The 141,665-nt window shown below is 43.0% G+C and overlaps 6 protein-coding genes across 56 annotated transcripts; 2 read left to right on the forward strand and 4 right to left on the reverse strand.

The window, feature by feature from the left end:
- Positions 1-8,383: 8,383 nt before the first annotated feature.
- On the reverse strand, positions 8,384-49,065 carry LOC102134704 (adenylate cyclase type 10-like). Of its 25 annotated transcripts, none has more exons than XM_074038106.1 (33): positions 48,928-49,065; positions 46,945-47,693; positions 46,012-46,116; positions 42,997-43,035; positions 42,115-42,258; positions 39,677-39,882; positions 39,327-39,417; positions 39,149-39,237; positions 38,334-38,525; positions 37,234-37,355; positions 31,240-31,316; positions 30,957-31,146; positions 30,425-30,480; positions 29,503-29,656; positions 29,151-29,340; positions 27,885-27,971; positions 26,072-26,343; positions 25,404-25,537; positions 24,590-24,718; positions 22,815-23,087; positions 21,527-21,862; positions 18,783-18,846; positions 16,725-16,944; positions 16,240-16,365; positions 14,503-14,675; positions 13,874-14,030; positions 11,675-11,879; positions 11,489-11,585; positions 10,882-11,000; positions 10,498-10,615; positions 9,886-10,084; positions 9,145-9,358; positions 8,384-8,614 (listed from the first exon to the last, which is right to left on the reverse strand). In XM_074038106.1, the coding sequence occupies exons 2-32, from the start codon at positions 47,648-47,650 to the stop codon at positions 9,167-9,169; spliced, it is 5,262 nt and encodes a 1,753-aa protein (XP_073894207.1). In that variant the 5' UTR covers positions 47,651-47,693; positions 48,928-49,065; the 3' UTR covers positions 8,384-8,614; positions 9,145-9,166. The 25 variants fall into 25 exon arrangements, with proteins under 25 accessions (XP_073894207.1, XP_073894222.1, XP_073894209.1 ...); XM_074038121.1 differs by lacking the exon at positions 48,928-49,065 and adding an exon at positions 40,358-40,477 and having other exon boundaries at positions 46,945-47,120; XM_074038108.1 differs by lacking the exon at positions 42,115-42,258.
- NFYA (nuclear transcription factor Y subunit alpha) lies at positions 48,135-74,880 on the reverse strand. 19 transcript variants are annotated; one of them, XM_074038136.1, is made up of 10 exons: positions 74,770-74,880; positions 68,715-68,850; positions 66,979-67,059; positions 64,008-64,154; positions 58,489-58,620; positions 57,895-58,000; positions 56,505-56,653; positions 55,124-55,297; positions 53,710-53,811; positions 48,135-50,746 (listed from the first exon to the last, which is right to left on the reverse strand). In XM_074038136.1, exons 2-10 carry the CDS (start codon positions 68,787-68,789, stop codon positions 50,693-50,695), a joined length of 1,020 nt encoding a protein of 339 aa, XP_073894237.1. In that variant the 5' UTR covers positions 68,790-68,850; positions 74,770-74,880; the 3' UTR covers positions 48,135-50,692. The 19 variants fall into 19 exon arrangements, 17 of the variants coding, with proteins under 17 accessions (XP_073894237.1, XP_015304926.1, XP_073894234.1 ...); XM_015449440.4 differs by having other exon boundaries at positions 56,505-56,671; XM_074038133.1 differs by having other exon boundaries at positions 66,976-67,059.
- Positions 74,881-75,362: 482 nt separating this feature from the next.
- On the forward strand, positions 75,363-80,987 carry OARD1 (O-acyl-ADP-ribose deacylase 1). 6 transcript variants are annotated; one of them, XM_045390825.3, is made up of 6 exons: positions 75,363-75,622; positions 76,174-76,257; positions 76,573-76,717; positions 77,717-77,775; positions 78,840-78,952; positions 80,346-80,987. In XM_045390825.3, exons 2-6 carry the CDS (start codon positions 76,231-76,233, stop codon positions 80,446-80,448), a joined length of 447 nt encoding a protein of 148 aa, XP_045246760.1. In that variant the 5' UTR covers positions 75,363-75,622; positions 76,174-76,230; the 3' UTR covers positions 80,449-80,987. The 6 variants fall into 6 exon arrangements, with proteins under 6 accessions (XP_045246760.1, XP_005553136.1, XP_015304929.1 ...); XM_005553079.5 differs by having other exon boundaries at positions 76,174-76,253; XM_015449443.3 differs by having other exon boundaries at positions 75,363-75,537.
- Positions 80,988-82,882: 1,895 nt separating this feature from the next.
- APOBEC2 (apolipoprotein B mRNA editing enzyme catalytic subunit 2) lies at positions 82,883-94,504 on the reverse strand. Its single transcript, XM_005553081.5, has 3 exons — positions 94,348-94,504; positions 86,069-86,633; positions 82,883-83,673 (listed from the first exon to the last, which is right to left on the reverse strand). The coding sequence occupies exons 1-2, from the start codon at positions 94,476-94,478 to the stop codon at positions 86,090-86,092; spliced, it is 675 nt and encodes a 224-aa protein (XP_005553138.1). The 5' UTR covers positions 94,479-94,504; the 3' UTR covers positions 82,883-83,673; positions 86,069-86,089.
- A 9,352-nt stretch (positions 94,505-103,856) lies between these two features.
- On the reverse strand, positions 103,857-108,487 carry TSPO2 (translocator protein 2). Of its 2 annotated transcripts, XM_015449444.4 has the most exons (5): positions 108,295-108,487; positions 107,935-107,962; positions 105,022-105,214; positions 104,492-104,633; positions 103,857-104,250 (listed from the first exon to the last, which is right to left on the reverse strand). In XM_015449444.4, exons 3-5 carry the CDS (start codon positions 105,192-105,194, stop codon positions 104,053-104,055), a joined length of 513 nt encoding a protein of 170 aa, XP_015304930.2. In that variant the 5' UTR covers positions 105,195-105,214; positions 107,935-107,962; positions 108,295-108,487; the 3' UTR covers positions 103,857-104,052. The 2 variants fall into 2 exon arrangements, with proteins under 2 accessions (XP_015304930.2, XP_005553141.2); XM_005553084.5 differs by lacking the exons at positions 107,935-107,962; positions 108,295-108,487 and adding an exon at positions 106,629-106,670.
- Positions 108,488-109,196: 709 nt separating this feature from the next.
- UNC5CL (unc-5 family C-terminal like) lies at positions 109,197-121,569 on the forward strand. Of its 3 annotated transcripts, none has more exons than XR_012433820.1 (9): positions 109,197-109,259; positions 113,324-113,769; positions 114,279-114,579; positions 115,312-115,574; positions 115,862-115,956; positions 116,317-116,418; positions 116,706-116,773; positions 117,702-117,802; positions 117,956-118,069. XR_012433820.1 is itself a non-coding variant. In XM_005553082.5 (9 exons), the coding sequence occupies exons 2-9, from the start codon at positions 113,385-113,387 to the stop codon at positions 120,082-120,084; spliced, it is 1,557 nt and encodes a 518-aa protein (XP_005553139.1). In that variant the 5' UTR covers positions 109,197-109,259; positions 113,324-113,384; the 3' UTR covers positions 120,085-121,569. The 3 variants fall into 3 exon arrangements, 2 of the variants coding, with proteins under 2 accessions (XP_005553139.1, XP_005553140.1); XM_005553082.5 differs by lacking the exon at positions 115,862-115,956 and adding an exon at positions 119,862-121,569; XM_005553083.5 differs by lacking the exon at positions 115,862-115,956 and adding an exon at positions 119,862-121,569 and having other exon boundaries at positions 109,197-109,254.
- Positions 121,570-141,665: the final 20,096 nt, after the last annotated feature.

A 141,665-nucleotide genomic window follows, 5' to 3' on the forward strand; every position in this document is an offset into this window, starting at 1 on the left:
CCTTGGCAGGACACAGGATTTTCAAGCACTAGAAGACCTTTACAGACATCAGTCTTACCAGAGCTGGCTGTCTCTTAACTAGGTGGTCATCTAGCAACACTGTTTCCCTTGGTCTAAACTCTGGAGCCTGGGAAGGGCCCCATGGAGAAATGAACTGAGGGGAGGGAAAAGGGAATGGTAAAGGAATGGCCATGGTCAAGTGTGAATGAAAGCTAGTTCAGGCTAGGGGTGAAAGAGCCTTTAAGGACTTGCCAGAATTTCTTCTGAAACTGTTCAATTTGAAAATATAGTCATCCCTCCATATCCATGGGTTCTGTATCCACAGATTTAAGTGTGGATCAAAAATACTGAAAAAAAAAATTAGATATTTCTTTAAATATTAGAAAAAAATGGTTATGTCTGTACTTAACATGTACAGACTTTTTCCTTGTCATTATTCCCTATACAATACAGTATAACAACTATTTACATAATATTTATATTGTATTAGGTATTTTAAGTAATCTAGAGATGATTTAAAGTATATGAGGAGATGTGTGGTTATATGCAAATACTACACCATTTTATATAAGGGACTGGAGCATCCACGGATTTTGGTATCTACAGGGGTCCTAGAACTAATCCCCCCCAGATACTGAGGGGTGTATGTATTTGCCCATATTGGGATGAAATGCTCAGTAACCCAGTCTTGTTACAATCACAAATAGCTAGGCATAAAGAGGTTTTTGCCATCTGGAGGGGCCCTAAGCTTGGCCTAAGCACCTCAGGAAGAAAGACAAGTGGTGTGCCCTGGGCTCCAATTTGCCCACCAATCAACTAATGACTAGGGACTGCCTGCTGGGGAGTGGACAGGTGGCAGAAAAAAGGGCAGAATAAAGACTAAAAAGAACCCTCTGGAAAAACTCACCATGGTCTGAATATATTTAGAACTTTTTAGAACATGTCAGAAGTAAAAAGTGTATTTTTACTTTTGAGTATAAAGGAAAATACTAAGAAAAATAACAATCAATTGAGTGGTAAGGAAGAGGAAATATAAAAATTCCATCATTGATCATGATAGGAAGTCTATGAATACCAACCAAAGTCATAGTTATAAAAGTAACTTCTAAGATGAAAATACTGCCATGCTAAATTTTATAAGAAGAAACACATGCAATATAAAGCAAAGCAAATGCAGGCAACATGGTGAGATGACCTCCTCATATCAGAACCTTTGGAATTCAGTTAAAGAAGTACTCAGAAGAAAATTCACACTCTTAACAATTAAGCATCTTACTCAAAAAGTTAATTTTATCTTATTTATTTATTTATTTATTTTTGACACGGAGTCTTGCTCTGTTGCCCAGGCTGGAGTGCAGTGGCCGGATCTCAGCTCACTGCAAGCTCCGCCTCCCGGGTTCACGCCATTCTCCTGCCTCAGCCTCCCGAGTAGCTGGGACTACAGGCGCCCACCACCTCGCCTGGCTCATTTTTTGTATATTTTTAGTGGAGACGGGGCTTCACCGTGTTAGCCAGGATGGTCTCGATCTCCTGACCTTGTGATCCGCCCATTTCGGCCGCCCAAAGTGCTGGGATTACAGGCTTAGGCCACCGAAGTTAATTTTAAAAGAGAAAAATGATATAACTAATACATAAAAGAACAGATTCTTTAAAATAAAATGAAAGAGACACTGTTAGGCAACTTAAGACTGAAATAAAAAATGACAAAGGAGAAATAACACAAAGACAATGAAAAATATAATGAGAGTATTTTGTGTCGAAGCTGGGAGTATTGATGGAATGGGAATGATGACAAAGGGACCTGAAATAACTTTTTTGGTTGAAATGTTCTCTATCATGATTGTGCTAGTGATTACATAGGTATATATATTTGTCAAAAACCTATCGCTAAAATGGGTACATTTTCCTAAATGTAAATACTGTTTTGATAAAATTGGCCTAAAAAATAGTTGAAAGACTGTTGAGGAATAGTTAAAATAATTTTAGAGAGAAAAGAGCCCTTTCAAGAATGAACCAAACTCAGAAGCCATAAAAGAACTCATACATTAAAACTGATACATGCCAGAGTAAGAACCTGTGAAAACTCTCTCCTCCAAAAAGCAACAAGAAGGCCAGGCGTGGTGGCTCATGCCTGTAATCCCAGCACTTTGGGAGGCTGGGACAGGTGGGTCACCTGAGGTCAGGAGCTTGAGACCAGCCTGGCCAATATGGTGAAACCCCATCTCTACTAAAAATACAAAGATTTGCCGGGTGTGGTGATACATGCCTGTAATTCCAGCTATTCAGGAGGCTGAGGCAGGAAAATTGCATGAACCTGGGCAGTGGAGGTTGCAGTGAGCTGAGATTGTGCCATTGCACTCCAGCCTGGGTGACAGAGCAAGACTCTGTCAAAAAAAACCAAAAAAACAAAACAACAACAACAAAAAAAACAGCAACAAGAAACAAGAAAACTGGCAAATATATTCAGAATCAACTTTTTCAGAACTCTGGAAATTAACCAAAGACTTGCATCAATAGAGGGAATGTTTACTTAGGAAAAATGTCTTTCTCCCTATCTATTTGATTTAAAAGAGAACTTCATAGATTAACAATTATAAAGCTAAAGTTAAAATTATCTATTTAACACAACATTTAACACAACAGAAGGCAGTTGATGAAGAGAGGCAAAAAGACATAAAACAAATAGAAAACAAACAAAATGGCAGGCATAAATCTAACTTTATAGTAATTACATTAAATGTAAATGGATTAAACATTCTAAAAGGCAGAAATTGGCAGAATGCATTAAAAATACATGATCCAACTACATGCTGCCTATAGGAGAAAAACTTTAGATTAAAAAACACAAGCTGGTTGAAAGTGAAAGAATGTAAAAACATATACCATGAAAACTAGCTAAAGAGAGCTGGAATGATTATACAAATATCAGGCAAAATATAGAGTTAAGACTTAAAATTGTTACTAGAGATAAAAAGGACATCATAATGACAAGAAGGTCAATCCATCAAGAAGATACTACAATTATAAATATATATGCACCTAACTATAGGGTTTCAAAAAATGTGAGGCAAAAACTGACAATTAAAGGAAGAAATAGAAAAGTAAAGAGTAATAGTTGGAGACTTCAATATCTCACTTTAAGAAATGGATAGAACAAGTAGACAGAAAATCAGCAAGGAAACAGTAGACATGAACAACTCTATAAATCAACTAGACCTAACAGACAGTTATAAAACACTCTACCCAACAGCAGTAGAATACATATTCCTCTCAAGTGTACACGCAGCATTCTCTAGGATACACTATATATTAGACCATAAACAAGTATCCATAAATTTAAAAGGACTGAAATTAGACAAAGTATGTTCTCTTACCATAATGGAAAAAAATTAGAAATTAGTAACAGAGGTAAATTTTGGAAATGCATAAATACGTAGAAATTAAACAACATACTTCTAAATGACAGCTGTGTTAAAGAAGAAATCACAAGGGAAATTAGAAACACTTTGAGATAAAAATATAAACACAATATACCAAAACTTATGGGATGTAGCAAAATCAGTGCTTAGAATGAAACTTATAGCTTTAATCACCTACATTAAAGAAGAAGATCTCAAAACAGCAACCTAATCTTTTACTTGAAGCAACTAGACTGAAGAGTAAGCTAAAATCAAAGCAAGCAGAAGGAAGAAAATAATAAAAATTAGAACAGAAATGAATGAAATGAAATAGAGAGCAGAAAAATAATAGAGAAAAATCAACACCACCAAGAGTTGGTTCTTTGAAAAGATCAACAAAATTGATAAACCTTTTTAAGCTACACTAGCCAAGAAAAAAAAAAAAAGACTCAAATCACTAAAATACAGAATGAAATTGGAGGGACAACTACTGGCATTAAGATATGAAAAAGGATTATAAAGGAATACTATGAGCAATTATATATCAACAAGTTAAGATAACCTAGGTGAAATGAACAAATTCCTAGGAAGACACAAATTACTGAAACTGACTCAAGAAGAAATAAAAAATTGAATAGATCTATAACAAGTAAAGAGGTTAAATTAGTAATAAAAAAAAAAAACAAAACAAACAAACAAAAAAAAAACACACACACACAACGAGACGCCCAGGCCCAGATGGCTTCACTGGTGAATGCTACTAAATATTTAAAGAATTTAAAAACCTACCCTTTACAAATTATTCTAAAAAATAAATGAGAAGGGAATTCTTCCTAACTCATTCTATGAGGCCAGTATTACCTTAATCCAAAAAACAGACAAAGAAATCACAAGAAGAAACAAAAACAAAAACACTACAGACCAACATCCTTTATCAATGGAGATGTAAAAATCTTCAACAAAATACTAGCAAATAGAATATAGTAACAGATAAAAAGCATTATACACCATGACAAAGTGGGATTTATCCCAGGAATGCAAAGTTGATTTCACATATAAAAATCAGTCAATGTGATATTATACCATATCAATAGAACAAAGGACAAAAACCACATGGTCACCTCAACAGATGCCAAAAAAACATTTGACAAAATCTGACACCATATCATGTCAAAAATACTCAACAAATAGGAATAGAAGGGAATTTCCTCAAGATGATAAAGGCCATCTATCAAAAGCATACAGCACACTTAAAGGTGAAAGACTGAAATCTTTCCCCCAAGATTGGGAACAAGACAGGAATATTCACTCTTTGCCACGTTTATTCAACATTGTACTAAAGGTTCTAAGAAAGAGAAATTAGAAAGGAAAAAGAAATAAAAGGATTCCAGACTAGAAAGAAAGAAAAGCATCTATTTTTAAATGACATGATCTTGCATATGTAAAATCCTACGGAATCTAAAAAAAAAATTTAGAGCTAGTAAGTTCAGCAAAGTTCCAGGATGCAAAATCAATACACATTATCTAACTTGTCTGAGAAAAAAAGAAAACTATATATACACAAAAATCAGTTGTATTTCTATATATACTTGCAATGAACAATTCAAACATGAAATTTAGAAAACAATTCCATTTATAATAGTATCAAGAAGAATATGATATTTAGGCATAAATGTAACAAAAGAAGTCTAACATTTATACATTAAAATGACAAAATATTATTGAAATAAATTAAAGAAGACCTAAATATATGGAAAAGATATCCCAGTTTCATGGATCAGAGGACTTAGTATTGTTAAGATGGCAATTCTTCCCAAATTAATTATAGATTTGATGCAATCCCTATCAAAATTACAGTTGTCCTTTTGGCAGAAATCGATAAGCCAATCCTAAAATTCACATGTAAACACAAAGGACCCAGAATAGCCAAAACAATTTTGCAGAAGAAGAGTACAGTTGAAGGATTCACACTTCCTGATTGTAAAACTTACTATAAAGCTACAATAATCAAGACTGTATGGTACTAGCATAAGGATAGACATATAGACCAACAGAATAAATGGAGAGGCCAGAAATAAACCCATTCACTTAAGATCAACTGATTTTCAACAAGGGCGTCAAGACAATTAAATAAGTGAAAGAATATTTTGTTTAAAAACAAATGGTGCTAGGACAACTGGATAGCCACATGCAAAAGCATGATTTTGTAACATGACCTCACATGATATACAAAAAGTATCTCAAAATAAATTGAAGACCTACATGTAAAAGCCAAAATAAAAAGTCGATTTTTCTCTCCTGGAAGAAAACATGAGTAAATCTTTGTGACCTCAGATTAGTTGATAGTTTCTTAGATATGACACTTAAAGCACAAAGATCCAAACTAAAAAATAGATACATTGACTTCATCAAAATTAAAAACTTACATTTTGCAAAATGATTTCGTCATGAAAGTGGAAAGACAACTTACAGAATTGGAGAAAATATTTGCAAGTCAAACCCAATAAGGGTCCAGTATGCAGAATATATTTTTAAAACTTGTAATATGCAGCAATAAAAGGCAAAAACTCCAATTAAAAAATGGGCATATAATTTGAATAGACATTCTCCAAGAAGATATACTAGTGTCCAGTAAGCTCATGAAAAGATGCTCAACATCATTAGTTACTAAGGAAATATAAATCAACATCATAAGATACCACTTCATACCCACTAGGATAGCTATAATAAAAAAGACAAACAAAAGCAAGTGTTGGCTAGGCTATGGAAATTGCTGGTGAAAATGTAAAATGGTACAGAGGCTTTGGAGAACAGTTTGACAGTTCCTCAAAAAGTTAAACACAGAATTTCTGTATGACCTGGAAATTCCTGGAAATGCCAAGATAGGTATATACTCAAGAGAATTGAAAGCCTATGTTCACACGAAAACTTGTACATGAATGTTTACCATAGCATTATTTATAACAATAGTTAAAAACTGGAAACAACCTAAGTGTCCACCAAATGATGAACAGATAAATAAAATGTGGCATCATGTGCCACAATGTGGTACAATGGAATGTTACCTGGCCATAAAGAGTAACCCTACACCATAAATAAACCATGAAAACATTATGCTAACTGAAAGAAAAAGCCATGTATAATAATTCCATTTATATGAAATGTCCAGAATAGGCCAATCTTTAAAGACAGAAAATATATTAGTGGTTACAAAGATTGGGGAAAGAGGAAATGGGGAGTGACTCCTAATGGGACCAGAGTTCCTTTCTGGGGTGATAAAAATGTTCTGGAATTAAGATAGTGGTGATGATTGTACAGTCTTACAAATATACTATAAAGCACTGAATTGTATACCTTAAAAGGGTGAATTTTTTCTCAATAAAAAAAGTGCCAAAAGGGAATGCCAAAAAAAAAAAAAAAAAAAAAAAAAGGATGAAGTACTGCAGGGTGTTATTACCTATCACCACCATTTGTGGGAAAGAAGGTTGCAGTAACTATATACTATTGCTTACATGTGCATAGAATAATTTTGCTAGGGTACACAAGGAAGTGGTAACACTGATTATCTCTGGGGAGGGCAACTGGTGTCTGGAAGACATAGATGGGAAAGAGTTTTTCACTGTTATACACTTGTTTCTTTTGAATTTTCTACCACATAAATGTAACATCTACTTTTAAATATAAAAGCTGAACCAATAATAATAGCTACCAGTCACTGAGTGCTTACTATATGCCAGGTGCTTTATAATCATTTAATCTTCACATTGACAGTCTTTTGTCCTATTTTTAGGACAAGAGGATATTTTATCTCCATCTACAGAAAAGGAAACTGAGGCATATAGAAGGATAAATTATATGCCCAAATGAATGCAGCTAATAAGCAGCAGAGTTAGAATTTCAACCGAGCCTATCTGGTTCCAGAGTCCTCGTCTGGATTGCTACTCTATATTACCTCCCAGAAATTTAAAGGAATGAGGGAGGAGGACAGAAAGTGGGTGAAAAGAAGAAAGGAAGGAGTAAGATGGGAGGAATGCAAGGGGGAAGATGAAGGGAATAGAGGGACAGGAAAAAGAAAGGTAGCAAGAGGGAGAAAAGTGGAAGGAGGAAATGTATAGATTAGATTGCATGATTTAAAGGGTAAGTGCAGGCCTCCCTTTCATAAACGTCTCCCTTCCTGTCCTTAAAGTTCTGATCTTGGCCATTTGAAGAGAATAGTAAAGACTGGGTACAGGAAAGCCTAGTTCCCATGAAAGCCTGCATAGCGTAGTATAATCTCTGGAATCAAATCTGAGTTAGAAGCTCAGCTCTATCATTTTGTGGCTATGTTTGTTGGGGTAAACTCTTTCTAGGCTTCCATTTCTTCATCTGTAATATGGGATAATAATAGTACTTGACTCACAGAATTGATATAGGATTTAAACAATGTATTTCAAGCACAAGTAAGTAAATAACAAATTGCAGCTATCATAACATTAGCAAATTCACTCTATGGACACTAGATGATTGAGTTACAAAGTGTAAGAAATCAATGGGAAGATCATACTCAGTGGAAGAAACACCATCAAATAGATAAAGGCCAAAGATGGCAACTCCAAAGAGAAGAAAAAGGGAGAAAGCTAAAGTTACACATACTTTTGGCAACTTCGCAGTTTTACCTGGGAATGGCCAAATCACACAGCACAAAGGAGAAATGGATTCCCACAACCCTTTGTACCTCTCAAAAGACTCCTTGACTTCTTAGGAGCCCATCACCAAATCTGTGCCAAAAGAGGGCAACACGAAGGCACTCGCACTACCAGCCCTCCTTAAGTAATGGCAATTTCTTTATTAGGGTCATAGTTTTTCATCTGCTAATGGATCTCACCTTACAAAAGATGGAATCAGTTCATCTTAAAGCCTTCCAGGCCTCCTGTCTACTCCTGGTTTTAACTTCTGGTAGAGTTGTGCTAATGACTTTTAAGAGTTAAAAAAAACTAAGCGGCACGTTTTAGAAAAAAATAGTCTTTTATTTTGATAAACATATAGATAGCAGTAACTATAAAGGCTAGTATACTTAATATGTACACTATATATTTAAAAGGAGAATCTGGGGCATTTCCTTGTGTTATATACAATAAGAGAATCATGGTCCCTTCAGCTTATTGTTCTTTTAACACATACATCTTGAGTTTCTTCTGCATCCTTGTTCTCCTTGACATCAGCCACTCTGTTAAATCCTGAAAGAAGGAACATAAAGAATGTGATAAATACAAAGAATGTCCTCAGCAATTACAAAGTTAATAGCGGCCCTGGGAAAGAAGGAGATTTGTAGGGCTCTGAGGAAAGGAACTATATTCTTTCCTCTCCTTTTCTTGCCTAATGTTATCATTCACCTTCACAGACATTACACTGTGACTTCTAAGACCTTTTTCTCTCCTTAGTGACCATCCAGTTATTCCAAGGAAACAACCCAATTGCTTTGGCTAAAAGCAAGGAAGAACTTTCTATGCCTAAGGGTTACCAATACTGAAACAAAGAGCTGAGAGAAGCTGAAGAAATTGCTGTTTAACAATAGAAGGGATTCCTATCTGTCCAGGCAGGGCCTAGCATTAGGAAGAGGATTATACTTACCTCTGGAGCAAGGACTAACTCCTTACATCTGTGTGTCCCTTTTTACTTCAGAAGTGCAGCCTTTGACTGCTCATGAGTAAGAATCTGAGACTGTCTTTATGTCTCTCACACAAGGGTTCCAGGAAGAAATGCTTACTCTGTATTCCTAAATTTCTTTTCTAAGAGTTATTTTCCTGCAGAAATTCTCCTTTTATCCAAATCCTGGTCAAGCAAGTGTCAAAAGGTCTGATGCTGTTAGTCAGGGACATGAATTCTCTCTTTTCACATCTCATTACAGAGGCCTTAAGCTCAGATACCCACTGGTGATAGACAGGGCAGGTCACACATCGAGAGAAGAACTCCTTAAAGTACTGAAAGGAAAGGAAGGTCCATTAGCTGTGGGATTAGTGCATCATTCTCCTAACATGCCACTTCATCAGAACTTACAAAGGTCCTCATTCAGCATATTCACTCATGGCTGAGGGAACAGGAGGAGTTACTGATGGCAAAATAGGCCTGGAAAACTGGTTTTGGGATACAGAGGAATTGCAATGTGTTTTAGACTCAGAAGGGCTGTAGGGAGATGTGTCAAATTACAGACTGAACCATAGAGTACAGGTCCACTGAGCAAGGCTAAATGTTAATATTTTAATGATACTGGGTAGTAGCTGGCAAAGGTGGAAAGAAACCCAGTCCAGAACTAGATACAATAATATCTGGCAGGATACATAAGGTAGGTGGAAACTTTCTAGGTGGAGAAACAAAGGATTCAAAGAGTAAAGGAAGATAGAACCAGTAAAAGGGAAAACACGGAAGAGATGCAGGTGGTAGAAAGAGCATCACAGGGTAGAACTAAGTGAATTAGGTGTTAGTTGAAGGACAGCTGAGAAACAGGTACCTCAAGGGTTTGGCTGCGAAGCTCTAGAGGAATATGCATGAAGATACCCTCTGGTATTTTCTGTAACATTAGCACATGGCACTCTAGGAATCGGACAAAGCCATGTGCACCAAATAGCGAAGCATTGGTTCTTTTCACCAACTGGCAAGCCTTGGAGAAATAGTGCTCAAACAGGCCCCACTGTGATTCCTGGGCAAACCTGGAGGAAAAGAGTAATAGCTCTCAGCAATATCTGCTGCTTACCAACCATGACTTTTGCTTAAAATCGTCACTTCTTTAAGGCTCTAAGACCTTCTGGACAGTCAGAATTGTGATGCTAGAAAGTGATCAAGGCTACTAACTCACATACAAGGAAACTTAAAAAGAGACCAATTATATTCAGCCTTGCTATGGGTTACTCTAGCAGTTAAGTGTAACCCTAATTGTAACCCTTGACCTACAGGCCAAAACCTGTTAAAGGACAAAAGCCCTTTTAATAAGATGGGAGGGTATGGGAGGTGAATGGTCTTTAAAAGTTGGTTAGAGATGTTCAACAGTCCTGTCAGGTGGGGAGAGACAGCTTAAATGACTTAAATGTCTATCCTTTTCCACAACCCTTGAGTAAGACATTACCACATGGCCAGGGAGGAGTGGACCCCCAGCATGACATTGCTCTGAGAGGTCAGAACACGGCTGTGCTCGTAGATTTGAACAAAACGCAGACACTCACTAAAGGGCCGAAACAGCAATCCTGTGGACAGAGAAGGTAACCACGCTAGTATATACTATCAGTGTAGGAACCAGGGTATAGAAGATATGTGATACGGGGAAGGAAACAAGACCCCAAAGGCAGACACCCCTGAATCACAACATGGTTCCCAGACTTTAAGGAGCCAGAGGTCAGGGGCAGAGGCCATGCCTGAGGGACAGGTTCATGACTGCCTGTATTCCAAACCTAGAGCCCCATCTGAGGTCTGAATCCCTCAGGAGTACAGCAGAGACCTGTGCAAGATTTACCTTTTCCGTAGAGCAGCAGATCTAAGCAAGCAGAGTAAAAGCAGGCCAGGCCAAGGACATCATAACCCTGAGAAATGAGCGCCCACTGACTCTCCAGTACATGGACACACAGGCCAAATCTGCCGAGAGACAGAGCCACTGGGACCAGCTAGGGAGTGAGGAGGATGGGTAGGAAAGGAAGGGGTCTTACACCTTCAAAGCAGCCTAACATCCTTTAGATCTCTTCATAGCTCTATTTATATAGAGAACATCTATGCCTGGGATCAGACCTATCTCTAGGCAAAGGAGGTGGGAGACTGCCTCTGAGGCAGTTTCCAGGGTCTTCAGCTGCTGCAATTCTCTATCTCCCTGCAGAGTTTTTTTTTTTTTTTTGAATAAAGTTTGTCCATGAGCCCCCAAGTGCTAAGGAATATATAGTAGCTCTGACTCTGCATTTCCACTCCTGATTCTTCCACACTTAAGATAATGTGGCTGGAGTGGCCAAGGGAAGGATATCCCGGGGTGTGGAAATGGAATAGCATCTCCCTCTCCACTCCAAACTTCTCTGGGAAAATATACACACCCCTCTTAGGAAACAAATACAAATGACAGAAAATGATCTTAATACTTCTTCTTCAGAAATGCAGATCTGAAGAGAACTGAGAGAACCAGATTCTCCAGAGCTGGTTTCTTGAGGTGTCTGCATATCTCACGAGCTTGAAAACCTGAGGAGGTTCAAAAGCACCGTGTGAGGTCCAGCTGTGAACATGTACTCTCTAAAAGCCCTAGACCCACCATCCCTAAGTCCCTTTACCCAGCTTGATGGAGAAGTCAAGATGGCCAAGGCAGAGCTTGGTGTAGGCCAGGGCCTGCATGAGCTGAGCTGTGGCCAACAATCCCTCCCTGGAGAACCAACATAAACTGCTTTTCTGAATGGCCATCTGCTCACAGTGCAGCCACTTGTCCTTGATGCCCATGCTCTGGGAGAACTGAGAGAGCTCCACATAGGTAGAGACAACCTGCAGGGAAACAAACACAGGGCAAAATATTCCCATTGTACATTCATGTAACATTTCCATTTTGTTCCTTTCCTATGTAAGAGCCTATTATGATGCCTTGCTGCTCACTCAGTCTAAACTCCTGGTATCCCACAACTTGCCTCCAACCCAGCTAGAAAAATATGCTCCTTCTCACCCCTACACTTCTAACTGGATCATTCTCACTGCCTGTTCTTTAAACAAACCACTTTCTCTACATGCTCCTGCTTTTCCTCTCCAATCCATGACTTTCCCTTTCAAAACACTGATTAAACTACCTCTTCTTTGTTTTCTAATTTAAGACCTCTGATATTTGCTCCATAGAGCTCTTCAAGGCTGCTGCCTAGATCTCTATGTAACTATGTGCACATCTGAAATAGTGTTCTATATAACTATGTGTGCACTTGAAATAGTGTTCTCTTCTTGGAACACTGTCTTCCCTAGCTTTCCAGCATGCCAGGCTCTGTTGGTTTTCCTCCTGTCTCCCTGGCAACTTATTCTCAGTTTCTTTTGCTGGTTTCTCCTCACCACTCTGACCTTTTAACACTGGAGCTGTTAACAAAGTCCCTGGAACTTTTCTATACTAATTCCCTTGGTGTTCTCACACAGTCCTGTGACTTTAAACAGTATTTGCACACTAATGGTTCCCATATGTCTATTTCCAGCTCAGACCTCTCCCATGAATCCCAGACTTGAATATTCACCTGGACTCATATTCACCAGACTTGTCTCCACCTCGATGTCTAATGGGCATCTCAAATAAAATATGTCTAAAGCCTAGCTCCCAAATCTTCCCCCAAATCTGTTCTTCCTGCAGACTTCCCTATCCCAATTAAGAGCATCTCTGTCCCTCTAGAAGTTCGGGTCACAACTTTTTGGATTATCCTTGACTCTTCTTTCCCTCACATCCCAGAACTGATCCATGAGTGAATCCTATTGCCTCTAAACCCCCAACCTTTTTTCCCCACAATAATCAAAGCCATCACCATCTCTTGCTTAGATTACTGCATTAGCTTCCTAACTGATCTCCCTGCTTCCTCCCTTGTCCCCTTCATGTTACTTTCAACACAGCAGACAGAATGATCTTATTAAAATATAAGTAGATACTGTCACCCCTCTTCTCAGAACCCATTAATGGCTTCCCATCTCTTTCAGAGTAAAAGCCAAAACTCCTACAGTGGCCTATCTAGGGTCTGCACCATTTGCCACCCCACCCCTTCCCGGTCCTTCTGACCTCATCTCTTGGTTCACCCTCCTCTTCTTCCCCTCCAGTCACACTGTCCTTCAAACACAGAGGATATGCCTTGAGCATTCACTGTGCTCTCTGCCTGGATACTCTACTCCCAGACAGTCTGACTTTCTCGCCTCTTTCAGATATTTACTCCAATGTCACCTGCTCAGCAAAGCTTTCTCTGACCACCTTGTTCAAAACTATACCCCACCCCTCACCTCACAGAACTCCATATCCCCTTGCCTCCACTTTATTTTGCTCCACTGCATTGATTATCACCTAACATACTGTATATTTTACTTATTATATTTCCCTGGAGTCAAGATCAGTGCCTGGCATATAATAGGTGTTCACCAAATGGTTCATTGTTGAATATGTGGATAAGACAGAGAGAAAGGTAAGACACTAAAATGAGGAAGACACATTTCCTTTTGTTTTTTTCCTAAATCAGCAGTTTTAAATCTTTTTTAGATCACAGGCTTCTTTGAGAATCTGATGAAAGCAATGACCCCCTTTTCTTCCTCCTGCCAGCCCCCAAAGGTTCTTTTGAATATACACATAAAATTCTGCATTCAGTTCTGGGAGTTCACAGATAATCTCATACCTGGAAACCCATCTATAAACTGCAAACTGAGAAACTTCACTTGAACACATGATCAGCGTTGTCTGGGTTATTGGAGAACCATGCTAAACCAGGAACTTGGTTTCTGAGTGAGGTCCAAAGGTAAAGCAAGGACCTGCTTACCTGGGCTTCATTTGCAAACTCCTCGGCTGAATTCTTCTGCATAAGAGTAGCCAGGCAGGCAAACCTGTAGCTACTGGCTGTGGCCTCCAGGTTATAGAGCTGCCAGAGTAGGGACAGGCAATGCAACTGCTGCTGCAGAACTGCCAAATTCTTCTTACTGTTGCAAGGCACAGGGTGGTTAGCACACCCTTATTCTTTACTAATGCCCAAAGTTCCCTCCCTACAAGAGCTCCAAGTCTACTCATCATGGGGCCATCTACAGATGTCCAAATTCAGAAACAGTCCTTGGTTCCCACTACTCCTAACTGCATATGCCATTTTAATTAATCCCCCTTGATCAGGAAAAGTTCAGCGAGAGGTTTCAAAAAAAGATTCATTCTTTAAATCCCTATTTGCTACATGTAATTGGCTGGGGGAGTAAGGTGGAAGAGTTAGAACTGTATGTTATATACTTATTTGTTACATGCATATATATATATATATATATATATATATATGCTGACTGTTATATATCTTGTTATCTGCTTGTCTGTTAGATGCTTGAAGATTATTTGATAGAAAAAGAGTAGTTTTAGGTCAAAAAGGCAAAGCTCAGGCTAGTTAACTACAGTCTTAGGAAGCCTTCTCACTTCTCACTAGGGTTGTTTGGAGGTTGGCTCAGGGTACAGGGATGCCAATACTTTTCCAGGAATGTCTGGAAAAGGACACCAAACCAGGTCCAAGGGAAATTCCTTTTCAGCAGCCGAAGGGCTTTCCTAGCCAATTTTTTGGCTAAAGTGATGTGTCCCATGTTGAAACAGACCTGGAGATGGGAAAACAAGAAGAATTAATGTAAATACAAGGTTTTGGATATAACACACTGGCTCTTTCATTTTGAGATGTGTAGTTGGGGTTACTGAGGTGCTAAGAGTGAGCTGAGCTAGAGCATAGCCTGGTTAGCAGTCACCCTAACAAGCACCAGTATGGCCATAAGTGAGTAAAGGGTTGAGAAAGTAGGATTATGGAGAAAGTATCCTCCTTTCTCATCTCCCACACATTTGTCAGTGGGCAGTAGAGGAAGGCTGTGATTTAAAATGTGATGCTGCTAGAGTGAGAAGGGATCGTCATTTGAGTGGAGACTCAGATGCTCTCACATCACATAGAAAGCATCTATAATATCACCAAATCCTTTATCTCTCTTCCAAAATAGGTTGACTCACAGTAGATGTGGGGTGGGAGCTGGGGAACTACCTTGAAGTTATCCTATATCTTCACATTCTAAGGCTGAATCCCTCAAGAAAGTGATAAAGTCTATGTGATTCTAGAACAAAGAACAATCTTGGGAGGACTGTACAATAACTCTCACTTATAAAGGGAAAGAATAATTATTTAACTTTGCTCTGAAGACCTCTTGGTTGAAGCATAAATAATGCAACAATGTGACAACTCTAATACTCCCTTTGGCCTTCAAGACATTATGTACCTTAAGTTTACCATCCTAACCAAATTATCTTAAGGTTTACATTAAAATTAGTTTACATATACTTCAATGAGCAAATTAGTTTATATCTACTTCAATGAACATGAATGGATAATTCACAAAAAAACACAAATGACCAATAAACCTAGAAGAATGATGTACCTTATTAATTAAGAGAAACACATTAAAACAATATAACTTTGTCTAGGAATTAGCAAGGTTAGAAAAGACTGGTAGTATCTGATGTTAGTAAGGATATGAGGAAATGGGAAAAACTTGAGTTGATACAATATTTTTGTTTGGCAATTTGGTGATGTATTTATGAATTTTAAAATTGTGTCTTAGCATTGCCACCTTTGGAAATTTCTCTTACAAAAACACTCTCACAAGGAGAGAAAGAGATACTTAAGAAGAATATTCACTGTAGCAATGTTTATAATAATCCCCAAAATAGAGATAACCTAAATGCACCTGAAGAAGGGAAGAGCTAAGCTATGATCTAGCCAATGGAGTACTTGGCAGTTGTAACTATGTGGTGGATCGGTATGCACACCAATATGTAAATAGGTTCTGTCTGTACTATTAAGAATAAAAGCAAACTGCAGGAACAAGAAAATGTAGAATATGATCCTATTAAAAAATAATGGAAAACAATGATATGGCTGTGTGTGTACAGTTGGTGGAACATGCATACAATTATTAATTATGGTGGGGGGGTGTAGGATTAGTGGGAGCTCTTTCACTTTCTACCTATTATATATTTCTATATTTTAAATGTGAATAAGCCTTTTATCACATTATCACATTTATAATCATACACAAAAAACAATGAAGAGATTTTAAAAGAAATAATAGGGTAACCCTCAAGGAGAAATAGCCAGCACTTCAAGGTCACCCCTGTCCTCACCTCTGACAGAAGACGGCAGAAAGTAGCCTCCTCAAACTGACAGATCTTCACTTTGTGTTTTTTCAAAAATGAAAATGCTGAGGGTTGGCCCAGAAGACTGCTTGCCTTCCTTAAATAAAAGAAGGCCTCCAAACAGGGCAAGGGATAAAGAAACCAGATTAGGATTAGGATGATGCTGGTGTGATTAGGGCAAAGGCTGGAGTAAGGTTATGATGAGGGTCAAGATCAGAATTTGAAACAGATTTGGACTTCAAGCTAGAAACAGGAGCTGGACTGCTTGTGCAAGAGTCAGGGGCAGTGCCAGCACGGGTTGGTGCTATTCCACTACCATATTCCCACTTCATGTTTTTTCCTAAATCCTTTCTAGCTCTTCTGTCTCTCCTACTTTCTTCCACTTTTCACTCATGGTTATGATTGTAAGAGATCTCAATCAAATTCTCAAAGTAAAAGGCTCAGCTGAAGGGCAGATTGCAGAGCCTGCTCACCATATAATTGTCTGACAGGTCCAAGGAGGCAGCCGCAGCCTCCAGCAGGTAATAAAATGCACAGGTCGTTTCTCCAATGACCAAGCAATGCTGGGTGAGGGGTGAGAGCACTAACTTCAGGATATCCTTACAGTGACAAGGCTTTGTGGTCAACAGGTCTTTCTCAGGGCTGGTCTGAGCCAGCTTCCTCTTCACTTGATCTAGGAACTCTTCCTCTGTTCTTTGTGGAAAGAAAATGAAAAACTGAGAGTGGCCACCTTTATTGGGGCATTACCAGGTCTCAAAGTCACTTTTTCCAGGAAGCTTTCCTGTATCATTCATTAATTATTTGTCTATCCTTCTCCTCAATTACTCCATAAAATTTTAAAAGTCAGGGACCAGAGCTGTAACTGCAAAGCTCTATTAGGAATTTTTAAAAGCTGAAAGCCAATCTAAATAGCTCAATCTAAATGGGGAAATACCACACTTGAATAGTTAAACAACAATCTAAATGTTAAATAAAACATAAAAAGGATACAAAGCAATAATAATACATTTTTTCTGATAGCATATTTGAATTTTCTAATACCACATTTTAATATTATTTTATATATCATCATCTAATCCTACAACTCTCTCATTCAGGCAGGCAAAAATTACCTCTTTTAGGTCATTGAGGCTCAGAGAAATTACATATAGCTTCGTACTGAGAAGTAGAACCAAAACTAGAGCTTACCACTTTGACTTCTAATCTAGTGTACTTTTCACAGGCACGCTGAGCTCAAAAGTCAGATCTCTCTAAGCTATAATGATCTAAAAAAGTGGAGACTGAGGAGGGCCTTGAAGGATGGTCAACATACTGATAGGTGGAGAGATGTGGAGGTCACTCAGCATTTAACAAGGGAGAATTGTGTGAGCAAAGACACACAGGTTAGTGTGTCTTTTTGTTTGTTTGAAAACAGAAATTTTTTTTGATTTTTTTTTGAAATTTTTGTTTCAAAACAGTTTTTTGTTTGAAAACAGTAAGAAATCAAGTTAGATAAGTGGGATGGGAAACTGTATATAGAGTGGCTGGTGCACTCCAGGTAGGGACATTGAAACTGAAAAGCATTAGAGATCCAGGAGGTACATGGTTAGGAAATGTATGTTCATTTTAATATCATCTGGGCTAAAATAATTAAGAAGACAAATCTATAGCTGGAAATAAAAATGCTACATATAAAATGCACTTAAAAGCTATTAAAAGGCTGGGTGTGGTGGTTCACGCCTGTAATCCCAGCACTTTGGGAGGCTGAAGCTGGTGGATCACCTGAGGTCAGGAGTTCAAGATCAGCCTGGCCAACATGGCGAAACGCCGTGTCTACTAAAAATACAAAAATTAGCCAGGCGTGGTGGCATGCACCTGTAACTCCAGCTACTTGGGAGGCTGAGGCAAGAGAATCGCTTGAACCTGGGAGGCAGAGGTTGCAGTGAGCCGAGATGGTGCCACTGCACTCCAGCCTGGGCGACAGAGACTCCATCTCAAAAAAAAAAAAAAGGAAAGAAAAAAGTGTTTTTAAAAAGTTTTTCTCAACCAGGCGTGGTGGATCATGCCCGTAATCCCAGCACTTTGGGAGGCTGAGGCGGGCAGATCATGAGGTCAGAAGATCGAGAGCATCCTGGCTAACATGGAGAAACCCCATCTCTACTAAAAATACAAAAATTACTAGGGTGTGGTGGCACACGCCTATAGTCTCAGCTACTCGGGAGGCTGAGGCAGGAATCACTTTGACCTGGGAGGCAGAGGTTGCAGTGAGCCAAGATCACGCCGTTGCATTCTAGCCTGGGTAACAGAGTGAGACTCTGTCTCAAAAAAAAAACAAAAAACAAAAAACAAAAACAAAAGAAAAAGAAAAAAATAATAATTTCCCTATAGAGAATCAAAAATTGCCTTTCCAAATATTCTCTGTTAACCTTAATACTGGGCTTAGTACAAGAGTCACCACTCCTCAACTGCAAGTGACATAAGTGGCTTAGTTTAATGGTCATCTTTCTGTCACTTTTGGTCCCTCCATGTTCACCCTCAGCATTTCTGTCTACCTGCAGCATTCACTTGAGAAGGCCTCCTGGGTTCTGGATGGTTTCATCTGGAATGGAAAACTATCTGTAGGGAGAAAAAAAATATGATTAATTCTCCATGTTTGGATGAACTGAGGACATTTTAAATTCTTGACTACCTTTCTTCTGCAGTTTACAACACAAAATTAGGATGGTAGTTTGTAAATTCCTTCACAACTACTTGTGATTCAAATAGTAACTCTCATCATTCCCAAACCTTCAAACTAGTTCTGATTTTGAAGGAGGCACTCAGTATTTTCAAGATGAAGGAAAAATAAAGAATGTGTCCATCCTGGTTTGCTGGCTATTTCTAGTAGTGGAAATCCCTGAATACATATGGATCAGGGTCATGACCAGATCAGAGTGAACTGTAAAGGCTAAAACCAAGTGAAGAAAATTGTGATAGTATAAGATACCACAGTTCCCTAGTCAGTGACCAAGAGACCTTTCCAGCTTTATGTAGCAGGCTTTAAATAGCCTTTATCCTACAGATTTGATTCTTCTTCTGAAGCTGCCTTCTAACAGATAACAGCAAATATTAGGAATGATGTTGAGATGTTACCCATTGCAACTCACAGCATGGATGGTGGGACTGATAAGGAGTCTAAGAGGACTGTTTTAGGGAGAACTTGGGTTAAGTAAAAGGACTGGCTTGCTGATGATAATGTTAAATCACAGCTAAGATAACTGAGGATATTGGCAGCTCTACTGCAGTACACAACTCCAAGAGGCACGCTCATATCATAGCCTCTGTAATAGTCCCCTCTGGAGTCAGGCAATGCCAGGTCTGCAATGGCAATGCACAAAGGCCTCGGGTCTGGGAAGCCTCCTCAGGGTTCTGCTGGGCTGAGAAGGTCTTGAGCCTTTTTCCTATGGATGGACCAGGCTGTCTAATCCAAAGCAAAAAAAAAAAAAAAAAAAAACTGACCTATTTATTTATTTATTTTTTGAGACAGAGTCTTGCTCTGTTGCCCAGGCTGGAGTGCAGTGGCTGGATCTCAGCTCACTGCAAACTCTGCCTCCCAGGTCCACGTCATTCTCCTGCCTCAGCCTCCTGAGTAGCTGGGACTATAGGTGCCCGCCACCAGGCCTGGCTACTTTTTTGTATTTTTAGTAGAGACAGGATTTCACTGTGTTAGCCAGGATGGTCTCGATCTCCTGACCTTGTGATCTGCCCACCTTGGCCTCCCAAAGTGCTGGGATTACAGGTGTGAGCCAACAGGCCGGGCCAAAACTGACCTCTTAAAAGCAAAAAAGTCACACAGGAAATATGAACAATAGCACAGTTTCTTCACAATACCAGACTTTGGAAAGCTACAAATGCACATAGAGCTCATCAACCAATGACTAATTGCTCCAAGTCATTGGTCCACCTTCACAGTCATGATGTTATACCTAGAAGAACTGTATCATACACCAAATCCCTCATTTTAGCCTTTTGCCGACAACTATCTACCATTTTCCACATACCATCACCCCAGCCCCAATACCAAACCAACTCCCTTTTATCAAAGTAGGGAAAGAGGATTTGGTTGGGTCTTGATAGCTATCTTCAAGTATGGAAGAGGGTATAACTATGAAAAATGGATGAAGCTACAAGGAGGCAGCTTACATCCTGATGAAATAAGAAACTTTCTGACAGCTGGAGACGATGAGTTGTTCTGTAAGGTAAGCTAACTGAAAAGGCTAAACAAAGAGCAATGACCTCATATGTTTAACAGGCTATGGTGAGTATCTATTAACCAATAAAACCTTCTTCAGGTAGCTAACTCCTACTTATCCCTCAAGACGCAATTCTGACATTATCTACTTCAAAGGAGAATCTTCACTGACATATTTCCCCAGCTGAGTTAATGGCCCCGTCTCATTTTCATTGCTTTTACCATGCCATACTAGAATTCTCTATCTATATGTGTGTAGTAACCCCCAAAACAGATAGCTTCAGAAGTGCAAAGAGCAAGGCTTATTCACACCATATTCCTTGGTATAGAATCTGACACACATAAGGACTCAATATGTGTGTACTGAGCTGAAAAATAATAGTAATAATCAAAACAATAGCTAAAGGGTATTGAGCAATCACCATATGTCTGGCACTGTTCAGAGCACACTACATATTTTAACTAATTTAATCCCCACAATGTCCCAGTAAAGTTGATATTATTATTAATTAATTTATTTATTTATTTTGAGACAGAGTCTTACTCTGTTGCCCAGGCTGGAGTGCAGTGGCATAATCTCGGCTCACTGCAACCTCCGGCTCCCGGGTTCAAGCGATTCTCCTGCCTCAGCCCCGCGAGTATCTGGGATTATAGGCGCCCACCACCATACCTGGCTAATTTTTGTATTTGTAGTAGAGAGGGGGTTTCACCATGTTGGCCAGGCTGGTCTTGATCTCCTGACCTCAAGTGATCCGCCCGCTTCAGCCTCTCAAAATGCTGGGATTACAGGTGTAAGCCACCGCACCCGGCCCGTGAAGTTGGTATTGTTACTGTCCCCAATTGATTGAGGTTAAGTAACTTGCCCAAGATTGCCAATCAGAACAAATATGATCTCTAAGGTAGTCTTTAACTCTGAGATTACATTTTTTTAAATCTCTAGTACTTAAAGAATAAATAAGTGGTTCTTTCTACCTACTTTTCTCCTTTAATCTGATTTCAACTTTTTGATGAAGAATTCCAAGTACATGAATACCCATATATCCTCTTTCTGTCTCCTGGGTTTACCTTGGGGAGAAGGCAGCTGCAATTTTTCTGTGATCACTTGTGTTAGCACTGAGCCAGTATCTCTGTAAGGACAGAATCGAGAGGTCCCCTTGGAATTCTTAGTAGAACAAACTGCAAAACGGTGAAAGGGGACAAAGTCTCCTCCATGGCAGCTCCCACAGCGGCAGGCCAAAACTTGGAGAAAGCAGGCACATTCGAGGTGTAAAGCTATCTGTTGTTCCTTGGGCCAGAGCTCCCAAGCAGCTGCCCGTAGTAGAGGCACTCCAAATTCCAACACCTCAGTTTGAGGTAGGGATAATTCTTCTTTTAGCCTGAGAAGAGAGGCTGAACCACCATCTGAAATTTAGGAAAATCTAAGTGAGATTTTCCCTTATAATCCTTTGTGCTTCAATATGGCAAACTCTCAAGCACATGGCTGCTAGTGTGTAAGAAAATTCTATTTACAACCCTAGGCTAATATTACTGCCTCCTTTGTATAAAAAATTTTGTACCATTCTGAGAGTGATACTGACCATATCTTGTATAAAGTACAACAGAGAAGAAATGATCAGTGGTACAAAAAAATCCTGTACTTCTATACCACTGATTTCTTGTTTCTCCTAAATTGAGATTTTACTTCAAATTATTATAAATGTCAAATCATAGGAAATGCTCTGTTCAAATATAGGGCCCAAACATATTTCAAAGTCAAAGGGAAAGTATTTGTGAATTATATGTGCTTTGGGTAGTCCATGTTACAATCTTATTCTTTCATATGGAGAATTTGAGATTGCAAACTATTTATATCTTGCTTTGTTCATGTCTGTTTCAATTCCACATGTGTTTGTCTTCCTTGTGAGTTTCTAAAATTGGGGATGGTTTATTCTTTTATCTCATTCTTTGTACCTAGAAGCCAATAAAAGATTATGTCAATATTTTCTGAACCAAAAATCAAAACACAAATACTAACACCTGGGTTAAAAAGGAGCTAGAATTCCTGAAATGAAGACAAGTCTGAAAAATACAGGATATTTTTTCACTACATCCATGTCTCCTTCATGGTTTAAATGATAATTTTCTTTCTGTTTCTTAGCCATAGGCTTTGAGAGAGAGACCCTCAAACTGGGTGTGGTGGTATGCACCCATTGAGCTCAGGAGTTACAGCCTGGGCAACATAACAAAACTCCATCTTTAAACAAACGAATGAGAGAACCCCTTGATATATGATATTGATGGTCTTTCTGAACACAGATACCCCCACAGGGACTCTTTGTTCAGACCTGAGTAAAAGGGAACAGCCCTTTCTTACCTAACTTTGTTTTCTTCTCTTTGGTTTCATCAATTATGTCGATAGAGGAAGGCACTAATATGGGTTCAGCAGGAAGCTCTTGGCTCTTGTCGGGCCAGCAGAGCACATGTATATCCACAAGAGCTCTCAACACCTGAAGTAGCTTATTTTTATCCCAGCCAGGCAGGAGGTGCTGCAGCAAATCTATATGGAAGGAGTGCCCAATGATTGCAGCACACTTGACCAGCAACTGTTCCTCTGGGCTCAGTTGATCCAGTTGGCTTACTGCTATTTCTGCCAAAATCAATCAGTCAATCAGTCAAGCAGCAGTGAACAAGATTTCTACAAATCTAGAATATATCATGTTGAAAGTCTGTACAGTTTTTTTAAAAACAAAGATGTGCTTTTCATCTACCCATGTCTACTGCCCCCACCTCAATCCTCCCTACTCTACTTAGCCAAACTTCTTTGCTTACGCTAAGAATAACCTCTGCTTGGGAAATTGAATTTGGACTGGTAAAACTGAATGAACTGGTGGTAAGCCACAGATTTGGGCTTCCTTGGGTATAATCATTCTTGTAAAAGGTCATGCCTCTTGCAGAGCCTGAAAGCGATGCCTGTTTGGGCCATTATAAGAGATACGGCCTTTAGTGGGTCCATGAGGCCTCTAAGCACCCATGAGTCATAGTTTCATTCCCCACAGCTGAGCTATTACTTGAGGCTCCAGAGAATAGCCCCTGGAGTGCTATGTAAACTCCTGTGAAAACTCTCACTGAAGAAGAGTACCTGCTGCTGTCCTGTTAGCATCCTGTATTTCCTTCTGAGTAAGAAAAGCCATTGCTAAGCATGGTCTATCACAGCTGTATCAGTGTAAACTGTCTAGTTGAACCTGAAACCTCCAGAGTAAAGAGCTTATAATATAATAGCTAACACTCATGGAATATTTATTATGTGCCATAATTTATTTAATTTAATCCTCAACTAGCCCCATGAGGCAGGGACTATTATTGTCCTCATTTGACCGATGAGAAGTTGACTAACTTATTCAAAGTTCCATAGCCAGTAAGTGCAGGAGTCCATGGTGCCCAGGGTTTTCTGACTCTAGAGCCCTGGCCCTTAACTACCATGGTGTCCTGAACTGCTGTTTCATGTGTGTGTCTTATTTTCTCAACAAGACCACACTGTACTTGAAGGTATGCTTGTTCATCACAATATTCCTCAAGAGGGCTTAGTATTAGTACCTTGCCCACCAAACACTTGAATAAAATATTAAAATAAGAAAAATTCATTTCTAAGAAGAACATCCTCTCTCCAACTATGCCTACCCAATTCTGATAGCTTCGTTATTCTTTATGGCATCAGTCATTCTACTTTGCACTCTTCCTTTTTATTAAACTCTTGCTATGTGCATAACACTGTATCTTCACTAACACCATGGATTTTCTTAAATCTTAGCAACATCATCTCCTTTGCTTACTGTCTACTCTGGAACAAGAATATGCACAAAGGGAAACTCTGGACCTATTTTGTATTAAATAATTGGAAAACTTTTCTGGGTCATCAGTTAGCCCCAAAGAGAACAATAAGCTTATTTAAGTAAAACTTTACTCAAGTAGCCTTACAAGTCTTCAAAGAGCTCTTCAGGCAATGCCAGAACTTATTTCTAGAAGGTAGATTTCTTTTTTAGAAGAAATGAAGCCAGAATGATAATGAGAGACCTACACTCAACTACTCACCAAATTACTAATTGCAATGATATCTGTAATTGGTTCACTTGAGGTCTTCAAGGGACTTACCTTTCAGAAAGGGTGGGAGAAGTACTGTATCCAAGTTCACATCATCCTTGACTGTGCAGACATAAAGTTCCTGGCCTTCTTCAGAGTTGGCAGGAAACATACTATACATTATGGATTTCATGGCATTGGCTATAAAGAAAACAGGCTATGACTGAGGAAAGCACCATTCTCAGTGACTGCCGTTCCAAAGGCACAAAAATATAATAATTTAGTCAAAAAAAAAAATCTAAAGGATGAAGATGACTGGAGTGTACCATGGTTTAAAGTGTTTTACCCCACCTGTCTGCCTGTTCTCTAATTTTCTCTTATAAACTAACAACATTCTCTGTACCAATCAGTATCTTACAACTAATCACTATTCCTGTTCACCTTATAACAGCTCTTGCTTCTATTACATCACAGCTCTGGGATGCCTTTCTGCTTTTATACATACTTCTACCCTTTATTCCTCTCCTAATTTCCTCCCTTCTCCCATCCCCCATCCAAATCCTCAAGTCAGCTTTCTCATCAATAGTGTACAATTCTTTTTTCTGGACTTTCATGTTTATAAATCCTAATTTCCTAGTCCCACCTCTTGGGCTGCTTATAAAATGAACTATTGTAGATTGATTGGATTAAGTTATCCAAAGCAAGTCTTGAGTATTTTCACCCTAATTGTATAAGATTTGTACAGTGTGCTTATCTGGGAAGGCCTAGTGTGGCCCACAATGTTAGCAACGAAAAGGTATGTACCTCGTAAAGGCCAAGTGATGTCATGCTGGAGAATGAACTTCAGCAGCTGGACCAGCGTAGAACTCTGGGAAGCTAAGCTTACCTGAGAGGGTTTCCCACTTGCTGTTTTCCTCTTCCTCCTTTTGTAGGTCATGAAAGAGCAACATGTCCTTAGAGAGAAGGTCCTGGCATAGGACCTCGCAATAAAGGGGATTTCCAAAGCACCTGTGAAGGTAGCTGCAGGGAGGTAAGTAAGGGATTGCACATTAGAGATGACCACTTTAGGGGAGCCAAACGTAACGGTACTTCACTCTGAGGAATCTTCTTTTGTTAAAGTCAGCTCTTCATGACGTACACTAACAGAGGGCGACAGAGGCACAGAAATAGAAAAAAGTAATTTCTGATTGGCCTTGAAATGCATTTCGGCAATAACTTTTCTTTCTCAACTATTTTTCTTTAATTGATGTTGAAAGGAACTAACATTCCCTTGCTAAAGGGTCCGGCAGAAAGGGGCCTTATCACATATAACTGACACATAAAGCAAGCCACCCAAGTCCTAATTGTCTTGTGAAAACCTGGGTGGATAGCCCAGGGAGGCAGCCCCTTACTTGATTACAAGAAGACTGTCTCCCTTAAATCTAGTCTTGGGGCCTCATCATGGTTACTAATGCTATTCTCTCCCCCAACTCCAGTAAGACCTGTGCCTTCTCATTTATATTATGGCACTGGTTCCTCCCTTAATGAAGTGCTCAGTTAGTCCTAGCCACTCACATCTGCAGCTCTTGGGGGATGCTCACCACCCCTAGCTCCCAACATGCCATTCTCAACAGCGAGGTTGTTGCCAACTTCGTAATAGGCATAAGGATAGCTTGAGGGCTCTGCAGGAAATGCTGGGCCCAGCCACACAGGGTGAAGATAGGGGTCAACGTCATCACCATGATGATGGGCATACTGGAGAGCAATGTTTCCAAAAACTCCCAGGAAGCTGCATCCATATACTGGGCCTCATCAATGAGGAAAATCAGTGGTGTTTCCCTCGCTGCCTGGAAAGAATAGCAAAGAAACAATAACCTCTGATTAGAAATGAAGTCACCTGGTTTTCAAATCTACCATAAATTTCCCATCAATAATTTAAATAAAATGTTAACACAGGCTAGAGTTTTCGGAGTAAAATATATTCTAAATCCAGGTAATATTTTCCTTTATAAATATAAAATCTAGTTCCTAAAAAAAGTACTGGGTTTCTGGCCGGGCGCGGTGGCTCAAGCCTGTAATCCCAGCACTTTGGGAGGCTGAGACGGGCGGATCACGAGGTCAGGAGATCGAGACCATCCTGGCTAACATGGTGAAACCCCGTCTCTACTAAAAAATACAAAAAACTAGCCGGGCAAGGTGGCGGGCGCCTGTAGTCCCAGCTACTCGGGAGGCTGAGGCAGGAGAATGGTCTAAACCCGGGAGGCGGAGCTTGCAGTGAGCTGAGATCCGGCCACTGCACCCCAGCCTGGGCGACAGAGCAAGACTCTGTCTCAAAAAAAAAAAAAAAAAAAAAAAAAAAGTACTGGGTTTCTGTGGACAAGAAAATATTCTACCTGAAACATGAAATACGCATCAAAATATTCTCCAAATCAAACTTGAAGCTTTCAAATATTTCATTCTGGCAAAAGCTTCATTTGTGTGGGAACTCATAATACCTTAAAACAGCAATTTCCAAATCAGGCTATGCACTGGAATCACCTGGGAGTGCTTGCCAGCACTCCCAATCACCAGGCCCCACTCAAACAGACTTTAAAGATCTATTTACTTTTAATCACATTTGGAACTCCCACTCCACTCTCCGCTACCTCAAGTGACCATTCTAATGTGTTCATTGCATAGTTCTTTGTTTCTATGGTGTTCTTATAAAACATGCATTGTTGTTTTGTCAAGTAATTGTTTTTAATGTAAATGCAACTGTATTACAGATCTCATTATTTCTCTCTCTCTTTCTAACCAGGACTGTGTTTTTAAGATCATTTCATATCACTATGTTTTTATATATTCTCCTGTTTCTAAATTCTGCATTTTATTCCATCATGTTCATGCATGCATTCATGCCGATACCTCCCTGGCCTCCACACTGTTAAGAACGTACTTGTTGAGATATATACCCAGGAGTAGAATTGCTGGGTCTAGAGGATACATGTTATTAAAATTTGACTAGTTGCTTTTAGATTGCTTTCCAGAATGGTTATATCAGTTTCTACTCATACAGATTTTTGATTCCATAATCCTAGGCTAGAACATGAGTATCTGCATTTTTAACAAATACTAGATAAAATAGCTATATAATTGCATTTAGAAACTACTATTTTAAATTAAACTACTAAAATTTTATTTAGAAACAGGATCTGGAAGAGCAAAGATCTTTTCTTGTATGCCATGCTGTGTTGTAGGATGAATCTAAGCTTAAAAGTAGAAAATAACAATGAAGATATTGGCAAATAGGCAGGCCAAGAAATGCCTGAATCAAAGTGTGATGTGGACAGATTAAACATAAACTATCTCCACATATTAAGAGTTAGTGACATGTAGTGAAAGTACCCACCTCCTGAAGTACTTTAATAAAACATGCTTTAACCTTCTTTTGTCTGGCCACGTCATCCATGTGCGAAACTTTGAAGGACAAAGGAAACTGACCAGGAAAATTATTACATGTTAGCATTTAAAATGAAAATCCAATAAAAACATGCAGGTTCTCCAAAGGGAACACAAGACAATTCTATTTTGACTGAGAATGGGTTTCTGCAAGTTTGAGCACAGAGTTACAAGGGCCAATCCAACATTAATATATAGTTCAAAGGATGAGACAGAAAGTTCATGAAGGGTTAGAGACAGATATCTATCTCCTTTCCATACCAGACTCTAGTAAAACCCTTAAAGGGTTATGACTAAGGAGTAAATGACAGGTTGAACTTAGCAATGCCATTTTGGGCAGCTCCAGTATCCCAGTTATTCCAAGTATACCAGGATGAAATCTGTACATGAGACTTGTCAGAATAAGATGCAACAGACATCACGTAACATTGTTTCCTGTGCTAGGCTGAGGCACATGAACTACCAGGAACCTGAGAGCCAAAGTGAGATGACTGCTAATCTACGTAGGCAAGGGTTTAGAGACCCAAGCAAGGCCTGTCTTAAGAGAGCGATATGTTGAGGGATTAGACAGATCTTAGGGTTCCATTCCAAAATACTCTGCAGGGTGGGTATATTAGGAGAAGTGATAGAGGATAAATAAAACAAATTGTGGACCAGTGAATTTTTAGCTTGTTCACTACTGGATACCCCATAAATCCTAGACCTCTGAAAGCTTTTGAGATCCAGATGCTGGTTTCAAATGATATATTCTGTGGTAAGGGAACAGGAAGGTAGGGTTAAAAAATAAAGAAATTGTAACCAACTCAAGAACACATGGATATAATTCCTGGGGATATGCCACTGGTGAGGGCCACCTTAATGTATTTAGCACTTTAAAATATACAATGCAATCTCTTAGATACCATCTCCTTTAAAATTCACATAAAAACATACAGTACTATAATTGTTATTTCACAGATGAAAAAGCTATGACTCAGAGAGGCTAAGTGATTTGCTCTAGGACATACAACTACCAAGTGTCAGGTTCAATACTAGAATTCACTCTCTTCAAAAGGAGAAAGCCTGAGTTTTGGTGTCAAAGGAATTCCAAATCTTGGCTCTACCATATATATAAAATATGTATATCCTCAGGTTACTAGATTAGAAAACAATCCTAGGTCTGACTTTCCACAAAATATAACAGTAACCCAATTCAGAAAGCCACTGCCTTCATTACCTTCACAAATAAGAGGTCATTAAAAAGGCAGTGAAGTTGTTCTTCCACTATCCCACGAAGGTGTCTTTGTAGGCACTCTTGCCGGTAATAGGCTGGGCATGTATCAATTTCAAAGAAGATGGCCATGAGGGTCTGGATGGCATAGAAGCACTGCTTGGAATCTGCTTCCTTCAGCATCAATGGCAATACCCTGGTGAATATTACTATGGTCATCAAGAGTCCCCTGTATGACACGTAGGTTACTCACTTCACCAGTCCAAGAATGCTGAATCTAATGACATAAGAGTCTCGCTAACAAGGGAAAGAGGCCTCAAGAGAAGTAGGTTCTGACTAAGAAAACAGGAGTCTTTACCTATGCCCTTCCTTCTGTGTCAGGAAGTTTATTTCAGCCAACAGCTGGCTTTTTCCATAGCCTTTTCCACCTTCATACAGAACTGCTTGTCCCTTCTTCTGGTGCAAACACCTCTGCTGTGCCATTTGGAAGGCTTCCAATTCTTTCTCCCGGTCTGTAGAGAGACAGGGAGCAACTAACACTCCTGGATATCAATAATCAACATTATTGATTGTTGCAGGCTTTTTGGTAGATACTCTATTGATTTGAATCAATTTGCAAAGCTAACTCTCAGAATGGCTTTTTTTCTCCAGAATTCCTGGAAGAATCTCATTCATTGATGGGGCTTCATATCTCCTTCCAGAAAATCAATTCTGAGTTAATATATGCTGGTCTTGAGGGCTTATTCCAGAGCCTAAGTAATAACATTCAGAAAAATTAGGCACCTTGTGGACACAGGTGTTTCTTAATTTTTTGTAAAAATTTTCTTAGTAACAATTTAGTCTTCAAAATCTGTCACTACTATGTAAAAATAATGGACTAATAAGTATAGACTAAATATAAAGATAGGGGATATACAGTGTGGGTGACAACAGTCTTGGTGCTATTTTCATTATTCTAAGGATGATGAATTTTTCTCTAAAGATGATCCACAATAAGCTGTCTGATCTTAATAACTAAACTCTAACTTACAAAGATTAAATATTACTAAATGTTGGTGTTTCTCAGGCAGTTATAGGACTTCACCTGAAATTTGAATACTTGACATGGAAAAGAAATAGTAAATCCTCTTCAAAATGAATATAATTTCACTAAGAAAGTTGCTCTCTATTTTTTAATAAAGCTTAAAAGCATTTAGTCTTACACTGTTTTGTTTTTTTAAATCACATTTAGCTGTCTATAGCTGAAACAAATATGATTTAAGTTACAAAAGAAAACATACCTAACAAAGGGCGATTTTTGTTTCTCTTTCTTGCCAAATGTCTTTTTCCAAACATTCTGGGAAAAAGAACAAAGTGAAATGTATCTGTTAAAAATAGATTAGGAACAACTATCTTCATAAACAAATACTTTCAGATAATTAAGAAAGTACAGAGTTCTGAATAAAAAGGTTTTTAAAAACTAAAAATCTGGGGGGAGAGGGAGTAAAGAGGGAATATTATTGATTGTTCCAGGCTCAGGGAAGTAAATGAATGGTGAAGTACACAAAGAAAAAAAGAACAAAGATCTGGGTTAGTGACCTATTGCTATTCTCTTCCTGTTGGAGAACAGGATATTCACTGAAGAACTAGCTAAGAGCTAAACATAAAAGCTAAATCTCTCAGACACTAAACCCTCCTTTTGTGTGTCTTATTTTAGCATGATAGTAATAAGACTAGTAATTTTATTTATTTAGCATGTTAGTAATTTCATGTAATCAAAAACTTACTGTTCTGTAAGAGATGAGAATGAACCTATCACACAATGATACTCACATACATCTTCTGTGGCCAAGATATTCATATATCTTCCCTGGGTTGGAGATGTTTTTCATCATTTTCTCTGGTAGTTTCTTGAAGTTGTAAGCAGGTAGCATGGATCTTAGATATGTTATCTCATCACAGGACACCAAACCTGGATAAGCAGTTATCATTCTGGCCGCAAGACTCACTTTTGGACCAATAACTGTGTCAGAAAGACAGGTGGAGAATTTTTGGACCATGTCTTCCACCTTCCTCCCTTAACTCACAAAGATAACAGTCCAATGTCCTATTCTACCTGTATATTCGTGTCTTGCTACTGCTCCAACCACGCCACAGAATACTGGTCCATTGGTGATACTGATGGAAACAAGTCTAGGGATCAGAAAAGCAATAATGGATAAACATACAGTCAGAAGCCTCCAAGTCAGGCACTAGATCTGCCGCTCCCTAGATCCAGAAGTCTAGTTTTAGAGCTTAGAGCTTAGAATGGAAAATGCCAGAGGTTGCTGTTAGTCTATATAACATGAGGGGTACAAAGTACTGAATATTACGGAGAGAACCAAAAGAAACAGAATGGTTCCCCTAATTCAGGAGTTTTAGTTTTAGTTGGGGGTTATAATTAGTAAAATATTTTTTCTTTTTTTGACAGGGTCTTGCTCTATCACCCAGGCTGGAGCGCACTGGTGCAATCTCAGTTCACTGCAACCTCCGTTTCCTGGGCTCAAGTGATCCTCCCACCTCAGCGTCCCAAGTAGCTGAGACTACAGGCACACACCTCCACATCCAACTAAATTTTTTTTTTAATTTTTGGGAGAGATGGGGTTTCATTAGTTGTCCAGGCTGGTCTCAAACTACTGGGCTCAGGCAATACACCCGTCTTGGTCTCCCAAAGCACTGGGATTACAGGTGTGAGCCACCACACCTGGCCAGTAAAAAAATTTAAAAAATTTTACATCTGGGCCAGGCGCAGTGGCTCATGCCTGTAATCCCAGCACTTTGGGAGGCCGAGGGAGGTGGATCACAAGGTCAGGAGATCGAGACCATCCTGGCTAACACTGTGAAACCCCGTCTCTACTAAAAATACAAAAAATTAGCCGGGCGTGGTGGCAGATGCCTGTAGTCCCAGCTACGCAGGAGGATGGCATGAACCCAGGAGGCGGAGCTTGCAGTGAGTGGAGATCATGCCACTGCACTCCAGCCTGGGTGACAGAGCGAGACTCCATCTAAAAAAAAAAAAAAAAAAAAAAAAATTTACATCTATGGTAAGGCAAATATTTAAATACCATTTGAGAAAAAAAAAATTGAAGGGGTTAACTTTCCCAGAGTTATATAGCAAAAGCCAACAGTAGAGTCAGAATGAGAATCCAGGCCTCTTGCCTCTTAGACTGATATTATTTTTACTATACCATGTTGCCTCAGATAAAACTGAAAAATGAAAGTAGATCAAGAGATATCAATACAGGGTTAATGGATCAAATAATGCTAGAATGTCATAGTTAAGGAATAATCAGAATGTCAGGACTGCAGACAGAAGGCTTTCTGAAGTAAATTTACATTTGGAACAAAATTTTTCTAATAAGTAATATTTTAAAAATTCATTCATGCATACATACATTCATTTCATTCACTAAGCACTGAGAAGTGTGCAAAGTACTGAGTATTTGGCTGGATGTTTAAAATATCCTGCCCTAGAGAAGTTAAGTTTGGGAAGGAGGGTGGTAGGTTTGAGGGAGGTAAAGAGATACTTATATATTACCAAGACAAATGCTCCATATTAGAGACTGATATAGCACATTAGCAGAGCAAACAGAACAGATGCACTAATTCACACTGAAGAGTAGATACAGTATTCATAAAGGAGAGGACATTTGGTTGGACCTTGAAAGTTGAAAAAACTGATAAAGTGGGGGAATGGTACTATCTGGTGGGAAAAGGTAAAGGCTTTGAGATGCCTTGTATGGTCATGCAAAACTAAGTGCTTCAAGATGGCTACAGCACAGACATGAACAGAGGTGTTTGGCGTAGAGAGAGGTAATGGGAGAAGTAGTCTTACCTCTGTAGGGACGAAAGAGTATTAGATAAATGAATTATTTTAAAAGAGGGCATATACTGTTCTAGGTGAGGCAAAAGCCCAAAGGTGGCAAGGAGTAATTCATACATAACAAAATAAGTAGATTTACTCACTGACATGAAAATTTCATGTGACAGGTAACAAGATATGCAGGTGGAGAAAGATATGCAATGACGCATAGTCTCATATTAAATCTATAAACAATTTTCAGTGGTTCAGAGAGAACATGAAAAGTAGCAATCATGTTAACACTATTATCTCCTAAGCCATCAAAATTATTTGTCTTCCTCAAAAGACAGGATTAAGGGCTCTTGGCTGGGTGCTGTGGTTCATGCCTGTAATCCTAGCACTTTGGGAGGCCAAGGTGGGCGGATCACTTGAGGTCAGAAGTTCGAGAGTCCAGTCTGGCCAACATGGTGAAACCCCATCTATACTAAAAATATAAAAATTAGTGGGCGTGGTGGTGTGTGCCTGTAATCCCAGTTGAGGGATTCTGAGGCAGGAGAATCGCTTGAACCCAGGAGGCAGAAGTTGCAGTGAGCCGAGATTGCACCACTGCATGCTAGCCTGGGCAACAGAGTGAGACTATGTCTCAAAAAAGAAAAAAAAGTATCTTACCATTCATTCACTCAGCTCACTGCCCCCAAGGTGAAAAAAAGAGACACTTAAGACAAGAAGACCATGCTGTCAGTTCTGCTGCCATATGAAGAGCAAGACTAAAAATTTTTTAGTATTTCATGATGCTTCCTCTGCCTAAATACCCTTTCCCATCTTCTCCATTTGCTGAACTACTTTTCTTCTCAACCTGTCTCAAAAGTCATCTTTATAGTCAAGATTTCTTTGGTGCCTCTGGGGAGAATTAACCATTTCTTCCCATAGCACATTGTTGTAACTCCTATAGCATTTTATTTCTGCACTTCAATTTCATTGTATTAAAGTTAGTTGTTTACTTAGCTGAACTGGTAAAATCTTACTTCTCTTTATGTCCATAGCACTAACACAGTGCCTGGCTCATAACTGTGTCCAAGGAATGCTTGTTGAATGAATGCATTTATGCATGCCAGAAATTCAGCTATTAACAAGTCAATCATGAACAAATAATACTTTTATCATTTAGTTATTTCTTATTTCTTTCTATTATACTTTATAATTCCTCCTTGCTTTTCTCAGCAATCCATATTCCTTCTTTCCTTTAAAACCTTTCTGCATTGATAGTGTATTCTTTATTTGATACATGTAATTGTATATAAAGTATTTCTGGTACTGAAAAACCATAATAATGACATTCTGAGACTGCACTCCCTATGTCTCAAAAATATCCTGAAGAAATACTCAGGGAATCATCTTTCCTCTAAATGAGCTAAAAGCTGAAGCTATTTCTCAGATTAGAAAGAGGAACTCAGAGGATGTCTCAAGGTGAACAGGGTCTTTGAAAAAGAAGACATGGAAAGTAGTTTTGGGTCTGAGAGCTGATGTGATGCAGAGAGAAATGAGCAATGGTATCTGCTACCGAGGCCATGTAGGAACCTCTGAAGCTTTAGCATCTGCTCAGCATTTCCAAAATTATCTTCCTTAGAACATTAGCTCCTCTGGATGTTTATAGGTCTTTCTGGCGAAAAGTGTTTGATGACCAAGTAAATTTGGGAAATGCTGACTAAAACTAAATATAACACATTTCTTTCCCATAACACTACTCAGAACCTTTGGTATGTTAATGTTCATTGTGAACCTTGAAGAAGGAAATATAATTTGCGACACTTCCCAGACATATTTGGTCATGAAAATCTTTTCTTTTTTCATGAGCATATTAAGGGATTAATAACATTCTAACAAACACACTTTGGGAGATACTGAATTAGTAATTATCTTCAAGGAAAAAAATCACTGACCTTGAAACTTAGCTTTGAGGCTTTGACATCTGTTTGACTTAGCAGCATAACCTTTCTGGATCTTAGTTTCTTTAAAGAGGTCAAATTTGATGAACTCTAATACCCCGTCTAGTTCTTAACATCTATTATATTCTAAACTAAATAAGATGGAAATGACCAAGTTACAGCCTAAGAGTGACAGAAGACATTCTTAAGGGCATTGTAAGACAGTCTCTAAAGGCCAAAGAAATGACTCTTTTAAGAGTAAGGGCCAAGGGTGGGACCCTTGAAGGCCACAGGGCAATACAAACTTCAAGAACAGAACAGACCAGCACTGGAGGGGATGGCCCATGTGATGGTTAATACTGAGTGTCAACTTGATTGAAGGATTGAAAGTATTAATCCTGCATGTTTCTGTGAGGGTGTTGCCAAAAGAGATTAACATTTGAGTCAGTGGGCTGGGGAAGGCAGATCCACCTTTAATCTGGTGGGCACAATCTAATCAGCTGCCAATGAATATAAAGCAGGCAGAAAAATGTGAAATGAGGGAGACAGGCCTAGCCTTCCAGCCTACATCTTTCTCCCATGCTGGATGCTTCCTGCCCTCAAACATCGACCTCCAAGTTCTTCAGTTTTGGCATTCGGACTGGCTCTCCTTGCTCCTCAGCTTACAGACAGCCTATTGTGGGGCTTTGTGGTCGTGTAAGTTAATACTTAATAAACTCCCCTTTTTTAATATATATATATGTTCTATATAATACATAACATAATTATATGTAACTATATATATATATATGTATTAGTTCTGTCCCTCTAAGAGAACCCTGACTAATACTGCCCAGCATATCCACACTAGAGACAAGACTGGGAGGTAGGATGTAGGAGTATCTGCAGATCCCACCAAACCTGAAAGAAGTGTTAACAGTGTTAACATGTATTTGCCTTGGGCAAAGAGTCTGAGCATCTATTAAGCAACTGTAGCATCTTTCTTATTTCTAAAATACAGCTTGGATCAGATCATCTCTAAATTCCTTTCCAATATTAACATTCTATGAGTGTGTATCTATAATTATATCACATTAATAGCATATTTGATTCTTTTGGGGAGCATTTGCATTTTATAAGAGGCAGCTGGGGGATAAGTAATGAAACAACACAGGATTTGAAGACTGAAGATCTGGGTTTCATTAAAAGCTCTGCTATACGCTAGTAACTTCTCTTCTGTGACCTTAATTTCCTTAATGTATAAAAGAGGGGCATCACACCTATAGTCCCAGCACTTTGGGAGGCTGAGGTGGGAGATCACTTGCACTCAGGAGTTTGAAACCAGCCTGGGCAACATAGCAAGACCTTGTCTCTACTAAAAAAAAATAAAATAAAATAGCCCAGTGTGGGGCGTGTGCCTGTAGTCTGAGCTACTTGGAAGGATGAGGTTGAGGATGCAGTAAGCCGTGATTGTGCCACGGAACTTTAGCCTGGGAAATAGAGCAAGACTCTGTCTCTAAAAAACAGCAAAAAATAAAGAGGGATACAAATTTTCACATTGGTAGCATATACTAAAGTATTCTATAAATGTTAAAGCACTATTTACATGTTTGATACAATTTTTATCCATTTTGAATTAAGTTATGGCAAGCAAACCAATCTGATTCAATGTTAACACTGGAAGTAACTATTTTAAAAATTCATTCATGTACACACTTTCTCCATAGCTTTCTATTTTAAAAAGTCAATCGAAAACTTCCAACCAACTTTATCATAATGCAACTAGTGGGAAAATAGATTTTTCTATACCTTCATCTGGGTTAGGTTTTGTGAAAGGTGGTTCGGTGAGGGGTGGATGTGGAAGAGGGAGATCAGTTCAGTTTAAGGGCCAGAAAAGGCAATAAGATCTGTGAAAGACCCAGAATGAAAGCCAAGACAGCGCTAACCAGCTATGGTTCCTTACTATCTAGGTAATTTCTCCACAACTTCTCTCATACTCTCTCTTGTAGACAGGCAGCCTTTATTCTGTATCCTCTCCACAGGGATGTTATTTGCATCATATTAATTTACACATTTGCTTGTTCCTTTGCAGTGTTCTTGAATCTTGGTATGTTTGTTCTGTTTCTCTCCTTTTCCTGACCCGCTGAATGGGAATGTATCTTTATTTCCCCTGGGTATTCAGTACAGAGATCTGTATCTGGTGATTTCTTAATAGATCTTGTTTGCTCACTTTCCTTAGCATGTTCCCTTCACATTAGGCAAATTCTGGACTACTTGAATCCCTGCCACTTGTTACTGCCTCCTACCCTGCCTGAAGAGCCCCTGGGGCCTGAGAAGCTCCTCTCTGCCCCACCTTCCTCCTTACTTGGTCTTAGCAGGATTCTCCCAGCAGAAGCTAAAGATGCTGAAGGAGCTCTCCAGGGCATGTGCACACTCGTCTGGCTTCTTATCACCAGGAAGGCCGAAAACACAGAGGAACATGCAGCCCTGGGATAGATGACAAACAAAGAAATGAGACACTTACCTGGGAAAGGAATATGGCTTGCCTAAACTAAACCAGCTCCCCTGAATGAACCCAGACCCTATCCTTGAACACTCTCCTGTTGGAAATATAGGATTCTACATGATTCATAAAATGGAAACTCTGGGCCACAGCAACATAGACTTTTTTTTTTTTTTTCTTTTTGAGATGGAGTCTCGCTCTGTAGCCCAGGTTGGAGTGTAGTGGTGCGATCTCGGCTCACTGCAAGCTCCGCCTCCTGGGTTCATGCCATTCTCCTGCCTTAGTCTCCCAAGTAGCTGGGACTACAGGCACCCGCCACCATGCCTGGCTAATTTTTTTGTATTTTTAGTAGAGACAGGGTTTCACCGTGTTAGCCAGGATGGTCTTGATCTCCTGACCTCGTGATCTGCCTGCCTTGGCCTCCCAAAGTGCTGGGATTACAGGCGTGAGCCACCGCACCTGGCCAGCAATGTAGACATTTAAAAAATCTTGATTTCACTATTCAAAGAGCTGAAATTTAAAACACAAGAAAAACTGCTATCAAGAACTTTTCAAAAATTTAATTTCTAGTATATACCTTGAGCTAAGTCTATCTGCCCACATTTTCATCACTTATAACGTCAAGTATTAAGATTCTGCTTTTTTTCAAGATCCTTAATTATCTGAGAAAGACCTGATTACATTTACTTTACTAATAGAACCAGAAAAACATTCTTTATGCTTCACAAGGATTCTTCAACAAGAATTCAATAAAAAATGACATGGAGAGTAACCCTCAGTAACCCTGAAAATTAAACTAACAAGAACATCCCATTTCTTAATTAGCATTAGTTGAAGTTTTAATGTAATATAGCTTGTTACAAAATAAGTAGCAGGGAATTTGACTTACACTTGTGTTATGTGGGAGGACATCACTCCTCACTCACCTTTAATGCTGATGGGTCAAGTTCCCTTGTACTTACTTTCTCAAACATAAAGATCCGACTCAGCTGGCCACCCCCTTTCTCAATGACTGTGGAGATGTATAAGGCAGACTCCTGGATAAGATGACACAAATGCAACATCCACGCTGTCTTGTGGAACTCCAGGCTGACCAAAACCAGAGTCACCGTACGGAATTCAGATACATACTCTACAGGCTGGCCTTCATCAATCTGCAAAGACACACTGAATTACCTACCTGTATTTTCAACTATCAGCATCATGTTCAGGCATTTTCATTATGTATTTCATGGTATATATGAGAAAATAACTTAAGGGTCTCAGCAAAAACTTAAAAGAAATTTCAGTATAGAAGATATACAACACAATGCACTTGGAACTAAAACTGACTAGGCAGAATTCACTGATGAAATCTGTCAAGATTTACTCTCTAAGAGTTAATTTGACACATCCATTAGTCATTACACTCTTACTAAGGAATTCACATATATGCATATATATATACAATCAGTCAACTTATATTTACCAAACATACACACTATACCCTTCTTACAGTGTACTAAATTGTTGAAGAACAAATTAAAAAACAAATATGGTTTCTACTTTCTAGGATTGAGAAATCTAGCTAAAGGTTTAAGACATGTTCATCACCGTATTATGTTGGCACAGATGGGTAAATCTGCTGGAATTACAATGGGGTGCTGGAGATTAACTGAGTAATACAAAAAAGTTGTCACAATTGTACACCTGTTTATATGCACGCGTGCACACACACACACACACACACACACACACACACACAGACTATACGAGGATTCAAGAACTAGGAAATAACCTTCTTCAAAAGGTTTTTCATTATGTGTTTCCGCAGCTTTTGGTCAAGATCAGAGTGTGGATCCAATTCCAGTGCAGTTCTTAGAGTCTCTGAGAAAAGAAAAATAAAAGGTCCCTGGCCATGTGGAAAATTAATGTTTAAAATTTGGGGCTTAGGTAGAAAGGACAAAGTAACTTACCAGCACTTGTACGGTAATGTGGTAGATAATCGAGGCACTTGTCAAAATGCTCATCAAAATCAAATGGGTCAATGATCCGCATATCTCTTAACTACAGAAAGGAAACTGCTTAATTCTGTGCCCCCACACAAGAAAGGCTGAGGATTCTATCACCCTTGTTTGCCTTTTATCTCCTCAGCCTCACTGTTCTACCTCATCCATCTTCATAGGAGAATATTCCCAACCTCCCTCCTAAATTGAGTTCCAATGGTCGTTGGTTTGGCCAGGCAATATGTGAACACTATCAGAGCATTTCCCTGTGTAATAGGAAGGCCTTTTCAGGATGTGAATAGATGAAGCTAGCCTCCTACCTTCACAGCTTCATCCTCCCTCATGATTTCCACTTCAAACATATACTGCTCGCAGAGCATCCAGCAGTTCCAGGATAGGACAATCTCATTTGCCTGAGCCAAACGCTGAGCTAACCGGACATCATCTACATCCCGCCCAATCACCAAGAGGTATTGCTGTCGCTCATCTCCAACAATAACCTGGGAAATCCGACCCGCAGACAGACCTATCCAGAAAAAATGAGATAAATGGAGAATAGTCAAACTCAATTGGGAAACTATGCAACAGGAGGGGTCTGGAATCCCCACATGGCTCTATGCATCATGCCAATCTTGTTATTGCCCTCAGCTGCAGAAGTCTTAGGTGAGCTAACCTTTAAAAATAATACCTTACGGGACAAAAAACCAAACACTGCATGTTCTCACTCATAGGTGGGAATTGAACAATGAGAACACTTGGACACAAGAAGGGGAACATTACACACTGGAGCCTGTTGTGGGGTGGGGGGAGGGGGAGGGATAGCATTATGAGATATACCTAATGTAAATGACGAGTTAATGGGTGCAGCACACCAACTTGGCACATGTACACATATGTAACAAATCTGCATGTTGTGCACATGTGTCCTAGAACTTAAAGTATATATATATATAAAAAAAAAAGAATGGAAAAACAAAAAACAAACAAAAAAATAACAATACCTTACGACCAGGTGCGGTGGCTCATGCCTGTAATCCCAGCACTTGGGGAGGCCGAGGCAGGCAGATGACCCGAGGTTGGGAGTTCGAGACCAGCCTGACCAACATGGTGAAACCCCGTCTCTACCAAAAATACAAAAAAAAATTAGCCAGGCATGGTGGTGCGTGCCTATAATCCCAGTTACTCAGGAGGCTGAGGCAGAAGAATCGCTTGAACCCTGGAGGCAGAGGTTGCAGTGAGCTGAGATCGCGCCACTGCGTGCCAGTCTAGGTGACAGAGCGAGACTCCATCTCAAAAAAAAAAAAAAAAAAAAATTCTTCCCCCAGATTTCCTTCTCTTATGTAATACACCTGGAGATGGACATTTTGTCTGTCTGAAGATGGTGAAGGAGAGTAGTGGAAGAAGAATGTACAAAGGGGCACAAGGAGACTTTTTGAGTGATAAGTATGTTCACTATCTTTATTGTGGTGATGGTTTCAAAAGTGTATAAATATGCCAATGTATAGTATCAATTATCCTTAATAAGACAAAAACCAAAAGAAATGAAAGATGGCAGGACAAAAGAGATGCCATATAAAACAGAATATAATTCTTTACCACTGCTCCTCAAAACATAAAAGAACAGCTGGAGCCAACTTTTGCCCTTAAAGAGGTTTCTGAACCCTTGTGAAGGAGCTTTGTGTATTGAACTTCCCCTCCAATCCTGACTCTGCCCTTGGTGAAACTTTGGCCTCTGTATATAGCTTTCTTTTATTATATTGTGTTATATTTTTGATTCTGTCAAGCACTAACATAGTTCAAAAACTAAACTATAAAGAATATATATTTTAAAATCTTGCTTTACCTACATGCCCATCTTTACTATTTTCCTGATATTAGTAATTTTATTAGTTTCTTGTATATTTTTCCAGTGTTTCTATTTTCCTCCTTACACAGATGGTAGCATACTAAACATGCTGTTTTGTATCTTACTTTTTTTCACTTAACTATATCTTGGAGATACTGCCATGTCAAGACATCTTATTTTTTTTAAAGTTGCAGATAATCTTATTGAGTATACATATTATTTACTTAGCCAGTCTCCTATAAATAAGTTGTTTTCAATGTTTTAAAATTACAAACCATATTACAATCAATAACCTTGCATGCGCAACATTTCATATGTGTGTAGGCATACCTATAGGATAAATGTCCAGAAGGATTGTGAGGTTAAGGAATAAATGTACTTGTAAGAGTAAATAGTATAGATGGTATGTAAGTGAAAACAAGACTTTTTAATATATATTTTTATATGGTTTAGTTTTTCTTGACATAAAAAGTACAATAAAGACAATAAAAATAAATATAATAAAGATTGCCAAGTCACCCTTATACCATTGTTCACTCACAGTAAGAAAAAGCTCATTCCTCAGACTCACCAGAGTACATTGTCCAGCATCTGAAGTTTTGCCTATCTATAGGTAAGAAAGATAGTCAGTGTACTTCCAATTGGCATTTTTCTTATTAAGAATGTTGATCATCTTTTGACGTGTTAAAAGACATGAGTTTCCTTGTCTATATACAATTTACTCATGGCCTTTGTCCATTTTTCTCTTAAGAGTATTATTCTTGATTTCTAAGTGCTCTTTCCCTAGTAGAGCAATTCACCCTTTGTCTATATGAATTGCAAATATTTTTTTTCCCAGTTTATCATTTATCTTGAGGTTTTTATAGTGGGTTCCCCCTCGCCCAGTTGGATCACTCTTTTAGGAGGTACTACCTATCTTTAACTGCAGGTCCTGGCCTTCTCTGGTGTGATAGATCCCAAATTTCTCCTGTATCTCCAGACTGCATTTTGCCACCAAGGTAATGATGTCACTCAGTTGATTTTGTTCTACTCTCCAGAGTGCCAGGAGCATGTTCCCTGCAGAGACACAGGATAGGCTGACGGGGACCAAATATCTAGTCTTACTTGGTCCAGGGCAAAGTCCCAGTAACGTAGAAGATCAACTTGACCCAGTGTGGATATTATGTAAGTTATCAGGCAAGGTTTCTTGGTTATATACATTATGCTAGGTTAAAATACTGCTTCAGATCCTCAAAATCATCCAGTACATAAAAACATAACTAGGTAGAAGTTTAAATGATCCTAAGGATATTTTTGGTAATCTTCCTTCCACCAGTATACTAACAGAGGAGGAGAGGTACTAGCAAAAGGTTCATAAAAAGTGGGTTCAAGTTCATATCTAATTTGATGGCTGGTTTTATTATGTTTAAATAAGGAGACAGGCCAACTCCGGGGCATACAGCTGTTAGTGATCTTGAGTTCTCCAGAAAGGACATGCTTGACTCCTCCCCATCTCATGCTTAGCTTCTGCTATTAATGACCAAGTTTCTCATTAGTTTTCTCAAGAATGCTTTATTGGCACTTATTTTGCTGTCCTTCAATCTAAACAAAAATGCAAAGCATGTGAGAGTTTAATTTGGGCAAAGCTTTTCCATTAGACTGGGGGATCCTTTGAGGCACAGACTATGTCTTCCTCATCTTGGTATCCAGTACCTTTTAATCAAACAATGCCGAATAAACCAATATGCTGAATTCCACCTAAATATAGTCCTCCTCACTCACAGTCTTATGTATTTAGAAAAACTGAAAAAATACCTGTGATATTTAGGATATCCCCTCCAAAACAGAGAACATCTGAAATCAAGTAAGAAAGAGAGAGGAAAATGAGTCAAAATCAGATATAAACCAGATTAGGGCAGAATCATATATGGTCAAAAGAATGGCCTACTGAGTTTATCCTCATGTCATTCTTGTCCATTTGCTCACTCCAAGACTCAGGTTCCTTCTTCCTTCTAGTCATTTTCTCCCCAAATCTATCTGCACCTACATACATCTTTTCTAAAATGGAAGTATTCCTGCTCTCTTCAAAGCCACCCCATTTGTGATAGGAATCTTATCCCCTTTTACCTTCTCGAGAACTTCACACTGTTCCTAATCTCTCTACTGAAACATTCTCATCAATAGCAAAAAACAAAACCAAAACACACAAAAATAACCCACATATTCTTGGCTCTACCTTCTCTTCTGCCTATTAGCTCCATTTTTTTTTCCTGCTATATTCACAACAAACAAAACCCCAAATCTCAAAAAGTTGGCTACATATATTTTCCTCATAAATGTTTTCTCTGCCATTCTTTTTCTCAGCTTACTCCAATCTGACTTCCATCTCCACTACTTCAAATTATCAAGGTCATCAACAGCATTAATCTTGCTAAATTCAATACTTCTCTGACCTCACTGTACCTGACAGCTGTCATTTTCAACCCAGCTAGCTGCAGCTTTCTTCTAGAGACACTACCTCTCCTTTGGCTTCAGGAACACCACAATATCCTACCTCATTGGCTGTTTGTAGTCTCTTTTTCAGGTTCTTTCTCCCTTATCATAATCCTTCCCTGGAGTTCCTCAAGCCTCAGCCAAAGGCTCTTTCTCTTTATTTACGCTCTTCCAACATGAACTCAATCGGTTCTTAAGTCCCACTTTATGCCATCAACTCACATTTTCATCTCTAACAGGGATCTCTTCTCTGAGCTCCAGGCTCAATCATAGCTGGATTCACCAATTGAATGGAGTCATTCCCCACTTGAAAGACTTACTGGCATCTCAAACTCAACATATTCAAAACAGAACTCTTGATTTTCTTTCTCAATGTTCAGTCTTTCCTGTCTTGGTAAATGACATGATCAATTCATTTATGAAAGCCAAAAAACTGAGTCCTTTTTCTCACCAGTTCCCACTGAAATTTAATATATTAGCAACTCCTGTCTGTTGAACCTGCAAAATATATTTCAGGTTAATCTACCCCACGCAGCTCCCCTGCCATACCTCTACACCAACAATCTTCAGTCTTGACTGCACATTGGAATTGCCTATGAAACTTTAAAAGATCTTATTCCTGGGCCAACCTCAAGAAATTCTGATTTAAATGGCCTGGGGTGAAGCTTAGGCATTAAGATTTTTAGTTAGACAAGGTGGTACGGTACCTGTAGTCCCAGCTATTTGAGAGGTTGAGGCAGAAGAACCTTTTAAGCTCTAGAGTTCAAGACAAACTTGGCAACATACTGAGACCCCAGTCTCTTCCAAAAAAAAAAAAAAAACAAAATCTAGAAAAAAGAATAAAACAATCAAAAAGCTCCTCAGGCAACCACAGCTGAGATTGAGAACCACTGCTCTAGACCAAATCTCCATCATCTTTCCAGGACAATTGTCTCTTCCAGCTTCTATTCTTAAATTCACTCTCCACCAGCATTCAATCTCCACACAGTAGCCAAAATCAGTTTTAAAGTGTTAATCAGATCATATTACTCCCCTGCTAGACCTTTCCAGTTTTCCTTTATACAGAAATATATAATTCCAACTCTTTACTATGGACTACAGAGCTTGGTGATCTCATAGCTACCAACCCCCAACCTTGCCTCAAACCACTCTTCACCCTGCAAGCTACGTTTTGGCCTGCACTGGCCTTCTGTTAGCTCCTGGAGTGTGCCGAGCTTTCTCCTGTCTCAGGACCTTTGCACTTGGTATTCTGTCGGAAATGCTTTACCCCTAGTTCTTCACAAGCTGTTCCCCTCATCCTTCATGTGTCAGCTTAAATAATACCTCCTCAGAGGAGACTTCTATGACCACCCTGTCTCATACACTCCCCTATCCTAAAATTATTTTTTTTTATACCACTATACTATGTTTATTTCCTTAATAGAATGTAGAAGCTACAATTATTGTTTACTTATTGTCTGTCCCACTAAAATGGAAACTAAATGAAGGTACTCTGTCTTACTTTGCCCTGTATTTCTAGTACCCAGCAGTTGCTGGTATTAGAGTACATACACGATACAGAATTTTTATCTTCCCCTTCATCCAAACCTATGAGAAAAAGCAAACACCCTTCCATATGTATTCCTTAAGGATAAGAGGTAAGTCAAATAATCAAATTCTTAATGGAGATGCCACAAAGTAATTATTCTGGTGAATCTCAGAATGATGGATAGAAACATATAGCGAGCTGTCAGTAAAGGATGAGAATGTTACCTAAGTACTAAAAGGTATAAGGTCAGAGTAATTTCTGTTGGGTAGGCCTAACCAAAAAGGCCAAGAGTGGGTTCTTGCACCGCCTACACCTATTACAGTCCATGTCACAGAGTAGGTACTCAAAACATGGGTACTGCACAAATGAGTTTTCTTCCAGATACTGGAAATTTGGCAAATATCTAAAAGCTTAATACATGGCAGAAAATAAGAAAACATCCTATTCCTTCCTCACAGGATCAAAATATAATAATAGAACAAAAAGATGTTTTATAAATTTGGTCTAAATACACACTTGAGATACATTATTGTTAGAACACTTTATTTTGAAATAAAATACAAATGTGCAAAGTAAATTAGCTCCTCCTGCCCCACCTTTGAACAATGAGTCAATAGAATTAAGACTGGGTAGAATGGCAGATAACAGGCAAAGGTCTAGCTTTTCAGTGGCAACTTGAAAAAACCAAAGATGAATGATGCTAAAGGAATGACCCTTTAGTACCTGTTTTAAAGTACTTCTGGTCACCTTCTTTTATAAACCCTCAGGAGCCCAGCACCACACCTTGTTACCCTACAATGATCACTCACGCTCCACGATGTCACTAATGTAGTAACTGAAGATGTGGGCCAGTTTGTCCATGTCACGTTCCGACTTGCAGGTCAGGCTGAACCTGTCCATTAATGCTGTAAACCCTGACCAACAAAGCAGAAATTACCATGTTAACTCCAAATCCTAACTTTTTGGCCCCTTTCTCCCCACACATCAGCCTGGTGTAAAGGAAACAGATCTCTTCAAGCTGAGTAATTCCTTTATCCATTAACATGGTGTAACTTAGAAACTACTAAGGGCCAGGTTGGTTGCCGCTGCCACTGGGAATCCAGAGGACCACCCTCTCTGCTTCCAGGAGCTGGAGATGGTGCCCTTTTCATCTGGAGCCAGCTCTTTCCCCCACCCTCTTAGGCAGCTGCCTGGCTATGGGAAACAACAGGATCCCTCCTCACGTCTGGCCAGAGAATCACTCACAAGGTGAGGACAGGCACCTGGTATTACCCATCTTCATATCCCTGACACAGAATAAATATTTGTTAAATGAACAACTCTAGGAGTGGCTGCTAGATAGCTACGGCCAGAACAATGGCAAGCACATACTTAACGACGCCAAGAATGAATTAATTGAAAGAATAAAATAACTGAAACAGAACGCTTAATAGAAATTGCTCGGGGTTGGGAGACACGGGTTCACAGCCCGCTGCGTGGTCCTGTAAAAATCCTTTCCTCTGAGTTTCAATTTCATCATCTTTGAGGTGAGCTCAAGGGCTGAGCTGGTTCATCCCAAAAGATGTCTTCCCACGCTAAAACGAAGACCCTCAAAGTTTCCTGCGGAAGCCGCGGGACGAAGTTAAACTGTGCCTTAGCTCGCGGGAGGCTAGGTCTGTAACCGTCGCAGCCTCCAGGGGCTTAGACCCAACGGCCGCTTCTCCCGCAGGCCAGGAGGCTGAAGTGCCGGCCATCGCCCTCACCCGTCACATGGACGCCTAGGAGGACTCCCTGGGCCGTGGCGAGCTCGGGTTCCGATCCCCTGGGCTTCCGAAAGACCAGTAGGTCGGGAAGCAGTGCCGCCAAGCGGGCCTCCACCGGCCACACAGGCAGCTTCGCATCCCGCCTGCCAGTCACCATAGCTGCCCGCCCAGGTACCGGAAACAGGGTCCAGCAGCGTAGCAGCCAATCCGCATGGCAGGCTCTGTTGGGGGTCCTGCCGCCAACCAATCCGCGCAGGCTTCCTTGGGGCAACGCCAATCGGAAGCGGCTGCAGTCCCCGCCCCACCACCTTCCCACAACCATCGCGGGCCGAGTTCCGCGGGGAGAAGGGGCTGGAGGTGCTGCAGTCCGCGCTTTCAAAGGAGCAAAGCTGTCTTTTCTACAGGAAACGGGAGAGGTGTAGACGCTCCTGCGGTAAAGCCGTTGATGTGAGATAAATATCGAGAGGTCTTTCCCCCATACCACAGAGTAGAATCTTGGGTCATCTCTGAATTTGTTAAGGACAGGTTCTACTGGCATAAATCTAAGCCAAACCTCAAGCACAGTTTGACTAAATCTATCGAATACTGTCAGTCCTTTTCCTTCATTGTTGTGGTGAGTTTCTCCTTTTATCTGCCAGGGCAGGTCTCCTGCTCTCATCACGAATGCTACCCGGGGCTGTTTGTCTCTCGTGTGTGACAATGGCATATCGGAGGCTTCTAGTCTTTTGTTGCTTAGATTACCAGTGACCCTAAGGTAAAACAGTAACAAGGTGAGCATGCTGTGGATTTTTAACCATCAGAAAAGTACTTTTGTTTTGGTGTTCTGCCAAAACAAAATCTAACAAAATGTAAAAATATATCTTCACTACCTGTAATTCTAGAATACTTAATCAAGGCTGTTTTTGTGATAAGGGCCAATTTTCGTCACATTTTGATAAACACTTTCAGTAGTAGCATCAAATGTATGATCAGCCTGCAATTGACAGAAAATATCTCCTCAACAGGGTGGAAGGGCCAAAAGGGAAGAAATTAAGGGGAGATAAAGCTAAGAGGCCCAGACATTACAAGTTAGATACTGTTTAGAGAGACACCGTCCATGCAGACATGTCTTGTTGGCAAAGGTCACAATTTCAACACTGGAAACACAACCTAGAACCCAGGAGTTGCAGATTCCCCAAAAGTCACATTACTTTTTGGTTATTTTTATAAATTTATTTTAAAAAATAACAATTGCAATGACATTAATGATCGATCACCTGTACACCCCCATACTGCTGGGGGAAAAACCTTCGATATAGTTGAGTCCCAAAGAAAAATCAAGACATTATTACCAGGCACCCTATAGCCACAAAATGCTCTGTTGGTCCAGTGGCATCAACACTGACATGTTCAATGTACCAGTGCAGTTAAAATATATACACTTTAAATTATCCTGCCAAAAAAAAAGCACTCAAGTTGCATAACTAAGCATTAAACCAATTATTCATTCATCCATTCACTCTTTCTCCATCTGTGAAGTCATCACTACAGTCACAAATAAAAATCAATAAAAGAACTAGAATCAAAGAAAAAATCCAAATGTCAATACCCTGCCCCCACTTTGTGGGCTACTATGGTGTGCTAAAGTGACCACAAGAAAAGGGTCATGAGCTATTTGAAATGCAATGACAAAATGACAACTGAAGCATTTCAAACAAAATTCAAACTCATCCCCCACAAATAAAAAATTCAGCAACAAGGTTGGCATTACTATGTACAAACTTACAGACACAAATAAATAGCATCTTCTAACTGTTGGCGGCTTAAGCACTCAGTTAGGTCTGAGTAATTTCTTTCTGAACTCTGCATCTTAGACTCCTAAATTAACCAAGGAATATAAATTCCTCATTGTTAGTAATCTATCCTCTGAAAAACTTGGGACTTACTGAATAACATTAATATCCCAAACTCTTGTAGAGAGCCAGAAGTTTCTAGTGAGCTTACCAAAGGATCAGCCCTTTGACATCTGGAAGCCAGGACAGATTACCAGATCCCTGGGACTAGATTTCACTTCCTGTTTCCTTTGCATAGCTCTGTACCTCTATTTCTATCATTACAATGATCTCTCTTTGTGGTGTTTTTAGAGGGCTTAATTTCTGTCTTAATACAGTTAAGCTGAAGTCAAAGAACCAATTTTTATTCTTGGTATTTGACCCCAATGTTCCTCAGAATTATTGGGTTTTCCTTGTTTCCAGAGAAGGCAGCCAACTCTTCTGAAATATCATCTTAGTTCTCTCAGGGTTCAACATCTAAAAGAGAAATAGAATTCTGAGGCACAACCCATTCTGGGAACAGTGGCCCAGTTCCTGACCCTGCAGGCATGTTTCTTTCTAGTCTGCAGTTTATTCTCACAGTACGGATGCAATGAGAAAACCTTTCTGCACAAGGCCTATGGAGAAAACATGAAAACTGGCACCAAAGAATCAGCTGCCACGGGAAGAATGAAAATGCTCGCTTTCTAGGGCCAGCATTGTGCTGCGGGAGTGAAGCCAACATCCACCTCAAGCTTTAGTGGGTAACTTGGACTCTGTTCAGGACAGCGTGACTGATCAGTGCTTTCCAGAAATTGCCAAGGACCAAATCTCAGGCTTCTTCCTTTCAGTGCTTGTTAAAGGTTCTAGAGTGTGAATTACTCTCTTCATCTTAATGATCCATTCCAGGTATCCATCCACTGGAGAATCGTGCTCTATGATAACATATGGGTGTACATGCTCTCTCTCTCTCTCTCTCCCCCACTCTCTCCTCCTAGGATGAAACACATGAACCTTTCAGCTCCCCAAATGCTGTCACAAAGTCTATGATTGAAAATCTCTAGTTTGGCTCTCCCTTTAGGAGTACTACAAATGTCCTCAGTGCTTCAGCAAAGAAGTTGTTGAATAGTCTTGTTCTCTACTTAGGAAAGGCAGTTTCAAGGTTCAATATCCTCTACATTGTCTTAGAAGTAGCCACAGCAAGTACGATGGTCCAGATGACCAGTCAACAGAGGGACAAGCAGGCCACAACTTTTCAAAGCTAGAAAAAGAGATTCGGCAATGTATATTTTTAGTGCTTGAGGCTTTTATCATTCTATCCCCAGAGTTAGCTTTTTCTTGGCTAGAGTCCAGAAATACCAACCTACCATCTAGGCAGACAGGAATTCTTATTATTACCACAGATTAGAAGAATGTATCTCAGAAATTTATTGTTTCCATATCACAAGATAGAACTTCCTTGCTTGGAAGCCATCTCTGAATACAAAGCGTCCATTCAGTTAGTCAGTGTGAGATTCCCCCACCAGAGGGATAAATACTGTCTAGATTCCATGGGAAGGAGTGGGCTGCTGCTTTCCTGATTGCAGTTTTGGTTGAGAAGGTTGTTTTTCCCTGCTGAGATGGCTGGCTCATGTCACCAGTCAACGTAAGTGCTTTGTGTACTGCTGGGGTGGCATGTGTCTCCTTGCATCATCCGAATCCATGAAATGTCAGTGTGATCAACAGTCTGAAATAGGTCCTGACTGAAAGAGTAAGACAAAGGCTTGCAACTTCAATTTGCCAGGCATTGCTGCAATTGTAATACTGAGCCACTTATGAAAAACTAAGTGGTTTCCGTCCTGTAGAAAAGGGCAGAATGTGATCGTCAATGTCCCATTGGAAGAGTTGATCAATTTCCTGGAACAGTGAGAAACTGGTGAGAAACATGACCTTGATCAGCTCCATCATATGGCCTGGGGTTAGGACACTCGGATGATCTGTGTCATTGCTTCTTCATCGGCTTGGTTTGGATCCTAGAGACAAAGATGACACGATAATTAAAGTCCTTTGCAAAAGCAACAGGACTGATGGCTCACTACTTATCCTCAAGAGAATACGCATAACTTTACGAAGTAAATCAAAGGCTTGTAATATATCTTAAGTCTGCATATATGGCTTAAGTGCAGTCCCATTAGGAAAGAAGAGACAATAAACCTTATTCTTAAAAGAATTTGAAGTCTGGCCTGCGCTCCATGGTGAAACACTCCGGAACTGTTAGTGTATCTCTTTCCTAAGAACCTTGTGTTGTTCTCTATACTTAAGGGTTAAGAGTATTCAGGTGGCTAAGGAAAAGATTCAGAAAACCCATGTCATGCTGTATTTTTGTCACTGTTTTTTGATCATCATTTAAATACTAAGTACTTAGCAGGGCTGGAAAGAATCATTAGAATCTATACACTTTAATGTACTCATTTTACAGATAAATCTGAAGGCCAGATGGGTAAAGTGATTTGCCTGGACTAGGGTCAGGGTCAGAAAGTTAGGAGCCCAGCAAGGGCTAACTCCCAAATCTCCTGACTCCCATTTAATCTTCTTTCCACTAAACTCTATATGCTGTTTCTCACTTAAGACCTACAGTGTTAACACAAGGATAAATCCTTGGAAGCTTTTTGCAACACTCCGCAAGAACCAGCTTTAGTTCCCCCATACCAAGGCTCTGAAGCCTTGGTAGGCAGGATCTGAGAAAAAGCTGAAAGACTTCTGGAGATGGAAGACTGGAACTGGGTCTGGAACAATGAGCAAAAACAACTAGCATTTACTGAACTCACCATGCACTAGGTATGGTGCTACATAGATGCCTAATGTGGATTACTGAATGAAATCTCTACAACATTGCTATGAAGTATCAACAGTATTCCACTTTACAGATAAAAATAAAGAGGCTGAATTGACCAAGATCATATTGTTAGCACAAAGAATGAGGAGAGTTCCTGGCACAATGCCCTTCTATAGCTGTCAGGCCCACATTCATACACTGTATGAATGAACAGCAATGAGAAAGGAGGGGCTCTCACACTACAGGTGAGGACTAATAGCACTGAAAGAGTTGTTAGTGTTCATGTGTGGGGACACCGAGGAAACCTAGTTTGACTGTTGAGAGGGGTGATAAGGCAAAGTTGCTCAGACGTTATATAGAAATAGTTTGAGATTTGATGCAGTTAAGAAATGAGGAACTATTAATAGCATGCATTCTTGACCTGGGGACTGGCAGGTTAAAAAACACACTTTAACCATCTGGCAGTACTATATAAGGTCAATTAGAGGAAACTGGAGATTAATTTAATGGATATTGCAATAGTGCAAGTGGAATGTGATGTTAATATAGAATGGAGTATCAGCAAATGGGAGGAATCTATTAATTCAAGAAACACTGATTGCTTGGTTCAGAACTGGATACCAAACCCAACAAATACATCTAAGTCAGTACTTAAATACAACTTACTTAAATAGAACTAAGTCCAATAAATATAACAGAGAACAAAACAATCCTGTATCCTCTATACAACTTATAGTCTAGTGAAGGAAACAATCTCGAAAAATTCAACGACTTAATTATTATTACACTGTAAAGAAAAGGGCCAAGTGCAATGGTGTGCACTTGTAATCCTAGCACTTTGGGAGGCCGAGGCAAGAGGCTTGCTTGAGCCTAGGAGTTTGAGACCAGCCTGGGCAACAAAGTGAGACTCCATCTCCACAAAACTTTTAAAACTTAGCTGGGCATGTGGTGCGTGGCTATAGTCCCAGCTACTCGGGAGGCTAAAGTGGGAGGATCACTTGAGCTGGGAGGTCAAGGCTAAAGTGAGCCATAATCACACCACTGCCTCCAAAAAAAGAAAAGAAAAGCTGTTGTAAGAAAATACTGAGAGAGAAGAGACCTACTCTAGATAGGGTATTTAATTAAACCCGGACCTAACAGATGGGGAGATAGCCATGTAAAAGATAGAGCAAAGGGCATACAGACTGAAAATTCTAAGGACAAAGGCCCATGGCAGGAAATAGACCAATGAACAGTAAGCAGCAGCATAGAGACCAAGAAGTAGAAATGAAGTTAGACAGGAGCTGGAGCATGCAAGGCTTTGCTGGGCATAGTAGTAATCACTTTGGATGTCAGTCCAAGCGCAAATGGGAAAGGGTAAGCGTTGAAGGAGCTTGAGCAGAACAGTGACTTAATAGGATAAACATTTTAAAAAGATGACACTAGGATGTGGAGAGTAGGCTAGAGGGGGACAAGAGTGGAAGAAGGGAAACGAAATTAGGCAGCTATTTTATAAACCTAAGCCAAAGAAGAGAGGATAAGACCAGGCTCACATCAGTTAGAAGGGAAAAAAGTAAACATTCAAATTATATTTGTGATAGGGTAATAAAACTTGCTCAGTAAAAATAAAACTTGTTTCTTGAAAATTAAGAAAAGTGTGACTTTCAAGAAAGAATGGATAGTAATAACTGACAAAGATGAAGAGCAAAGAAAGACCACTGGATTAAAAACCTTTAGTACTCTTTCTTTTTGAGACAGGGTCTCACTCTGTCACTCAGGCTGCAGTGCAGTGGTGCCATCTTGGTTCATTGTAGCCTCAACCTCCTGGGCTCAAGTTATCCTTCCATCTCAATCTTCCAAGTAGCTGGGACGACAGGCATGCATCACCAGGCCTGGCTAGTTTTTGTATTTTTTTGTAGAGATGGAGTTTTGCCATGTTGCCCAGGCTGGTCTTGAAATCCTGGGCTTCGCACTTCAGCCTCCCAAAGTGTTGGGATTACAGGCATGAGCCACCAAGCCTGGCCTAGTGATTTCAAGATTAAAGAGACATAAGATTGCATCTAGTTTAGAGAATGTGAGTAGTCCCAGAGTATGAAAATAGCAAGAGGACACTGCTGAAGTCTTCAACTCAAGTCAATACAAGGTAATAAAGAGAAGAATAAAAGGTATATGTATTCCTACCTGCATATGGGGACTATCCTTTTCCTTTGGAGAGAAAAATCGTCCACCTTCACCACGCTTCCGTGCCATGGCATGACGGTGCCGAGACTCATGCAGGTATTTCTAAAATGAGAAATAAAACCATTTAACTATTAATACTATCCAGAACCAGCACAATTATCTAGTGCACAAATTCCATTCTCCAAAGTTTAAGACAGCTGGGATCAAAGCCACAAGGGACAATTATGACTTAGAATGATGATGAAAGCTTTGGAGAAAACACCTAGTAAGTAAGATAGCTAACCATATATAATTAGTAAGAATGTAAGAATGTGAATGCTTACAGTATGAATTTTTTTAAAAAAATAACAGATTACCACCTATACTTCCCAATATACCCTTCCCTCTGCTTTAATAACAGGCCAAATTTCATTTGAGCAAATGAGTGTTCAGTAAAAAGACTTCCCTAGCATTAAAGTTTATTATTATTATTATTTTCTAGAAACAGGGTCTCACTCTGACACCGTTGCTGCTGGACTGCAGTGGCATGATCATGAATCACTGCAGCTTTGAATTCCTGGGCTCATGTGATCCTCCTGCCTCAGCCTCCCAAGTAGGACTACAGGCATTTGCCACCCCACCTGGCTGGACTTCCCTAGCCTTATCTGCATGTTAAGTGTGATCAGGTAACTAAATTCTGGCTAGTGAAAGGTACACGACTTCTTGCAAGTTTCCTTGAAAGAAAGGGTACCTGGCCGGGTACGGTGGCTTACGCCTATAATCCCAGCACTTTGGGAGGCCGAGGCAGGTGGATCACTGGAGGTCAGGAGTTCGAGACCAGTCTGGCCAATATGGTGAAACCCCACCTCTACTAAAAATACAAAAATAAGCTATGTGTGGTGGCGCGCACCTGTAATCCCAGCTACTCAGGAGGCTGAGGCAGGATAATCACTTGAACCTGGAAGGGAGGTTGCAGTCAGCTGAGATTGTGCCACCGTGCTCCGGCCTGGGTGACAGAGCAAGCTTCAGTCTCAGAAAAAAAAAAAAAAGAAAGAAAGGATACCTTTCTTATTCCCTTTCTTCCTAGGCTGGAGTCTAAGCAGGAATCTTGGACTATGAACAGCACACTAGCAATATTAAAGCAGTGAAACAGGTCTTGAGAACTGTGAAAATGTGCTGCCAGTCCAAGATAATTTATCTCTGGACTACTTTTATGCATGAAAAAGAGTAACATCTTATTTAAGCCACTGTTTGTTTTCGTTGTTATAACTGCAGCTGCATACAGTAATAACAAATGCTAACTCTTACAAAAGAGATAAGTATCTAACGTCAATTTTTTGGAAGGTACATGAGAAAACAAGCCATATAAAAGATAATTTCAAAAGTAGAACCCTGCTATTCTCCTCTCCTATATCCTTCCCAATGTTATACATACCCTTCTTTCCTTTGGAATTTTCCCTTCTGCCTCTAGTTTAGCCCGGGCTTGCCTCCTCTTAAGAATACGGTGGTATTGTTTGGCATTCACGTAGAGAGGCTCTTCTTCAAGCATCTCTGCTCCAGGTAGAGGGATTCTTTGGATAGCAGGCACAGAGCCAGCCCCAGGAACCATCTGTGTGAACAGGAAACCAGAGCTTATTGGTGGCATGAAGTATGGACATAGAGTTTCTTGGTTTCTCTTCATCCATTTTTTTCTAAATGCCACAAAAAGTAATTTGTATAGGGTACTTGGGTAAATGCAGATCCCTGGAGAAATTTAAGATCTGTACATTAAACAAACACCCCAGATAACTGTGTCATAGGAGGTTCAGGTGCCACTCTGAGAAACTATATAAGCACGCCCTAATTCATGTCTACCCATGGCTGTAGATATTTCTGCTGCCATCTAATGGTCAGGAACAGTAGTCATAAGACAAAAAAACAGCACAAAAATAGATGAGACCAAGTGCTACTAAATGCCTATATTTATAAAAATAATTTAATAGTTAACTTATAGTTCAATCCTAATTTTTCTTAAAAAACACCAAAACACTGTACTAAATGTGAAAACAAGTAACAGAGTCCTGTACCCCACAGCTCTTTCCCAGATACAACTGCTTTGAATAACTATATTAATCTTTTATAAAAATTATTTATTTATCATTTAGTTCGTAGAAACAAGGTCTCGTATGTTGCCGAGGCTGAGCTCAAACTCCTGGACTTAAGCCATCCTCCTGGATTAGCCTCCCGAGTAGCTAGGACTACAGGTGCATGCCACTGAGCCAGGCTTGCTTCTGTTTCTTTTCATAGCTTCCTCCACCTCTGTGCAGACTTCTGTTACTCATTCTTAATCTATGCATTTTAACATCCTATTTTGACATATGAGGATTTAGCTTTCACTCACACCACCCAAGTCTTCCTATCTTCCCAATACATTTATATCATACTTTTTTTTTTTTGGTTTCTCTATCAATTACAATCTTTCTAATTTTTAGCTTATTTCTTATTTCGTCCATCATGGGCAATACTACTTTCCACTTCTCAAAGATTAATATATTATTCCCTTCATTATTTGAATTCTGAAAAGAATTGCATAAAATCATTATTTATCCATTGCTTGATCTCCAGCATCTAGAATAGTCCCTGGTGAATAGTCCCTGGCACACAGTAGGTGCCCAGAATGAATTATGGTTTGTCATAATGTTATTGTAAAAGTAGATTACTGACTGCCTTAAGGATCGATCTCAATCCCAAGAGGTCAACATAATAAATTTTAGGAGGCATCAAGTTGCATGTTCAAGAAAATTTCGAAGACAAAGCTGAAAAATACATTTTCTTACCATGACCATCCCTCCTGAATTGACCACATTGCCTGCCACTGGTAGTGTCACAGTGACAGTCCCTTGCCCACTGCTGGTTGTGTTGGTATTGGCTCCTGTCTGAACAATCTGTGCTCCTGCCAAACTGGCTGCTGGGATAGTGATCATGCCTGAAACAGGGACTGTAACTTTAAGAAAACAAAACATAAAACAAACAAAAAACAGGCACACAGAACAGAAAGAAGGGAACATAGTTAGTCCCTCTTCTATCTGGCACACACTCACTGATCCTGGCAAAACACACTGAAAAACACAAGGGGAGAAAAAGCACTCTCCCACTCTGGTGTGCTATATATAATCCAAGTAATCACAATCTTTGAAATTCTATTAACTCTCTAGGTCCCAGTTTTGAGTAACTCTATCCTTAGCAGTTTTCAAAAGGTGAAAAGGTTTGGTGGTCTCTTCTTCTACAGGTCAGTCTGACTATAGCTGTACCTACTGCTCTTGTACATATGAGCAATCTGCTTCAGGACAGAGATTTTAAAACTTATACTTTGTTTATCTCAAACTGACAATGAGTCAGTTGTAGTATTAAAACTTAAAATTAAACCAAACATTCCAAGTCCCCAGACTATCAACAGCAGCACTTCAGGATTTGTTCACCATTCTGTTTGAGCTCTTGCCTGGGCTCAATCCAGTTCAGGGCCTCCCCCGAGTAATACAAGAGCACACAGTGCACTCTCTGGATCTTGTATATTGCAAATTTTCAATCACCAAGTCATGGAATCTAACAAAGATGTCCTTTTTTGATTTAACTATTTGACTAACAAGTGCTTCCAAAAGTCTTCAAGTTCAGTTTGTGCACTCCTCCTCCCAGACCAAACAGATCTCTCTATTATTTATGTTATCTATTCCTAGAACATACTTCCATGAGGGCCCTGCATTGTATTTATTTGTTCACATGTCTCTCTTACTAGACTAGAGGCTCTTTGAGAACTCTTCTAAGTAAAAGTGCTGTATACGTAATAGTCATTTAAAGTAATGGAGTGACCCAGAAAAAAACATAAGCAGCAACAGCACTCTAAAGTCAACTTGATTTTTGATCTATTTCTCTCTTTCCCAATAAACTCCCTATTTCTAATCTTCTGTTTAGAAACACTTCTTCCCTAAAAGCTTACACAATCCCTAGATTAGCAACCACTGTAGAAACTGCTACACATGGAATCACTGTTGGTCATGGATGGTGACAAGAAACCAACAATCAATGGAGAGCTAGAGGAAATCTTTTTTTTTTTTTTGTCCAAAAAATATGCAGTGTCAAGTTCACCACTCAAATTCTAAAGGTATCAGTTGCCTAAAGGACAAAAAAGTTGCCCCAAGAAGTCCTAGGGAAACTTATGGGTACACTTACCTTGCTGGAGAATGGTGCCATCTGCATTAACTGGCTGATAGACAATGGTCTGCCCTTCAGCAGTCTGTGCCACTTGCTGTCCCTGGACAGCGATCTGCTGCTGTGTCTGGAGGAAATAAATAACGACCCAATTCAATAGATCCCAAAGATACTAACAAAGAACCATGTAGTCCTTAAAAAAAAAAATTATTTTTTTGGGACAGAGTCTCACTCTGTTGCCAGGCTGGAGTGCAGTGGCACAATCTCGGCTCACTGCAACCTCCGCCTGCTTGGTTCAAGTGATTCTCCTGCCTCAGCCTCCTGAGTAGTTAGGATTACATAGCATGTGCCACCATACCCAGTTAATTTTTGTATTTTTGCGGGGTTTCACTATGTTGGCCAGGATGTCCTCGATCTCTTGACCTTGTGATTAGCCTGCCTTGGCCTCTCAAAGTGTTGGCATTACGGGTGTGAGCCACCATGCCTGGCCAAAAACAAATTTTTTTATGGTTTTCATCCCCTTTTCTATATACATGCTATACATGAAATATCTGACAAGTTATCTGACTCTTCCAAATCAGTTGTGCTCCTGTGTGACAGAGCTAGTGGAATTACCTGAGTCTGGCCAGCAGTGACGGCCGTCTGGGGCTGCTGGATGATGATCTGCTGTGTCTGGCCCTGCTGGCCCTGCACCTGCACAGCCTGTCCACCCTGGATCTGGATCTGTCCAGGTGGGACCAACTGTATCTGCAGAAAAGAACATAAAAAAGGATTGTACTCTACTGACACTGGTCTCCTTTGGTCCTGAGAGTTATCCACATTTCTCTAGAAAGCAGAAAATGTTCTGAAGAGGAAAAAAGAAGTCCTGCTCTGCCCTCCATTATGAAGTAGAGACAATTTATTTTCCATTTATGAAACAATCAGGGAATTTTGAACACTGTCTGGATACCTGATATTAAGAAATCAATCTCAGTTTTCATAAAAGATAGCAGTGGTATAAACATATATACTGAAAAGCATGTATATTTAAAATACGCTCTGGGCCGGGCGTGGTGTGGCTCATGCCTGTAATCCCTGACTTTCGGAGGCCGAGGTGGGTGGATCACTTGAGGTCAGGAGTTTGAGACCAGCCTGGCCAACACGGTGAAACCCTGTCTCTACTAAAAATACAAAAACTAGCTGGGCACGGTGGTGCATGCCTGTAATCCCAGCTACTTGGGAGACTGAGGCAGAAGAATCACTTGAACTGGAGGCGGAGGTTGCAGTGAGCCGACTATAGCCTGGGCGACAGAGTGAGATTCCGTCTCAAAAAAATAAAATAAAATAAAATAAAATAAAATATACTCTAAAGTGCTTTATTATTATTTTTTAACCTTGCCATTTTGGTGAATAATGAAGTACTTTTTTACAGAGGAAATAATATATATATTAAAAATGTTGACAGCCAGGCACAATGGCTCATGCCCGTAATCCCAGCACTTTAGGAGGCTGAGGCGAACAGATTAGGTCAGGAGTTCAAGACCAGCCTGGGCAATATGGCAAAACCCTGTATCTACTGAAAAATACAAAAATTATCCAGGCATGCTAGGACATGCCCGTGGTCCCAGCTACTTGGGGAACTGAGGTGGCAGGATCATTTGAGCCTGGGAGGCAGAGGTTGCAGTGAGTCAAGATCTGCACCACTGCACTCCAGCCTGGGCAACAGAGCGAGTACCTGTCTCAAAAAAAACAAAGGAAAAACCCAAAATGTATTCTACCCTAGTCAAATGTGACGACTACAGCCCAGGACAACACCTTGATAAGGGGCTTGAGAGGACCTTGAAAGAATCCAACAAAGCTGTGTCAGGATTCCTAACTCACAGAAACTATCAAATAAACTTTTTTTTTTTTTTTTTGAGACGGGGCATCGCTCTGTTGCCCAGGCTGGAGTGCAGTGGTGTGATCTCGGCTCACTGCAAGCTCTGCCTCCCAGGTTCATGCCATTCTCCTGCCTCAGCCTTCCAAGTAGCTGGGACTACAGGCGCCCGCCACCATGGCTGGCTAATTTTTTTTTTTTTTGTATTTTTAGTAGAGACGGGGTTTCACCGTGTTAGCCAGGATGGTCTCCATCTCCTGATCTCATGATCCACCTGCCTCGCCAAATGTTTGTTGCTTTAAGCTGCTAACTTCTAGGATAATTTGTTATACAGTAATAGATAATTAAGGCAGTGTGACACATTATATTCCTCCTATTAGTTTCCAATAACCTCACCAATACTTACTACTGTCATTAATGTTTGTCAAATTTTTGTTGATTTAATTTGTATCTCCTATTTGGTCCTAGGATTGGCTAGCTAAACCTTAGAAAGCAATTATGGAAAGCAAGGGATCATGTGCTATCCAAATCTATCTTCTTTCTTTTTTTAATGGCTATAGCCACTTTATTAGGAGTATTATCAAAAACCAGACAAGAATCTTGAAAAATATTTCTCTAAAATTTGGAACTAAAAAACTGCAGTACAACCCTTTAAATGTTGGGTGTACAAAATCCTATTTTCATATAACTAGTGGATACATTTTTTTTTTTTTAAGTACAAAAGAGAAAGCAGTGAGGAGAGCCCCAGAGCTCAAAATTTCTAGTATTTTATATTCAAGAATACCTCCTAAACTTAAAAGCCGGAATGCATGGCTACTACTAAGTAACCTCTTCTTTACCTCTTTGACCATTAATTCCATCAACAAACTTTTTTTATTTGAGCATTGCTTCAACAGAGATGGCCGTTTGGAAGGAGGATACTTTCAGAAAGCTAGATTTTTATAGCCAGGTCACTTTCCATCTACAATTTCAACTTGGGACCACCTTGGTCCGGAAAGAAGAACATGTCTAGAATCTTAAGTTATCACAAAGTCTACCAGCTGATAGGAAAAAGGACTACTGATGGAAGGAAGGTGAAAAAAACAGGTCAATGGGTTCCACGTCTTAGAGACATTCATGGGTCCTACTTTGTTAGGGGATAGATTGCCTAGGTTTTCTTAATTATTTTTTCCAAATACTTACCTAATTGGCATTTAGAAAGTATTGGCAAATAAATAAGTAAACAAATTTATCTGGTTATGTGAACCAACTTCATTTCTAAGTTTATATTGGCTATTAGGATTTCCTCTATCTATTTATATTCTTTGCCCATTTTTCTATTTTTGTATAAATACATAAAAGTTATTTATACATATTCTGAATACAAACTCAGTTATATGTATTAAAAATATATTTTCCAAGGTTTCACCTTGTTTACTTTTATTTGATTTCAATGCATATGATGTTTTAAAATAGTCAATTTGTTTTTAAAAAATCCTTCTCTGTAGCATAAAAATTCTCTTATAATTTTCTTTTGAATTTTCCAAGTTTACTTTTCTACAATTAGATCTTTAATCCACCTAGCAAATATTTTTAAAAATACAGTATGAAGTAGAAATCAATTTCTTTTCTATATCATTCTTCAGCCATTTCTTCACTGATATGTTTACAACACTTTTATTATATGCCAACTTCCAATATTCTTCTATCTATTTCTTGGCTCTCTCTGGTTCCAATGTCTTTCTCAGGCCAAGGATTTTAATCTAAAATTATATGCAGAATTTTTCATGAGACTGGACATCTGTACTTTTTCTTAGAGGGTGCAAGCTTTACTAGGATTCTAAAATAGAGAATACAATTCAAAAAAGGTTAAGAAGTACCCTTCTTTAAAAAATGGCTATGCAAAGAACACTAACGAGGGAAAACAAAAAACAAAAAAAAACTCCTATACAAAGGGGAGTAAAGCCTTAAGCATTATAAGGGAGGCTATGGAATCTCACGTAGAGAGCTTTACTTATGTAACAGAATATATTTTTTTCAGCTTGGTTAGTTATAGCCTTATTGGAAGCAGGGAAATAACTCTTTGAAGGTTCCTTATAGCAAAATAAAACCCCATAAAAATCACAGAATTTAGAGCTAGAATGAACTTTAGATATCATCTCATATAAATTTTATTTTTAGATGAGCAAACCAACAATTAAATAACTTGGCCAAGATCAGAATGCTTATTTAATGGCAGACCTGGTAATGAAAGCTGGATCACTACACTCACAGTATACTGATCCTAACAATACCACACTGTCTCTACTCAACAGTGGAGAAGGCGCAGCAAGCGGGGCTGGAGAGGAAGCAAAGAGAGAAGAACAGAAAGGATATAGCAATAGGGAATTGAGGAAAGCACATGTTGAAAAGATATTTAAAGCCTCATATATTTATGCAAGGAGAAATGTGAAAACTATTTTTAATCCCAAGTACAATTCTGTCTAGGCAAAAATATGCCAATGGGCTCAAATATGCCCTTACCGTTTACCCAAGCAATCCCCAATCCAAAGAAATTATCCTGAGAATTCAGTTGAAAAATAAAACTATTGTGCCCAAATATGTTTACCTACAAAAGCAAATGAAAACCAAAATCCTTGACTATATTTTATAAATTAGAAATTCTGATTCATCAAGGTGACTGAACATTATGAAAGGATTAAAAAACAACAACAACAACAACAACGAAAACACAACCCCACATGCATGGTACAGTTATGCCCAAAAATTATGCATGAAAACACAAGAGAATACACAAAAAGTACAAGTTTGATTTATGAGCAGTGTGATCATGGCTGCTTTTTTCAACTTAAAATTCCTTCAGAAAACTAAGACATTAATATGACTGCTATAACTGTTGAAACAATACAAAGATTTAGATAGAATAACTAATAGTTCTCTCATACTCCCTTTTACATGACTATAAACATATACTCATGAAGGGTTGGTCATGAATTACAAAGATGAGATCACACACTATTTCTCTGCAAATTATTTTCACTAAAAATATTTCAATATTAACCCACCCCAAGTCAACAGTTCATTTCTTTTAACGATGATGCAATATTCCATGTGAATATATTATGATTTATTCTAATCATTTCCTTATTCTAATTAATGGACACTCAGATTACAATTTTATTTTTTGCTAGTACAATGCTATGAAAAGTGTCTTTATAATTTCTCCCTACTATTGATGCTTTTCTTCCTATAGGACAGATTCTCAGAAGTGGGACTGCTAGCTCAAATGTTCGTTGTATTTAACAGATAGTGAGGTGCCTTTCCAAAATAACTCCACAGTTTGAAATTACCAAAAATAATGATAATTCTTTTTCTCCACATCCATCCTAGCAGTGGATATAATGATTTTTTTGTTTTTTTTTTTTGCCATCTTGATGAGAAAAATCTAATTTAAAAATTTGATACCAGAGTTGTATGTAACATTTCTACATATTTCTGTTAATCTCTTCTTTTTTTCTTTTCTTTTTTTTTTTTTGAGACAGAGTCTTGCTGTGGTGCCCAGCCTGGAGTGCAGTGGCACAATCTTGGCTTACTGCAACCTCCGCTTCCCGGGTTCAAGAGATCTCATGCCCAAACCCCCCAAGCAGCTGGGATTACAGGCGCCTGCCACCACGGCCAGGTAATTTTTGTATTTTTAGTAGAGATGGGGTTTTGTCATGTTGGCCAGGCTGGTCTTGAACTCCTGGCCTCAAGTGATCCACCTGTCTCAGCCTCCCCAAATGCTGGGATTACAGGCGTGAGCCACCGTGCCTGGTCTTCCTTTAATCTCTTCTACATCTTTGCTTACTTTTGTTTTCTGTTTCTCAATCAGTCTTTCAACTGGATTTACCTGTTTTATTGGTCTGCTTAAATAATCTAGATTTTATATATCCTTTCTATACGTCAGTTTTCTACTTAATAAATTTGGACCCACTTTTTGCTCATTTTGTTATTTTTCTAACTTTCTAAATATTCATTTTTGTTTCTTTTAAAATAAAATATACTATAAACTAGATTCTAACCTCTTTATATACTTTACAGCAATTCAAGATCATGTCTAATATCTTGGTCTTTACTGGAGCTGTCCAATTTCTGCATAGTTCTAGTTTATATCACTGGTACTATAAAGGCAGAAAATCAACTGAATGCAAAATGTGGGTTAGAAAGCAGTTAAATGCATTATCAATTATCAGTTTGTAATAATCTATTCTTTGAAACCTCTCCTCTGATATACTGCTCAACATTTTTAAATACTACTCACCTGCTGCAAACCCTGTGTTCCAGAAACAGGTACTTGCATGATGGTTTGACCTTGTCCACCAGGGACAGCCTGGACCATGATGGGTTGGCCAGTTGATGTGATTAGCTGGCCTCCACTGACCTGCACCATTAATGGCTGCCCTTGGACCTAGAATGAAATAAAATAAGAACAATGAAATAACATAAGACACAAAATGGTTTTTACCAAAAGACAATCACTGGAACTATTCTGCTGTCTTGCTAGAAAAGGAAAAGGTAGAAAAGACTAAGAAAATATATGTCTTAAGTCCTCAAGTTATCTTTAAATATCTATGATACCTGTTACTAAATGCCAAGCTCAATACTTTAAGGTCAGACATAATGGAGAATATCCAGAGTCTTTGAGAAGTCTCAGTAGATATAAGGCATTTGTCACCAAACATGGGCTAAATCCATGACAAACATTTAATCATAATGGCAAGGTTAGTTGCCTGTTTAAATCAATCCAGGGATGGTCTCTGTGAAGGCTGGAGAGGAGGCAATGAGAGGGAAAGGTGATGGTGGTGATGGTGGTTGAGTACAAATTCTAAATAAAGTGAAGAAGGTAAATAAAACTGTACCCAGCAATGACTCCAGGAGGCTGGGTAGCAAGCAGCTCTGGAAGCTCATGTAGAGGATGACCCTTTTCTCCCTATAGTCTCTCAAGCTAAAATATCAAATGTATACCTTTACCCTGCTCATTTTACTCTGTGAATTCTAGATATGTGTGTTGTTTAAAGAGCTCACTACTAAAGATTTCTTAAAAATACTTTCTGGTCAGTTTGCAGTCTCCATGGTGGAATTCCTCACACTGGCCTCTATAATATCCACATGGTTATTTTAGCTTTATCAGAAGCAACAACAAATATTGAAATTACACAGAGCAGTCAAGTGTACAAATTTCAACCTCCTATGAGTAAACAGACTACTGTAGGAGCCAGGTCACTACAAGTGCTCTGTCACATCTTAAGTCCCAATACAAAAATACCTAATAGAATGCTTTCTGGAAGTGCTTTAAAAGTGCTTTAGAAGTGAACTGGAATGATCCATGGAATAGTCCAAAACTTTCATTTTCAGACTCTATCTTTGACAGAAATTACTTAGAACAGAATATTCATGGCTGAAATATTCACACTTAATGTAAGTATGTGCGAGTAACAGCAATTAGTTAAAAGATCATTCTGTCCTAGATGAGTAGGTTAGATAGTGAGGTTCTCCTACAATCACCACCACCACCGCCACCGCCACTAATGTATTAAAATCACCAGGAATGCTGAAATCCTAAGTTTTGTTAAACTGTCCAATGAGAGCCTTTACTTTACTTTTTTAAGGACTTTACAGCCTGACTCTCTCATGCTATCTCCTTCCCTTATTTCCCCATTCCCTTTGCTACATCAAATGCTTGCATATTCTGTATCAAGAGAGATTTCTCAGAATACATGCAGCATGAATAACCAAAATAACTATTTAAAATTCTCCCAAAATAATCAGATCCCTAGAGGAAAGGTTTCTATTATTTCCATATTGTTTCCACTTATTTTAAATAAAATCTATGTAAGTAGGAAACACAAGTTTTAAGATACAACTATTAATAATTTTCTATCTATTCATCATCTTAATTTCCTCTCCAACTGATGTGCTATTCATGCACATGATAAATGATTTGAGACTCCAAAGAGCTCACTGTATTTACAACAGAAAAATGTTACAAAGACACATGCATCAAACAAGAAGCCATACAGTTAAGAGCATGTTACATTCCTATTCCACAAGGGGTTAATGACAATCCAAAATACTGTTTTATATATGAGTAAGATGAAGCAAGCATGAAAAACATTAACAAGCTGTTGGACTGTGAGATTTGAACACAGTTTTGGAGTGCCTACAAGCTCAGTTTCTTTCAGCTTAATTTATTTTCAAAGTTGGTTGTATATCATTACCAAACACTATTGGTGGCAGGGGTAGGGGTGGGACTGAAAGGATAAAGTGAAGTGATAACAATAAGAGGTAGTTATCTGCAGGATGTTTAGCAGCACTAGCAATAAAGTGAGATGCCAGTTCTACATTCTAGATTCTACTTTGAATCATTTCCAATTCAATGGAGGGAAAAAGTAGGGTACCCAAATCTTGCCAATTTTTCAAAAATACAGTCATTTTAATAAAAGTAACCTACAGATACAGAGTAGACTAGTGCTCCTACTCCTGTTTCTTATAGGAACTGGTCAAATTAGAACCCAATTTAGGATACTTAACTTAGCCATACACAATGCTAAAGAACTGTATTGATTAACCAAGAATTATCACAGTGGCTTTCATACCTAAGACTTACAGAAAGCATATCCTGCTTCTGCCTAACCAAGAGGTATCTGGGGTAATCTTTGCACATCTAGTAATAAGACAGGTCACTATTTCCACAGGAAAGGTAGTGGAAACAATAGCAGTTAACAAGAGATTAACAAGATTCAGTGCTTAGATAAACCTTGCCAAGTGTAATGATTATTTTTCAGTTGAGTTGCCCCTTGAATAAAAATAAAGCACAGCCTAGCCTAGCTTATGTGTGTCTATATATGTATATATTTCCTTCTCCATTATAACGCAAATACACAAAATTTTTACCATGCAATTAATTGGATCAGAGTTTGAGCCCTGAATAAATTCTAATGTCACTTATAAGAATTTCTTCCTGTCACTTACATCATTTCTTTTCCAGGCGTTCTCAAAGAAACATGCTAGTCAAATCCAATTCTCAGAAAGTTGATATGGGGTCTCTATATGACTTGGCACAAAACATTAGGAAACTGGCATCTTAGAAGCCTCAAAGACAAGTTAGCAGCATCAAAGACATGCAACTGACTTTGCCATTCCTACTGGAGATCCTAACACAAACAGCACCAGACATGAGGAGAGGAGAAGTTCATGCAGTGCTCACAGAGAATCAGAGAGGGTACCACTACCTGGAGGGTCTGGACTTGCTGGCCTGAGGCGGATGCCACCTGGGCCTCAGTCTGCAACTGCACAGCAGTGACACCACCCTGCTGCTGAGAACAGGAACAGGAAGAGCTTGAAATATGTCAGGAAGGAAATGTGTAGTTCAAGACATGAGATCACCTTACCTCTTGGAGGAGAGGGAGGGAAGCCTGAAGGACTTTCAAAATGTACAGACGCCCTATACTGAAGCTGTTTTGTTGAAGGTAGTAGCATTAAAGATATTAGCCCTTTGTCTCTAGAGTGGACCTCAAAATGTGACTCAAAAACTCAAAACAGTTGTCATCATTAACACAAAGATTTGTAATGCAATCTTTCCCTCCAGAAACAGGAATCTGATGCTTCTACTTACACAATTATTTAGTGCTCTTTTTATCTCCTCAAATGAGTTCACAAGAAAAAATGACTAGGTTTTAATAGCCCTGAAACTACCATAAAAAAAATTCTGGGCTTAAATGCAGTCACAAAGAAAGGAGAAGTAATCACTGTGAACCAAAATCATCTTCATGACGTCAATGCTCTTATGTCCCAAAACTAAGATTCTTTTTTTTTTTTTTAACTTTATTTATTTACTTATTTCGAGATGGGGTCTTGCTGTTTTGCCCAGGCTGGTCTTGAATTCCTGGGCTTAAGCCAAGCCTCCAGAGTAGCTGGGATTACAGGCATGCAGCACCATGCCCAGCTTCAAAACTAAGATTATTTCTACCCAACTGGACTGCTTTAAGAGCCATTTCAATGATTCAACCTTATTTTTACATCCACTAATGGCAAATTCTGAAAGAATAAAAACCCACCCTCCGGAGTACTGGTCTGAATGGAGGGCCCTTTGTGGAATCCCTTTCTCTAAAAAGGCAGTTAAAGGAACCTGCCAGGGCCACAGCAGCTGTATGGAAGGGAAAGCTATCAAGGGAGTTTGTCTTTTAATTAAGAGTAGCTCCTTCCTTTTGATCATTAGATGGGAACAACTCATCATCAATACTTCCTTTGCTTTCCCTACTATCTTTCTATATTAGCTAAATTCCATTTTGAAAACAAAATATTTCCAAAATATCAATCTTGGCCTAAGGTCAAATAGAAGCATAATAAATTTCTTCTAGGGGTGGGAAAAAAGTGAAATTTTACTATAATAAACCCAAGCATAAAGCATCAGAAAATTTAACCTGTGTATAAATTCAAGAAAGCAATCTATTAATTAGGAATAAACCAGCAGCAGGGAATTCCTTTCTAATATGTGCTTATCCATAAGAACGACTGTCTAAGTATTATCCTAATGTTAAACCAGAGCTTTTCTGAATAAAAAATGTGGCAGACCAAATCAAAGAACAGAAGATTTCTTGGAAGTTATATTGGTTTGTCTGTTGTGGCCAAAGCCTTACTAAATCACAAGTTAGCTCAAACAAGAAGAGAAAAAGACCAAATAGAATCCAGAAAAATTTAAAAGTCCAAATTTCCATCTGAAAACCAGACTAGATGTTTTTACTTATAATGAGATAAAAGAGGCAATTTACTATAACTAGGCACCCATGAAGAGTAGATTCTAAGTGGTCATGGGCTAGACATGGCATTTCAGCACAAGCCATCAGACCCAATATTTCACAAGATCTGGTACCTTTCAAATAATTCCCCAGGGAAATAGACCAACCAATTGAGTGGTGCTGTTATCAGTTTCATTGCTGTGATGTTTAAAGCCATTTTACTTCCATACCTGCTGCTGAATCTGTCCTGCCTGGACAACAATCTGCTCTGTCGAACTATTGCTGTTTGCTGTATACTGCTCCATGGTCCCTCCAAGTGAGATTCCTGTCCGCTCTGGAGATCCTAGAAGGCTGTGAGGTACACTCCTATTAGAAAGGTGGGGAAAGAAACTAAAGTGAGATTGTCAATAAAGGCCTTACCAGACAATTAACCTGGATAATTTATCACTGTACTTTATTTGCAAGAAAACAGGATAAGAGAATAGGAAATGCTTATATTCAGTATCATTTTTAACTAGGATTATATGGCACAATCATAACATAGTACTATTTTCACGTTTCTAAAATGCTTTCAGTCATTTCTTATTGACAACCTTACCTTTCAATACTGTCAGAGCACTACCTGCACCTTAGAGATACTCATTAAGCTGCAACATCACTTTGATACAAGGCCTACGTAACGCTGATTTTCAAGTTTGCACATATACTTTAGAGAATAAAGGTTCTTTAAAGTTGTAACACATAATTGCTTCCCACCAAACAAGTTACTCAGGTCCACTACATATGGTAGCCAAAATTTACCCTTCTCATAGAGTTGAAGATCTGCTTTCAAAAATAAGGATACAATTAGATAAACTGAATGATATCTGAGAAGCTTATTAAAGACTTCAGTAAACAATTAAAATGATATAAATTAGCAATGGGTAACTCATCTTGGAAATATGGGAGGGAGGACAGATATATAAACAAAAATGTAGATAGGTCTTTCCGATTTTTCAGTAGGCCCTCATAAATTCCAACATCTGAATAATAAAATGACGTGGCCTAACTGAGCTGCTCATTATAGTGGCAAAGCAGAGTACCACTCTCCATAAGTCCACACATGCTGGTGGAATTCATCATTTGCAAGGTGTCTCAAGACAGTCTGAAAGAAGAAATCAAAATACGTGCAAGTATATGTCCAGCTATTTAGAAAGAAGTGTATTGATATCTAAAATTTACTTTGAAATGCATCAAAAAAATGGATGAATGGGTGGAGAAATATCTGGTAAGGCAATTATAGTAAGATGTTAATAATAGACCCTAACTGGCAGGTATACAGGTGTTTATTTTCAAATTTCACTGCATACTTGAAAATTCTTATTTTCAAAATAAGAATTTTGGGAAATTCTTATTTCCCAAATGAATGTTGGAATGTTGGAAAAAATATAACAAAATTTAATCAAAATAAAAATTAATCAACCCCATTACTCATAATCAAAATGGATACAATATAAGAATCTATGAGCCATAAATAACAGGCTATGTCATCACAGCGAGAGGACTTGCGGCCATATGGTTCTTCAAAGCACTGCCCTTGATCTAAGGGAATGCTCACTAGGTAAATATCTAACTATAATTTGGATTTACATATAGATTGGCCAACAGGGAGCAAATATAATCAGCAACATGAACAACTGGTTTTCTGATTTTTACACCAGTCTCTTTGGAATTGGTTGACTAAGTCTGCTCCTCAGAGATTCTGGGTATAGAACAGAAAATCAGGTTTTCAGCCAGACTGTGAATCTGTTAGGGACACTAACAACCTTCCCTAAATTCTATCTTGTCTCTAATACACAATACATTTATGTCTGTAAACTAATGAAATTAAGGTTATGATGTAAAAGAATATATATGATTCCATTTATATAAAATCTCCAAAAGACATCAGTAATCTAGAGACAGAAAATAGATCAGTGGTTCCTTGGGAGTGGAGAATACAGGGAGACAGGAAAGAGGGAGGTTGACTGGCACGGAGCCTTAGGAATATTGTAGGATGATGAAAATGTTTTATATCTTCATTGTGGTAGCGGTTGCACAGGTGTACAAATTTGTCAAAACTCATCAAAATGCACACTTAAAATTATTACACTTTGTATCTAAACTATGTCTTAATACATTTATTTTAAAAATAAGGATCATGAAAGGAATGTCTTTTAAGTTTCAACACCTTCCCAACTCCAAATTTCCTTCTTATATGAGATTTTTTCTTTGACTAATATCCAGAAGTTTACATCTTTACAAGACTAAAATATAACTTGAAGCACATGATAATGACTAATAGATGTAACATATTTTCTTCTTAACTAGTTTATCCTGGTAATACAAATGAACCAATTTAGCAATATTTAAATCTATACTTTGAAGAGTATAAAGATTTGAAGAGCAGCTTCAAATCTGGCAGCAATTCTCTCTCACATTAATGACAGTGATTTAGTCTGTATCATGATATTGATACTATTAACGGTTAATGCTATAAGCAACTGGCTTCAGTAAAGTCGTATGTTCCTACAACTGTGAGATTCAGTTAGCAAGACTGCAATACAATTCAATAGTCTTTCCCAAAGTGCCTCTTTGCCCAAGATTATGACAAACTTAAGTTAGCCAGATTTAGTCTGTCTAGCTCTTGCTCTTAACACAAAGTTTTGAATGGTTTTTCCTCAAAGAGAGAGAAACAAATAATAAGAGTGTTTATTCTGGCTAGCATGAAAATTATCTTCCTAGTGCATTCTCTTCTCAGTGTAATTCTCTTTGCCCCACTATTCCAAGGTGCAAAAGCTGAAATTTAAACAACCACTCACTAGGAACCCATTCTATGTGGACCTACACACACTCCAAAGCTAAAACCTTCAGAAACTCAACTAGTGTAAGCATATGAAAAGACCTAGGATAACCACAGCTGATAATCACTACCAGGCAAAGCCTAGAACAGTAGCTTTTTAACTTTTTTGATCACAACCCTTAGTAAGAAACACACTTCATTATCACAACTCAGTGCACACATAAACATAAAACGTAACTGAAATAAAGTTTCAAGTATTTACCCTTATACAACACAAGATGCACTTTGATATTTTCTATTTTTTTTTTTTTCTTTTAAGAGAGGGGGTCTCCCTATGTCACCCAGGCTGGTCTCAGACTCCTCAGCTCAAAGGATTCCCCCACTTGGCCTCCCAAAGTGCTGGGATTACAGGCGTGAGCCATCATCATGCCTGGCAGACATTTTATATTCTATTATTTTAAAATCCCCAGCATTGGCTCACTGAATTTCTTTCACAACTCAACAAGTGGGTCCTGATACATGTTGGATGAAAGACTAGACTACAACAAAGGGCTGTCCAGCTTCCCCATCATCCTACAGATTTCTGGATTGGAGCTTTCTAACGCACTTCTCTCCACTAACTATATACCATGTGCCAGACACTGTTCTGAAGGTTTTAAAAATAAAAAGAAATCTCTGATGAAGAGTCTAACTTCAAAGAGTCTTTAAGTTTAGTAATGGAGTAAAAACCTATACTGGAATCCTAAGAGATAAAGTGATATGGGAATTTGGAGGACAGAGATTTGTTCCAGCTGGGAATAAATCAACAAGGCTTAAAAGAAAAGGTACTATTTGAACTTTTTTTTTTCTGTGCTGTCAGAGGCCTGCAGGATGAACTGGTCTTAAGTGTGAGAAAGATTTAGCTATGTGATGATGTGGAGGAAGGTGAAGTACTACAAATCAAGAGAGCATAAAAACAAGAACAGAAACATTTCAGCATGTGAGTAGCAGACTAAACGGGAAGAAAAGCTTGGGGCCACACTACTGTCTCTAGAAATGTCAGACAAAGAAATTCTTCTGCAGACTGGTGGAAGCTTGAAAGGTACTTAGCAAAAAAGTTACCAGATTAGAATGCCTTTTAGAAAGATGCCAAGCAAAAGTATTTAGTGATTTTGAAGTGACCAGAACATACCTATGTTTAAATACTAAGGTTAAAACATCTATTTCAGGCCAGGACGCAGTAGCTCATGCCTGTAATCCCAAAGTTTTGGGAGACCAAGATGGGAGGATGGCTTGAGCCCAGGAGTTCCAGGTTGCAGTGAGCTATGACTGCACCACTGTATTCCAGCCTGGATGATAGAGGAAAGCCCTGTATCCAAAAACAAATGAACAAAATTTCCAAAGGCAAATATACATGCTTTTTAGACTATTTAAGCCCTATCATCTCTTCTGCTAATGCGATAATGTGACAATCAAATGAATTAAGAAAATGATTTAAGCAACAATGAAAAACTCATCCTAAAAAGTGAAAATAAAACCTGTCCCCGAAGCTTCAGTAATGAAAGAGCACTGGAATACTGGAGTTTTCTGAAACCTACCAGTTGTATAGCATTAAATGTGAATTTAGAAATGGGCACCAGATACTGAAGACCTCTATGTGCCAGGGAATGCACTAGATGATTCATATGAGTAAAAATAATTTTCAGAGTCCTAGGACAAAAGTCTTCTCCTCTTCCCCAAAGAACTCAGCCACTATCACGGGGCAGAACCCATAAAACAAGTCAGAAACTTGTTTTTTCAATCTTATGAAAAAAATATAGCTCTAGATTCCTTCTACTTGAACCTCCATACAAAATAATAACTGTTTCCAAAATATTCCTTAGCAAGATATACAAGTATTTTACCAACTGGACCTTTCCCCCCTAAACTATCACTACTACTGCCCACTTCCCTATCCCATCTTCCTGCCTCAGTGTAATTTGATTCCTCCGCACATGCTTTTCTTCTCTTCAAGCAATGCTCTTCCATCTTGTGGAAGAATTACCATCATTCCTCAAGGCCAGTCAAAAGTGCGGCGGTGATAAGCCTTTCACGGAGGCTAGCTCACGCATCGATACTTCACAGCACTGAACTTGGCCCCTTTATAGCCCTAACCGTTAGGTATTAACTACCTGTTCACCTGTCAATTTCCATCAGGTGGGCACAGTTCTTACTGACCTCTACGGACTCGCTCCCCAACACATGGATTATACCTGGCATATACTGCTGGATAATTGGTTGCCAACAGCAACCTCTCACCCTAAGGAAAACTCCACTACACTGTTAAAGCTTCTAAACATCTGCTGAGAAAACGTTAACACAGCATTAGAAAGTGTATCAGAAAAACATAAACCAAGAGATGAGTGGACTGGCTCAAGCCTGATACAAAGTAACATAGAAAGGCGAAAGCAAAAACAAAGGAAAAAAAAAAAACCCCGAAACTGTACTACATTTCCAACGGAGGGAGATTTCACAAAATGAGCAGTGGATAAGATTAGTAATATGAACAGCAAGTTGTGCAGCCTCCGGGAAAAAGAATGCGCAAGGGTATCAATCTTCTAAGAGTGAGGTTCCAGGCACCGAATGGACTAGTCTTACAGCCCCGACAAGAAAGGGAGACCGCTTGGTTGGGCTCCAAGACGGAGGTGTGCGGTCCTGCCACTGCGAACGGGGCGGGGAAGAGAGGAAATGACGAGCCAAAAGGGGTGGTAACGGCGCCGGGCCGAAGACCCGGGCGGAGCGGGCTAGGAGGAGGGGCGCAGCGGAGCACGGGGAGTGGGCGAACTAACGGCCCCCTCTCCCCACCAGGAAGACAGCAGGGGCGGGCCTGTAGGGCTCCGAGGCGAGGGCGGGCCAGCCCCGTTGCCAGCCGCACTCGGGACCCCGCGGCCAGGGCGCGCACCCTCCCCAGGCCTCCCTCCCGACCTAGTGGGGCAGCAGATAGACAGACCCGGCTCGCGGGGAGCGGGGGACCTGGGGGAGGCTTCCTGCCCCAAGGGCCGGAGAGTGGAGAGAGCAAGGGCAGGTTTAAGTTTGCAGCCAGAACGACCAGGAGGAAATCGCCGAGGCCCAGGGCGCGCATGTGTCCCCTAGTGTAGGGCCATTCGTGGCCCCGGGCCTGGGGCCTGAGAACCTGGGCCTAAGAGTCGGGAAACGGGGACGCATTCCCAACTGATCCTGGCACCCTGCGAGGGTCGGAGCCCCGAGATGCCTGCTCCCCGGGGCGCCATCCCCGCGCGGGGCGGCCCCTGCAGGCCTCGGCCGGGAGTGCCCCGAGGCGCTCGCAAGCCCCGGGCCGGGGCCGCTGGCCGCCCTGCTGGGCTAGGCTCAGCTCGACTCCCCGGGCTCGACGGGCGCCTGGGCCTCTCCTGAGTGGTCAGCGAGACCCGCCAATCGGGGCGCTGGGGCCGGCTCTGGGCCGCTGGATATTGGCTCCTCACACTCACCGTGCCTCGCTCCCCCGGTTCGCTGCCCGCGCTGATTGGCTCCAGTACCGGACTCCGAAACCCAATCAGAGGCTCCAGCCGCCGCCGCCGCCGCCACTGCCGCTGCCTAGCAAAATGGCGAACCCGAACAAAGGGGAATCGGGCCTCCCTCCAACCGCCTCCGCGCAGGCGCCTCTGAGACCACGCCCACTAACTCCAGTTCTGGGCTCGCCCCACCCCTTTGGGGGAGCAACGCGCAGGCGTTCCCTGCAGCCACGCCCGCCTTCCTGATTTGACACCACCGCCAGTCGAAGGAATACGCAGGCGCCTTCGAGACGCGCCAGATCGTTCAACTCAAAACGCTCCCTTGAGCTTGGTACTACGCAGGCGCTAACTAGCCCCTTTGCCAGCTGCCCACCCCTTTCCAAGTGGCCACTAGGACACACCCGTGCGGCTAATGCGCAAGCGCCACTTTTCCCGACCCGTGGTGGGCAGTTTCGTTACGCATGCGCGGGCGGCGGCGGGACACCACGGAATTTACTGCCGGAAGTTCGGCGGCCTTCGCCAAAGAGTGTGGGCTCGGCTAGCAAGCTAGAGGGGCTCGTTTCCGCCCCGCTACCGGGCGGGGGCGGCCATCTTAGACGCGTGCAATTAAGGGCTTTGGTGGGATTGGCTCAGCGTTTGGGCTGGTCCGCTGCTCCCCACCTACCAGGGTCGGATCCGGAGCCCTTCCCCGCGGGGCGGGGACCTCCAAACAACCGACTCCTTTCCAGGTGAAGGGTGACTTGGGTACGTTGGGGCTTTGAGCGAGCCTCCCCGCACCCTCCCATAGGACCCCAGGACAGAGCCTGCGTCCTCGCTGACCCGCCCTAGGGTAGGAGACAGAGAATGGGAGGCTTCTCTAGACTCTTTCCTTCTCCTACGCACCCCCCAAAAAAGTGGGGGGCTGGACGTTCCTTGAGAGGCGGCCTTCCTTTCCCCACACGTGGGGCTCAGCACGCCAGTACCTTGTACACTCTGTGGTTGCGGCTTAACGGGACTATGGCCAAGTGCCTTCTGTTTTTTTCCTAAGCTAAACCCACTGGGGAACTACTTTTGCGTCGTGCACAGAAAAGGGGAGCGTCCTAAATCCGCCTTGCTCGGGAGTGGCCCTGGAGAAAGGAGGAGGCGTGTCTTGGGGATGGGCTTTGCTTCCGCTGACGGAGCGGGGCGCTCCAGGAAAGCGCGAAATGAGAGCGGGTCGCTAAGCATTCTTCCTCTTTTTTGCCCCAGAAGAGTTTTGTATTACGTACCTGGGACCGAAAAAAACTCACATTCATCGATAAACGTTGGGGAAAAAAGCCTATTAAGCGGGTGTACAGGGCAATCAGAATATTATGTACTAAGGCTGCCTAAGCATTTTTACTTCCTTTTCCCTTCTCATAGCTGAAGAAACACTTAAATTCTGGAAATAGCGGCTCAGTATCATGGCCAGCAGCCTTAATGAAGATCCAGAAGGAAGCAGAGTGGGTAACAACTGTTAACCTATTGGTGAACTGAAATTCGTAATCATGGAGGTCAAAAGCATAAGCACTTTTTAATTAAATTAATGATTGAATTATCTTTTTTTCTCGCTAGCTGATTTACTTAAGAAAGGCTCAAAATTCTAGGCAGGGATCATTCATTACTTTCCTTTTACACATGCTGTAATTGATTTGGCTTTAAATCAGATTGCAGGAAGGGGTGCCGGGAGAGGTAGTCGTGGGGGACACGAAATACAGAAAAATAACTTAGTATTTTTTTGTATCTAATAAAACTTTGTCTTTTCCTTTGCACCTTTTTTAGATCACTTATGTGAAAGGAGACCTTTTTGCATGCCCTAAAACAGACTCTTTAGCCCACTGTATCAGTGAGGATTGTCGCATGGGTGCTGGGATAGCTGTCCTCTTCAAGAAGAAATTTGGAGGGGTGCAAGAACTTTTAAATCAACGTGAGTTTTGAAAAGCACTTACCTGGTTTGCCCTGGCTAGAGCACCTTTTAATCTGTTACATTTTAATAAAGAAAACATGCGGGTAAAGAGGGGATTCCTAAGAACCAAATGTTTTTAGATTTTCCTCCCCAAGAATGGCCTCTAGTTTGGACCTTTATAATTATCAAACCTGAACTCCTGTGAATGTTTTTAATCTCTTCCTCTTGTATCATAAAACTTTCTTGACGATATTACTGCACTTCTCTGAAACTTGAAATAACTCTGAGATGCTTAGTCTATAGGTTGGCATTCAAGATCCCCTCCTTACCAATATTCTGCTTTTTCTTCGAAGAGGAATTTAGAAACCTCTTCTTCCTTACAGACCCCTCCCATCACTTTCTACGGGTGACTTTAAACCAAAAATGTGCGCTAGAATCCTACGTAAAGCTTCTGAAACAGTCTCTCAGACCACATTCCAGGCTTAACAGACTCATTGTCCACAGTAATTCTTAGCCTTAGACAAAAGCAATTCTTACTGCTTTGTATTACAGTTATTTGTAATGATGATACCGTCTCTGGATTGAAAACTCCGTAATAATTCCTTTTTTCTGTGTCTATATTCCTCTTAATGCCTTATACAGCTCTTTGTATGTAAAAAGATAATTATTGAGTAAATACACAGTTGGCAAGTAAAAAACTATACATTATAAAACAATTTCAAGGCAATAGACAAAGTTTGTGGACAAATGAGGTTATATTTGAAAGTAGTAGTGGGATCAAAGGTGGGTTGTGAGGAGACATGATTGTAAGAAAGCTGTAAGTTAAAGAATATAGTATTTGGGAATGCTGATAAAAAGCAGAGTGTTTATGGGAGACAATAGATCTTCCATATTCCCTTCTTCAGTGGTGAAAATTATTTCTAGTTCTGAAGTAAACTCAGATCTGTAAAGATTTTAAAATCTTAGAGATCAGTATTTGGTTTTCTTTTTCATTTCTACTATTAAATAACTTTTTCTTAGAAAAGAAATCTGGAGAAGTGGCTGTTCTGAAGAGAGATGGGCGATATATATATTACTTGGTAAGATGGGCCAATTCCTTTTTTTTTTCAGGGCCAATACTTAATACATTTTGAGGATTTGTAAACAGATGGGCTGTACTACATTTGTGTTGATCATGATGGTCCATTCTAGACAACTAAGGATGTCAAAAAGCTTCCATCTTATGACAACTCCAGTACAGTGATGGCGGCTACCTGGAGCACTGGGTTAGAAAGAAATGTGAGACTGCATCCTAGCTTTGTGGGAAATTCCTGTGCCATTTACCATAGGCCTGTACTAAGACTTGGAAAAGTTAGGAACGCCTGCCATACTGTATTTCCTAGGCATTGTGAGATAAAAACAATAATGTCTCAAGAGACAGATTTCCCAAAGGAGCTTTTCTCTTATTCCGTGTCAACTAGCACACTGCTAGCAAGCGGGTGAATAAAAACAAAATAAAATAAGTACAGTCCCAAATAATACCTAGCTCCTCTCCTAACTACTGCCTGAATGTGGGGTTCTTCGACAGTCCAGGATGGCATTTGGTTCCTGAAAGGGGGTGACTTCCTTAGTGGTGGTGGTGGGTAACTTACAGCTAACCCACTACAAGCCTGATCTGGATGGCAAACTGAGTGGGGAGATGTCCTAGCCCCTTTGAATCCTGTCCTTAAAGCTTATGTGGCTTCCAGTGTTTTAACTTTGGGACCCTACCAGTTTTTTCTGTTGTTTTATATAGAGAGAAAGAAGCAAGCAAGCACAGTTTCTAAATAAATAGAGGCTTTTAGCAGGGAATTTTCAGGTGGTATGCGTTCTTCCCTGTTACAGATATGCAGCTTATCTCTTGGATGTGGCACAGAGACTTCACTTACCTTGCTTAAAAATATTGACAATAGGCACCACTAGCTAATCTCATGGGTTTCCTAGGAAAAGGAAAGATTACTACGTGGCAGAGTCTGGGTTTCTCCGTCTCTATTTAGTGGATTTTCTTGAGGCTCTCCCATAAAAATGTGCTTACTCTTTTACTTATCAGGATGTTGGGGCAATGTGATGACTTTTCTTTGGCTATCATTTTGGGATGATGAAAGTTTGAATTCTTTGTGTTTAGATTACAAAGAAAAGGGCTTCGCACAAGCCAACTTATGAAAACTTACAGAAGAGTTTAGAGGCAATGAAGTCTCATTGTCTGAAGAATGGAGTCACCGACCTCTCCATGCCCAGGCAAGGAAATCCAGGCCCTAAATGGAGATTTAATTGATTGGTGGGGTTTACTGTCTTACCCAAAGACAAACAAAAGCTTAACCCAAAATACAGATTTAAAGGTGGACAAAAGTCAAAATTTTGTAAAACCACCAGTGAACCAGTTGTCTGGTCTTAGGCCAAGGCACAGCCATTTTCTAGCTTGAGTTGAATGAATCAGGACAATTACCTTGAAATATACATCTGCCTCAGCCTGCTTAGCCGAGAGCGACCGTTGTCATTCAGCCACATTTGTTGAATTCTCAGCACCCTCTGCTTGAAGCTTGGCCTTTATTCCTGAAGCAATATGAGCTAAAGAATCAAGACTGAGCAATGGTGGTTTCCCTCTTGGACCACTTCCCATCTCCCAAACCTATTACTTTGTGTCAAGAAAGTTGTAAATTATCATTCCCTTTTATACTGCATGCTTCTTTTGGTCAGTATGGGTAACAGCCAGAGGATCTGTCCCTGATGTAACTTCTTAGACCTTAGCTATTGGGAACTTAAGGGAATGACATTGAGGGTTCGTTCAGTAGTCCCTTTACTTTCTTTTCAGGCAATGGGCCTTACCTCTTTTCTTCCTGTCACCCTGGTAGATTTGAGTCAATGCTGAGCATACATGCAATTTTGTCTCAAGCCCCACATTACTTTGAATGTGGCCTCAATGTCCGTTTACACGGGTCTTTGATATATTTATGGTGTATGTGTCAGAAACTATTTTTTTTATCACAATTCCTTACGGACTTAATTATCACATTCTGACATGAAATTAGCAATTTTAAGTCTCTGTTCCCTAGGGTTGTTGAAGATCACTAGAGTAACATCTTGGGAGGTGCCAGGTAGTAGAGTTTTATGACTGAGTTTATTCTCACCAGGGTGTTGAAAAGACCTTACTCCTGGATTGCAACCATTTTGCCATTTCCCAGCATTCCATCTTGACTTTTTTTTTTGTGGCTCCTGTACCTCATTCCTCTTCTCCTTATTTTCGTTAACATTCTGTTACCATAAGTGCATTTTAAAAATACCAACCTTTCCCCATCCATCCACAGCCAATTTTAGTCAGTAGTCATAGAGGGATAATGAGTCTCCCATGTCATGACAGTTATACATTTCTAAATGTAGCATGAAATAGTTGGAAAGTGGTATTTTATTAGGCAAACAGAAGTGATAGTTTTTGGATGTCAGAGCTGTCTAGGAATGGTCTTAGATGACTCACAACAAGAACTGACTTCCAAACTCCTACCATGGTTGCCTATAAAGGTGTCAGACTAGATTATTTGTTTTTATGCTTTGAGTGGATATAACTTGAAAGAGAGAAGGAGCAGTTTCCTAGACACTTTCATTACCATCAATGGAGATATTTTGTCTTTTTCAGGATTGGATGTGGTCTTGATCGTCTACAATGGGAAAATGTATCTGCGATGATCGAGGAAGTATTTGAGGCAACAGACATCAAAATTACTGTGTACACACTCTGAACCAGTGAACGTTTTGGATGTTTCCGTGTTCTCCTGTGTCATCTCTACTGGGCCATAGGACTGGGCAAACCTACCGTAAAATAGGCAGAGGAAAGTTTCATGAGAAGTAGTGTGTTTAACAAGACAGACTTTGGTTGCTGTATTCAAGTATTTGGACTATGACTGTGGAGGAGGGGTTGCTTAGGATATGTTGCTGTGTTTTTTTTGAAGAAAAGTAAGGAGTAGGTGGCTTGATAATAGGCAGGGAAACCAGATTGTTGGGACTATGACCTTCTTCTCCAGTATGCTACCTGATTTGTTTGGCTGGCCGCTAGGTGGCAGCATTGGTTCTACTTCTCTGCTTTTTAAGAGAAATTTCAGGAAGGATGATCAGTTTGGCATTTTTTGTCGTTTGTGCACCTAACTTGGTGTTATTCTTATGTCATCAGATTCCTCCTAGGGGAGAGTTTTTGTTTTAATTACAAAGTTAAATTCTACATTGTTAAGAAATTTGTGGTGATAAAAATGGAAAAATAAATATTTGGGGGGGTTTAGTGAGGTTCTCTGCTTATGTGTGTGTGTTCTGGACGTGGGTAATGGAAGATTCACCTACAACTTAATTTCAAACAGTCAGACAAAGGGTCCAAGTGGGAGGAGAAACAAAGTGAGAAATAAGAGATAAAACTGGACAAGTCAAAAGGCAGTTTTTTAGAATCTCCTCATGGTGAACTTTTCCTCTCTTTTGTCCACTGCTTGGTTTCTGTGATTGAACCTGTCTGAATTTAATCATGAAAACAAGTGAAATAATACATGTTAAATGCCTGTTAGAGTTCTTAGCACAGAGTAGTGACCCAATGAATCAGTGATTCTCAAAAATCCTTATGAACCTTCTTTAAAAAAATAAAGGCCACTTCCTCTCAAAAAATTCTCACATTTGTCATCCCAGCACTTTGAGAGGCTGAGACTGGAGGATGACTTAAGCCCAGGAGTTTGAGACCAACCTGGGTAACATAGTGAGACCCTGTCTCTACAAAAAAAAAAAAAATTAAAAATTAACTGGGCGTGGTGGTGCACACCTGGAACTACAGGTGTAGTTGAGTTCAGGTTGAGGCGGGAGGATGGCTTGAGCCCCAGAGGTTGAAGTTGCATTGAGCTGTGATTGTGCCACTGCACTCCAGTGTGGGCAACAGAGCAAGACCGTATCTTAAAAAAAAAAAAAAATTGGTGGTGGGGTGGGATGGCCACTTTTGTGTTTTTAACCTCCATAGAAGATTTGGATGTACAGCCAACTGGGGTCTAAATATTAGTCCTCGTTTCTTCCAAAGCTGCAAGGACCAGTCCTCTATTGTGCTTATGGTAGGAAAATAAAGTTCATGGATTTAGCCAATGGTTCAGTATCAGAGCTATTTGGGCAACTAGACGTTTTCTTTTTTTCCCCTTACTGTGGTATTGAGAGTTAAAACGCCAGACTTGCTATTGATTTTCTCCCTAGAGTGACTTTGGGTCTGTCACAGGACTTGCTGCTTTCCCAGGTATAAAAGAAAGAACAACTGTATTTTAGAAGGGGCTGGTTAAAACACCAGGAAAGTACTGGTTAAATATGATCTTTGTACCTTAGACTGTGTTCTTATCACAAATCAGCCTGATAAGAGGCAACAGTTTCAAAAAAGTATTGCACTTTTGTTTTTCTAGGTGGAACAGACAAATTCTTCATGTTGTTGGGGTAGGGGCAGTGGAGGGTCAAGTTCATTATCAAACTTTTAGATTGAGGCTTTTCTTGAAGCACTGCGTTTGTCCACATAAAATTGAAGGGAAAAAGGAAGGAGAGATTGTCTAAATACAAAAAATTGAAAATGAGAGTGGGGGATAAGAAACTTACAGTATTTTGCTTAACTCTGCAATTACAGATGTTCCTCAACTTATGTTAGGGCTATGTCTGGGTAACCACATCTTAAGTTGAGTTCAGTTGAAGAGTATACTGAATGTGTATGGCTTTTGCACTGTTGTAAAGTCAGAATTGCAAGACAAACCATTGTAAATTGAGTACCATCTGTAAACTTTAACACAAGTCAAAACATGGATTTTCTAGGCTTCCTTTACTTTTTTAAAGAGATTATGGTTATTATTATTTTTTTTTTTCCGTGGCGTTTGAGCCTTGATTCTTTAAACAGAACCTAGTCTCATCCAGGACTGGCTGTCAGTGGAATTCTGGGACTCAGCAGGAATGTGATAAAGCACTTCTTCATTTGCTGATAGTAGTCTTGGGTCAAATTCCGACGACTTATCACACTTGAAGCCTGGGGAAAGGAGGCATGTCCTGGTAATCAGGGTGAACACATTATTCCTGGAAACCTAGTTAGAGTTTGGCAAACACCCAGAAATTCACCTGTGAATTTTTGCTTCCACATAGGACTCAAACAAACCTTTAAAAAAAAAGAGAGACTTGACATCATTCTGCCATTACCATCAAACATCATGTATTGAATACTTTTAAATGAGTGTATATCTGAACATTAAACTACTACTTTTCACCCGCTCCTCTCTAATAAAGAAGCTAGTTGCTTTTTAACTGGCATTTGGGATGTGGCTACCATAGATTTCTCATGCTTTTTGTTCCACCTTCTGCCAGATTACTTGCCTTCAGAGAAGGGAAAGGCCTTCATTTGATTGTCGTAAGAAATCTGTATGGGAGAGTTATTCTACATTGTCTAGGCAAGTCCTGGTTTAACCACAGCTTGGTTCATAGCCTGGGGTGTCCCCGTGTCTGGAACTGGCTCACTGGTCTGTGGCAACTTCCAAATGTTCGAGTTTCTTAAAAATCTGGCCACGGGGGAAACACACCACTTCTTTTATTAATGTTGCTGTTTTTCTTTTTTTAAAAAATACCCAACTTAACATAAACTGCATATTTCAGAAATCTAAACCTTGGGTCTGAGGCTGTTTGTGTTAAGCAGCCCCCTTGGTTGAGCAATTAGGACCTTCAGTCCCATAGTTGACTGGAGCCCATGGATGGTTGCATTTCTCTCCTTGCAGGTCGCTTTCGTCCTTCCCAAGAGCAGCATTAGAGAGAGAGGCACAGCCTAAATGAATTACAGCATGAGAAGTATATTTCAAGTCCTCTAAGGGCCTTGTCCAGTATGATTGGTTGGTGTCAAATGTTGTCCAGCTCCAAATGGTATTAGGAAGACAGGCATGTCCCAGATGGCTATACATGTCACTGCTGTCTCTTGGTGGCAACAGGAAGACCTTGGTAAAATAAACAAACAAAACGTCTTACTGAGATCCCTGCTGACCCCCAACAATGACTCGTTTCTTTTTGAACTAAGGCTTCAGTGTGCCCTTCCCAACAAGTCCCTTAATTTCTCCTCCAGAGTTTCCTTTGGTTTCTGATTTACCCAGGATTGACTAAATCAGAAGCCAGTCTTTCGTTCATGTTTTGATGTAGTTTACACAGAAAAAGCCCCAGAAGAGATCTGCTTTAACTCTGGTCTTTTGACTAAATATAGGATTAAATACTATTTTGTCATTTTTTTAAAAAAACAAAAGATGAAATAAGAAATGTGTAAAATAAGACACTTTATTTAACAAATGCTCATTTCTCAAGATTATTTTAAGTAAGCAGGGTTGTTCTTTTGGGCTTTTAGATTACAACTGTATCTCATGCCAGTTTTTTTTTTTTTTTTTTTTTAACTTGGTGTATCTTAACCTTTCCCTTCAGAAACATGAGCAATTCAAATAGAAGACAGGGAAGCATGTTAATGGGTCCAGATAATATAGTTATATTTAATGGAAGGAGGGTTATAATTGAAGATGTCTAGTAATATTTTATTTAAAAAGAATCTGACTTATTTACTTTTTCCTCAGTGATTTATTTCTTTTACTTCTGTTTAGATTAGTATAAGATACAACCCTCAATCCAAAATTTAAACATATTTTAAATCTTCTTTGAAATGCTTAATTTTAATGAGAAAAAAATCACTGAAAAAAAAATTTTAAAAGCCCTAAGGACTTGCTAGTTAGGCAGCTGGGTCCTTGACTCTGAAAGCTGTTTGAAAGGAAAGTATACTGGGATTAAATTTTAAGCTGCCGGTTAAGTCTGTAGAATCTATGTTGGGTTTATAATTACAGTGATAGTACATACACTAAGAACATCTTCAAGGAATTCTAAAAGTTAAATTTTATATTTTCAGAGGGCACACTGAGAAATCTGTTTTGACTACTGTTCACCACTACCAAGTGTCTTATTTTATGTGAGCAGAGTACCACACAGTATACCCTACCATAGGCTCACTGACTTCACTGACTGAGTCCTGCTTTTTTAAAGAAATGGCTGAAAGTTGTATCTTCATGGGTTGGCAAATGCTCAGCTTGAGAATGATCAGGTGCCCATGCGCATGTCTGATAGAAAACACCTGTCAACATCAAGCCCTGGAACACTGATATTTCCTAAACGTGTCTATGAAGTGACATCTTCTCTTAAGTGTGTTAGGAGTGAGAAAGACCAAAAGTAAATTATCTTCATGGAAGCATGTTGTTTTCATGTTTTAGTAATATGTGAGTTGTTGCAGAATTAAAGTCAGGTAAGAGTGTCGTGAGGACCCCTCCTCTATTACTGGAAGATTTTGATCAGTAACTGGGACCTTGCAAGGGGGGCTTAGTCATAGCATTTCTGTAGGTGCAAACTCCATCAGACTGCAAAAAAGGATAGTAAAGGATCGTTTAGCCCTCTTTCCTGAGAGTAACTGGCCTGTTTCTGTTAGAGTTTAATTTACCCTCAGCAAGGGGCCAAATTGGCCTTAATTGTGTCCTAATTATTTGCTTAAATAGCTAATCTTTCTCCTATCACCTCTTGATATCTGTGAGAGGTTACTTCTGAGCTGCTGCCTAATTTACAAACATCTTTTTTAACTCTTTAAATATTCCTGCATGGACCAGCTTGTTACTGTATTATCCCCATTCCTGCATTCAACATCCTTCATGAATTCTGCTGAGGTCTTCTCAACATAAGGAAAATGTTCTCGTATTATATTTTCACTCAGCAATTATTGGTCTCCTTCAAAGTGTAGCCATTTGTTTGAAAACATGAAAGCAGGTCTGGCTAAAAAAAAGTTAAATACCAGTACATTTGGGGAATTTCAAAATTACCATAAGTGAAAAAATTGGCCCTGAAGGACTGAAAAACATTCATTAGAGAAAAATGGAATGGTAAGATTGCCAGTGGATATGGGAGTGGGACATCTAGAAGGTGTCTAGAGTTAGTAATCTCTGACATGTACACGGGGGCATACTCAGAGGATTTCAGTATCTTCTCTGCTGTGGTTCAGTAGCAGGTCCTTGCACATCTTAATCTTACCAAAGAAGGTCATCTTGTCTCATGGAAGTTTTAGGATTCCTGTCAACCTTGAGTATTGTAAGTTAGGGGAAAGTTACTTTGATACGGAAGTGTGGGAGGGAAAAGTTTAGAAAGGGATTCAGAGTAAAGAGACATGATGTTCTAAACTATATTTACAACCAGTCAAAAGCAGAGAAATGAAACCCTTCCAAAGGAAAATCAGATGTATCACTCATTCTATCTGACCTCACACCTTCTACTGGAGTTAACATCATAAAGTGATGGTGCCAAGGCACCATGAAAACTCACGTGAGGCCGAGCCCAGTTGCCCTACTTCAGGATGTCTGCCAGCTTCTCCTCATAGTATAGGAAGTTCTCCTGAACGTCTTCCCAGGGCTGAAAGGCCTTGGATTCACCCTCTTCTTGCTCCACAAAATTCTGCCAGACGTATTCGAAGTCCTGGGGCTTCATGATGCGCAGTTTACAGCCAGCCTCCTTCAGCTTCTTCAGAGCAGCCTGGATCTCCGGCTCCTCCCACATGAAGAGTCGCCCCACCAGAATGAGCAGACGCAGGTTCTTGGTCTTGCTAAGGGTTTTGGTAATGCGGTCAGCGCACGCTGCACAGGGGCTGGAGGACACATACCAGGTGACATTGTACCGCAGGGCTGGGTCAAAGGCTGGCAGGATGGTGTTGAAGAAAGCTTCCTCTGCATGGGCAGCCGCATGTTCATCCTCTAGGTATCCCCGAGATGCCTGCACTTGGCCCCCCTTGCCCTGTGCTTCAACCACATAGCAGAGGAAGGTCTTGTTCCTCCCGGAACTGTACTCCACATTCCGGAACTGGAATTTAAAGAAGTTGGCAGGCAGCCGTTCTCTGTAGGTCAAGGAGACAAAAGGACAGGAAAGAATAATAAGTTCTTGTTTCTAGAACCAGCCTAGAGTAGGTAGCTCTTCCAGATCAGTATTTCAGATATGCATTCACTCTTACTAGAAATAGGTCTTGCCTGTGGTAACATGAGTGACCAAAAAAAAAAAAAAAAGTATTAAAAAATCCAAAAGGGTCTCTCTGAAGGAGAGGAGAATTTGGATTGAGGTGTGCATTCTGGTCACCCTACTAGGAAGAGTCTCCAAACATTGTCTCCACCATCTCTCTTCCAGCACAACACACCCCTACATTTCTAAATTATTGAATCTTTAACCTGCCTATACCTTAGAATCACCTAGAAGACTAAGAATGTTAATGCCTGGGCCTCATGCCAAACCAATTAAATCAGAACATGTGGAGAGTTGGTCCAAGCATCAGTATTTTTAAAAAGCTCTTTGGATGATTTCAATAAGTGGCCAGGTAAGTAGCAAGCATATAAAATTTCTCAAGACAGAGCAAGACAAAGATTTTGCAGGCATTTTATGCTTGCTTTTCTCTTCCTTGTAACTCATGTAAATTGCATCTTGGTGTGAAATGGCCTAAAACTTGCAATACCATGCTCTCCTAGTGACTACTTCTCAAGTCTGTGTTAACTTTCAGGTAAAGGGATTGTCACATGGTAAGTGTCCAAGAAATTTTGTCTGTGAGGCCAGACTACTCAAGGGTATCTTGGGATAATTAAGCCTGTATTTAGTATTGAGTCACTTCAAAATCTTAAAGGACTTGGTGTCTGCCCTCCAGATGCTTATAATTTAGCAGCTAGATTGCAGCTGGACAGAGAAGATGTCAATGAAACAGCTGAGAACATTACAAGACTGCTAAAATTGGATAGGTACAGTAGGGGAAGTATTATGAAGGTTCTCGAAAGTATAGCCTTGATTCAGGAGGCAGTAGAGAATTGTTACAGGTTCTTGAGAAGAAAAACAATAAAAGTGATGTCCATGCAAGATTACTTTGGTGGCAATAGGCATATGGTGTGAAGCTGAGGAAAAGCCTCAAATTGAACAAGTTCAGTAGGTGTCTTAGGACACTAGACTCGGTGATGAATTGTGTGGGTGCCTTTGAGGAGGAGATGGATGGTTAGGAAATGAAAACAGCAGGATTTTTTTTTTCCAGAACATTCTACCATCAGATTTGTTTAAGTAGCATGATAGGTCTAAGTATCATATTTAACTATAGCGGGAAAAGGCCAGGAATTCTGAAAATTTTGGTAATAACAAGGAGAAGAAAAAAGAGTTGAAGATTGTTTTTACTTTTATGTGTATGTGTGTGTTTTTCTAAAATAGGCAAGATTTGTGCAAGTTTGAAGGCCAAAGAAAATGAAGTTTTAATAGGAGAGATGAAAAATGTCAGGAGAGGAGGAGATGAGTACCAGCTAGAAAGACTCAATGTTTTCCTTTTTAAAAATGTAATCTCTCTGGCTACCCCAAGAGATAGCTATGGCATCATTGATTCTACTATTGCCTATCTCCACCTCTTCTCTTTACGCAAAGAAGTCACCAGACTCCTTGGGCTGCAAGGGAATCCCTGGTATCCCAGGGCCTTGGCTGCCTAGGGATAAGCAGCAGATGCCAAAGATATGAGTAAACTTGACTTATTTCCCTGCAGGATTCCCTCACCCCCGCCCATCACCAAAATGTGTCCACCACCCAAGTTTCCATGTCCCTTGCTGTCAGGTTCGTTTTCCACTGTGGAGATGGATGTGTTTGAGGACCCAGCCCCAGGATTCCTTTAGGTACTATACTTAGCTCTCTAAGCCCCTCTGTCCCTAGTTGGAGGTGTTTATTGTTTACTTAACATTTTAGGAGAATGGATAGCCTGATGTTTCCCTGCTCTTCTTCTCAGTCCCTGTTAGGCGTTCACTTATAGTGAGTGCTCCCAAAAGGTACTCACCCCACCAGACCACTCCTGAACTTTATCAGTTGCCAAATGGTCCCTTCAGTTCCTGGAGTGCCTTTTTGCTTTTGAGAAGCACAGAGCTTACCTTTCCTGCCCAAACTTGCTCTTCAAGCCCTTTTGCCCCCCTCCCCAAGTCTAATCCAGGGCCACCTATATGATGGATTGTCAGGTGGAACCCTTGCCAGTATTCATGGCTACTCAAATAGCTTGGAGGCTTGAACAGCAGTTGCTGTGTGGTCCCTCTTTTCCTTCTGAAGCTCCCAAAAGCATGGCTCCAACTTTGCTCAGTATAGCCCAGCTGAAAGTATGAATTTAGGCCAGTGTGAATTTGGCCCAGCATGCAATTGCAAATTGGCTTGGATGGTTGTGAGGTGACTGTTTCTTTCTGCCCTTCTTAAGCTCTGACATTTTCCCCTTCTCCTCTTCCCTAGGCAAGAGGAGAAGACCCAGAGAAACTTGAAACCTCAGGGAGAGGAAGAAAGGTCATCTCTATAAATACCTGTTTCCGACCCCTCTGGCGAGCAGCCCTAGAATCTACTCTGTCCCTCAGCAGAGCCTTCTGGACTAGATGCCTCAGGAAAAGAAGTGCTTTCAAGGAGCAAAGGAAAGGCAGGGAAGGTTTGGTTCCCAGTCGTTCCCTTGGGCTTGCTCAGAGACTAAACTTGCTTGATTTCTGAATGGGTTTCTTTGTCTTCTAGAAGGAGCAAAAAGGTCAGATGAGATTCTTTAGGCCTCTCACATACTGAAATAGCTAGGTCCTGGGGGAAAACCAGGAGAACAGAGGTAGTAGAGGTCTGGAATTTCTACAGGGAGCTAGACAACATGGCCATCTCGGGCAATTTTGTAGACTCACAGAATAAATTAACACTATTATGCCCACTAGTGGAAGGAAGTAAATAATGACACCTGACTTGTTAAATAATCACCAGCAGGTTTTTTAAAGTAGCATGATAGGTCTAAGTATCATATTTAACTATAGTCCTTTACATTTAACCCAGAAAATATTTTACCGGTAGAGGTGTGTGTGTGTGTGTGTGTGCGCGCGCGCGCGCGCGTGTGTGTATGTGTGTGTGTGTGGGGTGGTGGGCTGGGGGTGGTGGCGGTGGTCAGGAGAGAGATGCTGGTAGTAGATTTCTTTCCCTGATCCAGTCACTTCCTCATGCATAGAAAGCTACAGCCTGATTTCTATTCCCTCTCCCCAGCCTCTGATAGCACCTTGTTAAGCACCGTTTCCTCATACTTTCTGCAAACAAGGCCAGTCACACTTCATCTACTTAGACCCAGGCTACTGGGCATTTCAATTCACTTGGGAGGAAACAGAGAGTCCAAATATCTAAAAAAAAAAAAAATGGGAAGATAATCTGCTTGATGGAGGGAGAAGGAATGTGAGTAAATGTAATACATTTTTCTCAGGTTCACGTTCAAAACATTTGAATTTTTTAAGCATAAATCTATACTGTGAAAGGAAGCAGCCCAGAGGGCAGTTGAAGCTGGGCTGAGATTAAACATTTGCTCTAGAATAATCCATGAGTGGAAAAATCTACTCACAGGTTATTATGTGTTGACTTGTTTCAGCTTTCCCTCACTAGACCTACTGGTGACTGGCGTGAAAGAGGGAGGATTGCTGGTTTCATTGGCCTTCTGCTTTCTCAGAGCACTTTTCCAAGCAGATATCAAGGAGTGGACATAATCAGAAAGAGTAGTAAGAGCAGGAGCAGAGCGTTCTAGCAGCCTGACTCCCTAGAGCTGAGAAGGGAGCTCCGGATTGTGGGACTGGATGGGATTTTGCCCAAGGGAAGCCCTGGACTTGCCTGTTTTCCCTGGGAGGCATGGTCTTTACACCTGAGCTTTGACCTGTCCCCAACCCACTGTGGAAGGCAGGTTGGCCAGTCAGTGGATCGCCTTCTTTTCTTGATGACACACCACCCAGCGTGCTCCAGAGGCCAGGGTGAGGGTAAAGGGCTGTGTCTGATGTTAACTGGTGTCGAAGTCCTCTCACTCCTTATCTCGCCCTTCTCCTCTGGACACTGCCTCTCTGTGTTCCTTACATGGCCAGAGTAAACTACTGGTAGCTAAAGAAGTGGTTAGAAGAAGAATCATTCTGTGTGCCATTTATCTTTGTTCCATAATAATCCATTGGATAGGAGGTTCTGCTTTCTGTAAAAACATACACAACATAACTAGAGACAAAGCCAAGCTCACATCAAGGGTGTTGCCAGTCAGAGTCACAGTCACTTCTCACTGGGTTGGAAAGCTGGGGAGCAACCAGCTCTGGTGCCCCAGAGCTCCACTAAAACGTGCTGTGTCCAGAAGCAGGCATGAGCCAGGGGAATTCTTACCTAAGCCTCATGCTGCTGGATCTTCATACACCCTGAGCTGCTGTCCTCAAGAAACCCTCCCCCAGTTCACTCCCTATCTTGTCTGACAGAGAGCCTAAAAACCACACAAGAGGTTCTTATTCATTAGGTCATTCATTTATTCAATAAATACGTATTGAGTACCTATCAGGAGCTTGGTGCTAAGGATAAAGCAGTGAAAAAGACAAAGTGCTATCCTCGTAGAGGTTGAATACTAACGGGGGAAACAGGCAGTAAATGATCAACTCCTATTCAGTAAATATAAAAAGAATCCTCTCTGGTTTTTTGTATGCAGTGTGATGATTTGGAGTCAGACAGTCCTGGGGTTCACATCCTACTCCATCTACAAGCTTTGGCCATATGACTTAATCCCTCTGAGGTTTAGTTTCCTCACCTGAAAGAGTGAATAATCCAACTTCTAAGGTTTTGGACAACAGTAGACACTCAAAGCTAGTCTGGGCACAGTGGCTCATGCCTGTAGTCCTAGCACTTTGGGAGGCTGAGGCATGAGGATTGCTTGAAGCCAGGAGTTTGAGACCAGCCTGGGCAACACAGTGAGAACCCATCTCTATAAAAAATACAAAAATTAGCTGGGCGTGGTAGCATTCACCTGTAGTCTTAGCTACTTAGGAGGCTGAGGCAGGAGGATCACCTGAGCCCGGGAGGTTGAGACGACAGTGAGCTGTGATTGCACCACTGCACTCCATCCTGGGCAACAGAGCAAGAAGCAATACCCCATCTCCAAAAAACAAAAAGGAAATTGATGTATGATACATATGATGCCTTCTCCAGGCCTCAAATTGTATCCTTTGGAGCTCCATCTTAAGCATTACCAAACTCGATCCATTTTCCACTGCTCTTCTTCTCACTTTCAGAGGTTTCTGGTTTTCAGTGGTGTGCTGGTAAGTGTAACGCTCAGCTCTCTGATAGAAGGAAGAATCCCTGATTTCTAAAGTTTGCTGATTTCCATAAGGTAAGTACTCCCATTATGGAGATTTCAAGCTCCCGAGGTGATATCACTGGATGCAGAATTGGGAAGAGACTTATAAACCAACAGGAGCTGGCTTCAGCACGCTACGGCAGTCCTAGGCCCTTTTCCAGAACATTCTACCATGTTATTTTGTTAATGTGCTCAGTTCCACTTTCTATCCTGAATGCCCTATTCAACCATGAACTGGGCATCTCTCCTTCCTACCAGCTACCCCCTCCTCATGTCAGACTGTTTCCTGAAAAGCCACCTGCTCTTCTGCTAGTTTGTGGCCCAAATATAAGGAGCACTAAAGATCTTCACTATTGGAGACCAGGCTAGAAAAGGAGCTGCTTTGGTGACCCCCTTGACTCCAGGAGGGATTCCTGGGGTGAATGCATCTCAAGAGGGAAGGAGAGGAAAGCTGTTCCCTCAACCTGTCCCTGTACAGACCCAGCTGCACCTCTGGGCTATTTTAAGCCATCTGTTTACCCAGAGGAGCCCAGGAGACAGCTCTCCACAGCCGTTACTTGTGGCCAGGAAACACTCAGGGCTCTACCTCCCACCTGAACTGCTCACAGAATGCTCAGAACGCTGCCCCTTCTGTGCCTCTTTTTCTGAGCCTTGGGTCCTAAGAAGCCTCTGATCCTCTCTACCTCCCAGATGGAGATAACGTGGAGCTCTGGGAAACCTGGAACCCAGAATGAATAAGAGACCAGTAGAAAGGATACTTTGCTGGGAGTCAGAAGATGTGCCTGGTTCTGTGGTTTTGGACATATCATTCAATCTCCCTGAGTGTCAGTTTCCCCCTCTGTGAAGTGGCAATAATACATCTCCTTCTCCTACCTTTGTGCTGAGTGTTGAATGGTCTCATGTTCATGAAACTATGTTGTGATTATAAAGCCCTGGACAAATAGAAGTTATGTCAGTGGACTTAACCCTTCAGGATCCATTGCTCTGGGACCCCCTAACCATGTTTAGCTCAACAAACAGTCTAATTCTGTTCTTGACCCACCTTGCCTCTGTGTTGGAATGCCACACAGAGTGTAGTGTGCACACGCGTGTGTGTATGACTAAGGATAGTGTGTACCAGCATGCTTGAGTGTTAGAAAAAGGCTCTCCTTCCATAAGAAAGCCACTGGAATTGAGGACTGTCGTAGCCAGGCTGCCCTAGGCTTTCCCTGTGTCTATATTAATCTGTGCCCAGCTGCTCCCTTAATCCTAGGATGAGGGTGAGATTAGTTGGGTGGGCATGGGCAAATGGAAGTTCAGGGGCTACTCTTGCCTCAGGAAATAGGGTGCATTTTCCCTTAGGTTCTCTTGGAAATCAGAAAACATCTGAGCTGGAAGGGACCTTACTAGTATAGGTTCTTCATGTTATAAGTGCTAAAACTGTGGCTGACTTGAAAATCACTTGCCAAGCTTGAAATATCAAGTCCAAATTGCCATTCAGGGCTTCCTTTCCCCCTTGAAAGCATCATGCCTCCTTTCTTCCTGAAACTTCTCTTAGTCTCGCACCCACTCTGCCTGTGGGCATTCCTGGACACCCCATGAAGGAAACGTTTGGTTCAGGGAGGAAATGTGGCCTTATAGATTCCTTTATTCTTTGCTCAGGATTTAGCAGGGTCTTCCACTACAGGAATAGAAAGGGAAGAGGAAGCAGCCTACTTAGTTTTCTTCTTGGAGATGACATAATCTGGGAAAGACAGAGGTACCCTGCACACAGCCCCCTCCTCGCAGTCTGTAGAACCTTTTCTTTGGGTCCCAGTTCCTCTAGGCAATGCCTGAACATGTTGGAACAGCTCCTGTGTCCATAAGCTCCTGGGCTGCGTTATCTGCATGTAATTTCCCTGTTTCTCTATGGAACAGCCCCTGAGGAGACTCAGAATAGATTCAATAAGAAAAAAGCTGCTTCTGAGTCTTGGGAAAGGATGGATCTATCTTTCCTGTCTTGGGAGCTTCTACTCCAGGAAGGAGCTCTAATGAAAGGGCTAGAGGCCTATGGCTAGTAGAGAGACCCACTCAGGAACAGAGAGAGAAGTTGAGGGGAAGGGGTGCTTTGACTGGGGCCACATATAGATGTGCCAGTCTCATCCTCTGTCCTCACCAAACTCCCTAGGACTAAGCCTCTACCCAGAGAGGCAGGTGGCTGTCCCAATACCAGGAGGCCTGAAGGGTGGTTTTATTTTCTGGGCTCTTGCCTCCAAGGAGCTCCTCCTACCTCTCCCTGATTAGAGAGCCCAAGGTGTCACCCTAAGAAGCCATGAGAATTTGCTGCTGGGTCCCCTACCACCCCTGCCGTGCCCACTGGTGCACTCTCACTGCTGCAGGGTTGTAGCTGGCCCTGACGCCTGATAAAATACCATCCTGAATTTCCACAGCCTACCCCAAGCCTGCACTCTTCCAGGGAGCAGAACCCTGGCCCACATCTGAGGCTTACCCTGTGACAATCTCAAAGGGCGGCAGCTCAATCAGCTCTTTCAGCTTCTCAGGGTCGTCCAGGTTCTCCAGATCCTCCCCATTCTGGGAGGCAGCCTCAGCGGCTGCAGCAGCCTCTTCCTTCTGGGCCATGGAGGGTCTGTGGCTCAGGAGTCACTGAGAGAAAGGAGAGGCAAGCAGATCTGGGCCAGGCTCTGGCGGCAGAGTCCCAAGCAGCTGTCAGCAGCTAAATCTGGCTGGGGATGACGGGAAAAGGACCCAGCAGGCCAGACTTCGTGCTCTCCCCACTTAGCCACAGGCTTTATAGCCAAGGTCTCCTGCCCCTCCCCCAGGCTCTCTCCCTCTATCTTTTTTTAATTGAGTGACGGCGGGTGCTGGGGTGGGGGAATGGAAAATCTGGCCATTAGTATCCCCTATTTATCAGTAGGCAAAGACAGGAACCTGGCAGGTGGGTATGGCTTGGCCTGCTCTCCTCTCCCTCTCCCTTTCAGCTCACCTCATGTTCTCCCCTTTGTTTCCCACCCAACTTCCCTAGCTCCACTGGGGGAGAGTGTGGAAGGGGCCCCAGGGCAGGCATCTTGAGATTTAGGAGGGTGGCCTTCTGAGATTTAAGCAGGAGGAGATGTGTGTGAAAGGGGATGACTGCAAAAAGACCCAGGCCATTTCCTCTGGGGGAACGTGGGTTTAGGAAAGGAGGGGCCCGGGAAGAGGTGGGATCAAAACTGACAATTTGGGGAGAAAGTGTGTGAGTTGTGACTCAAAAGTGGCGGGTGCTGATTTGCCTATTACGAAGCCATAATGTAATGTCAAATCGATCAGGAGCCTCCCTGAGTAACAATAGCTGCCATTTACTTAGCTCAGAGATTTTGAAATAGGCCAGGCAGTGGGTTTAGGGGTTTAGATGAAATCAGATGTATGCTTGCCACAGCCGTGGGAGGAGATGTGTATTATCCCACGTTACAGGTAAACTGAGACTCACAGAAGTGTGCAGAGCCAGGATTAAAACGCAGGGCTTTGTACTTCAGGCCAAATATTCAACCTCTGTGCTATGTGGCCTCACAGTCAGTCTTTTATTCATCTTAACAAATATTTATTGAGCATCTACTCTCTGCCAGGTGCTGTTTCAGGTACTGGGAATATGGCAAAAGAACAAAGCAAATGAAAATCCCTGCTGTGATGATTTGTGGAGCTTGAGGGACTGGACAACAAATAAGATAAGTAAAATACATGGTCTATTTGGTGCTGGTAAGTGCCAAGGAGAAAAGACAGGAAATGGAAACAGGAAGTGCTAAGAGGTGGGGTTACATCCTTATAGGATGGCCAGGGTGAAAGACTTTGAAAAGGAGACAATTGAAGAAGGTGTGACGGAGGCAAGGGAACTAATCATTTGGATATATAAGAGGAAAGCGTTCCAAGGAAGGGAACAACGTGAGCAAAGGCTCTGAGAAGGGAGCATTCCTGGGGTGTTTGAGGAACTAGTGAGGACATCTGGGTGACTGGAGAGTTCTAAGAGATCAAACCAAAGAGATAACAAGGGTAAAAGGGACTGGGGCCTTATGGGCTGTCATAAGTACCTTGCTTTTTCTCTGAGTGAGGTGGGAAGCCTTTGTCTCTGAACAGATGAGACAGGTGGTCTGAGCACTTGGGAAGAGCAGAGGCAGGGGACCAATGAGAAACCTACTGAGGCCGGAGAGAGATGATGGGGTCTCCTAGAAAAGACCCTGAGCTGGAACAGCAGCAGAGAATGGTTAGATGATTTTTGCAGCTCTCATGATGGGTACTTAGCAGGGGCAAAAGTCTTTGTGTTTAGAGCAGTGCAAACACTCTAGGCCATTCTCAGGGAAGCAGAAGGAAGGGGTCGGGGTCACTTGTAGGTTGAAAATGAGGAACCCAAGAACACTGGGGAGTGGATCTGAAAATAGCTCCAAATGGGTTTGGCTGGTGGAGATGAGAGGGTAGGGCACCCTTTAGAGGGTCTGACTAGAGCAGAGGAGTCAAGATGGCTTGGAAGATTTGGGCTCCCTCCTCCAGAGAGTGAGCAGCAGAGTGCTCCGTTAGTGTGATGCCCAGCATTTTGTTTGCCAGGATGCTCATGGTTTCTTCCTGTTGTCCAGACATAATTACTAATAGCACCCCTTTACTCCCAAAGGTGTCCCGCTGTGAACAATAAATTATATGGTCCCCTACCTTTTGGATTTACTACTAAAAGCTTTTTTTTTTTTTTTTTTTTTTTTTTTTTGAGATGGAGTCTCACTTTGTCGCCAGACTGGAATGCAATGGCACGATCTTGGCTCACTGCAACCTCCGCCTCCCGGGTTCAAGTGATTCTCCTGCCTCAGCCTCCCAAGTAGCTGGGACTACTGGTGCGTGCCACCACGCCCGGCTGATTTTTGTGATTTTAGTAGAAACAGGGTTTCACCGTGTTGGCCAGGATGGTCTCCATCTCCTGACCTCGTGATCTGCCTGACTCGGCTTCCCAAAGTGCTGGGCGGCATGAGCCACCGCGCCCGGCCACTGAAAGCATTTTTATCCACATCTTATTTTTTCAAACATTTTTCCGGGAGAATAAAGCACAGAGTAGAGGTAATAGTTCCTGTGTCCACAATAAAAAGACAGTGGCAGCTGATAAACTGCAAAGAATGTGTTATGACACAAACATCCCACGTTTAAATGCAAAGAGTTTACTTCATTTTCTTGTTCAGTCAACATTTATCAGAGGTTCCTATGTTCCAGGTGCTGTGGTAAATACCAAGAGTACAGAGATGAATAAGGTGCTGCCTCACCAGGGGCTCCCAGCTTTTATCATATTTGGGGCATTAATCAAGCACTCAAGCATGCATTATCTCATTTAGTCCTTACACCAGTCTCACATGGGTGTGAATTATGGACCTCATTTTGCAAGTTAGGGACTTGTGGCTGAGAAAGGTGAAGTGATTTGTATAAGATCACACGGGCTTCGAGTTCAGGTCTTTGGAGCCCAAGTTCAGCCTAGTCCCAGGGCTGCACACAGCTACCTTTGATAAGACATCTCTGAAGCATTATAAATGTGCATCCGTCTCCCACTTCCCAGGCCCAGCTACGGTGATATGCCTGGATCAACGGAGGAAGAGTAAAATGTCTTGGGGAGGAAAGCAAGGAGGATGGATCCTTTCAGTTCACTGTTCTCCTGCAAGAAAGACTTCCTCCCTGAGGACAGGGCCTTCTATTTTGGCTGTCATGTATAACCCTGGATTAGGAGGCAAAAAATATTCTGTGTTCATATCCCCATCTTAGCCCCTGATTCACTGTGTGATCTTGGACAAATCACTTGACATCTCTGAGCCTCTGCTCTCCCATCTGTGACACAGGCTGTGCTATTGATTTCTATTTCCAAATGGTCAAAAAGCAGAAAATAGGGCGCAGAGTGGGCTTGTGAAGACCACAGGTGAATGGTGTGGCGAGAATTTCCTGCCTCTCTCAACAGCTCAGAGTGAATGGTGCACAGGTGGTCTCAGCCTGGTCCTTTCTTAAGAGTTGACCCCTTTCTTCTATCTTACAATTTTCCCTTTGACCTTTGGGAGAGGGCCCTGGGTCTGCCCCCAGACTGATGACTGACAGCTTCCTTTTTCACTGCTTCTTTGAGCCTTCCTCGTCTCCCAACCTGCCATCCCTGGAGGCCCTCTGATCTGCTCTGGCTATTTATGGCACCTCCTGGGGGCCTGAATTCCTGGCTGGTCTCTGGCTCTCCTTTCCAAGTCATACCAGTTTACCCTGCTCACCCCAGAGTGCAACAACTAATCTGGGGGATCAGATGCCAGGAGCTTGACTCCTCTCCCTACAGCTGCCTCTATACTCTTTAGGACTCGCACACCCCATCCCCAGTGTTAACCCTGTTGGGTCAGGTTCTATCAATAGTCCCCCTCCTGCACAGGAGGATACTGGGCAGTAAGGTATTTCATTCAAGGTCACACGTGGAGTCAGTGGGGTGCTGGGATTTGAACCCAAATCTGTCAGCTCCCAAGTTCCATGCTTCTCCTACTGTGTCATATTCCCTGGAATTTAGTAACAAGGAGAGCTGACATCCTGACATTGCCCTAAAATATTATGTAGGTTAACTCATTTATTCCTCACAAGGATGTTTGGGGTAGGTACTATTATTATCCTAATTTTTCTGGTGAGGAAATTGAGACCAGAGAGGTTAAGTGACTTGCCCAAAGTGATGCAGCTAGAGAGGGCAGAGCCATGTGCTTCCAGAGTCATGTTTTACCTTCTTCACCATTCAGTCTCAACTGCTGCCAGCACCCCTGAGGCCCAGCTCTGGGAGAAGGGAAGGACAGAGACCAGTGGGAGTTGAAGAGGCTGAGAAGGAGTTCTTGCAGGAAGAACAGACTCTAGGAAGTAATTGGTGCATGAAGGGGTGTGTGTGTGTGTGTGTGTGTGTGTGTGTGTGTGTGTGTGTGTATGTATCTCTGTGTGGTGGGGGTACAGGTTAAGAGACACCAGACAGCTAGTATCTGGGGATGGAAACCAAAATTGGAATCCTCCCATCCTGTCTCTGCCGGTCCTTGCCCCCTTCTTGTTGGGATGACAGTGGCTGGAAGGAGCTGGGTTAGGCCTGGGATACACTGCAGCATGCCTCTCCCTGTCCCATTTCCCACGGTCATTTCAGAAAACATTCAGAGATTCCAGGAGGTGGTTGAGAAGGAGAAGACAGGGTCAGGCACGGTTGTTCCTTGGATCTTGGCCGGACATGGAGCTGCCCTCATTGGGAAGGGAGCAGAGAGGCCAGGAGGGGGGCTGGTGGAAAATAGAAGCCTCACCAGAGGAAGGTTTAAATTCTCACTCCCTGAAAGAGGATACCTCAGGGGTGCATTGATGGAGTTGGTGCTTTATGTGCAGGGACAGCTGGGACCCCAACAGTGCGTTGCCCCAGAGACCCAGCCCAGGCGTGCCTGCCCCTCCGGTCACTACTGAGACAAGGTACACAAACAACAGGCCTCGGGCACCAGACACCCCTCTGGAGGGCAGGAGGCTGCTTCCTCTAGCAACGGCTCTGTTGATATAAACACGAGGTGTCCAGGGCTTTGAGCAGCCTTGGCCAGTGAAGAGGGGAGGGGGCCAAGGGTCTCCCAGAGTCTGAGGCTGGGATTGGAGAAGGCACCAGAATCACAGGGCAGGGCAGGGTTTACAGTCTTCTGTACAGGACACAATCCTTGCCTTGCCATGTGGGACACGCCACCCTGGGTAAAATGGTGACTCCCGGGACTTTAGTCCTGGTCACCATGGTTTCCATTCCAGTAGCTACTCCTGGCACTGCCCAGCTACTGCGGCTGGCACTTTCAGTCTTTGAAGAAAGTGATCTGATAAGGATCATGGACATTAAAATGACTAATAGTATTCCTCTTTGGCGCGGTGGCTCAAGCCTGTAATCCCAGCACTTTGGGAGGCCGAGACGGGCAGATCACGAGGTCAGGAGATCGAGACCATCCTGGCTAACACGGTGAAACCCCGTCTCTACTAAAAAAATACAAAAAACTAGCCGGGCAAGGTGGCGGGCGCCTGTAGTCCTAGCTACTCGGGAGGCTGAGGCAGGAGAATGGCGTAAACCTGGGAGGCAGAGTTTGCAGTGAGCTGAGATCCAGCCACTGCACTCCAGCCTGGGCGACAGAGTGAGACTCAAAAAAAAAAACAAACAAACAAACAAAAAACAGACAGAGCGAGATTAAAAAAAAATATATATATATATAGTATTCCTCTTTGAAGGGGTGTTTGCAAGGCCAAAGAACCTACTGGGAGGAGGTGACAAACTACAGTCAACTTTTGAGAGGAGAATTTCAGCCCTTAAGATGAGAAATGTGTTGGAGTACGTGCAAGTGGAAGAGCTAGGGGGATTTTCTGGTGCTTCTCTTAGCAGATAATCTCTGTGTGGGCCATGGGACCTTGGAAAGGGATAAATGAGGCCCTGATGAATATGACCGAGGCCCTGGTATGACCAGGGATAGCTTCCCCTGGCTTCCATATCAGAAGAAGAGCCTAAATGTATGGCGTGTCCTCGACTTTGTAGGGGTGGGGGGAGAAGGAGTCTGGGAGGTGGGTAAATGTTTTGGTGGGCTCTACCTGAGGATAGAAGAGGCAGGTGGAGATCTGAGGAAGTTCTCAGCAAAGTTGGGCTTTGGACTGAGTACCTTGTGAGCTGCTGATGAGAATCAGTGGTAAAATCCTTCAAAGGATTGTGTGCTTGTGTTCTGGAACTACAAGAAAGGGGCCCTCTGGGAAGACTCTGAAACTGGGCTTGGGGTGCAGGGCAACCCCAAGAGATAGAGCAGATGGTGGCCGTTCACAAAAGAAAAGAGACTTTGGAGCCCTGGCCCAGGACTGACAACATTCAGGGGCCTCCAGGCTTCTCCTACGAAGCAGCTCTACCTGCCTGTAGGTAGGAGGGGCCAGAGATGTGCAGAATAAATACATCCTGCACTCTGCCCCGTTCCTAGCCCAGCTGACCAACCTTTGTCCACTGGGCATACACCTACTAGTCTGCCATCTCACCTAGCCCCTCTATGTCTCCATTCTGCAGAAATTGGCAAAGTGAGGAAGAGTGAAGGAAGAGTGAAGGTTTAGAGGAGGAAAGGATGGACTAGGATACAAAAGAATGAGATATGACACCTCCTGGATCTGCTGTTTTACCTAGTAGCTCTGCAGCCACTGGATGGGAGATCTGCAGAGCCTTATGATCTTGTCTCTCTCCGACTCACCAAATCAGAGGCAAATGGAAAAATACTGCCTCAGAACAAAAATGTGCACACAATCTGAATGGTGGAATCCTGGGACACACTTGCAAAGAGAAGAGGCAGCTCCAAGTCTATTTAGGCACAGCTCTTAAGTAACAAGAGGGCCAAAGGCAGGTGTCCACTAGGCTGGGCTCTGAACTGGGAAGTGGGTAAGGGGAAAGACAAGAGTCCCAGGAAGGTTGGGAGACTGTGGGATTAGAGGCTCCCTTCACCCAGGAACCAAGGAACTGGGGCAGAGGGGGATTTTAAGGACAACTTTGGAGTCAGAGGATAAGAGTTTGGAGCTGGGATTCTGCCCTTTCATGCTGAGTTTCTGCACATGGCCAAAAATCTCTTTAGCTTGGCTCATGCTGTATCAGGCAGTCATGCCAGCCCAGGGCTTGGGACACTGCCCAAATTAAGCTTTCTTCTAGGGCTAAGTCCAAAGCTAGAGGCATGGGTTAGTGGTTCCAGCTTGCCTTGGGGAGGTCAAAGTAATACCATAGGCATCGTACATCTTTATGGAGGTTCTGCCTAACTTCTAGAATTAGCTGGTAATGAATAAAATTGGTAGCAAATATTACAATGCATATATTATTATGAGATGATAGTAATGGTAATGGAAGATAAAGTCTGGAGTACCCACTTGCCAAGATCACACAATGGTAGTAGAGCTGGGGTAAGAACCCATGTATTGTGGGTTCCTAGCCTCTCCTCTGTCAATCAGTATTTATAGCTAAAAGTTGCACCAGGTTACCAGTTAATAGATAACAGAGTCAGTATCCAACCCCAGGTTGGTCTGACTCCACGACCAGAACTGCAAATCACCATGCCCTATTGCTCTCACTCCCCAAGATGATCTGATTTCATGGGTCTGGAGTCCCAACAAGTGTCTCAGGAGGTCTCTGGGGCACATTTTGAGAAGCAGTGTCCTGCAGCAACGGATCTCAGTTTGGTTGCACAATAGAACCAGGAGTTTCCAAAATGATTTAAGCCTTACCATTCTTTTTTCAGTTGTTCCAGAGTAGGGGTGGGGGTAGGGGTGGCGGCAGGGTGCTGGTCAGCATTTGTTTTTGAAGTATGACAATGTGTTCATGTATTCATTAAATTAATCAACAAATAAAAACATACAAGCACCTACTCTGTGCTCTGCCCTGCCCTGGGGCTGGAGATACAAAGGTGGGTGGGACACTGTGTCCTGGGGTGCCCGTGACCTGACCCACTGGGCTGAGCATGCCCTTGGTGGAGGAGGGGAGGCTGCAGACTCCCTCTCTTGGGTGAGCTCTGGAAAGAGCCACTCCCCTTCTCAAATTATGCTGCCCTGCTGGCTTCTCACCTGAGAGCACACAGTTTGTTTCAGCTCTAAAACTCAGCTCACGAAACCTCAGATTGTCAAGGCTAAACGGGCCCTGATAAATGATCTGTGCCCAAAGCACTCAAACTAGCTAGCAGCTGACAGAAGTGCTCAGGAGGTTTTAAATCTAAAGATGCCAAGAGCCCACCCACAATGTTCTCATTTATGGGTCTTGAGTGGGGTCTGAGGAATATGCATTTTTTAAGAAGCTCCAAACAGCTGTGGTTCTTAGCCTTGGCTGCACCTGGGGAGGTCTCGGGACGTTTTAAAAATGTTGATGCTCAGGCCTCCTCCCTGGAGAGGCTGATGAGGATTTTTAAACACTGCTGGTGATCCCATCATGCAGCAGGTGGAGACCCCCTACTGCAAGGTGTCTGGGTCTTCCAACTAACCTTGTTAAAGATTTGAGGAGGCATACTCAGGGGCAGTCACTCCTTGCCACCATCAGGGCTTTGAAACAAGGACAGAAGAAAATCAGAGAAGGGAGGAGACAAAAATGAAAAAGCCACTAAGAAGGTTTAGAAAAAGAGAAGCAAGATAGAAGGCTGAATAAGAAGCTCTTATGAATTCACCTGTCAGCACTCCGAGGCATAATCTCTTTTTTTTTTCAATGTTCTTCGCCTTATTCTAATAGTGATTAATTGATGTAAAATAAAGAAAGCATAGGAATATATGAAAGCAAAAAAGAAGGTCTATAATCTTATTTATCAGAGATGCATCACATATATATCATATAACGATAGTATATGTTATAACGAGATACTGCATCATAAATCTGATATATAAATTAATGTATAATATATACTATATAACCTTAACATGTATAATTAGTATCCCCACTTTTTTTTGAGATGGAATCTCGCTCTGTCGCCCAGGCTGGAGTGCATTGGCATGATCTAGGCTCACTGCAACCTCCGCTTCCCCGGGTTCAAGTGAATCTCCTGCCTCAGCCTCTTGAGTAGCTGGGACTACTGGTGCGCACCACTGTGCCCAGCTAATTTTTGTGTTTTTAGAGACAGGGTTTTACCATGTTGGCCAGGCTGGTCTCGAACTCCTGACCTCGTGATCCACCTGCCTTGGCCTCCCACAGTGCTGGGATTACAGGCATGAGCCACAGTGCCTGGCCCTGTAGTACCCTTTTTATAAAGTGTATTTTTCTGTTTTGGCTTTTTTGTCAGTTTAAAAGCCTTTTGTTTTTCAGGCAATTAAACATCTGAGTGCTAAATCTTTATGCCAGGTGGGGAGGCATGTGAGTGGAGGTGAGCTGGTGTGCCCACCCCTCCCCCATGGGCCTGCACACATTCATTCACGCGCACACACACTCACACACAGGTCCAGAAGCTTCCATCCCACTCTGCCGCCCTAGGCATCATATTATGCATTCAAATACACACTTCACATCATACCTTCAGAGTTACTAATAGGATTTTATTATTTAAGTGTGAAATCGCTTTCCCCCCTTTCCCATTTCTTTGATTTCTAAGGAAAAACGGCACCAGGGAACCCAGGAGGGTGGTCCCATTGGGGTGAACTCTAGCTCCACAGCCCTGCTTGCAGACTCTTCCTCCCCACCCTGGCCGTCCCTCCTCTCCCGTGCCCTAAGGCCTCAGTCGCTCTTCTCCGTGGGTTGAGGCTGGTGCACTGGACAAAGGCTGTCCCTCCACAGGTGGTAGGTGAGGGCTGAAGTCACGGTGAGCCAGGCTAGGTAGGGCAGCAGTAGCAGGGCAGCCAGTTTGTTGATCGGATGCCAAATCAGTGCTGTGCTCACCACCAGCCCATACAGCAGCAGCAGGTGCAGCAGGGCCTGGGCACAGGGGCCGGGGGTCAGCTGGCCGCCCAAGAACCAGCACCTCCACCTTTCTGCAGTGCCCAGCCCAGCCACAAGCTAAGTCCCTGGGGCTCTGTGCACACCATGGAAGTGCAGAGAAGTCTGCCCATCCATTACCTGCCTGCACTCAATTGCTCTGCCAAATTATGTGCTTCTGGGGCCAGGTGGTTTCACCCTCTCCCACATTACTTCTGCTACTGATCCCCGTGTGCCTTACCAGACCAGGGTTGTGGACTGTGAAAAAGAGAACCAGGACAGCCCAGCTGATGGTGAGCTGAACAGCATAGAGGCCAAGAGGCAGGGCCAGGGGCCACCCCAAGCCCCCTCCCAGGTCCTTCCACACCAGGTAGGAGGCATAGCTGTGGAGAGATGGTGGCAAAATCATTCAATGGGAGGTTCCACGGTGAATGGAGGAGACTCTCTGGCATAAGGACTCTTGGATACCCTTGTGGGCTGAAATGGGGGCGAATGGGTCTAGGCATCATTTAAGGGCTAGGGAGGGAGTTGGTGGGAGGAGCTGGGCACAGCGAGGTTGGGGAGGGGCTGGGAGACTTAGAGAGGGTGGAAGAAGGGCTAACTGGAACCCCAGGCAGGCATAGAGGGTTTCTTACTTTCTGGAGGACCCACCATAAGAGGCAAGCCAAAGTGCCTGCCTTTGGAGGCCAATATATGGGAGTAATTCAGATACAGGGGACTTGTTCCCACCCCACTGGGTACCAGGGCCATGTGTGAGAAACAAGTACTCACCCCACGACAGAGTAGATGGCTGTCTGTACAAGCAATACGACTTTGTGGAGTGGGCACCAGGACAGCATCCTCGGGCCCTCACACCAACCAGCCATGTGATCACGAGTGAACAGCCAGACCAGGATGGGCCCCAGGTGGGGCAGGAGCACAAAGATGGCCCCTTGAAGCTGCATTCACCTTTAGGAGGCAAAATCTGGGGAGGCAGAGAACACGCTAGTGATGAGCCTTCCCCTGCGGCTCCTCGTCTGTCTCTGCCTCCTAACCTGACTCATTTCCTGGCCTGAGCCCCTCAGAGGAGGTCTAGTCATGGAGGTCCTTCCTCTCTCCCTGGTCCAGCTCCAGTCCTGTACCTCTGAGCTCTCTCCAACCCCAGGCCCCACGTTGCCCATCTCCTGGCTTCCATGGACTTCTTTTCTCCACAGCATTCCTCTGGCACTTGGAGGACACTGCCCAGCACTGGTAACTGCTTCTGAGTGAAAGACCTTCCTCCAAGTGCTTCTGACTCCTGGAGATAAGGTCCCGGGTGACCAGCTTTTCTGCCTCCCACAGTGGGCAGCACTTAGCCAGGTGTGTAGCTGGCCCTCATTGAGAACTGTTCTACCTAAGCTGATCTACCAACCTGGAAAGATCACAATCTGAAGGCAGGAGCCAGAGATTCCTGGGGGCTCTTTTCTAGTCACAAATACGGCAGCCCATCTGTCCCAGGCTTATCTCACCATATTAGACTGGCACACTCATGGGGCACACCCAGGCTTATCTCCTGCCCAAATTCAAACTTGGCCTGTTGACACTGTGGATTCCTTTTTCTGAACCTTTAGCTCTCTTCTACCCCTGGATCCAGGGGGGATGAGCTTCCTGCTCCATCTTTCCATTCCCAGAGTGTCAGGATGTAAGCACAAGTGTTCAGGTTAAGTGTTCAGGTTTCTTGTGGCCTGACTTTTCAAGGAAACAACTGCCTGGTCTTTGATTAAAATGCTGCCATGCTGATTGGCATGTTGCTTTGCATGTCATTTGCATGCGGGACAATGTACAGACCTTCCTACAACCAAGGCCCCTTTTGACACAGAGTTTCATTCTTGTTGCCCAGGCTGGAGTGCAATGGTGCAATCTCGGTTCACTGCAACCTCCACCTCCCAAGTTCAAGTGATTCTCCTGTCTCAGCCTCCCTAGTAGCTGGGATTACAGGCGTGCATCACCATGCCTGGCTAATTTTGTATTTTTAGTAGAGACAGGGTTTTGCCGTGTTGGTCAGGCTGGTCTCGAACTCCTGACCTCAGGTGATTTACCCACTTTGGCCTCCCAAAGTGCTGGGATTACAGGCGTGAGCCACTGTGCCCGGCCCTAATCCATCCTTTTCTGTCAAGGGTCGAGGACACTGGTCCTGGAGGATCTGGGACACAGCTGAGCAGTGTGCCCGCCTGTGCATATTTCTACTTGTCTTTCTCTGCTCCTCACTGTCCACTTGCTCATCTTCTGCCTTCCTGTTTTTCTACATTTCTGTCCAGTGGTGGAGGCCCCCTCCCTGCCCCTCCTTGGCCCCATCCTCTTTTCTCCTGACACCTGCCTCTCCCAGTACCTCCTCGTTCCCAGGCCTGTGCTCCCCTTACCTCTGGCAGCACACCTTCCTGGTGGGGGGCCTGACGACATATGATGTGTGGAAGGCAGAGGAGGGTGGGGCTGGGAAGAAGGTGGGGCTGGGAGGAGGGTGGAGTGGTGCTCCCAGCTGGTCTGCTTTTCTCAGATGAGAAGGGTGGTGACACTGGCTGGGAAGTCCAAGTTGCTGTTTCATGGCCCCAAAGAGTTCCTCTCAGGAGGAGCCCCCTGGCCTACTAGACTCTCCTTGGTGCCTGGCCTCTGGAGGCTACCCCTTGATGGAATGTTTGAGGGTTTGTGGTGAGGGTTTGACACTGAGAGACCTGGCCCTACTGTGACAGCCCAGCCCCCAGTTATAATGCTATTGATGCCTGTGGTCTCTGCATCCCATGAAACAGCTCTGTGGCCATGGGAGTGAGTGGTATGAGCCTTCAGATTTCTCCAGGAGCCTCCTTATAATTGGGATTGTCCCCAAGAGTGGCAAGCACCAGCTTTGGAAGTGAGTTCATAATCCATGAACACAGCCCCCGGTTATAGCCTCCTGGTTGGCATGACCTTCCTGGCTTATAACCCTAGCTCGACAGATCTTTCACAAACCCCTAGGACTTTATGACTCAGAGGAGAAGGGAGCTGACAAGTGGAGGTGGGTGGGGAGTCAGGGAGGAGTGACCTGGCGCCCTGGCAGAAAGTCCTGCCTCCCAGCCTCCCTAAAGAGGGGTAGGGAAGAGTGTCCCTATCTGTTGGCAAAGTCCAGCCTCCTGTGTGACTCAAACAGAGCTTTGTTAAAGACGAACACCCCTACCCCACTCCCTTCGTTCCCTCTCAAAGTTCTGACCACCCTTCCTGGCTTGTCTTTAGGCATGAGGTCTGCTTCCCAGGTTGCCTGCTCTCTACCCATTCCTTTGATACATGTCTGCACTTTGGGGTACTGGGCTCCTGTGGGAGGTTTATTCCACCCTCTCACCTCCACCAGGGAAGGAAGCAGAGGGGAGGGGATTGCAGTCAGAGACAAGAGGCTAGAGAATTATTAACTGAGACAAAAGCAGAGGAAGTTACTTATTTTCTACGGGAGATGATAACTAGTGGCCTAGGGGCGTTCACCACGCCTCCTCAACTGCAGGAGGCCAGACCCTGGTGATAACAGTTACCATCTATTGACCACCCATTCAGTGGTGGGCATTTTACATTTATTAGCTCAATAATGACAATTATTATCTCACACGAGGTAGATATTCTTATCTGCATTTGACAGACAAGGGAATTGAGGCTCAGAGAAATTAAGTAGCTTGCCTAATATTACATAGCCAACCTGTCGCTCACCTGGGCTCAGTGTCGGTCACTTGGATCCAAAATGCATCCTCAGGCCGGGCGCGGTGGCTCAAGCCTGTAATCCCAGCACTTTGGGAGGCCGAGACGGGCGGATCACGAGGTCGGGAGATCGAGACCATCCTGGCTAACACGGTGAAACCCCGTCTCTACTAAAAAAATACAAAAAACTAGCCGGGCGCGGTGGCGGGCGCCTGTAGTCCCAGCTACTCGGGAGGCTGAGGCAGGAGAATGGCGTGAACCCAGGAGGCGGAGCTTGCAGTGAGCTGAGATCCGGCCACTGCACTCCAGCCTGGGCGGCAGAGCAAGACTCCGTCTCAAAAAAAAAAAAAAAAAAAAAAAAAAAAAAAAAAAAAAATGCATCCTCTTCCCTCTCAACTTCTTCATTCACTCATTCAAGACATCTTTATTGAACACCTTCTATCTATCAGGCTGTACCAGGAGCTGAGGAGACAGCAGAAAACACGGGAAAAGTTCCTCTCCACAAGGAGTTTTCATTCTGTGGTGCCATCGCTCCTAGTCAGAGTTTCTCAGAACTCAGAATGGCAAATGGCCCCAAAGTTCAGCCGTCTCCCAGGCGGTAGTGTTTCTGCCAACTTTGGGTGGGGGAAGTAGAAAGCACCTGGTGTAAGGAACAGATATGGGTACATCTCAGGTACACCAGCAACTGGTGAGTCATTTACCCTCTCAGTGCCTCCATTGTCTTCTCTGTGCAAGGAGCGGGTGGAACTAGATGCTCTCTAAGCTCCCTGGACCGGTTGCATTGGCATCAGCTGGGAGCTTCTTTGAGCTGCAGAATCTCAGGCCCCACACTAGACCGACAGATTCAGAGCCTTCATTTTAACAAGATCTCCCAGGTGACTGCAGGGCACATTATAGTTTCAGAAACTCAGATGAAAGTTCCCTCCTCCTCCTATCTGCCATTTTAATTTAATAATAGCCTCTGGCTGGGGACAGCCACTCACCAGCAGAGGGCACTGTAGGGAGGGGTTTCAAGGTGCAGCACCTACACCCAGGTTGTCTCCCTCCCTCCCTCCCTCCTTCCTTGCAGACCTAGACTAGCAAGGTCACTGACTTCTGGGATCCTCAGCTACTCCCTTACCTGGGCTGGACTTTGCCAATAGAGAGGGACATTCTCCTTCACCCCTCTTTAGGGCAGCTGGGAGGCAGGACTCTGCCAGGAAATGCCAGGCCACTCCTGCCTGGATTCCCCGCCCACCTCCACTGGTCTGCTGGCCTGTCGACTGGGTCTGGCTGATCCGTTTCTCAGAGAAGGAATTGGACCAGCCAGCAGCCTCTAAGAGCACTTAGACGGTAAGGTGAGCACCCCCTTGGGGCAGCTGGAGAGGGGATGGGCATTGCGATGGGGTTACCTGGAGCTCCAGGGAGGAGCCAGGCCAGCTCAGCCTGCCTGCTGGAGTGTAGGGACCCTCTGCTGGAGGAGGGGAGGAAAATGGGACTTGGCCAATGGGTATGAGGACCACTGGGATGATCTGTGTCCTACGGAAATGTCTACTATACTAACAAATGCTGTTCATGACTTGTGTTTGGATCATCTATCCCAGTACTTGTTATGTTCTGCAGTAACTGGACATCTATCAGGCATTGGGGAGGCACAGAGAGAACCAGTGAAGTGGAGGAAGGGTTGAGAGTTTTCTTAAAGGGTATGAGCAGAACTTTGCAGCAGGAGTTTGGATCTTTGTGCTGGAGGATGCAACTGCCTAGGGACAGGTGATGGCAGCATTCTAAAGAACTCTTGTTTCGGGGACCTGCTATCCAGGGTGATCTGGGGTCTGGGGCAAGACAAACTGGAGGAGTGGGTAATGAGGAGTCCAGCATGGGGTTGGGAAGCTCCAAGTCACACTTGAATGGCTGCAGTGCTATAGATGCCATTCAACCAGACTCGGGACCTTTCCCCATTCTGGGGCCACAGGGGGGATGGAGTGAGGGCCAGGGCAGCCTGGAAGAGCTGTCAGCCTGGGAGACCTGGGGCTGACCCAGGAGGAGTTATCCTGTTTCAGGCCAGGTAAAGGAGGGAGCTCCCATGAGAGGCCCAGTGGGGCTTTGGGAGTGGTGCGTGCCAACTTCTCCAGGGTCAGAGGTTGAGCCAGGGGACTCTGCTGCACCACCCAGTGAGGTGCACCTCACTGGGGATCTGGACTCTGGTCTTTGGTGGCCCCAGGCAGGTTACTGCTGTGTAACCGAGGTGGGGCCCCTCCTTTCATTCCTTTAGCTATTCCATCCCCTGCCACTGGTGCCTTGGTGGGTGGGGATGTGGGTGATGGGGTAGGTATTACCACAGAACTGAGGATGTACCTTTAGGTCCTTCTATTTGTTTTTACTTCACTTTTGCTTCTTTCTCTTCCAACTTTATTTCTTCTAGAGAAGGAAAGGAAGATACTTGGGGAAAAAGAAGGGGTGGAGAGAGAAAGGGGGTGTCTCTGGAAGGGTGTTCATCTTCGCTCCTCTTTCCTGCCTGTCTTCAGTTGTTTAGTAATTCCCTATCCATCCTCACTGTGGGGAGAAAGCTCGGATTCCTTATCTGTGAAATGGGGATAAAAATAACACCTCGCTCCTAAGGCTCCTGTGAGGATGAGATGAGACAAGCCGTGGAGAGAGCTTTAACACAGTGGCATTGAGTAAAGCTCTGCCAATGTTAGCTATTGTTATTACAGTTGGAGTTATAATTATTACTAATGTGAAAGAACCAAAAGGAATGATGGGACATCAAGGGTAGCTTGCTGCTCCAACCCCCTTCTCATCAGCTTTGGGGCACTGCCAATTTACCTGGTTCACCTGTGTGCCCTCTAAGAGGCCTGGTTGAAAAAGGCTAGTGCGTTGTCTGTCGGGTTGGCTCTTTAGGCAAAGAGAACAATGCCAATCCCCCGCTTCTTATTCATGCTTTCAGTGAGGACATGGAGGAAACAGGTACTGCCCCAGTCTTCAATCCTGAGGATATGGTGGAGGTTCTGCCCCAGTCTAAGAGGCACTAGGAAGGGGCTTTAGTTTTCATGCTCCTGGGGATGGAAGGAAGAAGGTGGGCCAAGCCTCAGTTCCAGGTGGGTAGTGTGAGTGAAGGGCACAGGGAGGACTGGACACTGGAAGCTCTTCCATTGCAGTCTCTAGTGAGTTATCCAGAGGGGCCTCCCAGGGCTCTGAAGGAGGACGTTGTGCCTCACAGAACTCAGCTACCAAGCCAATGAATTCCATTTCTGTAGAAGCTTCTTGAGAGCGGAATAAGACGTCATCTTTGGCAGGATTGAACTTCCCACAGTGTCCGATACACAGCCAGTGCTTAGAAAATGTTCATTTGAGTGGGAAAATCACACATGACAGCACATAATCAAGAATGACTCAGCATGGTGGGATGGCTGTGGAGAGAGATTTTGTGAGCTGGAGGCTGTCAAAGGCTGGTGTGCCAGCGGGAGGCGCTATTGAATGGGAGGGTCCACATAGGGAGAAGAAACAAGTGGGGAGAGCAAGTGAGTGGAGAAACAGAAAACAGCATGAGCAAAAGCCAGAGGCTAGAATTAAGCAGGTGTGGGAAGCCTGGGCAGGCTGCAGGGCAGGGGTGTTGGAAATTGTAGGGGCTGGAAGAGGGGAAGTAGGAGGAGGCGGAGGTGGGTTCTGGAGGGCCTCAGGAAGAGCTTCTGGGAAGTCTCAGCCTGTGGCCTGGCTGGGTAGCCAGGTGAGCAGGAGGTGAGTGTTTGCTTTTGCCCTGCCTCATTCCAGCTTCACTGTAGGCTCGCAGCTTTGTTTTTCATCATCTTCTTCTTCTTTTTTTTTTTTTGCTTCCAGTTTTAGCTTTTGTTACTCCTCTATGTCACCTGTCCCTGTGAGCTACCTTCAGGCCTTTCTGGCGGAAGGAGGGGCATAAAGAAACACATACATTTGGACAGTGCTTTCTCATCTACAAATACTTTTCACATGACCTTATGCCATCCTCACCATTACCCAAAGAGGCACTTTTTCCCCACTTTTAATAGCTTCAGAAAAGAATTACAAAGGTAATACAAACTACATGCTTGATGTGAAAAATTCAAAGTACAGAGAAAAGGATTTTTAAAAATACAAAGTTTTTGTTCACACCTTCCACCTTCTCAATTTGTCATGACTCATGGGAATAGTTTGGGGGTGTGTCCTTCCAGACCTGCACAGTCTAAGACCAGACTCGTTAGTACACGTGGCTACTGGGCACTTGAAATACAGCCAGTCCCAAGTCAGCTGTTCTATTCATATAAGTTACACATGGATTTCAAAGACTGGGTATGAAAGAAGAAAGTAAAAATATCTCATAATTTTATATTGATTGCCTGTTGAAATAACATTTTGAATATATTGGGTTAAATAAAATGTATTAATTTCTCCTGTTTCTTCTTTTTAATGTGGCCATCAGGAAATTTAAAATTACATGTGTAGTTCACATTATATTTTTATTGTACACCACTGCTCCAGACCTTTCTCTATACCTTTACATTTACATATATAACCCATAAATACGTATTTATATGCAGTTTTGTTTTTCACATTAATGAGCTCAGAATATTTTATCTCTCTGTGACTTGCTTTTTCCACTTATAGATTTTTTTGTATCAGCATTTGTAGATCAAGGTAGATATTTGGACAGATGAGGAAACTGAGGTACATTAAGCAATATTGGGGCAGGAGGAGGAAATTGATTCCAGGCCAGATGGAAAACTGGCTGGAACAGGGAAGAGGCACCAAAAGCACCTCTCCATAAGACATGCCCACCAGTGCCATGACAGTTTACCACTGCCATGGCAATGCCTGGAAGTTACTGCCCCTTTCCATGGCAGTGACCCAAAGCCACCATCCCTTTTTCTAGAAATTTCTGAATAACCCGCCCCTTATTGCATGTAGTTAAAAGTGGACATAAATATGATGGCAGAAATGCCCCCAAGCTGCTACCCTGGGCACATTACCTAGGGTTAGCCCTGCTCTGCAGGGAGCATACCTCTGCTGCTGCTATACGCTGCCACTTCAGGGAAAGTTGCTGTCTAACACCACTGACTCACCCTTGAATTCTTTCCTAGGTGAAGCCACAAACCCTCCCAGGCCAAGCCCCAGTTTTGGGGCTGTCCTGCCTTACATCAATATGATAAAACTTACCCAGCCATAGTGACCAAGGTGGCATTTGAACTCATGTTCTCTAACTGTAAACCCAAGCTCACTCTGCTTCAGAGCAGTTCACAGAGAGCCAGGGTAGGTTCTCGAGTAAGAGAGACAGGTTAAAAGAATTGGTGTGACTAAAGTGTGCAGGGTGCGCTGGAATGAAGACAACTTGCAACTATGTGGAAGTCAAGCCTTGACCTCCACAACTTAAAAGGGCTTACCCTGACACTGACCCCTTCTTCCCTACCAGGCCTTTGGCTTTGGCTGGCACAGGGGTGAAGGAGAGCCAGCAGCATTGAGTGACCGGGCGAATGTGCTTCCAGGAGAGTTCATTCCAACCCTCCCAGTTCCTACTGCTGGTGGGGGTCCCGGTGGCAAGTGTCCTCCTTCTGGCCCAGTGCCTTCGATGGCACTGCCCTAGAAGGCTACTGGGGGCCTGCTGGATGCCGAATGGTCAAGAGGAACCAGTGTCCCAGCCTACCCCTCCACCAGAAAATGAGGTCTCCACGCAGCACCTGCCAGCCACACTGCCAGAGATGGCTGCCTTCTATCAGGAGCTGCACACACCCACTCAAGGCCAGACCATGGTCCGCCGGTTGATGCACAAGCTGTTGGTGTTTTCGGCTCGAGAGGTGGATCACCGTGGCGGTTGCCTGATGCTCCAGGATGCAGGCATCTCCTTGCTCATCCCACCAGGTAACAGCTCCCGGCTCTCTTCTCCACATACAGTTGCTCAGACTGTACATTAGGTCACCACATCTGAGGGAGCAATGTTCCTAGACACTTTTTACTTCTGATAATTGTTGTATTGTGAGTATAGTTTTATTGACTTCAGGGATGGACATATTACATATCTTTTAGGACAACTTCCTGGCAGGTGGAAGTAAAGTGCCTTGTTCTAATGAATCAGTATGCTGTGACAATTCTCCAGTAAAGGGAGGCAAGAGCACCATTTGCAAATTCATACTAGGCACACTATGGGCTAGCAAAAGCCTGGGTGGAAGGGGGAGTGTCTTGCTTAGGGTTACACTACAAGTCAGCTCCACAGTCATCTTACTCTTGTTCATACCACCGCCCTGTGTGCCCTGCTGGGGACGTCTCTCCTGGGCTTCTGCCCCACCTCCTTTCTCTCTGGCCTGGCCTCTTTCAGGGGCAGGGGTGTGCCTGCCTACCAGGCCCATCTCATCTCTCCCTGTCCTCCCCAGGTGCTGTGACTGTGGGCCGCCAGGAGCGGGTGTCTTTGATCCTGGTGTGGGACCTTTCGGACGCCCCATCACTGTCCCGAGCCCAGGGGCTGGTAAGCCCTGTGGTGGCATGTGGCCCCCATGGGGCCTCCTTCCTGAAGCCTTGCACTCTCACGTTTAAACACTGTGCCCAGCAGCCCAGCCATGCTCGTACCTACAGCAGCAACACTGCCCTGCTCGATGCCAAGGTATGGAGGCCCCTGGGGCAGCCGGGGGCCCACGCCTCCCGGGATGAGTGTCGCATCCACCTCTCCCACTTCAGGTAGGCACATGCCATTGGCCTGTCTTCCCACACCCATCTCTCTGGGGACTGTCTTTCCTGCCCACTTTCTCTGTCTGCCTTATCTTCAGCTCTCTGTATAGAAGATGGTCTGCAAATCCTTTATACCCTGGTGACCCTTTCTGGCCCCTCTGTCCTAATGTCTGTAGCAGTTTTTCTCACACTAATCATGTCCAGGACTGCAAATCCCACCGCTGTATCTGTCTGTCTGGAAGTGTCTGACTCAGCCCCATCTCTCCACCTAGAAGGGACCTGTCCTTCTCCACCTCTCTCTATCTCTCAAATTATCTCTCTCTACTGTGTGCCTCTTTCAGGACTGTCCCCAAACTTAGTGCCAGTTCTCTAAGACTCCATTCCATCGTTGTCCTTCATCTCTTTGTCTTTCTAGAGTCTTAGGTCCTCTGCCTCCCAGCCTCCTTCCTAGCCATTGACAGGAGTAGAGCCATGTGCAGGTGCCCTCCCAAGCATGGTCACCCTGAGCCCACTTCCCCTCTTTCCCCTGCCAGCTCTCCTCCCCATTCAGTCACCAGTCACCATGATGTACTCACTTTTCATCCCCCCCTACCAGTTCCTCCCTAAGTGCTCCCCTCGAGTGCTCTCCGAACCTCCCTGAAGGCCCCACAGAGGCCCCTCAGGTGGCAGGAGGCTGGTGGCAGTGTGCTGGTGTCTTAGCCTTCCCTGCACATGAGTGCCTGCCAATGGCTCCCTCTGCAGCCTCTACACCTGTGTGATGGAGGCACCTGTGGGGCGCGACGCTCGCAAATGGCTGCAGCTGGCCGTATTCTGCTCACCGCTGGCGCCAGGACAGTCCCACCTGCAGCTGCGTATCTACTTCCTCAACAACACGCCCTGTGCCCTGCAGTGGGCACTGACCAACGAGCAGCCCCATGGTGGGCGCCTGCGTGGGCCCTGCCAGCTCTTCGACTTCAGTGGGGCCAGGGGTGACCAGTGCCTGAAGCTCAAGTACATCTCAGAGGGTGAGGGAGGCAGTGGCCTGTGGGAAAGGATGATCAGGAGCCCCACAGGAATGAAGGGTTCTGGGGCTCCCCTGGACATCTGGAGATCTGGGGACCCCAAGTCTCTTTATTTTTTTTCCCTGAGTCGGAGTTTTGCTCTGTTGCCCAGGCTGGAGTGCAGTGACATGATCTCGGCTCACAGCAACCTCCGCCTCCTGGGTTCAAGTTATTCTCCTGCCCCAGTCTCCTGAGTAGCTGCAATTACAGGTGCACACCACCACAGCTGGCTAACTTTTTTGTATTTTTAGTAGAGACGGGGTTTCATCATGTTGACCAGGCTGTCTCGAACTCCTGACCTCAAGTAATCTGCCCGTCTCGACCTCCCAAAGTGCTGGGATTACAGGTGTGAGCCACCGCACCAGGCCCCAAGTCTCTTTGTGACCTCTGGGCCAGCAGTAGCCTCATGGAGCCCCCAGGACTTTGACCACTCTGCTGTCTACTGAGCCCTTGCCACTCACTCCTAGGACAGGGTGATGCCAGGTGGGAGGCGGGAGGAGAGGGGTTATACCCCACAGAAGCAGGAAGGGATGGAAGGCTTTTACAGTGCAAGGGCCCTCTTGGGGTCCCTGCCCAGGCTCTGGGGATTCCCATCCCCTTGAGACCCTCCTGCCTTTGTTCTGTCCTCATGCCTCCCCACAGCCCCCTTCAATACTTGTGGAAGGCCCCACTCTCTGAGGCCCTCTCCTCTCTGCCTACTCGCCAGGTTGGGAGAATGTGGATGATAGCAGTTGCCAGCTGGTTCCCCATCTCCACATCTGGCATGGAAAGTGCCCATTCCGCTCCTTCTGCTTCCGGAGAAAAGCAGGTAGTCCGGGAACCCTGTGTGTACCTCCTCCCCTCTCTTTTCCCCTCCCGTCTCCTCTTCTCCCCTCCCAGTAACCCTGGAGCTCTGCAGACCCTGATGCAGCCATGCACACAGACCTTCCCTGAAAGGCCAGGAGCCACACAGATCTTTGCAGAGAGAAAAATGGAGTGTTGGACCCCAGCTTCTTCAGATTTTCCAAGTCTTACTATAGAGTCCCTTACCTTCTCCTCCTCTTGCCCCAGGCCATTTCCTCACTCACTGGCCATGCTCTCACCTTCTCTTTATAGCCAATGAGAATGAGGACTGTTCAGCACTAACCAATGAGATCATTGTCACCATGCACACCTTCCAGGATGTGAGTTGGAGCTGAGGGGCAGAGGAAGGGCAGGGCCTGGGGGGACTCCTAGGCAAAGTGGGCACAGGGTATGGTGCCCAGTAATTATGGTCTTAATCACATAGGTAAATATGGCATTTTCCATAGAGACCCTATACCAGCTCTCTGAGGGGCTCAGATCATCTGGGCTCCAAGTTACCCTCATCCCTGACTCTCCTTGTCTGTCGGTGGATGAATCCAGTGGGAGGCTAAAAGAACCAAACCCTAGTTTAACCCCTTCTCTCAACTCAGAGAACTGGGGCATCAAGTTGATATGGTTTCTTTCTAGGTTGATTGTCTACATTTGAGAGATGATGTTTTGTATCTTCAGTGTGGGATTTGAGAGACGATGTTTTGTATTTTCAGTGTGGGAAGTGGCCAGGAAGAGGGTCTTGAGTAGGCGGGATGGGAGTTAGGTATCCCTCCTCTCCTGCTGCACCAAGGGAAGATGCGAAGAAATCAGAGTTGAGAGTCTTTGGGGAACCGTAGTGGCAACTTATTGGAGGGCAGGCAGATACCCTGTTGTCACTTGGAGAAGAGGCAGGGAAGGTTGGAATGGAGGAAGGGAAACATATGGCTGAGATCAGTGTCTCTATGGTTGGATGACCTCCCACTGCACCATGGCCCCTCCCAGGATTTCCCCTGGTGGCTCAGGATGCATCCTGTTTGGTCTTCATGTCCCAGTTCCCAAAGAGCTCAGTGGGCAAACATAAGGCTGAAGGTGGGGTTCTGAAGTCAGGGAGACAGCGGGTAGAGGGTGCTGGGTGGAGTGGGGTTGTATCTCCTGGTAAGGTGGCTCTAAGTGACAGACTGAAGGAGAGACATGAGGAATGGAGGCAGGACTCCAGCTTCTTACTCAAGGGGATGCCTTATGACCCCTAAGTATGTTCCCTGCCCTGTGTTGACTCAGGGCTTGGAGACCAAGTATATGGAAATCCTCAGATTCCAGGCATCAGAGGAGGAATCCTGGGCAGCGCCGCCCCCTGTCTCCCAGCCGCCCCCATGCAATAGGTGAGATGGGGGTTGCTTGGGCTGTTGCCTGGGGGATGTTGGGTTCCTACCCTGGCACCCACAGGGTGACTATAGCATTTACGATGTATATGGGAGAACCAGAGTGGGTCTGTTTGTCCCTTTCTTCCAAGAACACCTTTTTCCCTGCCTCAGGCTGCCCCCAGAGCTCTTTGAGCAGCTGCAGATGTTGTTGGAGCCAAACAGCATCACAGGCAATGACTGGCGCAGACTAGCCTCTCACCTGGGGCTTTGCGGCATGAAGATCCGGTAGGAAGAAGGGTGATGTCTGTGGATGGTAGAGGAGGGTGGGCTGGGGCGGGGGTCCTCAGGACACTCTGGAGACTGGATCATAGGCAAGGGAGTGACTTAAAAGTCAGAGAATGGCTACTCTCCATCCTATTTCCCATAAAAGGGCAGCTCTATTAATCACTGTATCATCAGTACCTAGAATGATGCCTGGTGCATAGTAGGTGCTCAATTAACATTTAACAGTGAATCCATTAACATGGAAGTTATTTGGTACATGTTGACTGCTTGCCATACTATGCCCTGAGGAGGAGAAAGACAGATTATAGGATAATGTGTGTAAAGTATGTAGCGGTGTGCCTGACACTTGTTAATTCAATAAATGTTAGCAATAATGGTGACAGTGCAGTCATGATCCCTGTCAAGGAACTCAGAAAGCAGTAGAATACTGAGCTAAGCTCCAGAAACTACACTATGAGTGCAGCAGTCAGGGAAGACTTTATCCAGGTGATGGGGCTAGAGCTGGACCCTGAAAACAGGGTGGATTTTTATTTATTATTATTACTATTATTTGAGATGGAATATTGCTCTGTTGCCCAGGCTGGAGTGCAGTGGCACAATCTTGGCTCACTGCAGCCTCCGCCTCCCGGGTTCAAGTAATTCTCCTGCCTCAGCCTCCCAAGTAGCTGGGATTACAGGCATGCGCCACCACGTCCAGCTAATTTTTGTATTTTTAGTAGAGACGGGGTTTCATCAGGTTGGCCAGGCTGGTCTCCAACTACAGGGTGGATTTTAAAATAATTCATTTAAGCCTTTATCAAGTACCTATTATGCCCTGGAAACTGTACTAAGCACTGTGATACAAGAGGAATGAGGCATGGTCCCAGCGCCTAGGAGCGCACACACTAGTAAGGGGTTCAGAGAGCTTGAAAAATAAAGGCAAGTGTTCCTTGTGCCTTCCTGTAAGAATCCAGTGTTGTGTAACACATCGAAGAGAGACAGAAAACAGCTGAAGCAAGAATAATAATGAACTGTGGGCGTTATGATCAGAAGTCTGAACTGAGGGGTGCAGAATGGTCTCTTCCACCTGGGAGGGGTGAACTAGAAAGGGCTTCAGGGAGGAAGTGATGGAGGAGATCAGCCATTCTGTTTTGGGGAGCAGCAGAGGTGGCTGTGGGTGCAGTGTTTGCAAGGTGAGAAAGGGAGAGGCCTGAGCTAAGGAGGTTCAGGATGGGAGAAAGGAGAGAAAGCATAAAGACAGGGCAAGGCCAGGTGCTGGATGAGCCGGAAAGGCTCATGGAGCATGGACTAGTTAGGAAGTGAGAGACTCTGGAAGGTTTTTGTGGACGAGAGGATCGTGATAAAAAGCCATGGTTTGTGGCAACTGTTTCCTTAGTAGTGAGCAGGATGTTGTGGCCTAGAAGAGAGGGAGGAAGGAGGGAGTTAGGAGGCTAGGGGGAGGCTAGTGCTGTATTTGGAGTGGGGGAGGTAGAGAAGGCAATTACAGAACATCAGAGCTGGAGCAAACTTAGAGGTCCTCTTATCTAAGCCCTCAGTTTAATGAGAGGAAACTGAAGCCTAGAGAAGAGTAGGGCTCAGAGAGTTAGCCTCCAGGCGAGGACAATCTCAAGTTTCAAGGGCCTGGGGCTTCCCACCCCCTGTCCCCTGAGAGGCAAGCAAGAGCAGGACGAGGACAAAAGCTACAGGGTCGGGGAGGGATGGACCTCGTGCTGCGCAGCTGAGGGAGCCTGCAGCAGGGAAGGAGCCCCTCCCTGCTCCTTCCCCCTTCTCCTCCTCCCCTGCCTCGGGCCAGGTTCCTGTCCTGCCAGCGTAGCCCCGCAGCGGCCATCCTGGAGTTGTTTGAGGAGCAGAACGGCAGCCTGCAGGAGCTGCACTACCTCATGACCGTCATGGAGCGGCTAGACTGCGCCTCCGCCATCCAGAACTACTTGAGCGGGACACACGGCGGCAGCCCAGGCTCCGAGCGCGGGGGGGCCCGGTATAACCAGGGCCTGGAGCTGGACGAGAAGCTCTGAGCGCCCAGCGGGCAGGGCTGGAGGAGGTGTGGGGGCGAGAGGGGTTGTTCCCCCACGCCTATGAGGAACACAGCAGCTGTTCCTGGCTGTGCCCACCACCCTTCCCAGAACACTCGGACGGTGCCCGGGGCTGCCCGCGAAGCCGGAGCGTCCTCGCCAGCCTCCCAGCAGCAGGCGCGCCCTTCGGGCCGCGATCTGTCCCGCGTGCGGGTCCCCTCCTGGCCGGCAGAGGGCGCAGGAGCCCAGGAGATGGCCTCAGCGTGGCCCGACTGCCGAAAATGACCAGGGGACGGCCACGGTCCCCGCGTGCACTTTAGGGCCAGTCAGGCCCCGAGTATTCACTGAGCGCTCAGGCAGACCGGACACTGGGCTGGTGTCATGAAGAATACTGGAATATAGGAGGCAGGGACTGGAGCCCTGACAAGCACACAGTTCTTTTGCAGGAGTCAAGATGTTCTCATAGCAGCCAGGGGCAAACTCGAAAACAGCCCTGACCTGTGGTTGGGGGATGCGTGTGTGGCTTTAGGAGCTGAGAGGGGAAGAGCTGAGTGCGGGCTGGAGCCCCGAGAATGCTTCACGGAGGATATTGGGGAGAGAGGATTTGACTTGCTGAGTGGTTTGTAGATCTTTAGGTGCGGGTGGGGGAAGAGGGTGGCTGGACTTAGGGTAGGAGCCGAGAGTGGGCATGGGAGCCCAGCCCCATGGGTGTGAGGCCTGGGTAGGACGAGGCTTCCCGGCTAGGCACGCCTGGCTGTCTGCCTCTGCCTCTACTAACTTCCTTTCTTTCTGTATCCTCCTGCTCAGGTCTTGTCTTCCCCTCTCTCTGCCATTTTCTCTATCAGAAAACATTAAAGCTGAGTAGAAACTTCAAGATGATCATTCTGGCCCAACCCTTTTATCTCTTTATCTCCAACGGTGTGCGTTTTAAGTCTCTCTGACTTGGTTTTTCCGTCCCTATCTCCCGCAGTTGTTCCGTCTCTGCACCTGTGTTTCTGTTTCTCTCTCTCTCTTACATCTTTTTGTTTCTGCCTAGTCTCTGTGCCCTGTCTTTGTTTCTTTCTCTGTCTGAAACCCTCCCTCTTTTCCCTTCAGGCATATGTCTCTAAACCAATGTTATGTGTCAAAGACTGTTGAAAGAGACAGGGCTACTCTAGGAATGGATGGGTGGGGATATTTTCCTTCCCCATGGATTAAGATCCAGTTTAGGGTCAGGAAATAAAGGATAGGGATGAAAGAGCACCCTATTCAGTCAGCAGATACTTATTCAGCACCTACTATGTGTTAGATACTGTATACAAAAGACATGAATGGGCTGGGTCCTGAACAGAGAATAAAGGGGTTGACTCCATTCTGGAAATGCTTTTGTTTGCAAACAGGTGTTGTTAATTTGTTCAAAGGCAGGCAAACAATCTCTCTGGCAACACAATTTTCTTCTGTATTTAATTAAAAAATATTAAAGCTTTTTTTCTATGATGAATGATAAAATATGAAAATTGCCTTTCTTTGTTACTATCTGTATTTTGCTCAGATTGGCAAATTTGGATGTGAGTATGAATGATTTTATTTGGTAAAATTGTACCTATGGGGATGGGTTGGAGGGAAGCATTTTGTAGACTGTGCTTCCAGTATGAAAATTATCTGGGTCCCGCATGGTAAGTCAGGGAGATTCCCTTCTTTTCTGTTAGATGCAAGCCTTCAGAAGCAGGCCCTTCCATCCCTTCCCTGTTCCCCTAGTGCCACCCGTCTTCTCCTACCCTTCTCATCTGTCCTCCTTACCCCACCGGGGACTGCCAGTCATGCCAGATTAGTGCCCTGGCCTTTTCCCCCTTCACTTAGCTCAGGATTGAACTGTGCAGTAGCCTGGCACTGTTTAGCCAAAGACATCATTGTGTTTCTTCCAACCCTGGAAAAATCATTTTAAGAGTTTCACGTCTTCTGGAGTTGCAAATAGAAGCCACAGAGATTCCTGTGATGGGAATAGAATGCTTTCTGGCCCCAACTCCAATTTCTCAAAATGGGTTTCCAGTGCTGGCAAAGGGAGGCTTGGAAATCCTGGGGTAGTTGCAGGCTGAGTGATTCCTATAAGGCAGACCCTTCCTTTCTCACATCAAACGCAGTTGGCATGTTATGTATTGGCACCTAATGCTGAGAGATGGTGTGCCCCACTGGGTATCAGGAGACTTAACATATTTAGCCCTGACTCATACTAACTAGAACAGCTCTTCTTTTGGGCTTTAAACTCTTCCTTGGAATGAAGCTACCATGTTAGAGGCTGTCCCAGGGCCTTTGGTTTCACAGACTTATGCAGAGGTGGCACACTGGTCACCCAAGGAACGTTCACTTGGGGATTTTTTTTTTTTCTTTTTGAGTTGCCTTCAAATAGAACAATTGATCACTGCTTGTGGCCTTACTTCCAGCCCTCTCCCTGATAAAGAGCTGCCTAAATCACCTGCCTAAAAACACCACATTTGTGACTTCTGCTCTTTCACATGCTGCAGAGGCCCACATCTACACTTCCTCCTGCTGGATTTGGAGTCTGGGGAAAGGGGTTGGGGAAATGAAAGGGTAAAGTTGGGCCTAGGTCTGTGGGGTTGGAGCCTCTAGCACTCAAAGCAAATATGTGTCCTTGGCATCCCCTTTGACCACTGAGCAATATTTATGCTAATGTTCAGATCTGTGCTAACAGAAATTCAATGAAAGCCACATATATAATTTTACATTTTCTAGTAGTCACATCGAAAATTTTAAATAGAAACAGGTGAAGTCAACTTTAATAAGTTTCGTTTAACCTAATATATACAGAATATTATTTCCACATGTAATCAATATAACATTAATAGTATATTTTACATTCTTTTTTATATTAAATATTTGGAATCTGGGGTATACTTTGCAATTACAGCACATCTCAATTTGTATGCTAATTTTTCATTGGAAAGATTTCATCTGTATTCAGCTTTTATACAATTTATAACTAAAACGTACATTTACATGCGCAAATTAAACAAGCCAAAAGTTTTCCAAAAATGGAATTAGGTATCAGTTTTTAAATTTTAGTTCACTGAGATAAAATAAAAATTCAGTGCCTCAATTGCACTAGCCAGATTTCAGTTGTTTAGTGGCCATGTGTGGCTAGTGGGTACTGTTAATGGACAGCACAGATCTGGGTTAGGAATCCAGCTGGGTATAACTTTATAGTATACTTGACCATTCACTTATTTGTTAATTCATCAAACATTTGCTGAATACCTACTCTGTGCTAAGCCCTGCACAAATTGTTGGTGATCAAAATCCAATGAAGAACAGCATTCTTGTTTCGTAGGAGCTCCTGAGAAGCTGGGAGTCAGAAGGAAGGACACTTTCCTCCCATCCTTCTTTGTACCTGACTCAAGAAGGTAATGGGAGATGAGGTGCAGGCCGATACTCTGGATTGCAGAAATGGCTCACACTGCAGCCTGCTGTAGAGGCAGTAGATTCAGGGTCAGTGTTCCTGGTTTACCTAGTACATCAGGTGGGTTGTTGGTTGATGACAACAGGATTCACTCTAGCTGGTTGAGGCAGATGGGATTTATTAAAGGAAACTGAAGGAAAAACAATCATTTGGAGGGTGGAGAAATAGATTTGGGTTAAAGTGTCCAGGAACAATGCCTTAAACTGTACTGTAGGACTAGATCATGGAGGGAAACTGGTATTGCTACGGCTGCTGCTACTGAGCACTGGACACCAGGAACTTGACTTTATTACAGCCACTCCTGCTACCACCACTGATGCTATCTCTGAGTCAGGAACCAGACTTCACCACCACTTCTTTTTTTGAGACAGAATCTTGCTCTGTTGCCAGGCTGGAGTGCAGTGGCACGATCTTGGCTCACTGCAACCTCCGCCTCCCAGGTTCAAGCGATTCTTCTGCTTCAGCCTCCCAAGTAGCTGGGATTACAGGCGTACGGCACCACGCCCGGCTAATTTTTGTATTTTTACTAGAGACGGGGTTTCACCATGTTGGCCAGGATGGTCTCGCTCTCTTGACCTCATGATCGGCCCACCTCGGCCTCCCCTAAAGTGCTGGGATTACAGGCGTGATCCACTGTGCCTGGTCCCTCACCACCACTTCTGAAAGCTAAGGCCTCTTCTGCCTTCCATGCCAGCAAAAACAGAAGCTCCATGCACTGCCTGCTCTTTACACTACTCACTTCTGAATCAAATCTCTAGTGCTGGCCTTGGGTTGTGAGAGCTCAGACCACATGCCTGAATCCTAGCTGCAAAGACACCTGGAAGCTCTGAAATCTGACTGGAACTCTGACTTCAGTATCAGGGAAATGTAATAAGTTACATTTAATTTAAATTAATAAGTTACATGAGAATATTCCCAAATATGGGAAAGCTACTCAAAAGTTGATGAGAAGCCACAAATAAGACAGATGTCTACTACAGTCAGAGTGTAGTCATGCTGTAGCCTCAGGCAGCAAATTCCCTTCTCAAGAATAGCCATGCACTCAGTAGGTGCTGTATCAAGGTTCTGGCAGAGAGTAGACTGAGGATGTGCTATGGATTGAATGTTTGTGTGCCCCCAAAATTCATATGATAAAATCCTAACCCTCAATGAGATGGTATTAGGAAGTTGGCCTTTAAGAGGTAATTAGGTCATGAAACTGGAGCCCTCGTGAATGGCATTAGCGCCCTTGTAAGAAGGGACCCAGGAGAGTTTGCTTCATTTCTCTCTGCTTTTTATCACATGGGCACACACAATGAGAAGATGGTGGTCTGAGAACCAGGAAGAGGGCCGTCACCAGACACCAGTCAGAACCTTGATACGGTGCCTGTGTAAGACCACTGACCTTCAGAATCTTCTCAGTAAAGCATGCCTGCACACGTTCCTTAGGATGGCTCTCATGCCAGTACACACAAATGTTATCCTGTAACCCAGGCTTAGACCTTGACATGGTTTAGAAGTGCTATGGTCTGACAACAAGCTCATCAACAGTGGCAAATTGGTTCGTTCCATGCCTTCTCCAGCCCCTGTGCCTCCCTGTACTGCAGAGGCTGAAAACTAAAATGATGTTTCCCAGACTTCTTGGCAGATGGGGATCTAGATATGCTTAGGTTCAGCCAATCAGCTGGACTCATGCAGGACTTTGATTTGGAATATGGAGGGATGATTTGGAATAATGGAGGGAGTTGAACAGGGCATGAAGCTGGTGCTCATTTTGAGGAGCTAGAGTGGTCAGCAGCTGTGGCAGCAGCTCCCTTAGTGGCAAGTTGCATGCATAGTTTGGGGTGTTAATATGGAATTCAACTTGGAGTATATCCCTACAGCCTTTCCAGTGATTTGTGAACTATCTATCTGGCTCCATAATATATTGTTTGTGCTTAAACTAGCCAGAGAGGGACTACATAGTATAAAACAAAGACCTGTATCCAGTGTGCCAATGATTTTTTCACTGCAAAGACTGTTCTTTATTCTGTGATCATATACTTCTTACTTTGCTTGTGTTAACAGGCCTATTACCTTATGAAAGGATGGTAAAGCAATGATAGCTTTATTAAAATGTCTACTTGGTAAAGTAAAAAGATAATAATCCTATGTTGATTTTCTCCTCCCCAAATTAAAAAATAAAACACAAAAATATTGGTCTGTAAAATACAAAAGCCTGGAAATGCTTTTTTTGTGAGACCTGTCATCCTGATCCTTTCGAAAGCCTTACACAGATATGTTTATTCATCTCCTCTGCACATATTTGACTATTTACTATGTGCTTAGAAACATGGTGGGCCTTCATTTATTTTCTTATCTTCAGGTACTCTTTCTCATGCTGACTTTAATCCAGCCTATGCTAGTTTCTTGTTGGCAGAGATGTTATGCCTTCTGGCCAAAAAAAAGCTAAGTCAATCCTAGCTGGTTAGTGTCATGACATCATAAAGATATTAGCCCAAGGACAGGAATATGCTTCATATTGGCTCTCAACCTTCAGGTGAAACCAGATTTCATTTCCAAATGAACTAGAAAAGACACAATTGGAAAATGAAGAATAATATTTGGAAGATGCTGAATAGGGTGAAGACGAGATTATAGAAAAGTTCTTTAGTGGGGCAGAGAGTATAGATGGGGGTGGGGAAGGGCACACCCCCCCTAATCTAAGGGAGGAGCTGGCCATCCTTTCCCTGGGAATCTCAGATAAATACAAAGAAGGCACATGACAGACAAGGGGACCCAGTGGCATTGGTTATCTTGGAAATCTACCAGGAAAGTCTTCACATGTGGCTTGTCCTCGCTGCATACCCACCCACAGGGTTTCATCACAGTTAGGCTTCTTGTGCTCTGGCTGAGGAGACCATCTGTGGCTAGGTGGCAGAAGCAGACCATGTTTAGTACACAGGGTGTAAGCCCTTGGGAAGTTTCGAGTTCTGGAGATCGCCCGTCTCTGTGAGCCTGTGTTGTCCTTCCTTTCTGCCTGTGACTACCCTCTTCTTTCTGGGTCAAGCCAGTCAGATATGACTCAGGCACATTCTTCCTTGGGAGAAGATCAGGTGAATCCTTTACTTCAGTCTCCGTCTCTTTCCCTTAATAAACTCTTTTTAATTTATTTGACTTCATCAAAGCAAGAATGTGGTTCCATTCCCTTGAGGCCCTTCTTGGAAGCCTGGTTATGTGGGACAAGTAAGGATTCTGGAACCCCACAGACTTTAACTTAGAAGCCAGCTTCTTCACTTTCCACGTGGATTCTGGCAAGTTACTTAATGTGTCTGAGGTTCTGCCTCCTTGTCAGGATGATGGGGATAATATCATCCTCCTTTTAAGATTATTGTGAGGATTAATGACTATGAAGCCCATGGCCTACATGTAGCCTGGTTCAATATTATTCAAAGCCTTCTTCTTTGTAACACCTTGTAATGATCACTGGGCTGGACATTTATTGATGTTGGCTGCAGAGCATCCCATCCCCTTCTTTAAGAGCACCATGACTTGCTTTCAAGAATCATCTTTCCCTAGTGGGATTGTCTCAGAGGGAAATAATACCAAGGGGCAGATGCTTTTTCTTGCCCTTGGTGTAGCCAGGGGGCTGGAACATGATCAATGTCTCTGTCACTCTAGACCCTGAATCCTCTGTGAGTAGACTGAGGATGTGCTATGGATTGAACGTTTGTATGCCCCCAAAATTCATACGTTAAAATCCTAACCCTCAATAAAATGCTATTCAGAAATGCGGCCTTTGGGAGGTAATTAGGTCATGAAGGTGGAGCCCTCATGAGTGGCATTAGTGCCCTTATAAGAAGAGATACAGGAGAGCTTGCTTCCTGTGTCTTGAGCATACAATGAGAAGATAGTGGTCTGAGAACCAGGAAAAGGGCCCTCACCAGCCACCGTATCTGTCAGAACCTTGATCTTGGACTTCCCGTCCTCCAGAACTATGAGAACCAAATGTTTGTTGTTTGAGCCACCCAGTCTGTGGTATTCTTTATGGCAGTCTGAACAGACTAAATCAAGATATATGGAATGATTAGTGGCTCTTTGGAGTCATGGAGGTGTGGACACCTGGCTGTTCCTCTCCCTGAACTGGAACTGGAGTTCTGTTGCCAGAGGATCCTACACTGGAGTCTCCAGTCTTTTCTTGGATTTGGTGCGCCCTGACGCCCTCCCTGAAAATTCCCCTTTGGCTTACATGTATCAGAATTGGTTTCTCTTGCTTGAAAACTAGAATTTTGATTAATACCCAGTAACCTTGTACTTAAGTCATAAGGTATCATAGGGGCTATATGAATTATCTATTGCTGTATTACAAATTACCAACCCCTCCAACTTAGTGGCCTCACACAGCAGTCATTTATAATCTCTCACTGTGTCTGTGGCTCAAGGAGTCAGAAGCGTTCTTGGTTCAGGGACTCCATGAGGCAGCAATCATCTGAAGGTTTGACTGGGGCTGGAGGATCCACTTTCACAGTTACCCAGTCAATGGCTGGCAAGTTGTTGCTGATTATTGACCAGGGGTTTTTAGTTTATCTGCATGTGGGGCTCGCCAAAGGACTTCTTGAGAGTCCCCAGAGCATGCCACTACATTATTGATACCTAAATATTCTGATAAGGTGATTGGGATAAAAACAACTGTGAGCTCTTAGGCTTGGAACCATTCTCTGCCAGGCAAATCAACAATATCCTTCCTCTAAAGTTGTTTCCAAACAGAGGAGGCTTACTTTAATCTTGGTTGCTGGTAACTGTTTTGTTCTCTAGATGATACTAAGGTAGAGTCATCTTAGCAAAACCTGGAGCAATATGGTTTGGTTCTTTTGCATTAGGTTTTGTAAAAGTTCACGGTGTACCTTGGCAATCACTTCTCAGTGGATCCTTGCAACAGCCCATAGGGCAAGTAGAGCTGGATGTAGTGGTTCCATTTCACAAATGAGGAGACTGAGGCCTATGGCCAATAAGTGTTAGACATGGTGGTTAGGTTAGGAATCAGACAGGCCTGAGTCTGCAGTTTACTAGCTGTGTGACCTTGAGTGAATTGTTAACATCTGTTTGCCTTCATTTCTGCACCCATAAAATAGGCTAACAACAGTCACAATAATAGTATCAGTTCTCAGGGTAGTCAGGGTTAAATGAGATAGAATATATAAAACACTTAGTATAGTGCCTAGAGCTTAGTAAGCACTCAGCAACATGAGCTGTTGTAGTGAATATTAGCTCAGACTAGGATAGATGATAGATATAGGATAGATGATAGATATAGGATAGATAGTCTAATAATTTGCACAATCGGTTGGTTTGTACTCATTGGTGAATGGACCCACTGGTGCTTGGAAACCAGAAGGACAACCAACCCTCCTCCTTCTCCTCTAACCCACTTTCCCATGGCTCCTCCTTCTCTAGTGTTTGCTCTTCCTTCCCTTTACTCCTTACTTATCTTTTATATTATTCCAATATTTGAAGAATGCAGGGTTGTAAAAACTTATAGGGTTCCTGTATAGCTTCCAATTTACTGCAGGGCTTTGCAAAACCGTGTTCAATAAGTACTTGTTAACTCAATCAAAAATCAGGTCATCCATATGAATAAATGACTGGCTGCCCAGCTGGCTGAAGCTGATCATGTGCATTTGCACACATACACACACATGCACACAAATGTGTGCACATAGACACAAACCAAACATGCACACAGATACGCACACACACACCTGCCAAACTCCTTGCAGTTCACCTTGGGAACCTTGTTCATTCACAGCCCAGACCTTGGACAGGGTCACCTGTTACCTTCCCAAAGGGCAGCTTTGGTGGTGGGATGTGCAGATCCCCTTAGATCAAAAATAACCCCCCACATGTGACAGTCCCTTGCAGCTCACTAGGCTGTGCCACATCCATTATCACCCTGGATTCTGTCTCAGAGAGAGCTGAGGGCTGAGATGTTTAGTGGTTTTCCCATGCAAAGGACCTGGACTCATTCAAGCCTCCCCATTCTAAAGCCTGGACTATGATGCCATTCAAAAAGTCCTGCCCAGCCCCCAACTCCGTATCTCCGCTAGAGCTATGCTTCTGGGTTAAGTTTTGCATCTCCATTAGATCCATATTGAAACACACAAAACACATATTTTATCTGAAAGGCGTCCAGCTCTACTTCACTGGTTAAAATCAATTTATCGGATCAGATAGTTATTACCTAGGGCAAGCGTTGAACCATTCTGAACATCTTTGGTCATACTTGTGAGGAAGTGTGCTGGAGGGACAGTGGTCCAGCAGAACACATTTTCTCTTCTTTCACTGTAAAAGAATTGCTCGGGCACACATATCCCCGTCTCCCCAGGCTCCCTACAGTTAGGTGAGCCTGTGTAACTAAGTTCTCACTTGCAGAGTGTTCTCATGAGCAGAATGTGAGTGGAGTGATGTATGAGAGTCCCAGGCCCAGTGATGTGGGGCGATCAGCATGCCTCGTGCCTGCTGTCTCTCTCCTCCTGGTCTGCAAACAGGCATGGCAATGACCCAGCTGCCACCATGATGCTGAGGACGTTTTGGGGGATGGCAGAGAAACAAGATGGAAAGAACCTGGGCCATGGACTCTGCCTGAAGCAAAGCTGCTGCTGATCAGAGGGACTCCCTCAGATGATGTGAGAGAGAACTAGATTTCTATCTTCTTTAAGCCACTGGATTATGATTGATGCATCTCTTTGTGGCAGCAGCTTACCTATCTATCAGAATTAGACAAGTTTACCCATGTGAATTGCTTCATCTGGCACATAGTAAATGCTCAGTAAATGTTGGCTCTTACTGTGACTGTATTTGTGTTTCAAAACCTTGCACACATCTCTAAACCTCAGAGTGAAGGATTTGGGAGCAGTTTTCACGAGGGTTCTGTTGGACATGTGCTGTCCTGCTTTGGTGCCAGGTAATCAAGATTGACCTGCAGTGGGCATCCATCCACTTTCTGTGTGGAATGCAGAGGCTTCAGGCCAGGGGAGTCCAGTGGAATTGGGTTGGGGTTTGCTAAAATCCAGAGGCCAGTCTTGGGCACAGACCCTAGTCACCTCTGTGCCTGGCACAGGGGCCCTGCTGATGCAACACCCTGGAATTTCCGGGCACAGAGGGCACCTGCAGACAGGGTAGGAGGTGAGCAGCAGACCACAGCATCTGGTCAGTAGGCTTGTGTGAGACACCTCCAGAGGACCCCAGCAATGACTGGGTGGGTGAGGTTTGGGGTGTTCTGGAAGCTCTGTCATAGCAAGGAGGGGAAAAATTGGTGAAACATGGGTGATGTCTGTAAATGTGAGCCCCCCTGTAGCCAGGTGAATCTGGAAAACTTGGGTTACCCTAAAATAAAACTATACAAGAGTCCAGTAAGTAAGGGGGCAGCTGTATCATTTTGTAATTCTTACGTTTGGGATGAGGGCTCCTACTGCCCTGGTAATGTCCTGGTGCTGTTCTTTATTCACTAGGAGCTGTTGAGTCTCCTTGGTCCTACTCTGGCCCTGTTTGTATTTTCAACAGGAGATTTCTACATGTATCTTTTCCAGATTTCTACTTTGAAAAAAGCATAGACTCACAAGAAGTTGCAAAAAGAGAGCTTCTGTAGACTCATCACCCAGCTTGCCCTAAAGGTGGCATCTGACTAACTACAGTGCATTATCAAAACCAGAAAACAAACACTGGCACAATGCAATTAACTAGATCATAGATCTTCCTCGGATTTCCCCAGTTTTTGCAAGTACTCATTTTTCTTGGTATGCCTTACACATAATTCTATGACGTTTTATCACATGTATAGATTCATATACTACCGCTGCCACATCTGCATTTATTTTGCTTCACAGCAGCAAAAAGTATGTTCAAAACCTACAGCGAAGTGAGAAAGAGCGAGAGTGTTTTCATCAGACAGACCTGGCTTGAATCCTGGCTTCTCCCCTAGCTGGCTGTGTGACCTCAGACATGAATGAATCTTTCTGAGTCGGCTTTCTCATCCACAGAACGGAGGGATGAAAAATGGAACCCTGCTCCTGGGTGGTTCTGAAGGATCTCATTCCCAACAGAGTAAGTGCACAACATGCTATTATCAGCAGCCTTTTTTGAAGGCCTTTTGACTTTATGGTTCAGGGTTGTTTGTTGACTCACTCTCTGGAATAATTAAGGTTCACAAGAAAAATAAAGTAGGAAAGCAGGACTTGCATGTGATGTCATCAGCACACCTGGGGCCGCAGTTGTCAGCCCCTCCCTAAGATGCTTGCTGTGGTGCCCTAGGCCCAGGTCCCTGCTTCAGCCTCTGGTACACAGCTCACTGCACTTCCTCCTCACCAATGCCTCCCAAAGGAAACTCCTTGGAGGCCCCATTTGACTCCTCCCCATCTTCCTTTATCATGCAGGGATCTTTGCAAACTTCTCCTCTGCTTTGCATTCAGCCTTCCCACCCTTCCACTCCTTGACACAGACCTCTTGATTTTTTAAATCAAGGCCGATGGGAGCACCCGGCACTACACCTATAATGAGGCCATGATAAACAGGAGTACACTTGTGTAAGCCGTATTTTTATGTAGGGGGAACGTTATTGAATAGAGACGATCTGTCTCTCTCTTTCTCTTGTTAGACTGTGAGCTCCTTGAAGGCAGAGATTCTTCATTTGAGTGGTTAAGGCACTTGTGGGGTTATACAGGCACACTGCCTTCCTCCAGTCATAATCCCACACAAATCATCATAGCTTCCATTGACTGAGCTTTCCCATGTCTTTGTCACAGTGCCTGAAGCTCTGGTTCACACAACATTTTGCAGTCAGTGTTATGATCTCCCTTCTGTGGCTGCAGGAGCTGAGGCTCAGAACAGTTAAATGGCCAGGCCAGAACTTGTTTTCTTCCCAGAACCTATGCTCACTTTACACTGACTTACTGCCTCTCCACTCATGTCTGTTTGATTAATAACATTAGGCCCATCACGCAGCTCCCTGGGAGAGCTTATCTGTGAAATGGTGCCACGAGTCGTTCATGTCATAGGGTCCTTAGTGAGGATCCAATGACCTGGCGAAGGGGACTGCCCCCTGCAAACCCTGGCATTATAAACAGTGAGCTGGGTGGACTCTTCAGCACATGTGAGTGATGCCAATTCCTCAGCACACATGCACTGAGGGAACTGCCACCCTCCACTCCTTGTAAGATAGATAGTTACTTTCATTTCTCTTTATTCTGTCTACTGGCAATCCTGAACCTTACCTTATATGCTCTCCTAGGCATATAAAAGGGAATAAATCCAGATTCATCATAAATTTATTAAGTCATCTTTGCTGTAGCTACCTCCACATTTTGTTTTGTTTTCTATTTTGGACGGCCTCACTCTGTTGCCCATGTTGGAGTGCAGTGGTGTGATCTTGGCTCACTGCAACCTCGAGCTCCTGAGCTTAAGCGATCCTCCTGCCTCGGCCTCTTGAGTCACTGAGATTATAGGTGTCAGCCACCATGCCTGTCTCCACATAGGATATTTTTAAAAATATCATCTCAGTGAATGCTCACAACCACCCTGTGATATAGGTTTTATTCTCATCCTTGTTTTACATATGGGAAACAAAGCTTAAAGAGATTAAAGTGGTTAAAGGTCACTGAAGTGACCTACCCAACATCACATAGCCAGTAGATCTGGGTTTTGAACCTGGGTCTGTGTGACTCCAAGTCCAGTGCTTGTAAACAAAACGTAGTTGTTTTCAGCATTTTAAAATTCAAAATGCATGAAAGAAAAGTCAGTGACTATCTTGTCTTTGGCTTCTTGGATCCCTTCTTCAGAGATCAATACCATCATCTCTTGAGTTGATATTCTATGCATTCTATTCTCTTTTGTTGTTATTCTATGCATATTGAATATATAGTCTATGCATATTGAATACATATTACTCTTTTTCACTTTTTCTATGTTCTTCTGGACCCTGCTGTTTTACTTAACAATGGATCTTGGAGATCTTTTCATAATCAGTTTATAGAAATTTCTTCATAGTTTTCCACTGTTGCATAATATTCCTTTGTATGGATGGACAATAATATATTCAGTAAAGTGTGAACATTTAGATTTTTTCCCAGTCTCTGTGTCATTACAAATCCTGCAGTGAATAACTTTGCATTTACATCATTTTGCGTGTATGGGAGCATATCTTTACAAAAAAATCCTAGAAACCAAAATTTAGGGTCAAGGGGACACGCATTTAAAATCTTGAGTTATGAGCACATTGCTGTCTGTAGGAGTTACACCAATTTCTGTCCCCAGTGCTCCTTCCTCTGCATTAGGCCAGCTTGGAACAGGTGCCAAGGTTAAGGAAAGCAGCATATGCCACTGGGACATATTCCTCTCATTTTGCTCCATCAGGGAGAACCAGGTTTCTGGCCTTTCTTGTACTCCACCCTTTTATCTCCCGGGAAGTCACCAGATGTTCTGCCATTGGAAGAAGGGGAGATAGTGTCTCCAAACAGAACACACCAATCTATCTGTTTACAATGATTCACATCCAGAGAATCAATGAACTCTAAAATCCTTGGCAGACTCCAACTCATGGCTGGAGGAGCTGATGGTGGAAGCAGGTCGCAGACTTCAGTTAAATATTAATAATAATATTAAACATTTACTGTGTGTTTATTCACTTCTGGGAACTGTGCTAAGCTCCTTGCATGGATTACCTCACTGAAGCCTCAAGATCACCCTTCAAGATGTGTACTGTCATTCTTCCCATTTTAAGGATGCAGACATGAGGATTGAGTAATTTCCTAAGCCACAGAATTAGCAAGTGACACCACTGGGATTTGGGCCCTGGTTGTTTGATTTTCTTTTTTTCTTTTTTTTTTGAGATGGAGTTTCGCTCGTCACCCAGGCTGGAGTGCAGTGGTGTGATCTCGGCTCATTGCAACCTCCACTTACCAGGTTCAGGCAATTCTCCCATCTCAGCCTCGCCGAGCCCACCACCACACCAGGCTAATTTTTGTATTTTTAATAGAGATGGGGTTTCGCCATGTTGGCCAAGCTGGACTTGAACTCCTGACCTCAGGTGACCTGCCTGGTGGGACTACAGGCATGAGCCACTGCGCCTGGCCTGGTTGTTTGATTTCCCACCCCCAACCACGGTACCAAACCAGAACTCTTATCAGAGCAGAAAAAGACCCAACTCTTTCCCTCTTCCATGCTTGGCTTCCACCCCTTCAAGAGCCTCCACCTTTCCCTCTTCTGCACTATCCTGGCTGCCTTTTCTTTGGCAAGGCTCAGCTTGTCTCAATTCCTTTCCTCTCCACCAGCACAACTGTTCTTTCTTTGGTCCTAGTCCTCCAGTTTTTAAACTCCAGTTTCCCTGAAGTGCAGTGAGTGTACACATATTGATAAATACAACAAGTACTCCGGTATCCACAGGGCCTTAACTTAGCAGAATTTCAGGTGCTGAGGTGAGCCAGTGGGAGAGATTTTTTGAGTGTGTGTGTGTATGTGTGATGAATGTTTGTGTGTATATGTATGTGTGCGTTTGTGTGTGTGTGATGATTTTTTTTATGTCCTTTTAGATGACACTTCATGAGCAGCTGCAACCATGAAATGTTGGCTAAGGGGCTTGATGTGGTTTGGCTGTGTCCCCACCCACATCTCATCTTGAATTGTAGCTCCCATAATTCCCATGTGTTGTGGGAGGGACTCGGTGGGAAATAATTGAATCATGGGGGCTGCTTCCCCCATACTGTTCCATGTTAGTGAATAAGTCTCATGAGATCTAATGATTTTATAAGCGGAAACCCCTTTCACTTGGCTCTCTTTCTCTCTTGCCTGCCGTCATGTGAGATGTACCTCTCACCTTCTGCCATGACTGTGAGGCCTCCCCAGCCATGTGGAACTGTGAGTCCATTAAACCTCATTTTCTTTATAAATTACCCAGTCTCGGTTATGCCTTTATTGGCAGCATGAAAATGGACTAATACAGGGCTATTGACAGGGTCAGGAAATCTCTGCCTACTTAATGACAATGACTAAGGAGGAGGAAAGTTCGGTGGTTGCTGACCCCAGCCCAATACCCAATGGCCTCAAAGTCCCACCAGCCAGTGAAAGTGATGGTGGGAAGGGCAAAGGGAAATCCCAGGTCAGCCTGGTGTCAGTGGAGTTGAAGTCGTGGAAGGAGATGCTGCTGCTGGGGGTAGCTTTGTCTTTAGCCTTTGCTATTCCTACCTCCATCTCTCCTTTCTTCAATGGCAAATCTTCACACAGTGGTTGAGGAACACCAGCCTTGGAATTACTGTGTATGTGGCCTCAGGCAGCAGGGTAACTCACTCTAGGGTGGGGTTTGCAGCATCTCCCTCACCGGGTAACTGGAGATGGACTGAACTGGACTGAGATGAAAGACAATGTCAACAAACAGCCTGCATTTGGCCCAGTGTCTGCTACAGAACAGGAGATCAATAAATGGTTGTTATTGGAGTTGCTGTTATTTTGTTCAGTGATTTCAATTCCCTCCTCCACTTCAGCCAAGTTCTCCCTCTCCGCCTGAACATTTATTTCTTGTCCAGAGAGCCAGAAATGCCCACATGACTCTCCTCTTGTGTGAAGCCATCAAAGGCCCTGCTGAACACATGTGCTGATATTTCCTGAGAGAGAAGGACCCTTGGGGAGGCCCTGTAGGCTTGCCAGCTATCCCTGGAGTGTCAGAGGCCTGCAGCAAGGGCCTGAGAGGTAGGGGAAATCTCCAGCCTTTGCCTCAGCCATAAACGGGACATTTAACTGATGCCAACTCAGTAGATTTTGATTGAGAACCCACTGTGTGTTGGGGAGACCCAGAGATAAAAGAAACATGGACATGCCGTTTGGGTCTTCTCCTTGCAGTTGGGATGCCGACTCCCAGGCACACACTCCAATGTAGAGGAGCTGTCCACACTGCTCTCTCCTGACCTCTCTTCCCATTTCCCCTCAGATCTTCTTCAGTGTGGACTTCTAGGTTGCCCTCTCCCTCAATCTCCTATCACTAGCTGTGACCCCTTTTTAGAGGTCCTTCCTTGGCTCCTCAACCTCTGAAGGTTGGAGCCCTGCAGGCTTCAGAGGTTCTCTCTGTCTGCAATTGCTCCCTCAATTATCTTATTTACTTCTGACTTTAAAGTCTGTCTTGACTCTGATGGTTCCCAAGTTTATGTTTCTGATCTCTTTCTCCCTCAGCTTCCATCTTTTTCCATCCCTTTCATCCCTTTCCATTTATCCGTCCTAGATGAATCTGGACTGCAGATTCATCCACTCTCCTGCCTCCTCTGGCCTCCTTTCCTGCTTCTGTTAGAGTCTGTATTAGTCAGGGTCCTCCAGAGAAGCAGAACCAGTAGGATATATTTAGATGCAGATGTTCCTTGGCTTACAATAGGCCTACATCCTGATAAACCCATTGTAAGTAAAAAATATTGTAAGTCAAAATGTATTTAATATCCTGATAAACCGCTTGTAAAGTTGAAAAATCAAAAGTCGAACCATTGTAAGTCCAGATGCTCCTTGACTTACGAGGGGGTTACACCCTTATAAACTCATTGTGAAGTTGAAAAATCGTAAATTGCTCCATTGTAAGTCGGGGGCCATCTGTACATATAAGAGGAAATTTATCATGGGAATTGGCTCATGCAATTTGGAGGCTGAGAAGTTCCACAGTCTGCTGTCTGTAAGCTGGAGACCCAGGAAAGCCAGTGGTATAATTCACTGGTAAATAATAATTCACTGGTAAATCCAGTGGTGTAGTTCTGAGGCCGAGGGCCTACAAACCAGGGGGAAAGAAGGATGGTGGCGTAAATTTTGGAGTCCGAAGGCCCAAGGACCAAGAGCTCTAATGTTCAAAGGAAGGAGAAGATGGATGCCCCAGCTCAAGGAGAGGAGGGAAATTGCTCTTCCTCCACCTTTTTGCTCTATCCAGGCTCTCAAGGGATTGGGTGATACCGGCCCAGATTGGTGAGGTCGGATCTTCTTTACTTAGGCTACCAATTCAAATGCTAATCCCTTCCAGAAACACCCTCACAGACATTCCCATAGAGCCTGTGTTCCCAAAGATCTGGGCATCCTTTAGCCCTGTCAAGTTGACACCTAAAGTTGACCATCACATAATGTCACTTTCATATTTATTTTGATATCTATTTTTCTGTTGGTTTTCTCAGGCCATGATATAAGCTTCTTGGAGGGAAAAACTGTTTTATTCACTCCTGCATCCCCAGTGACTACAGCATAGTAGTTATTCAATAAATACTTGTTGAATGAATGAAAAAATGGGAAAGGTGGGCGGGGGGAATGGAGAGAATGCAAGGTAGGCAGGAGAGAAATAAAGATGATTACCATTTACTGAACAATTACTAGGTGCCAAACACTTGAAACTCATTTTATTCTAACCCTTATAATGCATCCCCATTTTACAGGAAAGAAAGCTGAGGCACAGGGAAGTTATACAGGCTATGAGTGTTTGCCAGAATTCTAGCCCTGGTCTATGCACAGCCTCCTTGCCTTTTCTCCCTCTTGACTGTGGCATCTGGAAAGGCCCACAAAAGAAGCATTTGGGTGTAACTTTGTGTACAGATGTGGGGTCTCTCAGAACCTTACCCATAGCAACTAGGAGTTCTGAAGGTCACCCTCCCTACCCAGCCCACTCTTAGGAGATGCTGCCTTGGAAAAGAAAGCCAGGCACCACTTAGAGTTCCTTAGGTGGAATCTGGCAAAACCCAGAAACTCTAGTGCGAGGTACTCATCTACTAGCTGTTGTGGATGAGTGGGTTTCTGGAAGAATAGATAGCCTTCTCCCCTTGGGCATCTCAGGGACCAGGGATTGAGAAGAGGGATTTGGCTGCAAGTAGGGTATTCAACTGCTGTGGACTGAACTGTGTCTACCCAAAATCCATATGTTGAAGCCCCAATGTAGCTGTATCTGGAGATAGTCTTTTGGAGGTACTTAGGGTTAGATGAGGTCATGAGGATGGGGCCCCCATGACAGGATTAATGTCCTTTAGGAAGAGACGTTGGAGCATTCTCATGAGTGCACTTTCTCTTTTTCCCTGTCTCTTGATCTCCCTCTTTTTCTTACTCTTTCTCCGTGTGCACACACCAGGGAAAGGCCACATGAGCACGTGCTAGGCAGGTGCTTTCTACAAGCCAGGGAGAGAGCATTCAACAGAAACCAAATTGGCTGGCACCTTGATATTGGAAAACTGTGAGAAAGAAATTTGTCTGTTGTTTTATTCCATCTATGGGATTTCGTTATGGCAGCTCAAGCTGACCAAGACATTAACCGTCTCCCTTGACTGGGATTGAAGGTTGTCCCAGGATGTGGGACTTTCAGTGCTAAAATGAGGAAAGTCCTGAGAAAACGGGGATGAACTGGTCATCCTAGCTATGAGGGCCACTACCCCACAGTCTGTTGAGTTGTGGGGGGTATGCCTCAGACTTTTCTGCCTCTGCTTTCTCATCCCCCACACCCCACCTCATCATCTGCAGAAAGGCATGTTTTTCACATGTTCAACAGTTGAGGTCTGTCTAGAAGAACTCAGGGTTCTGGCACCTCCTTGAGGGCAGCACAGTGGAAGACTCACTTCTCCCTACAGAAGGGAGGTTCTGATCCCTGCAGAGAGATGTCTGGTAACAGAACAGTTGAGGTGGTGGGGGTGAGGAGACAGCAGGGCTTTTCCAGGGAGGCCAAAGTCTGAGAGACCTTGCTTCCAGATCCAGAGACCATCCCTTACTGGCAGCATAGCCCTGGGAGAGTCACACTTGATCCCGAGTTGCACAATTCCAGAGATTGCCATTCATACAGAAGGCGACGCAGATCGTGATGCCTTTTAGGCTTGTTCAACATGATGGAACAGAATTACTTTATCTCAGAGTGCATTTGCTCAGCTTCATCAAAAGGAGATAAGATTGACTTCACAGGGCTGCAGAGAGAATTCAACAAGATCATCTTAGTGGGCGCCTCATCAATATTGGCTCTTGCTTTCCTTCTCCTCCGTAAGTCCTATGTAGGCAGTCTAACACCATGGCTAGAAGTGTGGGCTTTCGTCCCAGACTGCTGAGGTTCCAGCTGTGTGATGCTGTGGACACATGGTGTGAAGTGATGACGACACTATGACCTACCCCATAAGGTTAGGCTGTCGATTTTGTGAGATAACACAGATTCAGTGCTGCCACAGCACCTACACCTAGCAAGGGCCCCGTGTGAGGTGCCATGACTCTGCTCTTCATAAGAGACTCTTCCTTCCCACTCTCTTTTCTTCTTTGACATTCAGCTTCTGCTTTTTTTTATTTTCTTTTTTTTTGGGGACAAAGTAAAAGTCTTTGCTCATGTTTGATATGGGCTTTTCCTCCTCCCGCCTGAGGGTGACAGTGAGAGGCACAGTGTGAGTGAGTCCACCTCAGCTCACCTGGCACTCATTTATTGAGGGTGTGCCATGCAAGGTCACTTGCTGGAGGCCTTATGAACACGGGAGGAGGAAGAGAGGCCTGAGGTTTTCGGAGTCAGCTCGAACAGGCAGAATGAGGGTTGTCTCAGAGGGGCCTCTGAGAAGGGAGGCCTGGCGGGAGGAAGCCAGAAGGACCTAAAAGCAGTCAGGGTTCCTATGCTAAGCAGACACTTCTACGAAGACTCTTTACTCCTCCTCCTCAGCCTGGGCTACTGACTCAGGGCTGCAGGGGCCTGCTGGAGACTCAGATGCCCCTGTGGCCTTGAAGAGACTTATTTTCAGGGTCCTTGGGGGCTGAGGCAGGTTCTGAGGGCCCAGACATCATCATGAATCAGGTAGGCCAGTAGTTCTCAACCCTGGATGCACAGTAAACACTTCTGGAGAAATACTATAAAATATTGAAACTTGGGCCCACCCCTAGAGATTTTGACTTAAATGGTTTGAGGTGAGCCAGAGCATTCTCCTACTTCAATTTCTAATTTAAAAAAGTTTCAAATCTATGAATGAGTTGAAAGAAGAGTACGATGAACACCTCGAACCTTTCACTTACGTTAGCCACCTCTCTCTCTCTCTCTCTGCCTATGTCTATGCCTGCCTATCTATCTGTCTGTCTGTCTATCTATCTATCTATCTATCTATCTATCTATCTATCTATCTATCTATCTATGTTTCTTTTTTTTTTCTTGGTTTTTTTGTTTTTTTTTTTTTTAGATGGAAGTTTGCTCTTGTTGCCCAGGCTGGAGTGCAATGGTGTGCTCTCAGCTCAATGCATCCTCTGTCTCCCAGGTACAAGTGATTCTTCTGCCTCAGCCTCCTGAGTAGCTGGGGTTACAGGCATGTGCTACCATGCTGGGCTAATTTTTGTATTTTTAGACAGGGTTTTGCCATGTTGGCCAGGCTGGTCTCGAACTCCTGACCTTAGGTGATCTGCCCGCCTCAGCCTCCCAAAATGCTGGGATTGCAGGCATGAGCCACCACATCTAGCACATATATGTATATATATTTCTAAAAACTGAATCACTTGAGTATAAGTTGGAGACATCATAATCATAACACTTTCTCTTAAACACTACAGCATGTCTTCTCTAAAGATACTCTCCTTCACAACAACAATACCATATTACGTTAAAGAAATATAATACTGATACAGTACTATTTGATATACTATCCACATCCAAATATCCTCCGTTGTCCCCACAATGTCCTTTGTAGTTCCCTCCCTGATTCAAGGATCATGCATTGTATGTGTCTTTACTATCCTTGAGTCTAGAATAGATCATTTTTAAAATCCTTCTTGACTTTCTTTTCTTTCTTTCTTTTTTTTTTGACAGAGTCTCACTCTATTGCCCAGGCTGGAGTGCAGTGGCATGATCTCGATTCATTGCAGCCTCCGCCTCCGAGTTCAAGCGATTCTCCTATCTCAGCCCTCCGAGTAGCAGGGACCACAGGCGTGCGCCACCTCCTGGCTAATTTGTGTATTTTCAGTAGAGACCGAGCTCACCATGTCAGGCTGAGTTCACCACGTCACTTCACCATGTCAGGCTGGTTTTGAATTCCTTGACCTCAAGTGAGCCACCCGCCTTGGCCTCCCAACGTGCTGAAATTACAGGCGTGAGCCACTGCGCTCAGTCCTTCTTGAGATTTTTGAAGAATCCATGCCATTTCTGTTGTGGAGAAATTGGCTGCCATTTCATGTTAGTTGGTCCCGT

This window comes from Macaca fascicularis, chromosome 4 (genome assembly GCF_037993035.2).
Source record: "Macaca fascicularis isolate 582-1 chromosome 4, T2T-MFA8v1.1".
Lineage (NCBI taxonomy): Eukaryota > Metazoa > Chordata > Mammalia > Primates > Cercopithecidae > Macaca > Macaca fascicularis.

Excerpts from the sequence above, each read along its gene's own strand:
- LOC102134704 (XM_074038106.1), bottom strand. The coding sequence starts at position 47,650 with ATGCCATTGTCACACACGAGAGACAAACAGCCCCGGGTAGCATTCGTG. Across the intron at positions 27,972-29,150 it reads ATGACCTCTTATTTGTGAAG|TTTCCTTTGTCCTTCAAAGT; the intron begins GTAATGAAGGCA and ends TTTCCTGGTCAG. Across the intron at positions 14,031-14,502 it reads CCAAACAACCCTAGTGAGAA|TAAGAAGAATTTGGCAGTTC; the intron begins GTGAGAAGGCTT and ends GCCTTGCAACAG.
- NFYA (XM_005553070.5), bottom strand. The coding sequence starts at position 68,789 with ATGGAGCAGTATACAGCAAACAGCAATAGTTCGACAGAGCAGATTGTT. Across the intron at positions 58,621-64,007 it reads GAACACAGGGTTTGCAGCAG|ATACAGTTGGTCCCACCTGG; the intron begins GTGAGTAGTATT and ends TCTTTTCTGCAG. Across the intron at positions 50,747-53,709 it reads AGGATAGTCCCCATATGCAG|GATCCAAACCAAGCCGATGA; the intron begins GTAGGAATACAT and ends CTTTGTCTCTAG.
- OARD1 (XM_005553079.5), top strand. The coding sequence starts at position 76,215 with ATGGCCAGCAGCCTTAATGAAGATCCAGAAGGAAGCAGA. Across the intron at positions 76,718-77,716 it reads GCAAGAACTTTTAAATCAAC|AAAAGAAATCTGGAGAAGTG; the intron begins GTGAGTTTTGAA and ends ACTTTTTCTTAG. Across the intron at positions 78,953-80,345 it reads ACCGACCTCTCCATGCCCAG|GATTGGATGTGGTCTTGATC; the intron begins GCAAGGAAATCC and ends TGTCTTTTTCAG.
- APOBEC2 (XM_005553081.5), bottom strand. The coding sequence starts at position 94,478 with ATGGCCCAGAAGGAAGAGGCTGCTGCAGCCGCTGAGGCTGCCTCCCAG. Across the intron at positions 86,634-94,347 it reads CCCTTTGAGATTGTCACAGG|AGAACGGCTGCCTGCCAACT; the intron begins GTAAGCCTCAGA and ends CTTGACCTACAG.
- TSPO2 (XM_015449444.4), bottom strand. The coding sequence starts at position 105,194 with ATGCAGCTTCAAGGGGCCATCTTTGTGCTCCTGCCCCACCTGGGGCCC. Across the intron at positions 104,634-105,021 it reads GCCATCTACTCTGTCGTGGG|CTATGCCTCCTACCTGGTGT; the intron begins GTGAGTACTTGT and ends ATCTCTCCACAG. Across the intron at positions 104,251-104,491 it reads CAGTCCACAACCCTGGTCTG|GCCCTGCTGCACCTGCTGCT; the intron begins GTAAGGCACACG and ends CCCTGTGCCCAG.
- UNC5CL (XM_005553082.5), top strand. The coding sequence starts at position 113,385 with ATGTGCTTCCAGGAGAGTTCATTCCAACCCTCCCAGTTCCTACTGCTG. Across the intron at positions 115,575-116,316 it reads GCTCAAGTACATCTCAGAGG|GTTGGGAGAATGTGGATGAT; the intron begins GTGAGGGAGGCA and ends CCTACTCGCCAG. Across the intron at positions 116,774-117,701 it reads CCATGCACACCTTCCAGGAT|GGCTTGGAGACCAAGTATAT; the intron begins GTGAGTTGGAGC and ends GTGTTGACTCAG.